The following is a 144,179-nucleotide window of genomic DNA, read 5'->3' on the forward strand; positions in this document are numbered from 1 at the left end:
AAGCTGCACCTCACTGACACGGTGCCTTCTCAGCATGCTGGAGACCTAGGTTCCATCCCAGCACTTTAAGGGTTCTTTCGGGATTTTTAATGTGTGTGTGTGTGTGTGTGTGTGTGTGTGTGTGTGTGTGTGTGTGTGTTTCATGCCCTACATGTGGATGTCAGAGAACAACTCTTGAAAGCTGGTTCTATCCTTCCATCGTGTGGGTCTGGGAAACCAATCCCAGTCATTAGTCTTGGCCATGGTACCTTTATTCACTGTAAGCCGTCTAATTGCCATCAAAAACATTCTTTAAAAGTACTTATATCAAATGGGATCATGCTATTTTAAAAGTCTACTTCTGTCTTCTGCAAACAAAAATATTCTTTAATGTTTTTATTTTGCATACTTCATCATCTTAGCCACATCAAGTGAAGCTCAGGTTTATTGATAACAAACCGCTTGCCTGCTTAGGCACACACCATATTCTGAATAAAAAGTACCTACCTAACATGCTGAAATACAAAATTTCACCCAAGAAAAAGTGCCAGCCAGGAGTTTTCTTTTTTTGTGTGACAGCGTTTGTCAGTGACTTGCAACTGGCCAAGTAGGGTAGTTGGCAACATAGTCACACGATCCACCTTCCTCTGCCTCCCCAGCATTGGGATGACAAGGCATTCTACCCTACCTCGCTTTCAGTGTTTGTTGCTGTTGTTGCCTGTTTATACGGGTTCTGAAATTGACCTCAGGTTCTAACTGCTTGCAAATCAAGCATTTTGCCAACTGGGCTGTCTCCCCTGTCCCTGCATTTACCACTTTTAACCATGATCTTTAACACGAAGATTTCGGAACATACGCAAGAATACCTTATACTCATTTTGATTTTTAGAATAAATCCAGAGAACACACATTACTAGAGAAAATATTAAATGAGCATTTCCAAATTCTTAGTGAAATCATTTCAGAAAATTTTTGCTCGGCTGCCAAGGCTGTCTGAAAAATGACCATATCTTTAATCCGAAGAAATGTAAATGAGAACAAAAGAAAGCCATGGTCTCCATGTTCACATTCAGGAGGAGGGTAAAGAGTGGGGAGAACTTGGGTATTCTGTTTGCTTTAGTTGATGGACTTTTTAATTTTGCCAAAAGGGAAGGAGGAAATCACTTCGTGCTGGGTGAGACCCTGGGCTAGTCCTACCACTGTCACCTCCTTTAAGTCTCTCAGGAACAGGACCCACGGGTGCAGTGGCTCTCGTTTTCCAAGAGAATCCAAAATATAAAGAGTCCAGGTAACCGGCAAGAGATCATCCGTGTTCACCACCGCAGGGTTTGATAAAGCAGTCAGCCTGTCTGACTCCAAAGCAGAGCATTTATGGCAGTTTTATGACCACCCCAAACATACTATTTATCTGGAAAGGTGCAGTCCAAAAGAAGTGATGGGTGACGATGCAATTTTAAGTGCCCGAATTTTGACAAAGAAAATGAAACTGTAGATGATAGTCCAAATAAATCAACAAATAGAAAGACAGACAGATAGACAGGAGGAAGAGAGACTTCAAAATTCAAATGTGTTTATTGGAATGGTTTCCCAGTCATCTCAAATCGTGGTGCTCATTGTACCACTTTCTGTTTTCCCTCCTGTGGTTACTAGAGGACCATGGAAGAGTCAGCACACAAGACCACAGTTCCTGCACAGCTGAGGATGATTTTACAGCATCCAGAGACTTCATACCCACGGAGAAGGAACCGGAGTTCCGCACCATGTGCTTCTTGTGTCCTCATCTTTTTAGGAGAGAGTAGCCGTGTTCTCCTCAGGAAGACAGTACCAGCAGACAAGATTTTATTTTATTTCTATTTTTCTGAGACAGAGTCTCACACTGTGGCCCTAGATGATCTGGGAAATACTACGTCGTGCTGAATTTGATGCTCAGCATAAAAAAAAAATCAGTGAAAACGAACTTGAAGAAAAGAAGAGTATTCACGTGAGCTGCGCTCAGAGCTGCGGTCGGTGGTGGTGTGCACTTGTAGTCCCAGTAGTCTGGGGATAGAGACGAGGGCTGAGTGTTCAAGAGAAGACTGAGCTGTAATAATGAGACTCTGCCCCAGGAGAAGAGGGGGGACGTTGAGAAGGGAAAGATAAAGGGAAATGTAGATGTTACCAAAGATGAAGAAAATCGCATAATGGCAAAACTGTCAGTTGGTAAGAAGAGGTAATCAGCAAGGGGCACGCTCATAACAGAGCCTCAAAATGTTGGGGGGAAAAATGAGACAGGCAAAAAACAGAGGGGATAGAGAGCTTTTCTAAGGCCTTTTCTTAATTGCCTTCAACTCATCATAATTTTTATGCTAAAATATTACGTCTTGGTCTGGGAAGAGGCAGAAATGGAAACTTCACTGTCTTGGCTCCAAGGTAAAACTCTTCTATATCTGCGAAACTTTCTTACAGCTCCCTAATGTCTTGTTCTCTTTTCTCTACTGACAAGCTCGGATTTTAGTAGTTACATTGTTAATCTAAGCACTTTGGGCACACTGGAAATGAACGTTATAAATATAAAGCCATTTCTACTCATACATAAGAGTGGGTAGCTTTCTCTTCTCTTCTCATCCCAGCCCTCCACATAGTCTCCACAGAGTATTTACGCCCTTAAACAACATTCTAAATGTTGTTGCTGAACTCATAAAAGATCCTAATGGCTCACAGAGGCCAGAGAGACTTGCAAGATCAGCAGCAAGTCTGGCGAAGGCTTCAGCAGAGGGTGGGAGAGGAAACCACCACTTCTTCAAGTCTAAGTGATACCTGGGGAGCTTTCCCCACTAATCACCTTTGTGTTGTTCAGGGCTGTCCTTCAAGCTGTAAAGCAAATGATTACTTAGTGAGGTTTACATCCTTAACAAAAGTGTATACCTAAACTACACCTGCTATGCTCCCCCGGTGTGGTGATTTAAAAGAATATGGCCCCCAAAAGGGGTGGCACCATTAGGAGGCGTGGCCTTATTGGAGGAAGTGTGTCACTGTAGGGGCAGGCTTTGAGGTCCCTTTTGCTCCAGCTTTCCTCAGTGTGACTGACAGTAGGCTTCATGTTGCCTCCGAGTCAGGATGCAGAACTCTCAGCTCCAGCACCATGTCTGCCTGCAGCCACCATGCTCTCCACCATGATGATAACAGACTGAACCTCTGAAACTGTAAGCGAGCCCCCTAAATTATATGTTTGCTTTTATAGGAGTTGCCATGGTCATGGTGTCTCTTCATGTTATACCCAGATCCTCATAGTCCCCTAAAAGCCAACAAGGAGACCGAGCTTTTATTGAATAAAAGCAAAGCACTTTTATTCATACACAAGTTCATGAACTCAGACTCTCCATGTGTCCAACATATTGGTGCGATTGATGAGCCCTGAGCACAGTTGGGGTGGGATTTTTATAATAGCAGAGGGATTTCTAAGGTTCAGGACCCCTGGTTAGCTGATATTTGTCCAGGGGTACCCTGGTGAAAAGGGAATGGTTGTATGCTGGGCTGAGCGACACCAAGTGATCCTATTTACAGTAGTTAGAACATTAGGAATTTCCTTTGGATGGTCTGCTCCTGGGTGGAGCATGGGTGGGCTCAGTTGGTGGTCTTTCTTGGAATCAGGTATTGTGTTATGGTAAACTGAGACTCAAGCCTACCTTCCCGTTGGTCTATAAGGCCTGTCTTGGAAGGTGTGTACCAAGCTGCCCTGGGTCCTACATTTGCCTCTTCTCAAGTACCGATGACAGGACTCAATCATGGGTCTTTTCTGTCCAGAGGTTCAAGGGGTTGATAATAGGACCTCAATAGTTGAACACTATTGACCTGTTTTTGAATAAAAGCCATTAGTCTGTTGATGAGGCAGGGGCTGAGAGGAAGTTCTAGGAGCAAGCTCATTAGGGGGGCTGCTAGAGCTGGAAGGAAAGTGGCTAACCAAGGAGACCGGTAGAACAAGTTTTCATACCATTCAGCTTCCAGTGTGAGTGTTCTGTTTATTGTCATTAATCTGTTTGTTTTTTTAACAAGGCTATTGAATCTCTAATTACCAGAGTGATTGACATAGAAACAGCATTTTTTCCCCCCAGGGCAACACACAGGCCTCCTTGTTGCATGAAGAGGGGGTGCAGACCTCTTCCAATTCTGTAAGGCAACCTCAGCCATGGAATCTAGAGAGGTCTCTAACTTGAGTATAGACTGTTCTATGTTTTTGAGATCCAAACTAATGACCAATTACAGGGTCTGGTAGTTTTCATTCTGGAGGATTAAGCTGAGGTGCCCACCTCTGCTGCTCCTTCCAGAGGTCCTGAGTTCAATTCTCAGCTACCACATGGTGGCTCACAGCCATCTGTAATGAGATCAGATTCCTTCTTCTGGTGTATACAAAAAGGACATGAATAAATAAATCTTTAAAAAAATATATATGTCTTAGGTGTTGTAATAATAAAACTGCTGAGCTGCCCTTTGGGTACCCTGTCCCTTTAAGAGACAAGCCTCACCCACTCCCAATTTCCCCCTTTCCACTGAGGCACGTAGATTTCTTGCCTTCTCTCCATCTCTCTCTGTGTTTGTCATTCTTCTGAAGAGGTAGTCTCTGCCTCTCCCCTTCCCCCTTTCTCTTTCTTCTCTACTTTTCCCCTAAATATCTGAGGACACCGAAGGGTCTTGATCGTCACCTAGCTCATCACCTAGAGCAGCAGTTCTCAAACCCCTTTCACAGGGGCCACCTAAGACCATCAGAAAACACAGCAAAATTACAGTTAAGAAGTATCAGTAAAAACGATTTTATGGTTGGGGTCCCTACAGCATGAGGAACTATATTAAAGGGCTGCAGCAATAGGAAGGATGAAAACCACTGACCTAGAAGAATTCCAACTAAGGAACCTTCATCTGGGCCTTGGCCTCTGGTTTTGCCATGAAGACCCAACCAGTCACATGGCTCCTTTAAAATCTACTCAACACAAGGTCTAAGGTGGATTAGAAAAAGTATTGTGCTTTGTTCTCATCCTGACTCTGATGCAGAGTCTAGGTGATAGTAATAAGTTCATTCTCATGGCCTCAGTTTCCTCATCTATGAACTAAGGGTCACCTGTCTGGATCCTTCCCCTCCACATCTTCTAGGATATATTTTTTAAAAATTTATTTATTCATGTACTTTATGTATATACCAGAAGAAGGAATCTGATCCCATTACAGATGGTTGTGAGCCACCATGAAGTTGCTGGGAATTGAACTCAGAACCTCTGGAAGGCTAGTCAAGTGCTCTAAACCACTGAGCCATCTCTCCAGCCCCTTCCTAGGACATATTAAGTGATGTTTACTCTTTAAACAAGTCTCCAAACACTTCTCAGTGTAGATCAGCTCCTAGCTTCTTTCTGTCTGACTCCTTCCCAGCTGACTCCCTCCCTTAGCTCAGTCCACACCAGATGACTGCCCTCCTGGGTGTACGCTTCTGCTTTCCTCTCACAGAGCACAGGAAACTCTCCAGCGGGCAGTCCTGCTACTCTCTAAACAATGGCATTTGCTGCCTGGTAATCAGGTTCTGTTTTCTGATCTCTCTCTCTCTCTCTCTCTCTCTCTCTCTCTCTCTCTCTCTCTCTCTCTCTCATTCTTTTCTAGACTAACCTTAGCTTAATTTTCAGCATCTGAAAAAATACCAGGAACACAGTAGGTGTCCAGTAAATGCTGGGTGCATAAACTAGTAAAAATTAAGTGATTTCCTATTAAAACGCTCTGGACCCCGGAATATTTGACCAACACAAACAATGATAATGAGCTGTGTGAGCAGCCGGCTAACACTCACAGAGCCCACAAAAGGACAGGGCAACAGATGAACTCCAAACCACCTTCTCTGCTTGCAAAGCAGTTTCTGGCCCCAGATTTCCAATGGGAGGGTTAGCGGGAGGGAGAGGTAAGAGAAGCTGGAATCAGCCGGAATTAATATCAGTCATGAAACCCTGTCCAAAGACACTGCTTCTCCACTTACCTGAGCTCTGGGTTCTGTTATTGTTTGACTTCTTTTGTTATTTAATTAATGAAGCAAGTTGCCTGGACAGGAGGGAAAGAAGGAGGTGACTAGAGGAGGGAGAGGCAGGAGAGGTTGCAGTCTCCCGAGTACCTGTCATCTCTGTGACGTAGACAGCTGCCTCTAGTTGTATTTTAAATGAAATCTCACCCTCATGTAGGCACCACGTCTGGGATTACGATCCACCCTGTGATCTGTCACTTTTATATATATGTGCACAGGGGAGTGGAGCGGTTTCCATAGAGAGGAAATATCACAACCCACCTACGAACAATACCAGAGAAGACAAAGCTGCGACCCCAAGCAATCAGAAGTTCAGAAGACCTGCCTGGAGCAGCCCTGCCGGTCCTTGGAGCTGTGCCCCTCGCCCTGAGCAGTTCCACTCCGGAGCAAAGTCCGCTTACAGGTAAGGCTGTTCTTAGGGACTGACTTAGAAAGTGTAAATGAATTTTCTCTCAACAAGGGCTGGGTGCTAGCCGGCTGAGAGAGTTGATACCGACCCTCAGTGGGAGCTCACATGTAGGGAGTGCTGACCTCCATTCCCAGGCTTGTTTTAAATCAGCAGAAATGGATACCTAAGACACCAAGGAGACGTTATTCAGGGGGCAAAAATGACCATTCCTTTGTTATTATACAGAGCCCTGCTTTGAAGAGGTGACTTATACAGTGCAGTTGGTCCTAACCACACACACACACACACACACACACACACACACACACCTCTTGCTTCTAAATACAGTCCACCTATGAATACAAAAAAGCAGTCTTTGGTGACAGTTTACAACTAGATGGAGATACTAATGCTCAGAAGCTAGAGTCCCATATTACACACTGCCTCAGAGCAGCAAGGGTGCATAGATCTGTCATTCACTTTACATGCGTCTTGCCTGTAGCATCTCCTTCCCTTCCCTGGCGTGCCAGGGTAGGGGGCAGTTACTACAACAACCCCAAGAGTTTAAGAGGCTAACCCAATACAACATAAAAGGTGAAGAATTCTCCCAGGCTGGAATCATTTCCATCTTGCAAGGCTGGGACTATGAGGGGGTTGGAATTGGGGTACAGTAGCTGAGTGACTAGCACCTGTGAGAGCAAAAGAGCAAGGACGCATAGAGAGGAATGTTTCGTGTCTATCTTTTATGTTCGGGTTTCCTGAGAATTCCATTTGCCTTATCCTTTTCTAAACACAGCTGTGTAAAGGGGGTGGGGACTCTTCTAGGAATGGAATAATTAAGAAACACCCATTGCTGGTTTATAACATGACAAATGTATCCTCTGTCTTTGGGGGAAGAGAAGAGCCTGCCATCCATAAGACTCACTTTTCATGTTCAGGGGAATTGCTTAGGTCTGGATCTAGGTTGGAGGGGGTTCCATACAAACATTCCAAAAGTAAAATATTTCAAAAAGTGTCATCCTATATCTGAAATGTTGAGTGTTCCCTAAGTCCCGCAGCGTAGATTCACAAAAAGGTTTTAGCTGGCTCATTTCTTTGTTGAGTTTCTTATCTGTGTTTGCAGACACTCTGGGACTCAGAGGTCCAGCTCTGTCTTTATTGCTACACTTGGGAAGCTGTGGAATCCACGATTTCTCTGTCCTGTGCTTTTTCCTCGGTCTGGCCAGGTCCTTCACTGTCTCATGTTTAAGCTTGACTCTGTTACAGGTGTCTAAAGTGATTGTATCTCTTTAAAGGTCCCATGGGGTAGCCCTGCTTAAATAACCCCAAGGAGCTTTAGCCATTTGAAGACTAAAAAAAAAATCAGTGCACAAATTTACCCCGTAAATCTAACTGACCCGGGCTTGATGTTTCCATAGGGAGGAACGGGGCATCTTGAAACTGAAACTTGATGTTGCTTCAGTTGAGGTAAATGATCCTGAAGAAGTTAATAGGAGAACTTTGTTCAAGAACTATGCATTACCTAGAGAACATGAGCACCTTTTTTGTAGTTTTGCTTTATTTTGATTGGTTATTTGTTTCAGCTTTTCAAAGCAGAGTCACACATAGTCTTGGGTTGCCTGCTACCCCCTATGTAGCCAAGTATGGCCTTGAACTCTGACCTCCCCATCTCCACCTCCCAGTACTGAGATTAGAGCCATGTGCCACTATCTATACCTGACAAAAAGCATTTTTCCTTTGATTCTATAAGCCTCAGGAAAATGTAAATGAAGCATTATAAGAAAATCCTTGAAGAGAAATGTGACTCTGTCTCCCAACTGCTAACCATAATGTTAATGGTAAAAATGCCCAGAATGGTCAAGAAGCCTTATCTTTCAGATAATGCAGGGCTAGAGCCAGGCTTCTCCGTAATGCGCAATGTTGAAAATAATTGTCTTTGTAACAACTTTCAATCAGTGCCAAGGCTGGTGTTTCTTTGTCAACCAAAACACTCACATTCTCATGCACACACACTAGGACCTGGGGTCTGCAAATGAAGTCCAGGGAAGCATATTTGCTTGCAGACACATCTTAGGTTTCATTCAGACATCCTTGGCCTCCTAGCCATGATTTTCTTCTGATAGAAACACAGGATTTAAAGAATAAGAAAACAACATACTTTAGAAAATTGCTCTCTCTCTCTCTCTCTCTCTCTCTCTGTGTGTGTGTGTCTGTAACTGTCTGTCTATCTCTCTCTCTCTGTCTCTGTGTGTGTGTCTGTAACTGTCTGTCTATCTCTCTTTCTCTCTTTCTCCCTCCCTCTCTCTCTCTTTCTCTCTCTGTCTCTGTGTGTGTGAGTGTGTGTCTGTATCTGTCTATCTCTCTTTCTCTTTCTCTTTCTCTCTCTCTCTCTCTCTCTCTCTCTCTCTCTCTCACACACACACACACACACACACACACACACACAGGATTTAAATAGATAAACAGGGGTCTCACCTCTCAGTCCCAGGGTCAATTACATGTGTAATTGAGATGAGCAGGACACAAATCCATAACAGAGATTCCAAGGAGGCCAGGCCATAGCAAGAAAAATTTTAAAGTTTTTCCTGGGAAAACTGTAGACAGTAATCTGGAAAAACTGTAGACGGTAATTTTGGCAGAACTTTCTCATGTAAACATGCATGCATGACTTCAGAATAAGAACAACAAACCCCTGTGCCTCATCAAGTAGTATTTCTTCAGTAATACACAATAGCATATATATGCACAGAGAAAACACATCAAAAAAAGAGACCTGAAAACAAGTTGTTCTGCCTTAGGGGAAATTAATTTCGCTAAGTGCCTGAATGATAATCTATATGTCAGTTTATATAACAAATATTTATTGAGGATATGACTTAATATAAGGCTCTATTGACTCTATCAGCAGCTACCAAGGATCTCAAGAGCCCCCAAGGAAGCACAGGGGCAAAAAAAAAAATCTCTGCATCACAAAAAAGCTGACCACCACAAAAAAACTAGACATGCCAAAGAAATACAGAGTTCAAAGTGGTTCCATCAAAGGTGCTGGTTTGTAAATTCAGGGTTTAGTTCACACTGAAGGAGCAGCCAGTATTGGTAGATTCGGTCTCACGATGGACTTAGACACGAAATACATTGAGTTTTCAGCAATATTTATGATTCTTGTATAAAAATCTAAGGTGGTCTTTGCCACTATCCTGCAGCAGTTTTAGGCAGAGGAGGAGGAGCCTCACGATGTAGGAAGGACTGAGACTGTGTCAAGGCTGTGTGTGCCTAGTATCCCCTCAACAGCATACACTCACTCAAGAGTCTAACCAACTCTAAACTGAGTGGGTCGCCTCACCTTCCACGTCTTCTGTGGAGGAGGACCTCTTGCTTTCAAGAGTGAAAGAAGAAAGAAATCAGGACAAAGAGACCCTCAGATTCAGCCCTCTGACGTCACAGGTGAAACTGGGGTTCTTGGGCACTTGGGCAAGAGCTCATTTGTAGTCTCTGGAAGGAACCAGTGAACAAAGCAACGGAACAGGTGGGAGTTTCTCTATCACTTTCCCACCAGCATTAACACTTTCTGAACTGTTGTTTGTTTTGTTTTGCTTTTTTAAATTCTTTCAGGATTAGGATGTCACTCAAAATTGTTCCTAACTTTTAAGATGTCTTCAAGGCCTCAGACAACAAACACTCACTAACTCTCCACAGGACTAGCTGGATCCTCAGGACACGGTCAAGCCAAAGGTCTGGCTATTGAACACAGTGTGTCTTTGTTCACAGAGAATAATGATACAGCTCTGTAAAATATTTCCCCAGGAACTCCAGCAAGCTTGGTGCTGTTGTTGTTGCTGCTGCTGCTGTTGTTTGAATCAAGCTCTTGATAGGTAGGTAGTCCGGGCTAGCCTCAAATTCACAAGCTTCCAGCTTTAGCCACTTCTGCGCTGCACAAGTGTGTGGCACCGCCACACCCAGCTCTAGAAATTCTAACGATGACAAAGAGGAGTTGAAATGAATAGAACAGAGATGAGCCCACAGCATCAGCATCACCTGCAGGTGCAAGTTCTCGGTCTCAGCACCCAGGTCCATGGTGTGTGATGAAATGATCCTTCCATGGACTTTTGGAGCACTCTAACTTGAAGCAATGTACTTCCTTGAATTAAGTGTAAGGCAAACCAAGCCTGCATAGACTGTGGTAGAAAGAGCATTATGCAGACAAAAACTATAAGCCAGAGATGGATTGCAACAAATATATTAGTCTGGAAGATCAAATTATTGACTCAATATCTGACATGCTCTTGTTGCTTAAAACACATGACTGAAAGTCTGTGTACAGACTACACCTCTGTCTTATTAGATGCAGAGATTACTTACATGTGAATAGGATGAAGCAACCTAGTGAGTATGTGGTTAAAGCATACATTTTCACACACTGGTATTTTGACTTTAATTCATCCCTTAACTTTTGTGGGATAGTTATTGTCACCCATTTGTCTGATGAGGAAATTGAATTTCACAGAGGCTAAGGAATCTGCCCAAGGCCTTCAGGTAAAGGACCATATGACATCTGAGCCAATTTCTGTTTAATTCTAAAATGTGACGTGCTTATATCCAGTCTGTGTATAGACCTGGAATATTTAAATCAAAGTTCATATATTTTGTAATGAAATATTTAAAAAAATGAGAAAATGCTTAAGATGTTAAAAAGGGGAGCGAATAAATAAGTTACTTTAAAATCAAAGGAAGGTGGCAGCTACAATGTACTCCTAGGAAAGGAGCAACTTTTACAGGAAACCGCAGGGAGTGCGGTATGTATGTGCATATGTGTGTACACATGCATGTGTGTGCAGGATGGATGTACCTGTATGCATTATATAGACACATCTGCGTTAATGTGTGTCTGTGCGGGTTTGTGTGTGTGTGTGATGAATATGTGTGGGACTTTCAGGTTTCTTCAGAGAACTGAACTTGGGCAAATGCAGTCTGAGTTGGGGAGTGGGGAATGACTTGTCCATAGTCTCCTAGTTCTCTGAAGCAGGAGTCTGGGCCTAGCATGGGCTACATTCTGAGTTACAGACCAGCCTAAGCTAAAGAGTAAGACTCAGTTTTACAGCCTAAAGAAGTTCGGGTCCATTCCTACTCATCAGCTGGGAAGCTGCACGGCCAAGGTCACATTGGTGATTAAGGTGATTTAGAGTTCAGACCTCTGATTACATGTTTCCTGCCACTGTGCACCATGACTGCAGCTGAGACACTGTGCTCCATGACTGCAGCTGAGACCCTGTGCTCCATGACTGCAGCTGAGACACTGTGCTCCATGACTGCAGCTGAGACACTGTGCTCCATGACTGCAGCTGAGACCCTGTGCACCATGACTGCAGCTGAGACACTGTGCACCATGACTGCAGCTGAGACACTGTGCTCCATGACTGCAGCTGAGACACTGTGCACCATGACTGCAGCTGAGACACTGTGCTCCACGACTGCAGCTGAGACACTGTGCACCATGACTGCAGCTGAGACACTGTGCACCATGACTGCAGCTGAGACACTGTGCACCATGACTGCAGCTGAGACACTGTGCTCCATGACTGCAGCTGAGACACTGTGCTCCATGACTGCAGCTGAGACACTGTGCTCCATGACTGCAGCTGAGACACTGTGCACCATGACTGCAGCTGAGACACTGTGCACCATGACTGCAGCTGAGACACTGTGCACCATAACTGCAGCTGAGACACTGTGCACCATGACTGCAGCTGAGACACTGTGCACCATGACTGCAGCTGAGACACTGTGCACCATGACTGCAGCTGAGACACTGTGCACCATGACTGCAGCTGAGACACTGAGACACTGTGCACCATGACTGCAGCTGAGACACTGTGCTCCATGACTGCAGCTGAGACACTGTGCACCATGACTGCAGCTGAGACACTGTGCTCCATGACTGCAGCTGAGACACTGTGCTCCATGACTGCAGCTGAGACACTGTGCTCCATGACTGCAGCTGAGACACTGAGACACTGTGCTCCATGACTGCAGCTGAGACACTGTGCTCCACGACTGCAGCTGAGACACTGTGCACCATGACCGCAGCTGAGACACTGTGCTCCATGACTGCAGCTGAGACACTGTGCTCCATGACTGCAGCTGAGACACTGTGCTCCACGACTGCAGCTGAGACACTGTGCACCATGACTGCAGCTGAGACACTGTGCACCATGACTGCAGCTGAGACACTGTGCACCATGACTGCAGCTGAGACACTGTGCACCATGACTGCAGCTGAGACACTGTGCTCCATGACTGCAGCTGAGACACTGTGCTCCATGACTGCAGCTGAGACACTGAGACACTGTGCACCATGACTGCAGCTGAGACACTGTGCACCATGACCGCAGCTGAGACACTGTGCACCATGACTGCAGCTGAGACACTGTGCTCCATGACTGCAGCTGAGACACTGTGCACCGTAACTGCAGCTAACGAAACAACCTTCCTCACTGCTGAGTGTTCAGCAGGATCCTGGTGTTTGTTCATTTACAGAATATTTCTTGAATTTTCCATTGCTGCCACTAGAAAATAATGACCCAAGTTTCATAGTTCGCCCAAAGTAAAGTTCAGAAGCACACCCAGATGAAAGCGGTTGAACCCTGCACTGCGTGTGCAGCCCGGGGACAGTATGTTCTGATGACAGGTCGAGAACACACATGCTGGTTATCAGCATGTCAAGGGTGCAAAACGGCCATGGTTACTCTGTGAGGTGTCTAGACAAACCCCAGCCATTGATTAAACCAAAGAAAAATTTCCATTTTTCTTATGAATGATGGGGGGCTATAATGAAGCTAATTAAGCCCATGTCTTTATTTCTGGTGGGGGGAGAGAATATACATCCCCAGAACAGGCAAAGGGGGATAGGGTGGAAATGGAGTCGGCTCTTGTACGCAGGAGGCAGCTTCTGCCCACTTTACCATTATTGTAGAGACCGAGCACAGATGACAAATTCTGAAGACCAGGAAGGTGGCCACACACTTACTTAGTACATCAGCTATTCACTTTTTGGCCCAGTAGCAAAGCTGAATTAAACAAGATAGAAATACCATACTGGCAAATTCTCAGATTATAGAGACCATTAGAAGTAACAGCAGGTGAACTGTTCTGCATTGCTGTGAGAAAATGTCTGACGTGGACAACCTAAGGAAAAAAAAGGTTTATTTTGGCTCACAGTCCCAGATGTCAGCCCATCATGACAGGGCAGACTACAGAGGCTTCCATCACGATGGAGAGGATTCAGTTAGGAAGCAGGAAACAACCCGGCATAATATACTTCCTAGGAACACCCCTGTTCCCCAGTGACCTACTTTCTCCTCCTTCTGAGTTTCCAGAACTTTCCAGGAAAGCAGCTCAACCATGAGACCAAGCCTTCAGATCCACAAGCCTCCAGACACAGTACACATTCAGATGAATCAGAAGACTATGCTAAAACACAGAGAGTCGAGCTCTGATTCCCCAGTTCTAGGGCAGGACCTGAGAATGGTTTGCAGTTGTAACAAATTTCCAGGTGATGCTGATGCTGCTGGTCTGGGGACCACCTTCGAGAAAGCCTCTCAGAAGAACATTCGAAATGATCTATTGGCCGTTACTGCATGTCCTTCTCAGACCTAAGTCCCTCTCACACCTGTTTCCATGTCCTTCTTTTCCACTGCAGGGAGCAATGCTGATGCCCACTTACTTCCTGCTGCTCCTCCTGCTGCTCCTGGGGTCCCCAGGGACAAGCCTCTCCCGCAAGTTCTACAACACTGGACCAGTCTTCAGCTGCCTCAACATGGCCCTATCTGAGGTCAAGAAGAACAAGCTGGAGGATGTGCCCTTGCTGAGCAAGAACAGCTTCCACCACCTGCCCCTACAAGACTCTTTGGGAGAAGAAGAGGAGAAACAAAAGCATGGCAAGAGCAAAAGAACTTTCTCAGGCCCAGCGGGTGGGAGTGGAGCTGGAAGCCTCCGGTACAGATACCAGTCTCAAGCACAGCACAAGGGGAAGCTGTACCAGGACAAGGTCAAAAGTGACCGGGGCACCAAGTTCACTCTTTCCCTTGACGTTCCCACTAACATCATGAACATCCTCTTCAACATTGACAAGGCCAAGAATTTGCGAGCCAAGGCAGCTGCCAACGCCCAGCTGATGGCACAGATTGGGAAGAAGTAAAGCAGAGGCTGGGGCAGGAGGGTAACACTTCGAGACAGGAGCCCCAGAGTAGAGGGTGAGGGAAACTGAGGACATGCCCTTGACTCTCAAAGGACTGCTGTGCCCCTCTGATCCTCTCTTCCCTCCAGCCTGTTTTCCCCTCTCCTCTGTACATATTCACTTCATCACAGTATTGTTCAGCCTGTGCAGATGACGGAGGTTAGCGTCTCTCCCTGTGTCCTGTGTCTGCTTTCTGGTTCCCTGTAGCAACAGGCTAAAATCACACAGAGCCCCTCCTCTCCAAGCTCCTCCCTGTTATCCACACATCTAAGGAGAGACTGTTGAGGCTCCCTCCCTGTTCCACCCCTGCCCCGGCAGAGACAAAGAGAGGCACAGCTCACCCTCTTGCCCCCAAATATGTCAACTCTGCCCCAATCTGGATTAAAGCCAGTGGCTTCCTGAACTTTTGTTTGTCTCTGCTTTTTTTCTTTCAAACTAATCCTAGAACAGGAACTGCTAATGAGGGAGATTGCTGAGGGGTCAGTTCCCCATTCCTCCCAGGAACCGCATCTATTAAAGAGTAAAGAAAAGCTCAAAAGTTGGTCAACTTGTTTGGTTCTATCTCAAGTCACCTCTGCAAGCCGGCCCCACAAAAGTGGCAAAATTTAGGATTTGTTTCAGAGTGGGCACTAGGCTGTGGATGAGCAGGAGGCCATCACATTCCAAATTCTCCCATAGCTCAGTTGAGTATGGAGTCACTAATTTCTTAATTTCTTATTGGGCTTTATGTGTATGTGTGTGGTATGCATGCATAAGTGTAAGCACACTAGCATCAAGGGTCACCTGTATCTTGGTGGGTGTACCTGCATGTAAGTATGCATGGTGAAGGTAAAGGTTGATGTACTTGTCTTCCTGGATAACTCCCCACCTTACATACTGAGGCAGGATCTCTCACTTGAACCCCGAGCTCAGATAGTCTAGTTATCCAGCGCGCTCTGGGGATCCTGTCTCCACCTTCCAGAATCTGGGATTATAAAAAGGCTGCCACGCCGGCCCTGCATGTTCATATAGACACTGAGGATCTAAACTCTTGTCCTTCAGCTTGCATGGTGTCTTAGTTATTTTCTATTACCATGATAAGACACTATGACCATGACAACTTATGAAAGAAAGTGTTTATTTGGTGCTTAAAACTGTAAAGTTTTAGAGGGAGAGAGTTCATAGTGGGAACATGGCAGCAGGCAGATGGCAGGCAGGCACTGAAACAGTAGCCGAGAGCACACATCTTGAGACAGGACCAGCCAGGAAGCAGAGAGGGACAATAACAATTGTGTTTTGAAACCTGAAAGCTCGCTCCCAGTGACACACTTTTCCCAATAAGGCCACACCTCCTAATCCTTCCCAACCAATTCCACTAACTTACCCACTGAGCCATCTCCCTGAACCCACATACCTTCTCGGTACTGTGCAGGGCACTGTGGCAGATCCTGACATTTCTGTGATGCAAGGGGAGGCTTCTGCTGTCTGAAAGCCAATAAGCTGAGTAAATAAACAGAAGCAAATTTGGAAAGAAGCCAGTGTTTCCACAATGCTACAAATGGTAAACTTGAGAATGACAGCAGTTGTACATATAGATACATTGATTTATATGAAGAATTCAAAGATGAGAATATTTAATATGAACAAAATTTTCCTAAAACTGGACCACATCAAAAAAAAAAACAAACAAACAAACCTCTGTGGCCTCCTCGCAGCAAGACTCAATGGCCAGATTATCAGAAAAGAGACCATTGTCCTACAGACTTCCACACAGTGACAAATCATTAATATGTAAAATGAATTTCTGAATGAGAAAACATAACACCACACACACACACACACTGAACATCAGCACGACTACCACAGGTAAAGTCAAAATATAAAAATGAAATTGGGGTTATAGTTCAGTGGTAGATGTGGGCCTAGTTATGTGTAAAGCCCTTGAGTAAATGTCCAATGCATGCACAGAGAGAAAGACAAACACAGTTCAGTCCTGTAGAATCAGGGCTACAGGATCTCCACAACACAGGCAGCAACAGGATGTCTAGGAAGAGTCCCAGTGAGAGCGTAGCATCGATGGTGCAGTAGAGAACAGGGGCCTCAAACCAGACCAATGGTTCTTTTGGATAAATGCCTGAATGTAAAAATATACAGATAAAGGAGTTTACTGCATGACTCACTGGGTCACACTGCAGCTTCCATGACGAGATTTCCCCTTCTTCCTTTTTTCATTCTTCTTCCCTCTTTTTCTCTTAAAATTTTATTTTGTTTTATTTTGGGGTGGGGCAGGAGATGAGTGGGATTGGGAGGCAGGATGTGAAAGACACAAATAATAAACAAACATACAAACAAATCAGCTTGGAAATGCATCTGAGTGATTTAGATATGGCCCACTGTACTGTTTCTCTGGAGTCTTGGCACTCAAACAATTTTTATCAAATCTTTAGGCTCTCAAGGTTTTCTCACTCTAATTGTTGAGTTAAACTGTGAGTCTTTTTTCCCCTGTTGGCATTTTGAACTCCTGATCCCTAGGTCTTCAATCGGTACACATATAATTACTTAAGATGAGGTCATACTGGGTAGCATAAGCCCTAATTCAGTATGACCAGTGTCCTATGAGAGGAGGAATTTTGGCCAAAGAGATACACAAGTAGAAAATATCATCTGAAGATTGAAGTTATGTCACAACCCAAGGCATAATCACAAATTAGGAGGATAGTCTGAAGGAGAGCCTTCCTAAGAACCTAGGGAGTTTGGGCTGCTGACCCCTTGTCTCTGATGTTTGGTTTTCAGAGCTGTAACACAATTAATCTCTCTTTCTTAAGCCACTCAGTTTGTTAGGTGACTGGAACACTAGAAAAATTGTGTTATTTTAACTGTGGCGATCAAAGTGGGATTGCATGTAATCATCTTCTTTTATGAGAATCTTTCTGTGCAGATAATAATGGCTTCTCTGTACAAATTAGTAAACTGAATCTCAGAATAATCAAATGACAAAAAAGAGATAGAGACATGATGACAGACAGACACAGCGAGACCTACAGATAACGTGATAACAAATTTTGAAAAAGTTTGTCATTCATGTAAAAGGCACACAGCTTCCTGTTCAATACATAAAGAGCTACTTTAAAAAATGAGCTCATTAGGGACTAATCCAAAAGAAAAACAAGCAAGGACACGACAGATCCCATAAACACACATACATATGCAAATGAGCTTTACCGCTACGTAAAAGTGTTCCGCTTCATAATAGTGACACTGTTATAAATACCACATACAACTTCTCATCTGTCATACTGGCAAGGGTAAGTTTCACAACACGCTACATTGGCGGTGCTAGCATTCACTATCCTCCGTTACTCACCATGTCCCTACAGCCGGAGAGAGACAATTTGGCAATACTCAATGACATTACGAAGTTTTATATCCTTGGATTTAACAATCATCCTCTTGCAAGCACTACTGGGAAATTTAAACTTTTTTAACTTTTTAAATTTTAATCATCCTAACTCTTAGATCAATACTCCAAGCACAGAGAAACGAACGTTTTTCTGAATATTACCTGTTTATGATCAAATCTTGGAAGTTCCTTGGTCACTGGTGTTGCTGAAACCATGATAAGTATATATGAATATTATCTCAATTCTTACAAGTATATTCCAAGGTATATATAATTTTTCCCTTTTGTTTTTTTTTAAAGATTAGATTCATTTATTTATTATGTATACAGTGTTCTGTTTTTATGCTTGCTGATCAGAAGAGGGCACCAGATCTCACTACAGATGGCTGTGAGCCACCATGTGGTTGCTGGGAATTGAACTCAGGACCTCTGGAAGAGCAGGCAGTGCTCTTAACCTCTGAGCCATCTCTCCAGCCCCAATTTTTCCCTTTTGAAGACAGAGATTGAAGACCAGAGAATGTAATCAGAATGATAAGCAAGGTCTTCCATCCATGAAGTGGTGGGGCCACATCCATTTGCTCATGAACTTTCTCTTAATTAGTGTTGCAAGCATTAGAAGCACCAGCCAACCCCCGAAGTCATAGAGCTATCCTGAGACTCAAATGAGCTGCAAATGCAGAGGCATTAAAAAAAAATAAACCCATGGGTACTGGGACTCAACATGATGATGAAATATGCAGATAATTCATGAACTAGGAGGATTGCCCAAATCTGAAACTCATCGTGGAGAGAAGATTAAAACACAGCATTCTTTTTTGGCAAGCTCCCATTCCAGAGTTCTGTTTGTCTGTCTGCACACTCAAGCCCTGTCTTGAGATTAAATAATGCCTCTAAGCATGCTAGTCATAATGACTTTGATACATGGGAGGTAGAGCTGGCCATATCCAAAAAAAACCACCATCACTTTCTATCATGCCAAGTTTCACTTTTGTGCTGCATTTCTTTGGAGGGCAGGCATCAATCGTTGCCTTAACATGAGGAAGTTGCCTAGGCCTCCTGCTTTCTCCCCAGTCAGAGGAGAGCAGGTACACAGGTGAGGAATGGCCTTACCAGTTGCAAGAACATGGCAATTCAACTCAATGGTAAGCTGCTATGGATAAAGAGGTTTGTTTTTTTTTTCCTACTCTAGCAACCCTGGTGATAAGTAGGTGTCAAAGGGAACTTTGAGTGCACAAGAATTAAACACTGCTCTTGGAACATCCATGAGCTCTTGTCAGACCATAATTTGCCATTTCCCTAAGACGCATTTTTAAAATTATTCTCCAAGACAGTTGTGCATGAACAATTCAAATATCTAGTGAGGGAGCCCCACAGATTACCCAATGTCTATGTCCCCTTAGAGACTGTGTCACTCTCTAATAATGGGTGTGTCACCCTCTTCGATTAATGGTTTGAAGGGGGTCACTGAGATTTTCTTCAGTCAAGCAGAAGGAAATTACTGATCAATGCAGAAAATGCACAGAGGTTTCAGGCCTCCCCTCTGTAAGCATGCTTTGGTTGATCATGCTTTAGGGGAATATTAGATGGCCGTGTCTGGTTCAAAACCCTGCAACTGTGACATGGACATGGAAGAAAGGGTTAAGAAGGAGCACCCAGTTGAATGCAATTCATTCATTATGCGGTATAACACACCTTTAAATTACATTTTATTTATTGTGTGCATGTGCACACACAAGCATGAAGTTTCACAGCACACAGGCGGACATCAGAGAGAAACTTACAAGAGTCATCTCTTCTTTCACTATGTAGTTCTCATGGATCGAACTCAGGTCACTCAGTAGCAAGTCCCTTAACCAGGCGAGCCGTCTCTCTGGTCTTCTGGCGGACTTTAGAATTTCATTTAGTACTTTCATTCACCACCTTCACCACAGTCTCCTCTGTGAGAACAAGGATTATATCATTATGTCATTCCTCTTCAGTGTCATCTCCCCCGCAGCTTTGCTAAGTGATTAAGCTTTGGATAATCACTTATATGGCATTTAAGTGTTATGTCTCCAAGTTCTTGTGATAAAGAAGTTGTACATATTTGACTTTAAACTATAGTGTTTACAACACTTCAGAGCAGCTGACTTAGCAGAAAAAGCACATTTAAGCCCTTTAGTTCCTATTTAAAATAGGAACATTTTGTAAGTAACCTAAAGTTTATAAGGTTAAATCACGATTTTTCTAGTTGACGAACATTCTTGGGACGGTTAAGGGTCCTCACCATATTTATAGTTTAAATCTTTAAATTTAGAAAGAGTTCCTAAAGGCTTGTGAGAAAGGTTGCCACAATACTACAGCCCTTGAAGGAAGTGGAAAATGTTAAATCCATAGCCAATCTCAAATATTTAACACTATTTTTGAAGTATAAAAATGGTACCAAAAGGATGTAGGTGGATATTATTTAAAAGCAAGTGTGTAAGTTTGCCTCACTTAAAGGCTAGACTTGTGTAGCAGTTGCTTGTACTCAAAAAATAAATCCAAGCACTTGGAAAATAAAGTCTGGGATTGCAGAGCAATCCGAATACTACACTAGCTCAATCAGCAAGCTCTGTGTTCATCTAAGAGACCTTATCTCAGTAAATAATGGGGAGAGTGGTTAAGGAAGACACATACAGTGTCTGTCCTCCACACGCTAGGGTACACATGGGAATGTCATTTACACACATATGCTTTCCCACATATAAGTGCACATATGCATATAAGCACACACACTACACACATACACGTGAGAAAAGGTAAACCAGACTTATAAATAGTGGGATCCACAAGGTTTATTTTAAAATTAAGAAACAGTGTTCATTTGAATATTGTTATGTTGTTAAATTTTAAAACAAAATAAAATCTACAAACATTCTTCTGTTGGGGGAGAGGAAGGGAGGGAAGGAAGGGAAGAGAAAGAGAGGAGAGAGAGGGAAGAGAGAGAGAATATGTAACTCACTAGTGCCCTCCAGTGGTTAAAGAAAAAAGCTAACAGGTACATTAAGGGAAAAAAACAATGTAACAAAACTGTAAAGCACTGTCTAGTATATTCAAAAGGAAGACTCATCAACTATTATTTAATATCATATATTAAAATGAAGAGAAACTTCATAGCTCAGCTCAGCTTTCCCTAATCCTGGGCAGGAGTGAATGTAGGCTCTAGATTGCTTTGGTTACTCAAAGGACACAAGACAGTAGAATTTCACAGTTTCAGGGAATCTTAGAATTGTATTCTAAAGCATGAGTTATATCACCAGCCATAGACAAGTATATACTAGAAAACTGGGGGAGACTGTCTTGGATGTAATTTATGAGAGCACTGTGACAGATAGGAATGGAACTGTAGTTGATATGAGTTGGGAAAGACTACCCACCATGTGCAGAAGTTTATACCTATGTCGAAGAAATGGCAACTCATTAAATCCTGGGGCCAGGGAGCAAAATCATGCAAACTGTACTTCAGAATGCTCAATGATGGAGCAGTGGAAGAGGGGTTAGGAAGACAGGATGGAAGACAGAAAAGCTGTTAAAAGGAGGGGACTTCATGACTCCAAAAGAAAGGGGTAGACTTTGTAAAAAAATTACAGAAGCAGAATCAACAGTAGCTGGTTCTATATATAATATAAGAAATCAGCGAAGTTAGCAAAAAAAAAAAAGCAGTGTTGTTTAGAATCTGCATCAGTAGGAAGATAATGACACAAACAGACATAGAGACCACTAAAGGGAAAATGTATTTCAGGTAATGTTGTAATAGGTGCAGCGGGCTGCTTTCCGTCACCTGGCTAGCTTTACCCGAAATAATTACACTGAAACTGTATTCTTTTAAACACTGCCTGACCCATTAGTTCCAGCCTCTTATTGGCTAGCTCTTAATATTGATCTAACCCATTTCTAATAATCTGTATAGCCTACGAGGTGGCTTACCAGGGATGATCTTAACCTGCGTCTGTCTGGAGTGGGAGAAGCATGGCGACTCTCTGACTCAGTTTCTTTCTCCCAGCATTCTGTTCTGCCTACTCCACCCACCTAAGGGATCGCCTATCAAGATGGGCCAAGGCAGTTTCTTTATTAGCCAATGACCTTCCTCCATCAAGGTAAAGAGTACATTTTTAGGAAGAAAGCATTTAAGTTTACACAAAGCATCTCGGAGAATGTGTCTAGAAAATAGAAAGTTCAGTGTAAGACTTAACAGAGAAATAAAACTTAGAGATATGAATGTGGACAGTCACATTTCAAATCATGTGTTTGTGAGATAAACAAGAGAGGGCTGAAAATGTCTCCACTGGGGAAAGACAGTGTGGAAGAGGAGTTTGATAGAAGACGTAATTTTAAACAAGACATTTAAACCATCCCCTTTAAGGCTCATGGAGCACCTAGGATGAGCAAGTAGGAAGAACGTAGGAGCAGGAAGATAGTGAGAAGGGCTGCAGAATGCCAACCTCTAGGCGTGACATGAATCGCAATTGCTTTCCCTGCTATGACAGACTTTAACCCCTTAACCCTTGAGCCAAAATAAACCCTAGCTCTAAGTTGCTTTTGTGTCCTCATAGCAATACTAAGAGGAACCAATAAAGCCTTCTAAGACTGGAGAGATGGTTCAATGAATGAAGGGCTTGCTGAACAAGTGTGAGACACAGAATTCGGATCTCCAGTATCCACACAAATGCAAAGTGGGCATGGTTGCTCATATAATCCCAGTGCCTGATAGCAAAGACGGGGTCAGACTAGCTCAATCGGTGAGCTCCCAGTTCGTGAAGAGACCCTTCCTTAATAAATACAGTGGAGAGAAATTGAGAGAGACATGACATCAGCTTCTGGATGCCATATGAACTTGCCCACATATCCATACTTCTAGAAGACATACAAACACGCACACACACATATGAGCATACTACACACACACATACACATGCAAAACAAATACAACCGCCCATCCTGGACAGATCAAATAAAGAGGGGATACATAGTTTCTTACCTGCAGGATACTCACACCTAAATTCTAAAAATGCCCAACAGTATTCTCATTTGTTTGTTTGAAAATAAAACTAAGGAGATAAAGCCCACACTTAGAGAAAGGAAAAGAAATATTCTGAAAACATTTGTGATTTAATTGATGTAGAATACATAAATAATAGAGAAATAACATTCATAATCTGTGTTGTTTTTCATCTTAGATACAGGAAAGGAAAAGCAGAAACATTAAGGTTCCATACTTGCTTGGTGTGTTTTTTTTTTTTTTAAGCGGAGGGGCAAAGATTAAAGTCAGGCTTTTGCTGTGACATAAGAATTAGTAACAAAATAACTCTACCTAGAAGAGACTTAGTAGTTCAAATGACTGCAATCCTCAGAAGATTCTCAATTAGCAGAGCTGAATTCTACTGTGCACAAGAAAATATGACTGTATTGTTGATATTGATATATTTAATTTAATGCACAATTTGGGACCTTGTTGATTGGAGTTTTGTTTTTCTTTTATTCATTAAGTATATAATAGCTTTAAAACAAATAACGACATTTTAACTCAGTATCCATTTGCTTTGTCATCTTTACATCAAAAACTCAGTCCCACTTCCTCATAATCTTTCTCCAGAGCAGCCAGGTCTTCCCTGGCCTCTATAAACTCCCCTTGGTCCATGCCTTCCATGATGTACCAGTGCAGAAATGCCTTCTTGGCATACATGAGGTCAAATTTGTGGTCCAGGCGGGCCCAGGTTTCCACAATCGCTGTGGTATTGCTCAATGTACACACAGCTCGCTGAACCCTGGCTAAATCCCCTCCTGGCATTGCCGTAGGCGGCTGCTGATTGATGCCCACCTTGAAACCAGTTGGACACCAATCAACAAACTTAACAGAGGTTCTTGACTTCATGGCTATAATTGCTGCATTCACATCCTTAGGGACCACATCTCCTCTGTATAGTAGGCAGCAAGCCATGTACTTCCCAAGCCGAGGATCACACTTGACGAACTGGTTGGAGAACTCAAAGCAAGCAGCAGTGATGTCAGGCACAGAGAGCTGCTCATGGTAGGCTTTGTCAGCAGAGATGATGGGAGCAAAGGATGGGATGGGAAAATGTATTCTGGGATAAGGTACTAGGTTGGTCTGGAATTCAATTAAGTCCACATTCAGAGGCCCTTCAAAGCGGAGTGAAGCGGTAATGGAAGATAACACCTGTGCTATCAACCTATTGATACTAGCATAGGAAGGACGGTCAACACCAAGTTTGTGACGGCAGATGTCATAGAGAGCCTCGTTGTCCACCAAGAATGTGCAGTCTGAGTGTTCTATGGTAGAATGAGTAGTGAGGACGGCGTTGTAAGGTTCTACTACAGCGGTGGAGAGTCTAGGAGATGGGTAGACAGAGAACTCCAATTTTGTCTTCTTGTAATACTCTGCCGTGAGTTGCTCCATCAAGAGAGATGTAAATCCCGACCCTGTGCCTCCTCCAAAGCTTCGGTAAATCGAAATCGCCTGAAGTCCACTGCATTGTTCTGCCTGCGGAAAGAACAAGCAATGTCAATGAGGACTACTGAGAACTCAAGACCAATGGCAATGGGTTTTTTGATCCTACTGCACGTACTGGCTTTGTGGGAGCTTAGGCAGTTTGGATGCTCACCTTACTAGACCTGGACGGAGGTGGGTGGTCCTTGGACTTCCCACAGGGCAGGGAACCCTGATTGCTCTTTGGGCTGACGAGGGAGGGGGACTTGATCAGGGGAGGGGGAGGGAAATGGGAGGCGGTGGCGGGGAGGAGACAGAAATCTTTAATAAATAAATAAATTTAAAAAAAAGAAAATTCCACCGGATATATCCAAACTAATAAACTAGATGGGTGATGGTAGAATATCAGTTCCCAGGAAGAGAAGATTGGGAAGCGAGGCTGATGAAATGGCTCCATCAGCAAAGGGCTTGTCTTACAAGCATGCAGGTCTGAGTCTGAGTCTCAGAAGCTGCCTTGTAAAAAAGAAAAAAAAAAAAACCTGGTCATGGTGTCATCAGTCATCACCCCGGCACTGAAGAGGTGGAGGCAGACAGATCACCAGGGCTGGATGACTATCCATCATCTCCTGGCTGGCCAGTACCAGGTCATACAGGACCCCGTCTCAAACAAACAACAAAGAAGATGGAATCGAAGGCACAACAGGCAAGGGGGTCCTCCGGTCCCCACATGCACCTGTGAGTACAAAGACACACAGCAATACACACCTCAGAGTGGCCTCTTCGGTCTTTATCAGCTACACGACAAACATGGCTACTTTGAAATATTCCTGAATGATCCTTCCGGCGTTAGTGAAGGCTTTAGAATTTCACTACTGCTTGAGTAGTTCTAATCCCAAACTTCACAGTGCTCCAAAATCCTCTTTTTTTTTTATTTTGAGTACTTACATGATGCCACTAATGGGAATTCCATATCTGAGCTTAGAGCAGTGAGTGAGTAACAGTCAACATACAGGCACATTAAAAGTACCACATAAAATTGCCTGGAGCCTATGACTATATGGGTTATTCGAAATTTAAATGAGTTTTACATTTGTCTTGCTTGATCCCCTAAAATTGTGTGTGTGTGTGTGTGTGTGTGTGTGTGTGTGTGTGTGTGTGTGTGTACAAATATACCAAAACCTGGAGAAAATACCCATCCAAGTAGTTCTGGTCCCAATCATTCAGCTAAGGGAGGCTCAGCCTATAGAAGCAATTGGCTGTCTTTCATTATTTTCCACAAATTTATCTATATGAGATCTGAAGGTTTTTTGTCAATAATAAAGAAAAGAAAAAGAGCAAAATACAGAAGCAAAATAAAGTCCTGTCCACTGTAGACAAAGTACCTCTTCCACACTACGTCCAGGAAGATATGAAAGGTACTCTTACCAGTGGTTATACCGAACCACTTAGTTAACAAAGGGTCTGCAGCGTCAAACCCTTACAGAACTATGAGAAAGAGCAGTAAGTATCCTTAACAGAAGGTCTGTCCCTTGTCACCTTCACAAGTAGTGGTGACTATTGGAAAGTAATTCATTTTAGAGAACTTTGAAAGTCTCTGCTAACACACACATGCTCGCTCTCTCCCTCCCTCTCTCTCTCTCTCTCTCTCTCTCTCTCTCTCTTTTACACACACACACACACACACACTGCAATAGGAGAAACAAGGGTAAAGAAGTGCCACCTGACAACTGTAAAGGCCTCCTTTGTAACCGTGTAACCAAAGCCAACATCAGGACTCCTTAAGTTATCTCTGGAGGCCCAGAGTCAGAGAATTGGGGAGGGAAGATGGGAGCAAGCAAGGCTGTGACTGCTACCACAAGAACAAAAGTATCCAGCCTGACCCATTCATAGCTAGAGAGGGGCTACTTGCCAGCTTCCGGATCCTTTCTAACACAAGCTCGATGGCATCTGAGCCCACAGAGTAGCGACCTCGTGCATAATTGTTTGCTGCATCTTCTTTTCCATTCACAAGTTGTTCCGGGTGGAAGAGTGAGTGGTACTTTCCCACACGGATCTCATCTGCAGGGAGGGAAGTGTGGTCAGTGAGTAACTTCTGGCTCCTCTCAAACCCTGGCAGGACTCTATGCTCTGATCCCTGTCCTTTTCCCGTGTTAAGGCAAAGGAACGGGATTTACTCTGCAGAAACGACTTTTCTTAGTCTAGAAAACAAAGAAGTCTTCTTGCTGGTGTTTTTGGTAAGGTGCTATGTATTCCAAAAGACCCTGAACTGTCCGTCATCCAGCCTCCACATCCCAAGAGCTGAAATTACAGGTGTGCATGGCCATGTCTGCTCTAATGTTGAGTTTAGGAAGTTATTACAGGATTCCTGCATGTTAGGTAAGCACTATACCAACCGAGCTACATTCCCAATAATTTCTTAGTTTTTATTTGTTCATAACACCTAGCAGAGCAATACATAGCCTGTATATAAGGATCTTTAGCCTTACCCTTTTCACTCTATCCACTTAAATAAAACTTTTAATATTTGTACTGTATTAACATTCATTGGCATCAACCCACTTTGTCCCATCAATTTATTATGCATTCTAATGCCATTCTAATAAGGAAATCAACTCTAGTATAGACAGGTTGCATTTTTCTAGTAGGGCAGACTATTTTCCAAAGATGGCCACAAAAACACTTCCTATTACACATTGCTTTGAGAAGCCTGTTATGCTTGCATTAAAAGGTGGAAGGGGGTTCATATCCCTTCCCTGTGTCTTCATAACTATCTTGACTCATTGAGAACAGCTAAAATGGAACTATGTAACTTCCACGACTGGGTAACAGACACCATGAACATCTTCCTTGTACCCATGAGATACTTGGTCTTGGCACCTGACCACCATGCTATGATGAGGTCAAAGCTTCACAAAGACAGTTCACATGAAGAGGACTCAAAGCCCCAGCGGCATCCATGGCTCAGGACTCAGAACCCCAACTTGACAGATAGGTGAGTGGGCCACTATCCAAGTGAGTCCCCTGGCTCCCATCTGAATCTTTAAATCTGGAATGATGTGGAACAGTGAGCACTCGTATCTTCTGAGCCCCGCACAGATTATAGATTCATGAACAAAATAATGGCTACTACTGCCTTACACCACTGCATTTGAAGGAAGCTTATTGTGTAGAAATAGATAACTAATATACATCAGATCTAAACCTACCCTCCTCTCTAGACTCTCTCTCAAGACAATGCCTTCTTTTTATGTCCAGTATTTTTCTAGCTGCACGTTAGAAGTTTTATGACAGGATATTGTGAAGTCTGCCATTGTTAATTATAAAATAGCTTTTTGGCTATCAAGATAGAAAATGGGTAAAAACTTGTTACCAAATCTGGTTACTTGAGCTGGACTCCTGGGACCTTTCAAGTTGTTTTCTGACCTCCACACAAGAGATAGAGAGAGGGAGAAGGAGAGAGAGAGAGAGGGAGGGAGGGAGAGGGACAGAGGGAGAGAGAGAGGATTGATTCTAGAGAGAGAAAATTAAGAGAGGAAGAGGGAGAAGGAGAAAGAGAGAGAAAAATAAGTAGAATTTTAAAATAGCATTAGCTTCCCCCATAATTTTAAGATTTATGTGGTATCTTATTTCTGAGGAATAGTTTTCAAATACGCTACTCTTTTGCAGAAGATAATGACAAATTTTCAGGTTCTTTGCTGATAGCTTCTAGTTTTGCTCTCAGACCAGGGAAAGGATTCAGTGTTCTGCGAAAGTATGTGGGTGAATAAATTAGAAGCTTTACTTAGTTCATCCCCCAGGAAAGTGGGCTAATGTCCATTTGGGTATGTTTGTCATGTCATAGACTGAGGTTGGAAAAGGTCTACACAGTCCTATTCATATAGATGAGCACCATCTTGTAATCTCACCTGCTGCAGGAAGGTCATATCTCTACCATCACTCACCTGTCTGGTTTGTTTGAGTTGGGACTTGGTTAAAGCACTAGCAAGTCAAATTTAGATTACCTATAACAGTTGGCTCAAGGTCCATGAAAAGTGCTCTGGGCACATGCTTCCCGGCTCTTGTCTCATCAAAGAAAGTATCTAAAGATGCGCTCCTATGTTCCGTCCTAGCGTTTTCCAAATGATTGTGTTGACTGTCCAGAATAAAGCCATCTGGCTGGATTCCATGTTCCAGGCAATACAGTTCCCAGCAAGCATCCCCGATCTGGACACCAGCTTGACCAATGTGAACGGAGAGACACTCCCTCTGGAATAAGCCATAGTGAGTTAGAATGGAGTAGAAGTTTAGATAGCATGAACACTGCTGGTTACAACTAAAAACGCCAAACTAGCTTAGAAATCATAAGGGAAGTTCATTGTAATCTAGTGCAGGGATTCTCAACCCTCCTACTACTGTGACCCTCCAATGCAATTCCTCATTTTGTAATAATCCCCAGTCACAAAATTATTTTTGGTGTTACTTCATAACTGTAATTTTGCTACTTTTATGAATCATAATATAAATATCTATGTTTTCTTATTATCTTAGGTGAGCCCCATGAAAGGGTCATTCAATCTCCAAAGGGGTCATGACCTACAGGTTGAGAAGCACTAATCTAAAGTGTTCTACAAAGGGGAAGAGCTAGATATCTCAGCAGGTAAAAAGCAATTGCCAGCCACATAATCCTGACAGCCTGAATACAATCCCTAGAACAAGCATACAAGGGGAAGAAGATAACCATCCCCACAAAAGTATTCCATGAATAACAAATTCCAAGGAGTAGACATGTTTCATGGAAAACGGAACAAAGGACGGAAATGGTGCCTAAATTCTGTCATGCTGGCGAGTCAGCTCATTGAGTAAAATCGATTGCCTTGAAAGCCAGAGGACCTAAGTTGGATCCCTGGAACCCAGGTAAAGACAGAAGAAGAGAGCAGGCTACCCAAAGCTATACTTTGACCTCCACACATGGCTGGTGACAAGCAAATTCTCATGTATTCACATACGTATGCATACATGCAATCATGATAAACAAGACAAAAATGTCTTAGAAGTTTTTCTACTCTATAAAGTCCCTACTAGTGTGTGCTAGATGGAGAACTGAGTTAAGACTGTATGTGTATAGTCTTATATGACTGACACAGAACTGTAATTAATGGTAAAATGTGGGTGTGGTAAATGGGTGTTTTTGTTTGTTTGTTTTATTGTTTTTATTGAGCTATACATTTTTGCACTCTCCTTCGTTCCTCCCCTCTCCCCTTCCACCCTCACCCTTACCCTCCATGCTCCCAATTTACTCAGGAGATCTTGAGTAAATCTTCCTTCCTAGGTGGTTCCATGTATGTCTCTCTTAGGGTCCTCTTTGATGTCTAGGTTCTCTGGGGTTGTGAACTGTAGGCTGGTTAACCTTTGCTTTCTTCTAATATCCAGTTATGAGTGAGTACATATTATATTTGTCTTTGTGGGTCTGGGTTACCTCATTCAGTATGGTTTCTTATAGTTCTGTCCATTTGCCCGCAGTAAATGGGTCTTTACATCAAACGAATTTACCCAGAAAAAAGTTATTAGAAGAGAGTAAATTTTAAATCAACCAGCTTTTTCAAATAGTAAAACTCATTGCAGACAAATTAAATATGTTGTTTCTTCAGTATTGAAATTTTGTTATTCATATATACTCACCAAAGGGAAGAATATTCTAAGGTTAAAACTATTAGAAATTTTCACTTATTTTCCAAAACAAGCACGTCATTGTGCATTAAAAACTGGAGGCCAATATTAAGATATTAAAATACTTAGCGTAAAAGAAAAAAATAAGTGTTTTGTGAGATTTCTAGCTCAGTATAAATGGTGATGAGCTACAGAATGCATATGCTTAACTCTGACACGGTTATAGTTTCATTTGTAATCAATTAAATCTAAAATTTTCCAATGTTTTTTTCTCTCTTTTTTGGTTGGTTTTTCCCACTAGCCCACTAGAGAAAGAGAATATAAAGATTATTGTTGGCTGTATTTGAGAAAACATGCAGAAATAAGAGATGGAAAGATATAACTCTGAGTAATGAATCTATTTGTGTAAAATCTTGGTAGGATTATTACATATTTTGAATTAATAAATGAATGAATAGACACTTAGATATTTAGAGTGGACTTGTATAATCCATTTGTATTTAGTGAATTAAAAGACTTATTAATAATTGTAAAATGATATTGAACTCTTCAAAAAATGAAGGTTTTTTATTTTCCATAAAAAAAAAAAAACTGGAGGCCAAAGAGGTGACTGGGTGGGTAAAGGTGCTTGTCTCCGGGCCTGAAGAGCAGAGTTTGGTCCCCAGATCCACATGGTGGAAAGAGAGACTCAGAACCAACTCCTTTAAGTTGACATCTGACCCTGCACCAGTGCCCTGACCCCTTCACACACAATGAATAAAATAAATGTAATAATTTAAGGAAACCCCTATCATATGCATAATTTTATAAGGAATATTTTGTCAAATACTTTTTTACAAATACTTATTTTCTATCATTTTGTGTGTCTAGATGTATGGGAGTTCAGATCCCCAGAACCCACAGAAGTGCTGCATGGGTCAGGCAACTTGCCTATACCTCTAGCCTGGGAAGGCAGGGATAGAAGATCCATAAAGCCAGACATCGAGCAAAGGTAGCTGGATCTCTAAACTCTGGGTTTGATTGAAATAACCTGACTCCAAAAATAAAATGGAATAACAATTGAGGATGCTTCCTGACATCAACTTTGGGCCTCCATATGCAGGTACTTCCCCATACGCCTGTCCACATACACACGGAAAAAAGAAAGGAAATTCATGATTACACAAACTCTAGTTATTTCTGAATAATAGGAATTTTACTATGTAAATGTTACTCTTTTAATCTGCCCTCATCAGCATTCATTATTTTTTTAAAGTAAACATCTTTTTAAGTAGTTGAGAGAGGCCACATTCCTTAGTTAAGGGTTCTATTATTGCAACAAAACACCATGACCAAAAGCAAGTTGGAGAGAAAAGGATTTATTAGGCTTACACTTAAGCATGGTTGTTCATCACTGAAGGAAGTCAGGACAGGAGCTCAAACAGGGTAGGATCCCAGAGGCAGGAGTTAATGCAGAGGCCATGGAGGAGAGCTGCTTACTGGCTTGCTCCTCATGGCTTGCTCAACCTACCTTATTACAGAACCAAGGACCACCAACTTAGGGATGGCATCAACTATCATGGGCTAGGCCCTTTCCCGTTGATCACTACATGAGAAAATGCCTTATGGATGGATCTCAAGGAGACACACAAAACCTCCAGTACACCATATTAACTACTTTTTAACAGAGAAAAGAAAAGGTTAAATTCTAGAAATCTATAGTACTATCTGATGTAAAGTTGCTACGTTTTGATTGCCAGTGGTCCTGTACCAAGTCTGCCCTGGCTTGCCCGGCCTTCTGCATTCTCAAGTCCTTCAAGGTGCTTGGCCTTGTAAGCTGGGTGGGGTAGCAACCACAAATGCACTGTCTCAAAGTCTGAACTCAGCTACAGACCTCAGACCTCCCACTAATTGCTGGCCAGGCCTGCGTGAACGAGAAGTCAGAGACGAGGTCAAGAGCTCTGACCTGCCACACCCCAGCAATCTGATCCGGATTCTGCCATGCTCAGCAGCTTCAAGCACTTGTACTTTGTCTCAATTGACTCGGCATACCATAGACTTCTTCACTTCATGAGAATTTCAGATTTAATGCTTAGAACTTCATTTTGTTTAATTTGCACGACTATCAGTTTCTGGTGACAATGGCTATTGACCTTAACTTCAACATCACTTAGAACAAACTAATAGCCCTACATCTCTCGGCATATGACAATCAAAACAGTACCTTCCATTATGAACAAGCTTCATAAATCCTTATCTGCAAAGGACAATTCCATTCCTCTCCCTCCTTTGGACTTTAAAAGCTGTAAATATATTAACCAAACCAGACCTTTGTCCTCTAAGTTTAAGACCAATTTAGAGAGGAAGGTTGTTTATTGTGTCTGTACCCGAAATAAACTCTACAAAATTCACAGGCAAACAGCTCCCAGCGACTCCCTTCGCCAGCTGTCAGTGGCCACACCGGGAACTCTGTTGAGAGGCATACTCACTGACAGTAAATCACAGTAAAAACAATCGCCAACAGGAATAAATTGCCACCCTTCGCATGCTCAAACAACACAGTAAGTAGTACTACTCTTTCTCGACATAGCAGGCCTCTCAACACAGCACAACTTGGCCTGACAAGCCCTGTTCTTGACTGTAGAAACATCCAACTCTACAAAATAGCCACATCTGGTGGTAGAGACCTTATTCTTCTCTTAGCCTCTGCCATCTTTCAACACTCTCTATTAGAACATTAGCCATAGTATTAAATAGTCTAAGATTGTAAACTACCCACTAAATGTCAGCATTGATAAGTCGCAGCACACTAATAAATGCTGTTCCAAAACTGATTTGAGTTACTGAGAAAGGATAATTTTCAATTAATTTTAATTTTAATGTGAAGAGAGCTGCTGATTCAAATGCAGTTCTAAGAAATGAGCAAAAGACCTTTCATACCCTTTACTCTTTTGCTCCCAGGGGCAATACCTAGCAGGACAACATCCCACCCAGAATGCTGACACTGATCCAGTCAAGACACAGGACATTCTAATGTAAGTATCTTTTGTGTTGGAAGCCTTGGTTCTTAAGGTAAAAACAACTTAAGCAACCCGAATACAGGAAAGTCCACTGTGGGGAGACAAAGATGAAAAAGCAGTTTGAAAGGTTTCTTCCATTAAAGAATTCAAAATTCTAAGATACTGAAAACTACTGTGGTTTCCATAGGGGGGGAAATCCCTTAATTCTCTAAAGGCAGTCCTCTAAGGCAGCCCCAAGTAACTATGTTCTTTCTCACACAGAACTAAAGAAGCTAAAGACAGTGCTGTGTCCTTTGATCTGCCACACACTTTTGATTTATTAAGGATTTAGGGTAGAGGAAAGTACCTAAATAGAATCTATGAAATCCACCACCATCCCAACTCAAAACTGTAAATTGCATACTGTGCCCACTTACCATGGTGATCTGAAGGTGTCCCTACAGCCCTATGGTGATGATTGAGGAGCAGTCATTTCTAGCCCAGCCTTATCACTGGGCCCGGAAATAACTCCACCTGAGGACTGGAAACATTCTTCTCTTAAAGCAACACACACACAATTTTTAATCTTTCAGTTCTCACATGACAATGTTGCCATAATGGGACTGAACAGGCTGTGTTAAAGTTTATGCCAACTACAGCTTAGTCTACTACAGTAGTGACAGCTTACTTGCAACTGCTTCTAAACTAGATGCACGTTGACTATAATACATTAGTGTGTGTGTGAGTGCGCACATGCACATGTGTATTTGTGTGGGTGTGGATGCACATTCATGTGTATGTACATGTGTGGAGGCCAGAGGACAGCCTCGGGTGTTGGTCTTCAGGAGCCATCCATCTTGGTTGTGTTACAGGGACTCTTATAAAAGAAAACATTTAGCTGGGGCTGGTTTACAGTTTCAGAGGTTCAGTCCATTATCACGGAGGGAGGAATGGTGGCACCCAGGCAGACCTGGTGCTAGAGAAGTAGCCAAGAATTCTACATCCAGATCCCCAGGCAACAGAAGAGAAAAACTCTGGGCTTGGAAGGGGCTTTTTGAAACCTCAAAGCCCATCCTCAGTGGCATACTTCCTCCAGTAAGACTATACCTCCTAATCCTCTCAAATAGTGCTACTCCCTGGTGACCAAGTACTCCAATCTATATAGGGGTCATTTTTATTCAAACCACCACCCTGGTATATCAAGTTCAACATGGGGGCAACTCGAGCTCTTACACTTTTGCAGTAAGCGCTTTGCTCATCATTATCTTCCCAGCCCTCACAAATGTCTTCCTAAATTTTTCCTCTAATATTAAGAATTGAGTCAACATTAATGGGGAAAATGAGAGCATTTGAGTAAGGTAAGAAGAAGGCGTCCATTTAAGTTGGAGCTGGAGTTACAGGCAGCTGTGAGCTGTCCAATGTGGTTACTAAGATCCAAACTTGTATCTTCTACAAGATCATCCAATACTTTTAACTGATGAGCCATCCCTCCATCCCTGGTTTAGTTTTTTGCTTTTTCTGATACAATATTTTTATTGATTGTTTGGAAGTTTCACATAATGCACCCTGATCACACTCACTTCACAGTCTTCCCAAGCCCACACCCACCCCACCTTTGGGGTTTCGCCCAAAGAAAAGAAAGAAAGAAAGAAAATGCCATTTTCTTTAAGGGGCTGGTTTTAATTTTTGAGACAAAGTTGGGAAGAAAAGGGTTTATTTTATGCTTCCACATCACAGTTCATCAGCAAAGGAAGTCGGGACAGGAACTCAAGACAGGCATGAACCTAGAGGCAGAAGCTGAGTAGAGGCTATGGGGGGGAGGGTGCTGCTGCTTACTAGCTTGCTCCTCATATCTTGCTAAGCCTGATTTGTTATAAAAACCCAGGACCACCAGCCATGGGATAGCACCACCCTCAACGAGCAGGACCCTCCCTCATCAATCGCCAATTAAGAAGAGGCTCTACAGGCTTGCCTACAGCCCGATATTATAGCAGCATAGCTTCTCTCCTCACAGGTGACTATTGCTTGTGTTAAGTTGACATAAACCTAGCCAGCACAGTTCCATAGCTCATGTTTTTATTTAAAATTAAAATGTTTAATCTAATTACATGCTTTTTTGTTTTGTTTTTTTTTCAAGATAAGGTTTCTCTGTGTGGATCTGGCTCCACTGGAGCTCACTCTGTAGACCAGGCAGGCTATAAACTCACAGAGATCCACCTGCCTCTGCCTCCTGGGTGCTGGAATTAAAGGCATATGACACCATCACCTGTCATACCTTTTATTTTTAATTATTTCTTTTATTTTTTGAGATTATAATTGCATCACTTACCTCCTTTTCTTCCCTCCCTCCTAGCCTTCTCTTATACATCTTCTCGCTCTCTTTCAAATTTGTGGTCTCTTTTTTTCATTAATTATTGCTACATACATATACATGTATACATATATGTTCCTAAATACATAAATACAGCATGCTCAGTCTGTATGGTATTACTTGTATATGTTTTCAGGGCTGACTGCTTGGTATTGGTGTGTTCTTTCCTATTTCTTTATAGGCTGAAGATAGTCTTTCCAGTCAATGAGTTGTATTTAGATATCTCCCAATCACTCATTTGGATTGCCTTTAATTTTTCTGTTATGTACAAAGCCATTAACATCTTCCTGCACATATGGCGTTATTTTTTAGGATAACCTCCCACAAAAATAAGAGACCACATATAAGGCTGTTATCGATATTTAAAATAAAGAACTTTTTATTTTCCAGTCTTCATAAAATAACCTGAGAACTGTCCTTTTGTTCCGTGCCGCACATTTTCAGTTTTGCCAGCAGAGGAAGCACTGGAAGACAGGAGGACTAGCTAGACAACACTGGTTTATCTATCTGGCGGCATAACTGAGAACACAGGTATTGCTTTTGGCAAGTGGGCATATATCCCAGAAGAATAATTTAGTCTTTATATGCCCACTGCACCTTGCTTTCCTTTCAACACATCAAACGCTAAGCAACATCAAATGGTAAACAGCTTTCTATTCATTTTTCTGGCCTGCAGCAAACGTGAATAAAGACTGACTTTGGGAGATTCAGGAAACCCCTAACTTTCACCCTGCTGATGCTAATTTCTCTCGCCTTTTACCTCAGGCTTCCCGGAGTGTGCTGCGAGGTCCTAGGCACTGGGGCGGGACTCCACATATCCTAGCAACCGCTACCCGCTCTCTGATTGGCTGACCGCTGGGCCGCCGCCATTTTCAAATCCCCGGATGATGGCGGTACCAGCTCTCTGCTAGAAGGCAACATACTGCCTCGCAGAAGCTGGCGGGCACCGTGCCCGCCACGGTCGGTCTCCCGGGCATTGGGCCACCGCTCCACCCCCTGTCCTCGGACATGGAGCCAGAGCCAGCGGCTCAGAAGCAGCCCCGGCCGCGGAGGAGAAGCCGCAGGGCCTCAGTGCTCTGCGAGGACCGAGCCGCAGGGCCTCCGGCCGACACACCCGGGCCGGCGGCGGACGGGAGGTGAGTGTGCAGGAAGTGGCTGGGGAGAGCCAGAGATGGATCCCGGTGACCGGGAAGTGGGTGGATGGGGAGCACCAAGCGTGGAATCCAGAGACTCGGAAAGGGGTGGATGCTCCTGGAGAAGAGGGAGCTCACCGCGCGCTGGGAATGGAGCAGGGAGGTAGGCAGGGAGGTAGGAACACGGAGGGAGGCAGGCCGGGCAGAAATGCGGGAACCCACGGGAGGAGAGTGTGCTGCTTGCTGGCCAGGCCGGAGTCACCGAGGACTCACCAGCCCTGAGCTGAGGCCCCAGACAGCGACTGCTCGGCCCTGCTTAGAAGGGGCGGACCCATTGGACTTGTTGACAGTCTCCTTTAACCCCTTCCTGGGGAGCCGTACTTTTCTGTACAAGAGCTGTCCCCTATGCGACTCTAGCAGACCCAGACTGTCACGGAGCCTGTGGTAAGGGGAGTGATTGTCACCTGAACAGGCACCAGCCCTTTAAGCCTAAAAGCGGCTGTTTGAAATGAAATGGTTTTTTTTCCAGACCAGAATAGGCCAGGCACGAAGAGATCAGAGAAAGACACTCTCTAACTTTTCGATTATTAGCACATTTTATATTCTGTGTCTTCATTTCTGTATGTCTGGAAAAGGTGGACGATAGATTGATTTTAGAAACCTGCATCTGGAAGAGAGGCCATGGAAATCACAATGTTATTATCAAATAGGAAATCGGAATGGCATTTGTCTGTGCTGCTCTGCAATGCTTTTGACCCGTGATATATGAAATTGTTTTAAATTACTGAATATAGTGTTTCCCATCCTAATGAGGGACTCGGATGAAGTGTAAGGTCCCATCACTTTGTATGAGCTCAGTGCCTGTGCACTGAGGATACCATAATTTCTGCTTCACATAAGGCGTTGGTGGACCTCAGTGCTTAGCATAGCCCTGCACGAAGAACGCTCCACACAAATCTTGTCTGTCAGTTTTTATCTTTGAAGGTGACCATCCGGTATCTGCTCCATCTTTTCAGAAGCCCACGTCCCACTTGCCGCGGTTTTAGGTTTGGTGGTGGTGGCTATGTTTCTGAGGCAGGTTCTCACTGTGTAACTTGATCATCCCAGAACTCCGTGTGTGAGGAAGCTGAGCAGAAACTCACACCGTCATTCTGCACCGGAGCTGTTCTCTACTAAAACTAGCAGGCTGCAGGGGCTCAGACCAAACCTCGGGGTAACGGTGCTGAGGAGGAGAATTGTTACCTGAGCAGGCAGCAAACCTTTCTGCCTAAAAGCTTTCTTCCTTGGCCTGCCACCACACCCAGATCACTTGTTATGATTTTAAACTTTTATATAACTTTCTGTCCAGTTATGCCATATGGTTTTGAGGAATATCTTACTTTCATTACCAATGCATGGGTAAACCCAGTGTGTTAAGTAACTCCGTAAAGAGCTAGATTCTTTCACTTGGTGCAGATTTTTATTAGTTTGAAGTTTAAGGTAATAATTTACCTGAATTGTGACCTTCTGAATCGTCCTCTCATCCTGTGTTTAAGAAGATGTCAGCGTGCAGAAGGAAGTCATCCTTGAGACTGAGAGTTAGGAAAATCAGGAAAGACTAGTTAAAGGGGGGAAAAAGAGGAGAGATTCCAAAAGATGGCTGGAGGCGGTTCTGCACTCACTCAGTGATACTGTTGCACCTGGCAGACAAAGACACTGTTTTAGATAGTGAGGACTCTAGAAGGCAAGGCTCGTGCTCTTGGGAAGCTGGGATTCTCTTGGGGAGGGCTGGTCACAGGAAGTGAATGAAAGCCTCGTGAGAGGCATAGAGATCATTACTATTTTTCGGAGATCACAGGGAAAGTTTCTTGATAATGCAGTTGGAGAGAAGGGAGGGATGGAGATGTGGAAATTTGGAAGAAACTTCTCTGAGCATAGAGGAGCAGCAAGTGCTCATCTGGGAAGAAGAATTCTGGGTATCTCAGGGAACTTCAAAACGGGCGAGGAGGGTGAAGTAAAGCAAGCGGGACATGTGGGAAATGGAGTGACAGAGGTGATCTTGTAGTAGTTAGTGCCTGGTGGACAGTCATTGTAGGACCTCCAGATCCAGACCAAGGAGCTGGCTCAGCAGCTAAAGGCATGTTCTGACAAGGCGGACCTGAGTTCGAGCTTCAGGACCCACATAGTGGAAAGAGAGAGTCTACTTCCACGTTGTTCTCTGGCCTGTACACACATACATACATAAATGTAAAAATATTTTTAAAGAATTTCAAGTTTAATTTAGCAAATTAGGAAGGAAGTTAGAGGAAATGGTATAGACACTTGCTCGTGTGTATGGTATATGTTGCTAGTGACTGTGCATACAGGTATTTGTACTCAACAGTACATTAGAGAATGTTTATCCAATCGTATTTTTAAGAGTGTTAAGTTGGTTGAGTGTATTAAATTCTTTTATACATTTTTCAGCTTTTTGGGTTTGGTTTTTTTGTTCATTCACTCGTTTTGAAGCCAAACCTCCCCAGACTGGCCTGGGACTTAATATGTAGTCAAGGCTAGCCTTGAACTCCTGAACCTCCTGCCTCTACCTCAAGAGTGCTGGGGTTACCAGTGTGTGCCACTGTGATTAGCTACTTTCAGCCCTTTCAAATAAGAATTTGTCAGGCTTTAACCCCTTCTTACTCTGAATATAGAGCTGAGAATAGTTTGCAGTGGGTTGAAAAAAAATGTGGTGTGATTTATTCAGAAAATAAATGAATGTCAGATACAAAGAATTAGAGATGGGAAGTAATCTAGTAGGAACAAATAAGTTAAATAGTATTTGGTAAGAGCTTCTAGTGATAGACAGTGGCGTAGATGCAAATAAAAGGAATACTCCATCCTGGCTAGAGAAGACAGGAAATAACTCCCTGTTGCAATCCCTGAGTCCAGGAGGATTGTTGGTTTGGGGTGCATAATGAGTGGGTAACTATAAGGCTGGAGATACAGCCCAGTAAATAGAGTGCTTGTCTAGCATACATAAGGCCCTGGGTTTGAATCCCAGCACTTCCTACTACTGGGCATGCTGGCACCTTCTTGTAATCACAGCACCCTGAAAGTAGAGGCAGGAAGATCAGAGGTTCAAGGTCATCTTAGAAGAAACCTTGTCACACTAAGCAGATTAATAAGTAAGCAGGTAGATAGATTAATAACTTCACTTATGTAAAAGACCCTGAAACAAATGGGCATGCTGAATTCCGGGTGTATGTACCCATTCACTGTAGCTGCAGAACCTAAAGTAAGGCTATGGGAGAGGAAGTAAATAGAAATTATAGTGAGGCAAAAGCCTCATTGTGAAGAGGTTCAGTATGTCATGGTAGGTGAGAGGAACTACTGGGAGATTTTAAACAAGCCAGTGTTGCGAGCATGTGGATATTTTTTAAAAACCCTGTCTTTCATTTAAAAAATAAATAACATCTGGGGTTCATGGCACTCTAAATCTTATAAAAACTCTTTCCTTAAAAAGTGCTTATATACAAAATATTTCATATTTATGGTCCGAAAGCTTAAGTGTTTACACCAGATTTAAAAACAAAAAGTGCAGTCTTTAGCAACCTGGATGGAAAATGGTGAGCATTTTAATCTGATGGTTAGCACTGGTTGGAGAATGAGTGCATGGTGTATATTACAAGAAATGTCACTCCAGCAGAGAAGCACTAATAATCAAAGGGACACAACTTTGGAGAAATCTCTTGTGCAAGAGTAAGCAGATACGCTGAGGAAAGTAAGCAAAGAGAAGGCAACAGTGAGAAGAAAAGGAGTCAAGGATCCCAAGGGCAAGAAAGGATAAAACATGAGGTACCAGTGGGGATGAAGAGCACTAGAAAAGATGATTCAGCTGTGAAAGAGTATTTGTTGCTCTTTCAGAGGACCAGATTTTGATTCCAGCTCCCACGTGATAGATGTAGCTCCTGTTCCAGGGGATCTGATACATTCTGATCTCCACAGGCACTGCTTGCATGTGATGCACTTACAGACAGGCGAAACACTCGTATGCTTCAATTCTACTAAAACTGATGAAGTGTACTGTTCTGTACACTGCTCAGGAGCACATCGTAGGAAAAGGAAGGATGTCAGAGGCCCAGTGACAGCACGCTGGAGTTAAGGAAGACACAGCTTAATGAGCCAAACCGGCTCCTTAATGTGCTAGTTTATCTTCTGCCTTAAATGCCGTGATCACTTTGGTGTATAACAACATTGTGTCTGTTGGATAGAGATACTGCTGCTCCGCAGCTCTACATCTCAGTCTTCGTCCCTTTGGAAGGGAGTTCAATGTTTCTTCTAGAAAAACCACATATGCTCTTAATGTTTTATGAAACTGGATTTGTTCCACAAGACTTAAATAGTGATTATATTTTGAGTCTAACTCTTACTTAGAAGGGGAAAATAGAAGAGTATGTCTGTTCAAAAATTTTGGAAGTTGGCAGTGTCACCCACGTTTTCTAGGTACAGTTTATTATTTCAGTTTATTCTGCCCATGATGTTTAAAATAAATAGAAATGTGTTATTGAAATGCGAGGCGTTACTGCTGTAAGCTGATTGTCAACAGTGCTTAAAAGAATCTTACCATCAGACTGAATGTAATTTCTGTTAGCGTTTTTTGTTTTTTTTTAATTTATTTATTTATTAATGATTTCTGCCTCCTCCCCGCCACCGCCTCCCATTTCCCTCCCCCTCCCCCAATCAAGTCCCTCTCCCTCATCAGCTCGAAGAGCAATCAGGGTTCCCTGCCCTGTGGGAAGTCCAAGGACCACCCACCTCCATCCAGGTTTAGTAAGGTGAGCATCCAAACTGCCTAGGCTCCCCCAAAGCCAGTACGTGCAGTAGGATCAAAAACCCACTGCGATTGTTCTTGAGTTCTCAGTAGTCCTCATTGTCCGCTATGTTCAGCGAGTCCAGTTTTATCCCATGCTTTTTCAGACCCAGGCCAGCTGGCCTTGGTGAATTCCCGATAGAACATCCCCATTGTCTCAGTGTGTGGGTGCACCCCTCGCGGTCCTGAGTTCCTTGCTCGTGCTCCCTCTCCTTCTGCTCCTGATTTGGACCTTGAGATTTCTGTCCGGTGCTCCAATGTGGGTCTCCGTCTCTGTCTCCTTTCATCGCCTGATGAAGGTTAATATTCAGGAGGATGCCTATGTGTTTGTCTTTGGATTCACCTTCTTATTTAGCTTCTCTAGGATCACGAATTATAAGCTCAATGTCCTTTATTTATGGCTAGAAACCAAATATGAGTGAGTACATCCCATGTTCCTCTTTTTGGGTCTGGCTTACCTCACTCAGGATAGTGTTTTCTATTTGCATCCATTTGTACGCAAAATTCAAGAAGTCCTTGTTTTTTACTGCTGAGTAATACTCTAATATGTATATATTCCATACTTTCTTCATCCATTCTTCCATTGAAGGGCATCTAGGTTGTTTCCAGGTTCTGGCTATTACAAACAATACTGCTATGAACATAGTTGAGCATATACTTTTGTTGTATGATAGGGCCTCTCTTGGGTATATTCCCAAGAGTGGTATTGCTGGGTCCAGGGGTAGGTTGATCCCGAATTTCCTGAGAAACCGCCACACTGCTTTCCAGAGTGGTTGCACAAGTTTGCATTCCCACCAGCAATGGATGAGTGTACCCCTTTCTCCACAACCTCTCCAGCAAAGACTATCATTGGTGTTTTTTATTTTAGCCATTCTGACAGGTGTAAGATGGTATCTTAAAGTTGTCTTGATTTGCCTTTCCCTGATCGCTAAGGAAGTTGAGCATGACCTTAAGTGTCTTTTGGCCATTTGAAGTTCTTCTGTTGAGAATTCTCTGTTCAGCTCAGTGCCCCATTTTATAATTGGGTTGATTAGCCTTTTACGGTCTAGTTTCTTGAGTTCTCTATATATTTTGGAGATCAGACCTTTGTCAGTTGCAGGGTTGGTGAAGATCTTCTCCCAGGCAGTGGGTTGCCTTTTTGTCTTAGTGACAGTGTCCTTTGCTTTACAGAAGCTTCTTAGTCTTAGGAGGTCCCATTTATTCAATGAGGCCCTTAATGTCTGTGCGGCTGGGGTTACACGTAGGAAGTGGTCTCCTGTGCCCATGTGTTGTAGAGTACTTCCCACTTTCTCTTCTATCAGGTTCAGTGTGTTCGGACTGATATTGAGGTCTTTAATCCATTTGGACTTGAGTTTTGTGTGTGGTGATAGATATGGATCTATTTTCATTCTTCTACAGATTGACATCCAGTTTTGCCAGCACAATTTGTTGAAGATGCTCTCTTTTTTCCATTGTATACTTTTAGCTCCTTTATCAAAAATCAGGTGTTCATAGGTTTGTGGGTTAAAGTCAGGGTCTTCTATTCAATTCCATTGGTCGACTTCTCTATTTTTATGCCAATACCAAGCTGTTTTCAATACAGTAGCTCTGTAATAGAGTTTGAAGTCAGGGATGGTAATGCCTCCAGACAATTCTTTATTGTATAAGATTGTTTTGGCTATCCTGGGTTTTTTGTTTTTCCATATAAAGTTGATTATTGTCTTCTCCAGATCTGTGAAGAATTTTGATGGGATTTTGATGGGGATTGCATTGAATCTATAGATTGCTTTTTGTAGAATTGCCATTTTTACTATGTTGATCCTCCCAATCCAAGAGCAAGGGAGGTCCTTCCATTTTCTGGTATCCTCTTCAATTTCTTTCTTCAAAGACTTAAAGTTCTTGTCAAATAGATCTTTCACTTCCTTGGTCAGAGTTACCCCAAGATATTTTATGCTATTTGTGGCTATCGTGAAAGGTGATGCTTCTCTAATTTCCCTCTCTGCTTCCTTATCCTTAGTGTATAGGAAGGCAACTGATTTTTTAGAGTTGATCTTGGATCCTGCCACATTACTAAAGGTGTTTATCAGCTGTAGGAGTTCTTTGGTAGTGTTTTTGGGTTCGCTTATGTATACTATCATATCGTCTGCAAATAATGAAAGCTTAACTTCTTCCTTTCCAATACGAATCCCCTTGATCCCCTTATGTTGTCTTATTGCTATTGCTAGAACTTCAAGCACTATATTGAAGAGGTATGGAGAGAGTGGATATCCTTGTCGTGTTCCGGATTTTAGTGGGATGGCTTTGAGTTTTTCTCCGTTTAATTTAATGTTAGCTGTTGGCTTGCTGTAAATAGCTTTTATTATATTTAGGTATGACCCTTGTATCCCTAATATCTCCAAGACTTTTATCATAAAGGGGTGTTGAATTTTGTCAAATGCTTTTTCAGCATCTAATGAAATGATCGTATGGTTTTTTTCTTTCAGTTTATTTATATGGTGGATTACATTGATAGATTTTCGTATGTTGAACCAGCCCTGCATCTCTGGGATGAAGCCTACTTTATCATAATGGATAATTTTCCTAATGTGTTCCTTGATTCGGTTTGCCAGTATTTTATTGAGAATTTTTGCGTTGATATTCATGAGTGAGATAGGCCTGTAATTCTCTTTCTTGGTTGGGTCTTTGTGTGGTTTTGGTATCAGGGTAACTGTAGCTTCATAAAAGGAATTTGTCAATGACTCTTCTGTTTCTATATTGTGAAATACATTAAGGAGTATAGGTATTAGTTCTTCTTGGAAGTTCTGGTAGAATTCCGCATTAAAACCATCTGGTCCTGGGCTTTTTTTCGAAGGGAGATTTTTGATAACCATTTCTAATTCTTCGCGACTAACAGGTCTATATAGATCATTCACCTGGTCTTGGTTTAGCTTTGGTATATGGTACTTATTTTAAAAAATGTCCATTTCTTTTGTATTTTCCAGTTTTGTGGCATACAGGCTTTTGTAGTAAGATCTAATGATTCTCTGAATTTCCTCTGTGTCTGTGGTTATGTCCCCCTTTTCATTTCTGATCTTATTTATTTGCGTGTTCTCTCTCTGTCGTTTAATTAGTTTGGATACGGGTTTGTCGATCTTGTTGATTTTCTCCAAGAACGAACTTTTTGTTTCATTGATTCTTTGGGCTGTTTTCTGTGTTTCTATTTTGTTGATTTCGGCCCTCAGTTTTATTATTTCCAGTCTTCTACTTCTCCTGGGCGCGTCTGCTTCTTTTTTTTCTAGAGCTTTCAGGTGTGTTGTTAAGTCCCCAATGTATGCATTCTCCGTTTTCTTTAAATGGGCACTTAGTGCTATGAACTTTCCTCTTAGCACTGCTTTCATCGTGTCCCATAGGTTTGAATATGTTGTCTCTTTATTTTCATTAAATTCAAGGAAGACTTTAATTTCTTTCTTAATTTCTTCCTTGACCCAGGTGTGGTTCAGTAGTTGAGTGTTCAGTTTCCATGAGTTTGTCGGCTTTCTGTGGGTAGTATTGTTGTTGCCTTCTAACTTTAATCCGTGGTGATCAGATAAGACACAGGTGGACACTGAAATTTTTTGTATCTGTGGAGGTTTCCTTTGTTTCCGAGTATGTGGTCAATTTTCGAGAAGGTTCCATGAGCTGCAGAGAAGAAGGTATATTCTTTCCTATTTGGGTGGAATGTTCTATAGATGTCTGTTAAGTCCATTTGCTTCATTACCTCCAATAATTCTCTTAATTCTCTATTAGGTTTCTGTCTGATTGACCTGTCCCTTGGAGAGAGAGGTGTGTTGAAGTCTCCTACTACTAATGTGTGTGGTTTGATATCTGCCTTGAGTTCTAGTAATATTTCTTTTACATAAGTGGGTGCTTTTATATTAGGGGCGTAGATATTCAGGATTGAGACATCATCTTGATGAATTGTTCCTGTTATGAGTATAAAGTGTCCATCTCGATCTCTTCTGATTGATTTTAGTTTGAAGTCAGTTTTGTTAGAAATTAGTATGGCCACACCTGCTTTTTTCTTAGGACCGTTTGCTTGAAACACCTTTTCCCAACCTTTCACTCTGAGTAAATGTCTGTCTTTGTGGTTGAGATGTGTTTCTTGCAAACAGCAGAATGTTGGATCCTGTTTTTGTATCCAATCTCTTAGCCTGTGCCTTTTTATAGGTGAATTGAGCCCATTAATATTAAGTGATATTAATGACCAGTGGTTGTTTACTCCGGTTATTCTTATTGTTTTTGGCAGTAGAGTTTGTGTGTCTCCCTTCTTTGAGATGTGCTGGTGAAGGGTCGCTAGATGCCTGAGTTATTATAGGCAGTGTTGGCAATGTTGGATTCCTTGGGTTGCGATTTTCCTTCTATTACTTTCTGTAGGGCTGGATTTGTGGCTACGTATTGTTTAAATTTGTTCTTATCCTGGAATGTCTTGTTTTCTCCATTGATAGTGAACGATAGCTTGGCTGGGTATAGTAGTTTGGGTTTGCATCCATGGTCTCTTAGCTTCTGCAGTACATCTATCCAGGACCTTCTGGCTTTCATGGTTTCCATAGAGAAGTCAGGTGTAAGTCTGATCGGTTTACCTTTATAAGTTACTTTTTATTTTTCCTTTGCAGCTCTTAATATTCTTTCTTTATTCTGTATATTTTGTGTTTTGATTATTATATGGCGAGGAGATGTTTTTCTTTGATCCAGTCTGTTTGGTGTTCTGTATGCTTCTTGAATATTTAAATGAATATCTTTCTTTATGTTGGGAAAGTTTTCTTCCATAATTTTGTTAAAAATATTTTCTGGGCCTTTGAGCTATGACTCTTCTTCTATTCCTATTATTCTTAGGTTTGGTCTTTTTATTGTGTCCCATATTTCCTGAATATTTTGTGTTGAGAATTTGTTGGCTTTGCTGTTTTCTTTGATCTGTGTGTTTATTTTCCTATGGTGTCTTCAGAATCTGAGATTCTTTATTCTATGTCTTGTATTCTATTGATTATGCTTGTTTCTGTAGACTCTGCTCATTGACCTAGCTTTTCCATAACCAGCTGGTCCTCAGTTTGTGTTTTCTTCCTTGCCTTCATGTCAGTTTTTAATTCTTGAACTGTTTACATTACCTGTTTGATCGTTTTTTCTTGGTTTCTCAGGGTATCATGTACGTATTTACTCATTTCTTCAAACTTTTTGTTATACTTCTCATCCATTTCTATAAGGGCGTTTTTTACATGTTGTTTAAGGGACTCTATTGCTTTCATAAAGTCAATTTTTTCCACTTCTTTTGTGTTAGGGTGTTCAAATACTTCTGTTGTAAGATCATTGGGTTCTGGTATTTTCATGTTGTTTTTCAGATTATTGGGTGAATTCTTGCCTTGGCGCCTGCCCATCTCTTCCTATTGATCCTATCTAATGGGTCTTTTAAAACCGGATCAGGTTTCCCTGCTGGCCAAGGGTTCCGCTTACCAACTGCCCTCGCTGTTTCCTGGTTCCTGGCGCAGGCCAAGAACCCTCTCACCCCTCCGAAGGGTCTTCCGGATCAGGACCAGGCTCCCCGTTTGCCAGTGACCTCGCCAACAAAAGGCCTACCTTTTTGATTTAATTGTAGTGGGGCGATCTGCTCTTGTTATTGCGCGCAGTCCCCGCCGCTTGCGTCTGCCGCAGCACAGGTCCCCGCCGCTTGCGTCTGCCGCAGCACAGGTCCCCGCCACGTCTGCAATGACCGGTTCCTGCCAGTGGTGGCGAAAGAGTCCACTTGAGTCCACGTGGCCTAAGTCTGAAATAAATGACTTAAAAACAAAAATTGGAGCAGACACCAGGCTGATAAATAGCAATTGGGCCGGAAAGGGTACAGAGAGAAAAGCCGCCAAAGTGAACAAATCAAAGGGACGCCGGTGTGTTTGAGCCGGCCCGCAGGGCCGCCGTCACGTCTCCAGTTAGCGTTTTTAAAGATTCTCAAGAGCTAGTTTTTGTTTCCAACTGTCAAGACATCAAATTCTAAGGTTAGTATAGTTGTATGTAATTAATTTATAGCTTTGGTTTTATAATTCTCCATCATACTTTTCCTAGTTGACTTTCTATTGCTGTGATAAACAGCATGAGCAAAAGCACCTTAGGGAAGAAAGGGTTTTTTCATCTTCATTACAGCTTCATGCAGTATTAGAGTGACATAGAGTGACAGCTTTGGTGACTGGTGCCTCTTATAGGCTAAACTACCTTAACAGCCAACTTTACTGTTGTCTGGTGAGGCTTTTCTGATAGCCATGTTTCCTTTATTGTCCTTGCTGAAATACAGACTTCTTTCTATTTAACTTAGAAAAGTATAGGAATCCTTGTACTTGATTTCAGCTTGAAGCTTTTGCCATCTGTAATGTTATGGAAATTTATGGTAAAGAAAGAACGTGCATGAGAGGCATGGTAAGGGTCAGATTTAAAAATAGACCATGACCTGGCCTTAAGAAGCTAAATAATAACTTGTATAATAATTGGTCTAAAATAGCTAGAAATTTATTAGTAACCGTCTACATTCAATTTTTGTCCTACTTATGTCTTAAGTTGTTTTTTTAAAAATAAAATTTGTATTTTGCTTGTATGTGTATATGTGCACTATGTGTCTAGTGTCCATGAAGGCCAAGAGGACATCAGATCCTAGGAGTTCTAGTTCCAGGTAGTTGTGAACCATCATGTGGGTGTTGGGATCCCAAGTCCTCTACAAGAGTAGCAAGTGCTCTTAACCAGTGTGCCATCTCTTCAACCCTACATTTATAACCAAAAAAGGCCAAATACATACCTTCTCTCTGGTCACAATAGATTAGCACTCCATGTCTTTCTCTTCTGGTTAGCCTACCAACAGCTTCCCCATGTCAGCTCCATCCGGGTTAAACTTGAGCTCTCCCCACCCCCATTTTGTTCCATTATAAAGGTCACACTCCTCTTACTTTTTTGAGCCTCTGCGAAAGGGCAAGTGATGACAACTTAACTCCCTTGCTTCTGCTCTCCTTATTTGGCTGCCGTTTATCCACATGAGAGGAAAACCATCTTTGTTCCACATTCTATATTCTCAAGTGATTAACAGTACAGCTGATGGGCATCACCTGTGCCATGTTTTGTGATTTTTTTTTAAACATATTTGTAAATACAGATATTTCCATCTTGTGTATATATAGGCCTGTATTTTAGAAAGGTAAAGGCAGATTCTGTAACAGGACTCTCTTGCTTTAATTCTAATTGTCAAAAATCAAAAGAGATTTGCATTCATGTAAATAACATTTTGGCTTTAATATGTTAGTTTTTCATTTATTTTTAAATATGGACATAAGTTTTGAATTGTACCAAATATAGTTATAAATTCACTTGCTGTTTTTTATTATTAATAAAATATTAAAGCTGTTGTTGTATATTAGTAGATTTTATATTGTTGAGTTATATATATATATATATATATATATATATATATATATATATATATATATATAACCAAGATGAACTCTGTTTGCTTTGGAGAATTGTTTTTTAATAGTTGTCCCTCCATTAATTTTATATAGTCTTTTCAGTGCAGAGATCCTGGGGACGGCATATGCCCTGTTATGTATACTGGCCAGAAGGACAGTGTGCTCTCCAGCTGCTGGCCCTGGATCACTGTTTGAACTAGTTTGGAGACTGCAAACACGATGGCTTTTTATCTGCTGGTCACCTTACTACATGGAACTCACTCTGTTTTTCTGACTCTTTTTATCTGCTGGTCACCTTACTACATGGAACTTACTCTGTTTTTCTTTTTATCTGCTGGTCACCTTACTACATGGAACTCACTCTGTTTTTCTGACTCTTTTTATCTGCTGGTCACCTTACTACATGGAACTTACTCTGTTTTTCTTTTTATCTGCTGGTCACCTTACTACATGGAACTTACTCTGTTTTTCTGACTCTTTTTATCTGCTGGTCACCTTACTACATGGAACTTACTCTGTTTTTCTTTTTATCTGCTGGTCACCTTACTACATGGAACTCACTCTGTTTTTCTGACTCTTCTGTCAACAGATGCTCCCTTCGGAGAGGCAGCTCCTTCACGTTTTTAACACCTGGCCCTCACTGGGACTTCACTTTGGTGAGTAGATAACTGGATTTTCAAAACATTGGGATCTATCCCTGGCTGTCTTTCATTTTCCTACAACTCAGTTGTGCTCTGAGTAGCTCACGAAGCAGAACTTCTAAAGCCCTATTGGCAACCTTATTTAGTCCTTTGTTGCCAAAAGCTGGAAGTTTTATTTCAAGTAAATGAAACATTTTTCAAAGCACCCATATAAATTCATCTTTAACGCTGGACCTTTCTGTTCCTTTGAATGCTATAAAGCAAGGCATTGTTTTATATACATTCTTTGACAACTTTTTATACTATGTTTAAAAATATATAAATGCTTGACTATAAATTATATGTATTTATATATACATATATAAAAAATGAGTGATTGATTATCTGCTGTTTGCTACCTCAAGACAGAGGAATCCCCTTGCCATTTTTAGGGCAAGGATGTTTTATTGTGAAAATAGTATCAAATTTAGTAGAAATAAATCCATGAAAATAATACTTATGGGAAAATCTAGGAAGCATTAAACATGGAAGAGCTGATTGAGAAGAGAGATCCTCTAATCTTCATGCAGGAAAAGACTGCCATAGCAAAAAGTTCTCCTTGAAAGACTCCATATCTTGTGTAATTTTAAAAGAGATCTGATTAGAGTTCCCTAGCCCCCCTTCTACAGTTCCCATGGAAGGAGACCCAGAGCACAACTGTACAGATTAGGGTGCCTGTAACTGCTGCTAGTTAAGGCACAGCATGATAGGGACACACATTTGGTAAGTAGACCAGGAAACAAAACCAAGAATCCAGAGAGACAGGAAGGGGCCAGGCATAGTCTGTCTTTCCAGAGCATACTCACAGCAACCCACTTTCTCCAACTAGGCTCCTCCTATAGTTCTAAACTCCCAGTTGTCTTTGGGGTTGTTCCTATGGCTGGATTATCACTGATGAAGGTAGGAGCCTCCTGATGCAGTCATTTACCCAGAAGTCCCTTCTCTAAACACTGCTTGTGTCAGGACCAAGCCTTCAATTCATGAATAGCTTGCAGAGAACATTTCACATCCAAACCACAACACCCACACGCTTGAGAATTTTCTCTATCCACTGGTATGATAACCAGTGAATGGGACTCTTGGCAAACAGTGTAGGGTAGAAGGAGGCAGCTGATTGCTGCAGATTCACAAAAGTAACTTCTAGGTAGATCTAAACAAATAAAACCTGAAGGTTTTTGAAGAGAGCAACAATACACCATCTCAAATCCTGTTAGCTTTCTCTGTTCCTGTGGGCACACCTGTATTTACAACTCATATGGTCATGTGCTTTTTCCCTCATTCTCTTCCTTTGCTTCACAGTGTCTCCCTTCCCCCTGGAGGCTTGTGCATCTCCAGTGTCTCCTGACCCCTGTCAGCAACTCCATGCATATTGCTCTAGATTTCATTACTATTGTTTGCCTGTTAATGTGCAGGTTCCTCAGATAGGTAGAAATACTTAAGGACTTGGGGTTAGCTGGCTTTGCAAAGCCGTGATCACATCGGACCTTCAAGTAAATAAAGATTTAAAATCTATCTCTTTGGTTCTGAAGTTTTTCCCAGTTCTGATTTATAATGTTTCTTCATTTCTTATATCATTTTCCAGTGCTTGTTAAACTCAGTTGAGAATGGTGATTTAAAAAAAAAAAATCTGGTGTGCCTTCATTGCCTAGTAGTGTGGTATTCTGCTCCCCCCCCCCCCCACTGGAGTAATTTTGGTTTAGGGGGTTGGTTTAAATTAGATCTGTTCATTTTGTTTTATGTGTGTTTTGCTTACATGTATGTACCACATTCCTGGTTGGTGCCCATGGAGGTCAGAAGAGGGTATTAGATCCTCTGGAACTGGAGTTGTGGGTGCTGGGAATAAAATCTGGGTCCCCTACAAGACCATCAAGTGCTCTTCTCAGCTGAGCCATCTCTCCACCCCCACAGGATGATTTTTATAGGATTTGAATTTGAGATTTTTTTTTCCACTTAAATTAATTTCTCTTGTTTCTTTCCCTTTTACAAAGGGGCTTAGATGACTTTTCTAACGTCACAGACTTCCTCTCATTTCCATGGGTGCTGCTTTTTCTGCTCTCTGGCTCTGTTATTACCCCTGCATCTATCCAGAAGTTTTCTTTTCTCTTTTAGCTATTTTGTTCAATTGTAATTGAACTCCAAGCCTTCTCTTCTCATGGGGCCAGGAACTGAAGAGAACCTTAGATGGTTAGTTTTAGGTATTTTCAAGAGCTAGTCTGGGTCCAAAGGAATGTGTTATTTTAAGATGTGAAATGATAAAATGCTATTTAATGGTGTTTATGCATAATTGATTAAGAACTATAAATGATAGATATGTACACAGTTATGCTACCCCTGCACCAGGCAGAACTAAATGATTACCCGGGTCATTCCAGGACATAGATGTTCCTCTTCCATTTGATAAATCCTGCTTCAGGTAATAAATTCGAGTTTGGGCTTTGAGAGGAGGATGCCCCCACACACACACAAACAGACTTCCCTCACCCCTTGATAAACAGTAAGTTCCTTTCATAAAACTTGCGTTTCTATAATAAAATACTTTCCTTTTATGAGCAGATGTCTCATAACTTACATGAGTTCTAGTCTGAAACACACATAGTGGTATGGAATGACTTCAGCAAGAGAGCACTTAGTCAGAGGGTACTGTTTAGGCAGTGCAATTCCAGAGATAATTTGTAAGTTTCCCTAATCAATATACTTTTTTTAAAAATATTTATTTTATGTGTGTGTGTGTGTGTGTGTGTGTGTGTGTGTGTGTGTGTGTATGCACACAGAGGTCAGAAAAGGACATTGTGTGTGTGTCCCTGTCCAGTGTGGAGCTGGAGTTACAGGTGGTTGTGAGCTGCTGACATAGGTGCTGGGACCAGAACTCCTGTCCAATGAAAGAGCAGCCAGCATTCTTAACTGCTGCAGCTCCTTGGAATGATTTTTTTCTAGTTGTGTGGAATCTTTGTCTAATACAGTAACATTTAGTTCTATGTATAAATCAAATCTTTTTTTTTCCTTAGAAAAGAAAACGAAGAGAGAAAGATGATGATGTTGTAAGCCTTAGCAGCCTTGATCTGAAGGTAAGCCCTGCTGCCATGTAAAGAAAAGCATTTTAATGTGTACAGATAGCACTTTATTCCTATGCTGTGGGAATGATGAGTGTTGAGTTTGGGAGGGGAAAAGGCATTCACTGCATCTTTTTAAATATAAAACAGAACAGTATTGTCTACAGATACCCTTTGGTGGTTTGAATGAGAATGCCTCCCGTAGACTCATATATTCATTCTTAGTCCCCAGTTAATGAGCAGTTTGAAAAACTAGGCCCTCTTTCTCTCCCCTCCCCCTTCCTCCCTCCCTCCTTCCCTCCCTTTCTCTCTCTGCTGCCTGCTAATCAGGATGTAAAGCTCTCAGCAACTTCTCAGCACCGCACCTGCCTGCATACCACCATGTTGTTTGCCATGATGAGGGACTAACCCTCTAAAACTATAAGGAAGCACCAATTAAATGTTTCTTATATAAGAATTGCCTTGGTCGTTGTGTCTTTTCATAGCAATAGAATCCTAAGACACCCTCTTTGTGGTTCTTCTTCTTGGTTAAGAATGAGAGGAATAGCGTTCTCAAAACAGTGGTAAGGTGTAAGTAGTAAAGAGCCAGGCATGATCTATGCAAACAAAGAAGGTAGTAGCGGGGATAGTCATAAGAACAAGGGAGCACTACTTCTGGGCTCCAACCCATTGCTGTGAACAAGACTCATCAGAGTTGAAACTTCCCAAGTGTTAAATATTGGATAGGTGCAAATGGAGACTGTGTGTTCATTTCCCTGCCACCCAGACCCGAATAATCACACAGAAACTGTATTAATTACAACACTGTTTAGCCAAGGGTTCAGGCATATTTCTAGCTAGCTCTTACATCTTCATGTAAAATAGCCCATTTCTATTCATTTATGTATTGCCACGAGGCCCTGGCTTACCAGTAAGGTTCCAGAGTCTTTCTCCTTTGGCAGCTACATGGCATCTGCCTGATTCCACCTTCTTTCTCCCTGCATTCTTTTTAGTTTTCCTGCTTACCTATATTCTGCCCTGCCATAAGCCAAAGGAGCTTCTTTATTAACCAATGCTAATAAAACATATTCATAGCATACAGAAGGCAATCCCACATCATCTCCACTTTACTGTCTAAATAAAAAGGAAGACTTTAAATTTAACATAGTAAAAATACATATAACAAAACAGGTATCAAGCAAGAATTACAGTTACAATATTTAGTCTTTTGAATCTGGCAAAATTAAAGAAAATATTCTATCTGTTTTATCTTTGTGAGTCTAAAGTTTTATATCTAATATATCTTTGATCATAACTAAGGAAAACTATAACTACCTGTCTTCAACTCCATCAGAGACCCCAGAAGGATAAAATATTACCTAAGTAAACAGGAAGTACATTATAAGCAACTTCCAAAGATCTAGAAATGACAGGGACATCTCGTTGCCTGGACAGTCACCCAAATTTCTTTTGTAACATTGAGGCATCCATCTTCAGCCTATAGGCTCATAGTATCTGGCAGACTTTTCCTTGAAGCAGGAAATTTGAAAGACTATTTCACCTATATTGGCAGTTTACCACTCACTTTCTTCTGTGTCCTGCAGAATGTCTGGAAGACTCTGTCGTGAACCAGTAACCCTGAATGATCGTCTTGCCTTCTTCTGGCAAGTTCAGTAGTCATTTTTTTTTGTGGGTTCTGTGTGTCCAGCTTATACAGTACACCATCAAGCAGTCCAGGCAAGAACAGTGTCTTGCCCAAATGGCTAGTAAACTCCATAAGGAGCCTCTTCAATGCCCATCATCCTCTTGAAGCAGATTGGTGCTGCCAAAAGCAAACATGTCTCACTGCCAAGAAAAGTCTTAAGTTCTTAAATATTTTAAATGCCATATTATCTCTATATATCTAGAAAACATAAGTTTGACTATCGTAAATGACTATTAATCCATAATTTTTAATTATACATTGCATTTTTAAATGAGCTGTAAAACCTTAAAACCTTAAACAAGAGTAGAAATATATATATAAGAAATGGACCTTAGCCGGGCTGTGGTGGCGCACACCTTTGATCCCAGCACTTGGGAGGCAGAGGCAGGTGGATCTCTGTGAGTTCAAGGCCAGCCTGGTCTACAAGAGCTAGTTCCAGGACAGGAACCAAAAAGCTACAGAGCTCAGGAAATAAAAAAAAAGAAAGAAAGAAAAGAGAAAAGAAATGGACCTTAAATTTGCATCAATAAACCATTTATACCAATGCAAAGTATTCATCTCTGTGATATCTCCCCTTAAAAAAAAAAGAGATTGACTGTGACCATTAACGATTTATACCCCACCCCTTTTAAATGAAAATAAACATATATAAACAATCATTTTGAGAATGTGGGTATAGCTTTCTCCAAACTGCTGTCTGCTCTTTGTTGGGTGAAGTATTTTTAGGGTTCATGGAGACCTTTCAGAGAGTCATGTTCCATCAAACCACATTAGCCTGGAAGGAATCCACAGGTTTTTATCTTCTGTGGAAACAAAAGCAGAACCTCTTTTCCAAAGTAACATATCCTTAGACTCAAATTTTGAAGTCAAGATACCATATACATACATACATACATACATACATACATACATACATACATGTGTGTGTGTGTTGGTTTAGTTTAACAGTCCCCAGAATCAAATGTCTCTCTGCAGTCAAAAAAAAAAATCGAAGAAAACACAATGATATACATAATCTAGACTTTGTGTATTTTTCATCTTTTGTTTGTTTGGTTGGTTGGGTTTTTTTGTTTTATTTTGGGTTTCTCTGTAGCTTCCAAAGCCTGTCATGTAATTAGCTCTTGTAGACCAGTCTGGCCCTGAATTCACAGAGATCCGCCTGCCTCTGCAGGTATAGGCCACCACCTTCTGGCTTTATGTTGCTTTTTTATATTACTTTTACTATCTCTTTAAAGACTTTGTTTTTTTTTAAAAAAAAAAAACTATTTCTTTTTGTAACTGTCTGTGCTCGTTTTCCTCTCTCTCCCAAACCTAAGTACACTTTTTAAACACACTGTGTCTTGTTTAGAGGTCTTTTGTCTGGATCTGTCCTATTGTGTATCTGAAATCTTTTCTGATAAGGAGCACTTTTAAAGTAGTAAGCAGTGTGGTCGTGGTGGTGCTGGAGGCTGGCTCTGCCTCTTTCAGCCTTTCAACATGGCAGAGGTACGATCGCAGCATGCAGCACATAAGCCCCCCCCCCTTTTTTTTTCAGAGTAAAAGCTAAAACTGCCATGCAGCACGCTGCATGGCCTGGCAATGTCTCTGTGTGACAGCAGGAATAGGCTGTGCTTTTCCTGCCTGTGCACGCCCAGCAGACCTGGAGCACCACGCGGAGAGTGCTCGGCCATAGTTGTGCTCTCAGCTGCCTTTCTTCTAATCCCGAGTGGATGTGCAAACACCCAGACAGACGCGGGTGGCTGGCCACACTGGATAGCCTCAAACATTGGGGCACCATTATGTAATCAGAGACTGCACTTTCATTTTAGAGCCCGGGACTCTTAAATCTCTTAATCTCAGGGCCATGGGTTCATTCCCCACATTGGGTACCATTATATAAATAGAGAGTACATGTTCATTTCCCAGCCACACAGGAACTATATTGATTACCACACCATTTAGCCAATGGTTCAGGCATATTCCTAGATAGCTCTTACATATTAAATTACCTCATTTCTATTATTTTATGTTTCACCATAAGGCTCTAACTTACTGGTAAACTAAAGGAGTCTTTCTCCTTGAGCAGCTAAATGCATCTGCTTGATTCCACCTTCTTTTCTCCCTGCATGCCCACTTATATTGTGCTCTGCCATAAGCCATAAGAGCTTCTTTATGAGCCATTGCCAGTAAAACATGTTCATACCATACAGAGGGGCATCCCACATCAAGCAGGTGTTTTTTTTTCCTTTTCTTTAAAACAAAAACTAAGCAAATCTACAAGTCAGAGGTGCCCATGGACTTCAAATATGCATCCGGTAGTAAACTGAAACTCAGTTATATATAAAATACTTAGGTACTCTTTTAATATAAAACTGTTCTAGATCCAAAGTCTAGTCTCCTTGGAATAAAGCAGTTTTTGACAGTCAGTAAATGCTAGGGTGTAGGTAGAGAGTGAAGATGGGTGATGTGGACCTGCTTTTGGGGAGTGGGGTTTACTTTTCTTTTTATCTGTCCAAATGATTGTTTTTAGTAGCCAGAATAGAAAACCACTGAGTTGGAATATGGCATTTTCAAAATTATCTCTCTAGGAAAACACATTAAAAATAGTATTCTGCCAGCAGCTGTCTACTTTTTGTTTTTGCTAAATGTAATCATGTGTATTATTTGATGCCCGTCCTATTGCTGGGGTCTGTTTTATTTTATTTACCTCTATGTTCAGTAATGTAACCACATAGCCTGATGTGTAGTCAGTGATCAGCAAACACCCAACAGATGAATGTATGAAGTAATAAATGTCAGATGAACTAAAACTGTGGTCTCAAGTAGATAGTATGATCATTAGGTTATACGTTTTGGTTTTGGACATCTTTTATTACTAATTTAATATTTATGGCAGTTAAATTTTCATGTTGAAAATTGTTTTTATTCTATAACTGATTGTTTATTATGTTTCTTCAGATAAAATACCACATAACCATATACATACATATATCTACATATATTTATATATCTATATTTTTTATGTTGCTAAAGAGCTTTACTCTTCTATATTATAGGTAAAGGGGTATATGCTTTGCTTTGGGTTTTGTTTGTGGGTTTTTTTTTTTTAGATTAACTTAATTGCTATGTATACTGTATTCTGCCTGCATGTCTGCCTGGAGGCCAGAAGAGGGCACCATATCTCCTTCCAGATGGTTGTGAGCCTGGTTGCTGAGAATTGAAGTCAGGACCTCTGGGAGAGCTGATGGTGCTCTCACCTCTGAGCCATTTTCCTGGCCCCATGCTTTGTTTTGTTTGAACGGCATTTCTCACTTCTATATTGCTACCAACTAAAAACTCGCCTTTTTCTTTTGACATAAAGTCAAAAGTGGCCGTTGACTTTGTTACTAAGGAAGGTTCTCGGGTGAACAATGCTGAGCTGTATTTTTATGTAAGTGTTCTTTAAGTAGAAGAGGTGATTTAAAAACATCTTTGTCCATGTGAATGTTTAGTTCTTTTTATGTTCTTCATATGTAGGGAGCCTGGCTCTGGCTCTTTTAAAAATTTAATTACATTCTGAGTATTAGTATACTCCGCCACTTGGGGATTAAACATAATGAATTATATCCTTTATAAATAATAAATAATACGTAAATAATAAAATAATACGTAAATGAGAGTTATTTTAAAAACAGGATTATTTTGAATGAAAATAATGTTTTGGCAGCTTTCAACTTAACATTCCAAACACCTCTTTTGATAAATGACCTCTTGGAACCAACCATGGTAAGTAATTTGGTAATATTCCTAGGCACACATATGAATAGTTTTAAGGTAGATGTCATACAAAAGCTAGGAATTTAGCTACTTTAAACTGATAAATACCCTGTGCCATCTGCCTTTTGATATAACTGATATATCTCTATCATCTTGTACAATACAGAATATTACTGCTCTGTGACAAGGTCCATAAAGTAAAGCCAACTGCTGGTACCAGTGAAGAAAGTAAAGAAAACCTGGAGGTAGATGCAAGAAAATGATGATTCTTAGCCAAAAATAAATAAAAGACTGATTAAGTTCTGGGAAACTGTTACTGTGCCATCATTACTACCAGTTATATGAAAGTAAATGCATTGTTAAAGCAGCACTGTGAGAAGCTACACTGGCATGTCGATCAGCTAGACAAATGGCAGGTGCCTAGTCATGCCAACCCAAACAGCAGTGACAGGAGCTGCATATGCCTATGGCCAGTAAGAAGACTGAGCCTGAACAAGACAGTTGCACTGATAAATTATGCTCAGTGTTTCAAGATTATCACAAGTCCTTTTCAAACTCTCCAGAAAGAGAGAGAGAAACTGAAAGACTAAAAGAGAAAGGAAGGGAATACTCCCTAATTCATTCTGAAGCCAGAATCACCCTGATACCAAAGCTGAAGATGATACAAGAAAAAAATGATAAACCGGTATCTTATAAATATGATCTGTAGCAATTCACAACAAGATACTTACAAAGTAGGTTCAGTCACATATTAAAAGGATTATGTACAATAATAACTATGTGGGATTCACTGCTAGAGAACAAAGTAGGTTCAATAAATAAACCCAGTCCGTGAACACATCAAGTTAAGAGAATGAAAGGGAGAGGGCACATAATCCAGGACCTTCCTATTGCTACACCACAATGAGTGGAAAGGATAAATAAACGATAAATGCACACAATAGAACATTCAGACGTAAAAATGAAGGTACTTAGGATACATGCTAAACCACAGGCAAACCTTGAAGATATTATCCTAAGGGTATAAGCTGGTGTTCCTGTTTGGAATGATGCTGTATGTCCAGTTTTTAGCATCATGGATCATTGCATTAGGACTAGGATACATAAGCTAAATTATTCTGTTACAGAGTCCTCCTATTCCCTAGCTCTGGTTGACACAAAACAAAGCCCCTCTCATTTTGTGACCACTCCCTTGCATCCATCCATATGTGTCTTTCACAGTTTCTTATGTCTAGCTTTTTGGTGTGGCTTCTCAAGCTCCTGACCAATTAGCTTAAATGTTTGCTACTGCTCAGGAGCCTGTAAGAATCTGTTCTTATGCCTCTGTCCCCTACCTGTCCTATAGGATGTATAGCTGAGTGTGTACCTTATTGCCCTGTGTCTTAGTTAGGGTTTTATTCCTGTAAAGAGATAACATCATGGCAACTCTTATAAAGGAAAGCATTTCATTGGGGCTGGTGTACAGTTTCAGAGGTTTAGCCCATTATCATCATGGTGGGAAGCATGATGGTACGCATCAGACATGGTGCTGGAAAAGGAGCTGAGATCAGCCGGGAGCCATCAGGAGGACTGGGAGTCACTAGGCATGGTCTGAGTTTCTGAGACCTCTGAGCCCACCACTTAGTGATGCACTTCCTCCAGCTTAGTCACTCCTACTCCCACAGGGCCGCACCTCCTAACAGTGCCACTCTATGGACATATGGGGGCCATTTTATTCAGACCACCATACTCTGTCTTCTGGAAGTGCATTCTTAGGCCCGTCTCCTTATGAATTGCCTCAGTGTATGCAGTGCAGTAGTGGTTTCTGCTCACAGGAACATGGAAGATAACCCACTGAATTGCTGCCCAAGTTTTTATCTCCTGTCAATTTGTTATAGAGAATGGCTGGCTACCCCACCACCAATTACAGTTAAAGTATCAATATACCAGGTTGCATGGTAGTCTGGATCTTGAATTGATATAATTTACCAATATCCTGTACTCTTGCTCAGGCATGATTCCATATGGACTGTCATATAATAGATTGCTGTGACACTTGCCCAGCCTTTAACTTCACTCTGTCTGACACTGTTCCTTGGGGCGTTGCGTCCTTACTTGCTGCACCAGCACACCAGGAGCTGTTGTAAGTAGCAGTTTTCTTGCTCTAATATCCTAGGGTTTTGTATCCTGGAAGTGCTCCTGATATGGCCAGAGGTATCACCCAGCATTCTTGTCTGCCGTTAACCCAGTAGACTGGATCAGTTGTGCTAGGTTAGCATCCTGTAGTTTAAACCACAGCCTTGGCCTACTACAGAGGTTTCTTTTTCTCAGAGTCCCACTGAAACCTCAAGACTTTGAAAGGAACTTACATTCAACCTTTCAGGCTATCTCATTCTTGGATGAGAGAATTCCCAGGTAGAGCAGATGCCCCTTCTAAAAGATGTTGGGTCCTGCCTGCTGCCGTGTTCTAGTAAGTGGTGGATGCCACTTACCACGCCTGTCCTTCAGAGGAGAGAGTCCAGAAAGCCTCGGGCCGTTGGCTCTATTTAAACTTCCCCAATGGCAGTCTCTGAATTTTCATGGCATGCGTTTGATTTCCTAGGGCATCCAGAGCACTTTTTGATTTCTAAACCTTTTTTAGAAAAACTTTTTATTAATTCTTTGTGGATTTCACATCATGCATCCCAATCCCATTCATCTCCCCATCCCTTCATATCTACCACCTGCCCTTGCAACCTCCCCCCAAAAAATAAAATTTAAAAGAAAAATTAAGAAACAAACAAAAAAATCTCTATATATGGAAGCTGCAGTGTAGCCCGGTGAGTCACACAGTATACCCTTTAGTTCATACATCTTTGCTTACAAGTGGTCATTGGTCTGGTCTGAGGTCTCTGACTTCTGCTGCACTATCGATACTGGGCCCTCACTGGGACTCTTAGATATCCTGTTGTTGCCTAGTGTCATGGAGATCCTGCAGCTTTGAATCTGCAGATCCAGCCTCTTTACATGCTCCAGCAGTTCATGGATAAGGTGGATGTTGGGGTGCACTAACTCATAGCCCTGGTAGCTGGGTTGGTCAGCCCACCAGCTTTCCCTTGTTGTCACCACCCAGGCGAACTCTCCAACACTGCCCTGGCTAGCTCACCCAATGCAGCAGGCAACAAGGAGTGGGGCCAGTTCTCCTGCTCTCACTCCCTGGGGGCCAGCTCTGCTGCTTTTGCCCAGGTGAGGTGCAGAGCCCGCTTTCCCAAATGCTGCAGTTGGTGAGGGGCAGGGCCAGCTCTTCTGTTTTTATGCCCCTGAGGCCAGCTCCCCTGCTTGCCTCAAGTGGCAAGGGGGGACATCTTTCCCTCACATATGCTACCGTGTAGCATATGAGGGAAAGGTGGGGTCATCTCTCCTGCTCTCACACCCTCAGGGCCAGCTCACCCGCACCCCCCTCCAACAGGGACATCTCTAATACGCTGCCCAGCCACAGGGCAGGGCCAGCTCTCCTGCCTGCCACAGGTGGCTACTAAGCCTTTTTAATATTGATGCTATTGGCATAGTAGACTAACATAATGTTTGTGTACTGTCCATGTCACTGCAAAATCTGTGGCAAGCAACAAAACAACCTCAGAACATGAAAGAAAATATGAACTGCTGTCCTTCCCTCATAAAAACTAATTGCTTGTGGTCATCCATACGGATGGAGGTTCCAAGAATACAGAGTAGATTAATAGTCATAGACCAAATGCCAAAGGATCTGTCCCAATAAGGCTGAGCATTTTGCACATGGATGGAGTAAGAAATAGCACATAAGTTTACCATGATACTGTTATTCACCACATTCCCACAAGAAGCACGAATTAGTTGATTGTTTATAGAGGGAGCCACCATGGCAACAGTTAGTTCCTTAGCTAATGGTTGTTCTCTGTGTCCATTCCTAGTGTGCAGTACTGCTTCAGATCTTAGTCTAAAGGTAGAGACTGAAGTGTCAAGGGCTTTGAAGTTGGCTATTGTCACCCTGATTCTGAAACATTAGGAAGGATCTTCTAAATATTTATTCAGGGCTTTTAAAAATTAATAAAAGCCAATTCTGCAACTCATAAAACTATCATTGGCCCTCTATTCATTTGTTCCCACTTTTACATGGTCTTACCTCTCCCTCAGTAGTGCCTCACATCTCAATCCAGTCCTTACCACCACTGTATCATTGATGATCCCTAGGTGTCTCAACCTGGGATCCCTCCATGAATGTTAATCGACTGACAGATGGTCGGTCTTGAGATGTGTTCACAGGTAATAGGATGGGGCAGTGAGGCAGGAGACTGCACATGCAATGTGTGTGATTAAGCTAATGACCACACTAGGCAGAATTGTTCTTGCTGGGACACACTGAAGAGCCATTCAAGAGGCACCACAGAATTGTTTTCTCCAGGAACTAAAGAGAAGCTCTTATTAGCCACCAGCTCCTAATGTGCGTTAGTCAGCAGTGCCCTCCGTGTCATCTGTTCCTCATACCCCGTGCACAAATTGCACACAGCATTGCGTAAGCACAAGTGGACACAAGCAGTATATAATGCAGGTGAGGCTTGATGCTGTGAGGAAGCTAGGGCTGAAACTGGAGTGAGGAGAGTGAAGAGTCTAGGCTGAAGACACAGCAGCCTGGGCCATGGGGCCCTAGCGCTAGGCTCAGAGGAAATGGGAGGAATCCAGCATCTTAATGCATAAGAAGACCTACTGGGCCAGCAAGATGACTCAGGAAGTAAAGGCACTTGCCACTCAAGCCAGATAACTTGAGTTTGATCCCCTGAACCTATGGCAGAAAGAGAGAAGTAAGCCCTAAAATTGTTTTTTGGCTTCTGCACCCATACTTGGGAGCACACAAGTATCATACATACAGAATTATAAAAGATTTCAAAACAAGAGTAAGAGATGACGTATTTTGCTAGAAATTGTTATCGTGTATATCTGAGACAAAGTCACCATTAACAGCATATGTGCCCATTTCGTTTGCTGTTTGTGTTGTCATTGCAAAGAAAAGATACAAACTCATGTTTTGGACTGTCTTGTTTAGTAGCGCTTAATTGATTCCAACAGAGCTTTTTCCTGAAGCAACATTCTTAGTAGAGCTTGGATACACTCAGTCTTTTTAATCCACTGATTTTTTTTAAACAAATCCACAAATAACTCATTTCTTTCATATTCATCTGCCCTTTTTTTGTTTGTAGCTTGTTCACACTTTGAAACACTAGTCTCAAAAGTTCCCATTTTTTGATTGGTGCTTCTTTTTTAAGTAAGATTTTAAGTGTTATTTTTAACTTATCTATTTTAGCTAGATAAATGGTAGATGTTGGTGATTTTAACTCTAGACTTTTAAAATGGAACATCTCCCTACAGTAAGAAAAAGTCCGGAAGTATTTCTTGTGACCTGTAGAATGTGTTTCATACACCATACAGTATTTAAATATGTTTTAGTAATATAAACATACAAGCCACATGAGGGATGGTGGTATAAATTTAGTTGATATCCATATTTTTTTTCGAAAGAAAAATTTGTTGATGTAATCATCTGTGTAACAACCCATATGTGATTACCAAGTTCAGAAAAGCAGGTTGCTTCTGCATTTCACAGTATTTCCTGTAGAGGGCAGCAGATAACTTAGTTGGTCTTTGGCTAGCTGTGACAAATGCTCTCCAACTTGGCTTGCTTCAGATAAAAGAAAATGGAAACAGTACTTACAGCAAAAAGTAGTGGTTCCTTTCAAGATTGAGTTTACTTCTTGACTCTGTTTTTAACATTACATGTGGGAGGGATGTAAGCACACCTAACAGTCCCTTTCTGTCGAGAGTCGATACAGGGTGACCTTTCTCTTTGCCCTTTCCATCCAGGTAGAACAAAGACTATAACTAAGCCTTGGAAACCAGTCATTTTATCAGAAACTTGATCCTGTTCACCAGACTGTGTTGTTATTTCTAGAGAACTCAATGTTAAGTTTTAAGTTTACAGATCTTATTTCCCATACAAGGAAAATTCAACCAGCTTGCACCTCCATGGTGCCATCAGTCAAGAGCTATGAAATACTTGCTATTGGCAGCCTGATAAGGCACGAGCGTTGGTTGAAATAAGACCTCTCCTAAAGTTAAACAACTAGAATTTTCTGTGTCTGCCCTGCTATTGTAAATCACCTAATGTACCCATCTTTGCCTTTGGTCTCTTCCTCTGTAAGGTATTGGCAATTATTAAATGAACATCAGTATGGAACTGAATTAAAGCTGATGCTTTCTAGACACCTTGTAGGTACAAGAACATATGCTAAGGGTTTTGTGTATGCCCCCTTGTCTGAAAGGCGCACCATAACAGAGTCCAACAGGAGCAGCTCTCTCCAGGCACTGAGTCACCAGACACCTTCAGACAAACTTCTTAAGTTAAAATTCCCATCTTCCCAGTCTTTCAGATGACGGCAGTGGTTAGAGTTTTGTAGCATTATTAACTAAAGTTGCATGTATAGAGCTATAGGGCAGGACCATGAAGGCCCCTCCTGTTCATCACCGCCTTTCAGTTTGCCCCTTGAGTAAACTGAGGAGAGTGGGTTAGTAATCTTTGCCAGGTGAACGCGTGCATGTCTACATTGTGCCCGTGGGAATGGTACCTCGCTGTCTTTGCTCATGGTTAGACCATAAACTTGCAGATTTAAAATGAGACTGAGCCAAGAGGTTTTGCTGTTGTTTTGTTTTAGAGCAGTCTGTTACTGCTGGATCCTATTTGCTCTATATAGACTTTCTGTTTGCGACTTGGGTCTTTGCCTCTTGAGTCCCCAGCTGAAAGAAGGAAAGGAAAGCTATCCTTTCCCCTCCTTATCTTGGCCATACTTCAGACAGAACAAATGGAAAAACAGTTTCGAGAAGACATTGGGAAAGAGACCCATGTGGACTCCCTGGCCTTCTCTTTCCTAACTCTTAGTGCACTTCACCCTCTACTCCCTCATGAGACTGTGTGGCCATAGGATTGGCCTCTCTTGCATTGTTTCTTAACTGATGAGGCTAACAGAACCAGACTACTCAGTGGGTCCTGGCCTACATTATTTAATTAGCTCAAAGAACTTAAACAGACCTTTGACATTACCTCAAAGTCCACAATCTCCAGGCACCTTTGAGTGGTGCTTATAGAAGCATCTTATAGAAAAAGTCATCCAGCTTTAAAGCCAAGCACATGTCACCCAGATATAACCAAGTAACGAGTGGATGGCAGACTATAGCAGTCTCCACCACTCCACGGTTTAAACATTTCAAAACTACAAGATAACATCATCTTGTGAGAAACTCATGGTTGCCTGGATATGGTAGCACAGGGCTGTGATCCAGCACTCACTCAGGAGACAGAGGCAGGGCCTGATATACACAGTGTGTTCCAGGCCAGCCATGGCTGCATAGTGTGACCCTGTCTCAGGAAAACCACATTGGTAGCCTCGGGGATAGCAATGGCCCTTCCTAAATGGGGTGGCTCTAGGCTGTAGATTCGTCAGCCATAGTCCCGTGCTCACTATTTGCTACTCATTCTTCATCTCCCCCAATTTACCCATGTCCCTATTGACAAATCCCTTGAGATCCTCAGTAAAGATCCGTGGGTCTTTTCCTTCCTTCCTTTAACCTCTCCTTATGGTTAACACTGTTTATTCCCCTGCTTTCTTGCTGTCTCTCACATCCATTTGTGGAATTCTCTTTCCCTTGGTGTTCATTCCTCTGGTGTTATATCATTTGGATATGTTCTTTTCATCCGGACTTTTCCAAAGTAAATCTATGCAAACCTCCTTTCTCAGTCCCAAATGCTGGCTGAATAGCCTCACTTGAATGTTCTTCTGTTCTTGTGAACACTCCTGTGTTCACTGTTCTTCAGGTGCAGTGTCTCAAATGAAATTAACATTGTTGTGGGAAATCATTGTTTTCATCTTGCATGTATCCATTCTTTCCCAGTACCCCCGCCTTAGGCAGAGGTCTTGGCATCGCCTTTTGAGCTTTGCCTTGTTTCCCCAGTCAACTTTTAGCCACACAGATGTTAGCAGCCTGGCTCACAGCAAAGGCACTTTGCCGTCTGTGGTTAGCCTGTGGCCTTGTAGGGTCTGTCTCTCATCCTTACACTCCTACTCTAACCTGTGTGAAGCAGCGCAGCATTCAGGCCCCACAGAAACACCACCTTACACCTTTTCCCTGGGAGCTTTCCCACCCGCCTGTCAGGTCAGAGCGTTGCCGCAAGTGGTGCTTGCTAGATAGCTGCACAGCTTTCTTGGAACTTGCAAAAGCTTCCTTCCTTCTATCCATCCCTCTTCATGCGACCTGCCTTTTGCCTTTACACAGTGGGATCTCAGCTACAAAGCATATATTTATCACCCAAGTATCTAGAATAGTGCCTTTTTCACACAAGCTTATTTTACGCTTGTAAATACTAAGAAAAATAGCTTTGCAGATTGCTAGCATGTGATATTAGCACGCTGTTAGGATGAGCCTGCTCTGCAAAGCAAGTACACAAGAAAGTCTCCTTCATCTTAGGACCAACCTTGAGAAATGTTGCCCTTCCGTAAAGGAAAGTCTTTGCAAAGTCAGAGCCTTGCCTCTCCTGTGTGACCTCATCTCCAAGGGGCCCTTATCAAATGCAAGGCTTTGTATGGTTCTTTTGGCACTATTAGAGCCACATCAAGATAAGTTTAGGAAAAATAAAAATCTCTCACACCAAGTTCTTAAAATTTTTGAAACAAACAAATGTCTTGTGATAGACATTCTGAACCTGAAAATCTTAACTGACCCAGTATCCCCAGGACCGGGGCATTCCAGCAGGAATAGTGTGAACTGGGAGTGTCCGCTGTATTTACGCCCGTGTCAGCCCTGGGGGGCAGGGTGGGGGCAGGAACTACTTCAGTTTTCAGTTGACTTTCTTTGCACAAAGTAACGGATTCACTGTGATATTTTCATACTTTCCTCTCCCATTACTCTTTCCCCCCATGCTCCCTCCCGCTGACCACCATGGGAACCGTGTTCTAAGAAGCGGGTAGTTTTACAGTTGCTCATATGCCTGCACTGCTGGGAAATTAGACTCTTTACTACATAGTTTTTAAACCCAGAACTCTTTGCTACATAATTTTTTAATCTGTACTTAGTTTTTTTCCAAGGCATTAGTTTTAGGGAAGAGTGTCCCTGTCTGTAACAGTGCTAGAGAAGTAACTGAGGTAGGTTCCTAGGTCTCCTGTGGGCTTCAGCTCTTCCAGAACAAAAAGTTCCAGGGCCTTTTTGAGTCAAAGCAACCTGCGTGGCTCAGGCAGCAGCCTAGGTGCGCCCCTCTGGCAGTTATCTGGAGTCACGTGGCGCCTGGCCCCGCCCCGGAGTCCTGAGGTCTGCGTGCGTGCTCGCTGCCTTAGCAGAAGCACGGAGCTCCACCGCGGGTAGGAGGCATGGGCGCATGGCTGCCGGGCCAGGCTGAGCACTGGGAAGAAAAGCCCGGGCGCCTTGGAGGTACTGCCCTGCGGGGCTGACTCTCAGGGGGACTAACCCGAAAGGTTTGAAGGGACGCTTGTAAAGCATGGTGGCTCATGATGAGATCGGAGGTCTTCTGCCCATTAAAAGGACCATCCGAGTCCTGGATGTTAATAACCAGCCCTTCAGGGAGCAGGAGGTAAGAAAAACAGATCTGCAAAACTTCTAAGACTTTAAAATTTTACTTTAAACTTTTAATTGTATTAAATCTTAAAATGTGTAACTTTTTAAGCAAGCCTGAAATGTGTTTAGGAACTGTGGTCTATGTTTAGGCAGCTTTTTTGTATGTAACATCGCTAGATTGTGTACTGCTTACATACAAAGAAGATTTAAAATACATATACGTCGCTGAGTAAACATTTCTCATGTTTGATATGGCTGTGTTTTTATGAGTGGTCTTTGTTTTTAACTTACATTACTAAGTCTAAGGGACCGCTTTAGGGGAGAAAGTAAAAATAAGAATATTTTCCTCTCGACGCTGGTGGACAAGTGAGTAAAGCCTGACCCGGGATTCATGTTCCTTTTCCTTTCCACACGTACTTAGTTCAGTTTGCCCTGTGCCCTTCTTCTTCTGAAAGAAGATTCAAGCCAGTGGAACCCTGACGCTCAGCCTGCCTTGCTTTGAAATCATTTTGACTTTCAAAAGTCTCTATGAACGTTTATGAAAAAAGTTATCCTACGCATTTTATGTAATCTTAGCAGTTGATTGTGTCTCTCAGTGTCCTGCTGCCTGCTCACTTACGTGGTAGAAATGGTTATGGGTTCAACTAAACAAATCTCTTAATGGCAGTGATGTTTTTTTGCCAAAATAGATGTAATTGTCCATTTGAAGCATGAGCAGTTTGTTTCGGGTCTCAGGGAAGCTGTTTGTTATACATACATTTGGGGTATTAAACTACCATCTTCAGAAAATGGCTTTATTTGGGGGCTGATAGTGAGTTTTGTTATTTGGTTCTGGATTGTACTTAGGTTTTATAAGATGAATAAGCATTTTCTTGGAAGAGAATGTGCTTCTTACAAGGCCATGACTGGAAATACACAAAGTAGCTATCTTTTGGGCCATCAAGGATGAGCCTTTTGGTTAGTGAGACGCAGTGTTCTCCTCGCCCCTTTAATTGAAGCATTAAGATCACCAGGGATGGGGTTCAGACTTTAGAACTGTCAACACAGCCTTAATGACTTGAGTGTAAAGAGAGGATGCTGTGTGATCAAATGTTGGCTTCATCTTTCTCAAAAAAAAAAAAACTTTTTTTTATTCTTTTTCTGGTTTTAAAGTTCTTGTCAAATGAGAAATTATGTATAAGCAATCCTAAAGGAATAAAGCGAGATACATTCTTAAGTTTTATTTGGCTCTAAAATATGCCCAGTAATGGCATCATTAGGTAAAAAACTTTACAAAAGCCCACTTCACAAAGGGTTTCATCCAGGCTGCAGTGTTTATAGAGATACATCCCAGTCAGACTTTAAAGGAGACTTCATTTTCTGTTTATAGACACTCAGAAAATATTTTAGCGCATAAAGTGAGTGGAGGTGAATTGTGAAAATCAGTAACTTAAAAGCCCAGGGTCAGGCAGATTTCTCTGGCTGTCTAAACTAGATAGTTGGTTAAAGATTAACCTGCGTAAACAGAATAGACTTCTGAGAGCAGTGTTTTTCCCTTCCAAGTGAACTTAGCCCTCATAAAAGGTTGCCCACGGAAGTTCCTTGAGGGTAAGCCTCCTTAACACTCTTAGGTTCCCAGATTTGCTGCTTGTTTTGAGGGGACAGTGTATGGTGTCAGTGTCCATGGATGTCTTTAAGCTGTTTATGTTTGCTGTAATGAGCTTCCAGCACTCCAAGCAAGTCGTCATCACCATTATATAATTAAGCCTTGCCTTTGGAGTTGTGGGTGTGGGTGTGTCTGTGTGTCCCTATGTGTGGGTGCCTGTGGGTGTGCACTTTTATCACCTCCAGATGTCCCTGCTGGGTCCTGTCTATAGGGAGAGGTGAATGTGGGTTTAACAACACTTATAATACAGATGTTCATGTCCTTAATAAATGCATATAACTAAAGTGGTTCTCTTGGACCTGTAGAAGAAAAACTACTTTTGCTTGTGATTTACACAGTTCACGTTATAACCCATGTTCCTAAAGATAGGGATTTTTGTCCCTGCTGTTGTGGTGACTCTTGAGTGCCTAATCCATTTCACTTCTCCACAAAAACTCTTATGTATGCTCTTTTCTTCAAACAGTATCTGTATCCTGAAACTTAACAGTAGGCCATTTCCAGTGTTACACTTTACCTTTCATTAAAGTTTTTTTTTTTATTTGAGTAGGAGTCCCCAAGTGGTTGTTCCACCATGTTTGCCATTTTTGTTTGCATGTTTTATTTTGTTTTGTTTTTTCTCAGGTCACCCAGGCTAGGCCAGGTTTTCTAGAACTCTTGGCAATCTGTCCAAACCCACCAAGTATAATATACTTCCTTATGAATCATTTTGGACTTTACAGACTGAATAATGACATCCTTTATAAAGAAGAGAGATTGTACCTAGTTTTAAAGAACTCTGAATATGTTTAGCCTAAAGGAATGCATGAGCGAAATCTGTATAAATTGTAAACTATAAATGTGCTTTTACATCAATCAACATGTTGTTACCTAAGTCTAAATGCTCTAAGTCTCTAGTGAGAGGATGTCTGCCTGACACTCACAGGGGCCTGGGTTAGTCCTCAGCACAGTAATAATCATAATTATGCCTCCTTCACTTTAAACATGATAGAACTTTTCATTACTAAGAAATTAGTAGTTTTACAATAACTAGTCTTATAAAGACAAGAATCTATCAGTAATTTTATTTAGTACTATAATATCAAAAATCCCTTTCCTCTTTGTTACACTGACTTTTACTTTCTGACTCCCTGGGAGGTGCACCTTTCTAAGGACCTTCCACTGGAAATTAAAGATTTGGTGATTTACTGGGAAGTGAAATTTTTATGCTTTGAACAGGGAAGAGGTGCTAACCTCTGCTTCCCAAAGCACAAGAGAGTCGTGGCAGCTGCTTTGTGTCTGGTTAATGTTGGCATATCTTGCTTTGTGAGGTAATTCTATCTCCATTCAAACAGGAGACTCTTTGTGCTGTCTTTACTAAATGGAAAGGAATGCCTCAAGCTGCCCCTGCACACGCGTGTGTCACTCAGTCAGCGCAGATGTGTGCTGCAGACATTCACACATGCCTCCGTCATGCGGCGTGTGCCGTTTCACTACACGTCTCAAAGGCTTCTTTCTCAGCTCATCGTGGTTTTATCGTTTACATTTTGCTTCGCAGTTAGTATTTGGAGGAGGGAGGGAGTGGTTTCCAACTCTGTCTCTTAAAGCCTCCAAAGTTGAATTCCCTTTGAAGTCTCTTCTGTCATTGGCGTTGCTTTTTGTGTGTGTGCCCACATGCCGCTTGGGCTGTTTGAGTCATTTAAGCTCCTACCTACTTTCAAACTTTTCTCCCAGTTTATTCTTACATTATAGGGTTATTTTTATACTTTTTAATTTAATGATGGTCTCTTTTTGAGGCAGGGTCTCTAACCCTGCTAGCCTACAACTCTCTTTGTAAACCAAATTTGCCTTGAACTCAAAGAGATCTACCCGAGTCTACCTCCCAAGTGTTAGAGTTAAAGGTGTACGCCACCATGCCTGGCCTTGGTGATCTTAATATAATTTTAAATTATCCTTCTGAACTCTCATCAAAATTATTTTATCTTGTGTGACACTTAAAAGGTCCCATATGCAAACAATGTATGCTCCCCCTGCAGATCCCCTTATTGGGAGTTCCTTATTTCCGTGACTGTCTAAAGTCATCTGATGATATGTCCCTTGTGTCTCACACTAACTTTGTGAAGTTTAGAAATCTATGAATATTAATGCATATTTGCTATGCGATACTTTAAAGGCTTTGCTGGTTCTTAGCCCAGACAAGCGAGGCTCTGGCTGGGCCATTACAAGAGCTGGAGCCAGGATTCTAGGCCTGTCCAAACCTAGGAGTCCTTTGAACCTCCCCTCTGCCTGGGCGTGAGCATTCTTTGACCTAATTCAGTGTCAGACATGTTTAAAGGTGATCCTCCAGCTAAAGTAGTTAAGAATGGAATCATACAATACTGGGACAGGGATGAGACATTGGTTTTCTTAAGCTGTTGTTATTTGGTATTGTTCTAGTTTAACATGAAGAACAACAGTCATTTTTGTAGTTCCCTGTCTCCCTGTCTTATACAAACACTGTTTTGTAAGAGGGTTTAATTTTGTCTGGGCTTGTATGAAACCATTACACCTCAACACATATTTATTGTAATCTGTTTTGTTTTCCCAGGAACCAAGCAATAAAAGAGTTCGGCCTCTAGCTCGGGTCACATCCTTGGCAAACTTAATCTCTCCCGTCAGAAATGGAGCAGTCAGGCGCTTTGGTCAAACCATACAGGTAAAAAGGAGAGAGGAAGAGTGTGCTTAGGACGCTTTTTATAGACGCCTACAATTTGTTTTCCTTTGAGCTGTACAAACATGTTTGCGTTGTTATACATCTTACCAGAGCAGTGTTTGTATAAGCTCTGTTCACTTGGATCCTTTGTCAAAGGCTCCTCTTAGACCATTTTAATTCCCCAAAACTAACTGGAGTTGATAAGTAGTTTTGCCTGTTAGATTAAAACTTAAATGATTGCTTTACATATTGAAATATTCTCAAAAAAATGTGTTTTAATTTGTTATAATGTGTTTTTTATTTAATATAGGATAATTGTTGTAGCCTCCAAATCTCATTTTCTTTTTCATTTGCCTCTTTTAAGTCATTTACCCTTCGTGGTGACCATAGATCCCCAGCCTCTGCCCAGAAGTCATTCAGCAGGTCTACGGTCCCAACACCCACCAAGAGAAGAAGTAGTGTGCTATGGTCGGAGATGCTAGACATCAGTATGAAGGAGTCCCTGACCACTCGAGAGATCAAACGTCAGGAGGTATGCTGGCACTCAGTACCCAAACCGTGTTTACTGAGTTACACCAAGAAAGAAAAAAGTTTTTAAATGAATGTCTTGCCAGAAGAAATAGAAGCTAATTTTCTTATTTAAGCAACTGTTCATAGCCACCCAGTCTGTAACAATTTGTAACAGCAACTCTGATGAGTAAATGATAGAAAAAAATGCAAATTTACTTGAGAGTCCATCTTGAACTATTATTTTCAGACCAGGTCTCTTTAAAAGAGCTGTTTAAAACATCAAGCACTGTAAATATTAATTACATCATTTTCATTTCTGACTTCTTGTGTTTCTGGATGTTTTTAGGCAATATATGAATTGTCCCGAGGCGAACAGGACTTAATCGAGGACCTCAAGCTTGCTAGGAAGGTCAGTAGACATTTGACATGTGCCAGTCTTACAAATGACATTTCACAGCTTCTAGAGGGTGGTTTCTTAACCTTTAAAGTGGAAAGTAAAAGCATTTTACTGCTGAATACATCTCTGACTTGAGATTGAAACACAGCTTTTCAAATGTGACCTCTAGTAAGCCTTTAGGGATGAACATAACTGAAGTCTCTCCAAAACTATGTCGTTGCTATGTAGTTACTAGGGTGTACTCAAGGACAGGTTGCCCATTCTTACGTGATGCTTTCTTTCCCTCTAATAGGCCTACCATGATCCCATGTTAAAGTTGTCTATCATGTCAGAAGAGGAACTCACACATATATTTGGTGATCTGGACGCTTACATACCTCTGCATGAAGGTCAGCTTTGCTCTTAGTTTCCATTTGTCTCTGACTGGAACTAAACACATGTAATTTTAAGTTAATAATAATGTGGTACTTACCAGTTCTTTTTCAGTAAGCATATCATTGCTCTTTTTGCTCTTGTACACTTTTCAGATTTGTTGGCAAGAATAGGAGAAGCAACCAAGCCTGATGGGACAGTGGAACAGATCGGTCACATTCTTGTGAACTGGGTATGTCAGCAGGTCATCATATGTAACAGGACATGCTGCAGCCTGGGATGTTACTCCACTAGATTCTAAAAACTATGAAACACCAGACTCCAGCAAAGTTGTGATGATACGAGCTTATAATCTTGTAAAAAATACAGAGCTTGATTGTGTTACAGACCTGCTTACAAATAACGTCCTTGATTAAGCAGAATTCTCATAATGCTATGCGTCAGCTGTTACAGTCTCTCATGTACATGCCTGAGTGCCTGCTGTTGAAGGAGAATTCCTGGGGACTCAGAAATGAAGGCTGTTTCTATGTTTATGACTGCACAGGAGAAGGAGCAGGCATGGGGTGTCAGGATTGTGAGGCTTGTGATAGAAGCAGCTCGGGTGTCTGGGAGCACAAATAGCTGACATCTTAGTGAGGCGGGGAAGTAGAGTCATTGATCTTCAGTTGACCTGTGAAACACACGTGTAGCTGTGCTGTCTGTTGTGGGTTGTGCTCATCGTTTGCTCATGCACCAGTCATAGCAGCGTTGTGTTGTGCTTTGTTTGTAATCTCTAGTTACCAGGCCTGAATGCCTACAAAGGCTACTGTAGTAACCAGCTGGCAGCCAAGGCTCTTCTGGATCAGAAGAAACAAGACCCAAGAGTCCAGGACTTCCTCCAGCGCTGTCTGGAGTCTCCCTTCAGTCGAAAACTAGACCTTTGGAGTTTCCTGGATATCCCTCGAAGTCGCCTTGTCAAATACCCTTTACTGTTAAAAGAAATCCTTAGACACACGGCAAAAGACCACCCAGATGTTCAGCTGCTGGAGGAAGCAGTAAGTAATAAACAAGTATTCCAAGTTTGGCATCAATCACCTTAGAAAAGCATAGCATGATCCTCTCAGTTCTCATGTCATCAAGAGACTGGGCTTGAATCTTGTTCCTTCCACTGTCCAGAGGCCGTGGAGTAGTCCCTCAGTGTGGCTGGGACTGAATCCTTGCGTGTATAATGTAGACACTGGCTGGGCTGATTTCTAGGATCCATTCAGGCCTTAGATTCCGTCCTTTGTGAATATTTTCTCTGGAGGGAGGGAGGTTGACATGCAGCAGCTGTTCCATCTGCTTTGTTTTCTTATCATTTTTAGGTATTGATAATACAAGGAGTTCTTTCTGACATCAACTTGAAGAAAGGTGAATCCGAGTGTCAGTATTACATCGACAAGCTGGAATACCTGGACGAGAAGCAGAAGGACCCCAGGATCGAAGCGAGCAAAGTGCTGCTGTGCCATGGGGAGCTGAAGAATAAAAGTGGCCATGTGAGTGCTTAGAATACGAACCAGAAGGAAGCCATTACTTCCCTTTTCCCAGCCTGCTTAATTTCCCGCACAAAATTATGAAGCAAGTTTGTAAAAATAAGCCCACTGCTCGCAAGAAGGTTGCTGTTTGTTTATGTGACCAGCTTTGGTAAAGCAAGCATTTGGTTTCTGAATAAATAAGAATAAAATAATACTTAAACACCTCGGCAAGTAGTCATTCATATCCAGTTGTGAACTGTAAACCAATGTGTGTGGCTGGGGTCTCCTGTTAATGTTTCATAAACACACACCTCAGGAAATGGATCTTTTATAGTGGTGTTAGTGGTTTTAACTCTGAAATTCTGCAGCAAATTAAATAAAGCAATTTTATTTTTTAAATATTAATTACAAAAGAATCTTCTGGATAGGTGTCAGGAATGGTATTTTTGTTTTATATGTACTTCCCAGTGTTGTATGTATAAGTTGGGGCTGTTTAAGAACAAGAACAAGTTGAAATCCAGCCTATCTGATTTCTATCCTAGGGCCTAATTGTTCTGAACAGACTTAGGCTTGTGTAGACAGATGAACCATGAACACTGTAGCAGCATGCGGACAGTACTGGAGTTTCAAACCTGTTCCTGCTGATTTGCAGGTCTTGGCAATACATCGTGTTTACTCAGCTGTTGCCTAACCTGGTCAGTGTGGCCCAATGAAAGAAAAGACCGTCAGGTAGCCTGAAGTTTAATGCTCCAAGCAAAACCCACATGGCCTTGAGACCACTATTTTATGATGCCATTTATAAAGGAAAATCAGAACTCTAAATGTCAAATCCAGTTCTTTAACAATCAAGTTCCTTACTTAGGAAGTTTGGGTTTTTTCTTCATTTCTGCAGAAACTGTACATTTTCCTGTTTCAAGACATCTTGGTTTTGACTCGGCCTGTCACACGAAATGAGCGTCACTCCTACCAGGTTTACCGGCAGCCAATCCCTGTGCAGGAGCTGGTGCTGGAAGACCTGCAGGATGGAGATGTGCGCATGGGTGGTTCCTTCCGAGGGGCTTTTGGCAACTCAGACAAAGGTAAGATATAAGTTCTAGAAAGTTCACAAAGGACCCAGATTGGGTGGGGAGAAAAGGGCTAAAGTAGAATTACCGCCCATTTGAAGCCATTCTGGGTTACAGAGAGCCCCATCTCGAAAACAACAGTAATGAGAAGAAACGAATGTACCCAAATGAAGTTAGTCTTGATCCTTAAGTATAAGAATAAACTCGTTCCCCAGTTATGTACTGACACAAAATTGAACTTGGTCAGGGACCTCTGGCTAGTGGCCATCTTAAGAGTGTGTGTCACATAAATACTAGAACTTTCCTTAGATTATATGACCACTTTTTTAATCTTGATTCCTTTTTTCTCCTTTCAGCTAAAAATATCTTTAGAGTCCGCTTCCAAGACCCCTGTCCAGGCCAGTCCCACACACTACAGGCCAATGACGTGTTCCATAAGCAGCAATGGTTCAACTGTATTCGCTCTGCCATGGCCCCTTTCCAGCGGGCTGCCAGCCCCCTAGAGCTGCAGGGCTTGCCAGAGCTGCATGAAGAGTGTGAGGAGAACAACCCCCCAGCTGGGAATCTCCAAGCCCAGCGAAGGTCGTCCGTGGTTCCGGGGCTCATGCAGGTAGACAGTGAAGGTGCGCTGGAATGTGGCTCCAGTGTGCAGACAGGAGACACCAAGAGCGGGAAGGCACACCGAGCACAGCCTGGCTTGCGAAGAGCAAGGGACAAAGCCCAGTCAGGTGGCAACAGGAAAGAGACTCTGGTGTAAATGTGTGTTCTCTGGCGGAAGGCTGTTTATTTATAAATTTGTACAGTTTTTTCTTGTAATGGGAGCATCCTAGGGTTACTCTGTACCAGCTTAATGTGTTCATGGTTTGGGATTCTCTCTCTCTCTTACTCTCTCCCCCTCCCTCCCCCTTGTTATTGTCATTGTCGTTGTTAATGGCAGCTAAAGATATACAGATTACTGTTAAATTGCAGACTTTAAAGAGGTGTTTTCATGGATTATTTGGAACATACCAACCTGGTATTTTTTATCAGAAGAAATATATATGAAACCAGTGTTGTCCTGACTCTGGGTTCACCTTGACTTCCCAATTGCAACCAAATGTGATATTTACAGTGTTTGCCAAACTTAGTTTTGTAAATGCTGAAATTCTATCAGTGTTCCTTGTTAAACCTCAAATGATGAATGAAACTTTAATAATGACACCTACAATCTACATGGAAGATTTTTGAGTTTGAAATATTTCCACATTTACAGTGAAGCACTGCTTCCTTGGAAAGCAGTCACCAAGCTTGGTGTGTTTTCCGTTTTGTCAACTGGAATGCCTTGTGTCAGGTTCTCACCTCACATTCCTCAGTTCTCATTCATTTATTCTGCCAACTATTTAATTTTTTTATTGTAAAGTAGTTTTTAGTATTTGCTTTTATTTTTTTACGTTGATGCCTTTTTAAAAAATGGCATGTCCTTAAAGTTTTTCTTTCTGATTAAAGTGTGTGTGTGTGTGTGTGTGTGTGTGTGTGTGTGTGTGTGTGTAATCAATTTTACTAAATGAAACCAAGCCATAATGTTGAGCCAATTAAGAAAAGTACAGTTCTTACAATGTATCATGTCAGGGTAGTAAAGACCCATGGGGTGACTTGGTGTACTCCAGACTGCTGAGAGGAACCACAAGAAGGACTTTGGTGAAAGTTTCGTGTTGTGTGGAAAGCAGGAGAAGGCAGGAGACTGGAATAGTGAAGAGAAGGGAAGGGAAAGAGGAGTTCGTCTAAAGCAAAATGTCTGGCTGGGCCAGAGGAGCAGAGGGTGACAGGAAAAGTGACCTGAGGGTGTGTAGGAAGTTGTAGAAGGCCAGAGGGGGCGCGAACTGTATTTGCTTTGGTTTCTCATACCTGCAAATACTGAATTTGAAAAGAAACCGTAAAACGTGTTGGAAATTTGACTATGTTAGGTTAATTCTGGTTGGATTTCTTCGTTTCAAAAAGAAGGTAGTAATTCTTCACTGCAAAATGTTTGTATTAGAAATGTGGTCATGCTTTTGAGGGAGGAGGACTGAGGTCCCATGTAAGCCCAGATTTAAACTGGCGATCAGTTCAAGTCATCGTTAACCATTCTGTGAAATATATCTCCAGTGAAAATGAAAATTGGAAAAGGCTGTAAATAGAACAATCAAATGATTTCTTTGTATAAATGAATTATACAATTAAAAAAAGCACACACATAATAACCCAAAACATTTCTTGCCTGGTTGATATTTGTGGGGTGGGGCATCCTCTGGAACTTGATGATTTAGCTTGGGGGGGTAGGTCGTGCAAACCTTAGAATGGTTAAGGAAATCCCAAATAATTTACCCTTTTGAAATTCATTGATAAGTAAGAAAGGACAATAGTCTGAAATCTTGTGAGCCCTGTGATCTTAAAGGACACGGTGGAATCAGAAGTCACCATTGTATTGCAGACAGCTGACATCTTCTGGATATAGTAGTAAAGCAAAGAGCAATGTCTTCATTAATTTGATTAAGCCCAGATTCTGATGTCTAGGTTTCTCAGCTTCCTCACTGTGGAAATTCAAATTCAGATATGTCTCTTACACCTGTGTGGGATCTGCAACACCCAAAAGCAAGGCACTGGTCCCATCTAGAGTATCTGGAGTTTAATTACTGTCACAGTGGCCTTGTTCAGCTTCCGGAGTTAGAGAAGCAAGTGGTTTAGATGGTGTAAATGGAGTGATGTTTTATCTAAAGGTGTCTTGCTTTGCTTCTCTCACGGGAGAAAATAAACAGTAATAACAGGAGCTGAGGATTCTTCAGGAGCGGCTCCTCTGTTGGGCGACATTCAAGTGACCTCGGCTCAGTCCTCAGACTTGTCTGAGCATCACCAGCAGTCAGGGATGCTTTAAGAAATAAGAGTGACTAGGCCTCGCTCGCATCATTTCACTAGATCCAGATGCTGGAAGAGGGAGCTGGCCGTGGATTTTTTGGTTATATAAGGGCATTTTCATTCAAGTATATGTGATGGTTTTCCGAGATAGTCTTTCTGGGGATCCCTGACTGGCCAAGAACTCACTATGTAGCCCATGCTGCTTTTAAGATACGATGGTCCTCTTGCCTTTGCTTCCCAAGTGCTGGGATTGCAGGTACATGCCACCGTACGCAGCTCTGATCATGTATGATTTCCATTGTTTCCTTCTGGTAATGCTGATACTATGATGACCTAGCCGATCTCTGTACATGAATGATAAATCATATCTTAATGTATCTGTCCTCTTACATTGCCTTAGCTCGTTTAGAGTTGAAGCTGAGGTTTCTTTAGCTCCCCCCAGTGAGTTCACTTACTATAAGGATAATCTCTTCCTAGGTGCTCAGCACTCTGTCAGGATGTGTGCACACAAAGTGATAATGAGAAACCAGTTATCTAGCAGCAGTTATGATCACAGCATCCCCAGGTCACGCTGGAATCAATGAAGACTTTCCAACTGACCTGATGGGCAACTTCTGTGCTAGCTAAGTCTATTTTGTGTTTAATATTGTGAGTATGCAAATCCAACACAAGACTTATTTCAGATGTATAAGCAAGGTGATAGCTCAGCCTACAAACCTAACGTCCCTTTGTCCAGAGCACCTTGTTCCCATGAGAGGAATGTACTAGAATATGAATCTCCCTAGATCTGGAGGGAAGCTAGAGCTTCTGAATACGGAGTTTTAATTTCCACACGTCTACGCCACCTCCAACCAACCACAAGACACAGACCTCATGTGCATATGGTATTCTAGTTTGCTTCTCTGTCAGTATGATCAGCACCGTGATCAAAACCACCTTGGGGCTCCTTACAAGTCCCAATCCGCCATCATGGGAAGCCAGGTCAGGAGCCCACATCTGGAGGCAGGTGCTAAAGCAGATGTGGAGAAATACTGCTTGCTTTCTGGCTTGCCTCCATGGCTTGCTCATTCTGCTTTCTTATGTAACCCAGGCCACCTGCTCAGGTAGCGCCACCCACAGTGGGCTGGGGCCTCCCACCACTGTCATTAGTCAAGAAGTACCTGGCAGGCTCATCTGATGGAGGCAGTTCTTCAGCTGAGGTTCCCTCTTCCCCGGTCACTCTAGTTTGTGTCAAATGGACAGAAGCTAACCAGTCCGTGGTTACTCATGAGGCGATAACTTAAAATCACTAAGGACCTGTTAATCTTGACCGTTTCCAGGAAAGCCGTACATACAGCTTAAGAGCCTTGGGTATTTCCCACAATCCCTCTGAACTCATGTTCAAATCTGCCCATGTTTTTCCTGGTAGGACTCTTGGAACCCTATAGAGTGAGGATTTGTCTTTCCCATAGTTTCTCAAAGCATTGCCCTACCCTCACTTTGTAAATAATTGTTTGAAATCTATAATCTTCCATGCTTGAACCTGGTCTTCTAAGTCATCTGTGACACATTTGACTGGTCCAGATATGATTTCCTCCAAGATAACATAAAAATAGAAGTACATTTTTCTTATTTTGTAAAACTGAATTTGATACCAATGTCCTCAGCTTTTGCGGAAGATGGACTGCTCAGAGGGTGATAAATATCAATCTCTCCCTGGCCACGACGAGCCACAGTCTGGCAACCACAAAAGCAGGAACTGATTTCAAAGATCTAAATACAGCTGAGCATCAGTTAGGATGATTCTTTAAAAAACGAATGTGGGGCCACGGAAGTGGCTCGGTGAGCAAAGGCACCTGCCACCAAGCCTGACAACCTGAGTTTGGTCCCCAAGATCTATAGAGGCAAAGAAGAGAACCAATTCCCACAAGTTATCCTGTGGCTTCTACACATGCAACATGGTATATGCGTGCTCAAATATATAGACATGAACATACACACAAAATGAAAATAAATGTGTTTTAGTTAAACATTTTACTCCATGTTGAATATTTCAATGCACCTAATATTTCCTAAATTTTCCTAAACAGTTATGTTTAGGAAAAGAAAAGAAAGGAGCATCTCTCCTGCCTTTTCCTATGCAAACTATCACTTAACCAATGGGTAAGGAAGAGAAGGTCTGCACGGCAGGAGCCTAGCTGGCTAAGGGAAGAAGTAATATCCCTGTCTAGTACCTTCGTGAATAATGGATCTCAGTGTAACTTATAAAGGGCCTGACACAGGTAGACAGGGCGCAACATCTAAGCAGTCCTGCTGAGGCCGAGCCTGATTGAGTCCCAAGAAAAATAAATCAGAATTTCTTCAACAAAACAGAGATGGGGTGCATGGGTAAGAGGGGGAAGTGGGCAGTAAATCGAAGACTTTAGGAACATCAAACAACTACAATGCATCAGTCTTATTTGGAGCTAAATCAAATTCTTGAAATATTGAGGGGTTTCCATATAACCCTGTACTCTCCATTTGACTGGTTCTGAGTCTTTCACTGTCAGTCAGCAAGGATGGCTAGCTGGTTTCCTGATCTCATTACACACTGGCCACCCGTGGAGACCAAACTGTCTCGAGATTCAGATCCCAAAGTCCTGCTGCCTGGTTGCCCCTCCAGACCCTCACTCTCCCCAACCTGTCCTGCTGTGTAGAGTCTAGCAAGTTTTCATTGTAAATAGTCCTCCCAACCCTGCTCTACTGTGTCCAGATAGGTAGCCGGCAAATGGCCTGTTAGGTGAGCCCCATCCTGGCACATGCTCGAGGGACCAGCATGCCTCCCACCCAGGATCTCTGCTGCCACTGCTCAGGATTTGAGGCTCAGCCTCCTAAATCTGTGTCTCCCTCAGCCCCACTAGCTTGAGCTTTCACAACTACACTTGCATCTCACTGTGTCCAAGCGCCCCAAACTCCAGCTACCCCTACACTTAGTGGAAACTCACTGTGCCTCCCACTCCAGAAGCCTACAACCTTCCAAAGACACTTCCTTGACTCCTGCCTCCCAACAGCAGGGGCCTGACTCCTTTGTGGGAATTTTCTTCTTGTCTTTTGTGCCTGCCTTGGTATTCTCCAAGTTCTCCTTCCTCCCCTGAGCCTTTTCTTGAACAGCCCCTTTTGTGAGCTTATCTCTTGTTATTCATTTGATGAAACTTAATGGCCAGTTTGATAGCCTTAAGGAAAAAAAGGCCTTTACAAGGTGATTCAGGTCTTCAAAGTTTGTGAGCCAGTCAGCTGGCTCAATAGGCAAAAGCTCTTGCTACCAAGCTTTACCCAAGTTTGATCCCTAAGACCATCATGGTGGAAGAAAAGAACCCACTCCCACAAGTGGTAGGCACGCACATACACACACACACACACACACACACACACACACACACAAAGAGAGAGACACTTGTGAGCGCTTTTAAAGTTTCCAATTAAAAGAAGCTTGTGTCGGGCCATGGTGGTGCACACCTTTAATCCCAGCACTCGGGAGGCAGAGGAAGGTGAATCCCTGTGAGTTCGAGGCCAGCCTGGTCTACGAGAGCTAGTCCCAGGTCAGCTAGGACTGTTACACAGGGAAACCCTGTCTCAAAAAAAAAATGAATAAATAAATAAAGCTTGTAATAAGAGGTTGGGAAGATAGCTCAGACAGAAAAGTGCTTGTCATGCAAGCATGAAGACCTGAGTTCATGTCACCAGAGCCCATGTAAAAAGGCTGTAGGTGGTAGTGAACACTGAGCATGGGGCAGGAGGAGACAGGAGGATCCATGATGCTCACTAACCAGCCAGCCTAGTTTTACTGTGATCCTCAGAGGCCAATAAAAAAAAAAATTCTACCTTGTAAAAGCATTCCTAAGAGACACACTTGCAGTTGACTTTTAACCTACACACACACAGTTTGAAGGCTCACTCCTGCCCTGTAGTTACTCCCATGCAGAGGCATCTTGAAAGCGAACAGCAACCCCCTCTAGAACATCAGATCTGTTTGCATTTTGTCAACAGCCTCCAGAATGAGAAGAAACAAATTTGTGTTCTTTATAAATTATCCAGCCTCTGGAATTTTGTAACTGCAGTGCAAATGAGTTAAGTAAATGTATCAGACAATATTATTCCACCCTAAAAAGAGACGAGCTAGCAAGATGAGAAAGCACACGAAGAAACATAAGTTGTGTGATCTATCAGGGGCCCAAAGTCAATTGGAAAAGGTTACTGATAAATTGCAATTATATCACACAGCAGATGAGGCAAAACCATGGAGACAGTAGATCAGCAGATGTGGAAAGGGAGGGCGACTAGAGAAAGGGAGGTTTATGGAGCACTGACAGTGTTCAACATGATTCGCTTGCAGTGGTCGATACAGAACTTCTCGCACTGATCAAAGCACATGGAATGCTCTTCACCAAGGAGACCCTCATGTAAATCATGGATTCTAGGTGACAATAATGAAGTAGGATCAGTCTGTGTGTGAAAGCAAACACTTTCACAGTGCCAAGGAGGCTGTGCATGTATGTGGACAGGGGCATATGGGAATTCCCTGTACTAGACACACAACTCAGATGTGCTTATAAACCTGTTCATGTTTCTTGAAACATGACCGTGTGGCGTGTGTGTGTGTGTGTGTGTGTGTGTGTGTGTGTGTGTGTGTGTGTTTAGAGATCAATGCTAAGTATCTTCCTCCATCACTCCATTTTGTGATTTTCTGAGAAATGGTCTTTCATTGAAGCTGAAGCTCACTGACTTGGTGTGGCTGGACAGAGAGCCCTGTGTACCACCCGTCTATGCCCCTCCAGCTCTGGGATTATAGACGTGACCACCACTCTTTTACATGCATGTTGGGGATTAAACTCATGTCTTCATGCATGCACAAAGAGCATTTTACCCACTGAGCCACCTCCTCAGCCCCCAAAAAACAGTCTATTTTTAACAAATAGAAACTATTCAGATTCAGAAGCCATGTCTGAATTTCTGTTTACTAACTCCCCAGCTGTGATAACGCTGTATAAACTCTATAGGCAGAAACCGAATGTCAGCGCTCAGTACCGTGATCTGAGCCTGTCCTTGTAGTCTGGGTCTCAGCCTTCATTCTTCCGTGGCTCCCAAAGGAATTCTGTCCATAAGACCAGGGCCTAAGCCAGGCGAAGCTTTTGAAAGAATAACCAGTAGGCACTGGTCATCCTTCCATGTGCAGAAAGCTGACTGGACTTGTTCTTCAAGGCAGAGGACAGAGCAACCAGGGGAGAGGGAGGAGAGAAGTTTCGTGGGAGTCTCAGAACAGCATCCCATCTGGGTGAGGAGATTTCGTGGCCCTTTTCATCCTTCTCCAGTGGAGTCGAACAGGAGTTGGGCTGTTTCTGTTTCTGGCTGACCCGTTCTGGCAGCTTTTCTGTCTGCTTTTGTGTCTCCCTTCTCTTCCCTGCCTACGAAGGGAGAGGGAGGCAGCCACGTCACCTCCAAGGTCAAGGACACCCTTTGGGACTGGACTATATCAGTAGCACACCCCTGTCCCACAGTAGAAGGCACGCACGGAGAGGCCATGAGCCAGCAGGCCGCCATCTGTGGTTGAAGGCATCTCTCTTCCCGCCAGGCACGTCAAACCTTGCTTGTCAGTTGAATGTGACTGGGGAGGTTGGCATCAGGACTAGGCCTCTCTGCACACGTTGAAAGTGCTGCAGGGCTGGAAAAGGCTGTCTGTTATCTGGCATTGTTTACCTCTGCCAACCACAGAGTGCAGGCCCGCTGGTCTCCACATCTCCCCACCCAAGGCTCAGGCCTGAGCAAGTCTCTATCCTGGGGGACTGCCAGGTGTGAGCTCAGCTCTCAGCTCCCCAGCTCCCCACCCTGGGGGCCATGGAGATTCTGTGGAGAATAAGGAGGAGGAGAGTAATGTAAATAAGCCAGGAGGGAGAGGGAAGCAGGTGAAGCCCCGCTGACTCCAGCCAGTAGGGAAGTAGGCGTGGGGGGTGGCCAGCACTTGCTTCCCCTTTTCTATCTCTTTCAGAAGTGTGTTAAGGGCTCTCGGTGCACAAGACTGAGGGAAGAGGTTTAGTGGAGCCACTGCCCTGGAGGAATATACAAGCTAAGAGAGACACAAAGCAGGCCACAGGGCAAGCCTTGAGCTGGCTCGCATATTGGACACTGGAATGAGAGCACATGATATATTCTATCCAATCAAAAGCTTGTAGAAGTGCACTTCTGAGGTGGCTGAAACCCAGAACAGCTTTCAAACTTTCCGGTCCCAGAAGGCCTGTGAGCCTCACGTGCTCTTTGCAGACCTCCGCTGGTCCCAGCAGGTACTGGCCTCTTCCAAAACAAAGGAAAATAATGTTGAGGCCTATAAATACACACATATACACTCCCTCCCTGAGAGCAAGCCGGAAGGGGTCCGGATTTATGGAATCACATTTGTCTCCAGCCAAGGAGCACGGGCTGTCATTTCCACAATGGAAACTGTTTGTGTCATTCCCTTTTGTTCCAACTTGACAGGCTGGTCCGCCATGGTGGAAACACTCCAGAGCTTTCTGATGAGTTTCTCATTTGCAACAATAGACAAGAGCAGCTGCTGGGTTTACAGGATGATAAATGTATTGCGTGAGATGATCCTAGAGGCAGAGATTGGTAACTCCAGCCAGGCTCAGGGCGGTGATGGTCACAGAGTTTTTTTTCATTCTGTGGCTCCAGCCGGGAAAGTCATCCATGCCCGATCTCTCCATCCCACTGTCCAGTGATCTGCCCATCCCTCAGCACCCAGCTGACCCTTGCTCTTTGGTCAATGCCTATACTGGCCCCTTCTCGCCCTGCCAAGGTCTCCATTGCTACTGCTGTGATCCTATTTTTCAGGCAAGGCATTGCTTCTACTAGCCTACAAGTTTATAGGTCTTTCTGAATCTCCACCTTAGCATTTTTCCTGACTGGGAGAATACGTTTCGAGTTCTTCCCTGAACGAACCACAGAGGCTGCATGATTTTAGCTGTGCCTTAACAGGAGTTTATATCATAAAGAGCCAGCGGATCAAAGACTCAGCCCTCCATACCTGATGACCCTGTGTAGCCAGCCTTCACAATGGCCCCCAAGGATCCCAACTCCAGAGACTTGTGCATCCCCGCAACGCACTGGGGCTAATGCATTAGAATAAGACCCACAGCACGTGGGGAAGTGACAGTGCGATTTCTGAGTCCAAGTCACAAAGAAATGCTGCCACTCTGGCTTTAATTCTCTACTCTGAAGCAAGCCATTAATGTCATGAAGACATTAAGCTGCCCTGTGCACAAGTCTGTGTCAGGAGAAACCAAGGCCTGCAGAAGCCAGCCAGTAGATGCTACTGTGAGGAGGCCCAGTCAAGCCTTCAGTATTGTCCCACCCTCTGGGGTCTCGGTTGCTGCTCATGAAAACTGTTAAGATGGAACCGTTCCACACTATGTTAGAGAAAGAGTGTGTTTATTATTGCTTTAAGCCATGAAGCTTTTGTAATGTTGATTATAATATATGTGTGTGGGCTGACAATTCATATCCTAAAGACTATACCAGGCTGTACCTGTTGTGGCAGAACTACAGAAAGCCAGGCATCAGTCCCCTACTATACCGGTCAAACCAGAGGAAATGAACAAGAAGTAAATGTCAGGACAAGACGCAGAGGCCTTGTCTCCTGAGGCCCGAAACAAAGAAACAGGCTGCATAGGCATCTATTAGGTGTTGTTCATGGCCTAAAACCTGAGGCCTAAATCCTCGGGAGCCAAATCCTATGTCCCAACAGGCAACTGACCTGACCTAAAATTTCCCAACTATACTCAATCTGTCTACATTTGTGTAACAGTGAGCAGACCTTGAAGGGAGTCAGTTTGTTCCTGGACATATGGCTCCTGAGAGACAGTGGACCTGCCTCTGGTCCCTGCTGAAAGCATGTCCTAGTCTGCCTTCTGTTGCTGTGTTACACACAATGACCAAGGAAAACTTGGGGAGGCAGGTCTATTTCAGTATACAGTTTACAATCCATCAGGAAAAGAAGTCGGGACAGGAACTTAAGACAGGAACCTAGAAACAGGAGCTGAAGCAGAGGGCCTGGAAGAACATTACTTACTGACTTGCTCCCTCTGGCTTGTTCAGCCACCTTTCTTATCCACTCCAGCCCCCCCTGCCCAGGAATGATACCTCCAGTAGTGTGCTGGGACCTCCCACACCAATTAGCAATTGAAAAAAAAATGCCTCACAGATACACCTGCAGGCCAATCTGACAGAGGTGTGTGTCAAGTTGGTGACTGAAGATACTTATTACAATGAGCTTCTTTTTCCTCCACCTTCCTTCCCCCTTGCCTCCCCATTTTTCTGTCTCCCTCTCTGTTTCTTTTCTGCCTGTCTTTCTCCAAAAGTAGAGTCGTCTGGTCATCCTAACCCTCAATATACAGCAACAATACAAAATTGTTCTTATCATGTAAATGGCAGCCACATAGCCACATGGGAAGACTGAAGAGGCTCTTCTCTCAGAGACACATCCTTGACATTCATCTTCAGGTCCTGAAATCCCCAGTCGTCCACCCTTGCTCCCTGCTGACTAAGCCATGTGTCTTAGTCTCATTTCTGTGGTGGTGATAAAATACCCTAACAAAAAGCAACTCTGGGGAGAAAGGTTTATTTGACTTACAATTCCAGCTTATACTCTGTAATTGTGGGGAACTCAAGGAATCCAGTCACGTCACATCCAAACACAGAGATAAATAAGCGTATGCGTTCTTAGTACTCCACTGACCGTCTCTTCTCTTTTACAATCAGTTTGGGGACTAGTGCTTTCGATTTGCAGAGAAGTCTGCCCACATCAATTACAGTCATCAGGACAGTCCCCCCCCTCCACAGACACACCCACAGGCCACCCTGCCCTGGCCTTTGTCTCTGGAGACTCATCCCTGGTGATTCTAGGCTGTGAGAAGTTGATAATTGAAACTAACCGACCACTGTGTGCTTACACCGGAAGTTAACTACATTTACATCAGTTTCCCTAAATGTGGCTCAACAGCATCTCAGACTCTTCAAGGCCCTGCTTGCTCTAGTCTTGGCCTGAGATGGTCAGTGGCTACTGCAGCCAAACCCCCAAAACTCTCTCAACTCCAAGTCTTCAGAGAGTCCACCATATGGTGTCTGCTTGCCAGGACATCACCACACACACACACACACACACACACACACACACACACACACACACACAAACTTGTAGCGGGGGAGCGCAGGTGCCAAGCTTGGGATGTGGTGACGAGTGGGAGCCTGTGATCATTTTCATTATTTTTTATTTTAGGTCTCTGCACTGCCCAAATGCTAACTTGTGGCCCTAAGTATAATTGTTTTTATTATAAAACTGGTATTTTCTCCGAACTTTGAAATCAGTGTTGGAATAATGTGACCTAAACTTATGGATGAAATAGTCTGGACATGCACTTTGGGAAGCCAGGAGGGTGCCTAAAGGACATGTCAAAGGGATTGACAGGGACTCTCCATACCTCACTCCCCTCAAGGGTCTGTGATGGAGACACACGTGACTTACATGTCAAGATACCACAGACAGAGATAGCAAAGTGGGGCTTCCAATCTAAGCTTCAGTTTGAATTCCCATTGCTGCGAGCTCATCTCTGGATGGCCAGGGTGACTTTGAATTCCCTCTAGCACGTCAGGTTGAAAGCTATCCTTTAGCCTCATCCAATGATTAGCATGGAAAGGCCAGCGAAGCCAGCTCATTCCAAGTTCGTGTTCATTTTAGGAACAAATTTAAGCTGATCCCTAACCATTTCTTCCTGGGTCCTTCTACACATGGTTTGATTTTTTTTAACATATTTTATTTCTTGTGGAAAGGCAGGGTGACCATGGTCAGCAATGAGTGGTCAGCCTGCAGGAATTGCTTCTCTCCTCCCACCATGGAGGTTCTGGGAATTGAACTGAGGTCATCAGGGTTGGCAATGGGTGCCTCTACTCTGAGCCATCTCACCAGACCTTATTTGACCTTTTTTAAGGTTCACCACTATTAAAATGCTTACTATCTGAAGGACGGCGTTGTATGTAGAAAACTAAGGGAATTTATGAAAATTTAAGCAAAATTCTTTGGCTTCTTGGGTCACATATGAGAGATGATGGGACTGCAAGAATTTCAGTCAAGATCTCCTTTTCCTGTCCATCCAGTTCACCCGAGGTGTGTTCAGTTTCTTCTGTTCTCTGATTAGAGGACTCACTGATTCCCCTCTACCTCACAAACCTTTCTGCTCCCACCTCCCTAACCTAGAGGGAAATCCAAACAACTAAATATGGGCCTGACACTGGCTCAGCTATGGACTCCTATCATCTGAAGATCCTAGGCCCCGAGGGATGGTCATGGCCTCTGTGCTTGCCTGTCCTTCAGGATCCCTCTGGGAAAGCCTACAGTTCACTTGGCCCTAGGCTGAGGTCATGACCCGTTTGGGGGTGAAACGACCCTTTCACATAGGTCATATCTCAGATATCCTGCATATTTATATTATGATTCATAACAGTAGCAAAATTACAGTTATGAAGTAGCAACAAAATAATTTTATTGTGGGGAGGTTACCCCAACATGAGGAACTATATTAAAGGGTCACAGCATTAAGAAGGTTGAGAAACACTATCCAAGGCTCAGGTTTCAAAGGGGTGTCAGCTTCATACCTTGAGAGATTATTAGTCCTCCACAAATGTTACCTTGAGGCACCTGGGAAACCCATAAATTTAGATATACTGTCTTAGGCACCCCCATACTAGGCCTCACACCTTGAGTGGCTATTAGTCCTCCCCCTCCCCCTGCAGAAAATGGGAAGAGGAGAGAAGGACTGGCCTTGGAGAAAATCACATCCTCCCACAGGAAGGGGTGTGTATGTGTGTGTGCGTGCGTGTGTGTGTGTGTGTGTGTGTGCGTGTGTGTGTGCGTGTGTGTGCGCGCGTGTGTGCGTGTGTGTGTACGTGCGTGCGTGTGTGTGTGCGTGAGTGTGTGCGTGTGTGTGCGTGTGCATGTGTGTGTGCGTGTGCATGTGTGTGTGCGCGTGTGTGCGCGCACGTGTGTGTGCGTGTGCATGTGTGTGTGCGTGTGTGCGTGTGTGTGTGTGTGTGTGTGTGTGTGTGTGTTCAACCAACCAGTCATAGGTGTTGTTCCTTAGTACCACCCACCTTGTTTTGTGAGAGAGTCCCAGGCATTCACTTATTCACGTGTCTACCTTACCAGCATGGGTTACTTGTGCCCAGCATCACAGCCAGCCTTTCACACAATGGCTGGGGACTGAACTCAGGTCCTTATGCCCATGGCCAGCACTTTGTTGACTAACATATCTCTCCAGCCACTTCTGTCAGACATTTCTCTCTTGAGAGACTTCTAGGGCATAGTAAGACTTCTAGGAGGCCTTTCGTCCAGTCACCTGGCTTCAGAACCTACACGTTGCTGGATGACCCGATTAGCTGTTGAGTTTTATTGGACATGGGCCCCAGCTTCTTCTTTCAGTTAAGCTAAACTTCAAGTCAAATTTCCCTGGACCTCAAGAACAGAAAGTTTTCTCTCCTTTTTAAAGTTAGGTCAAATAGTGTCAAGTCCCAAAAGTCTCCCTCTGTCCCTGGTTCCCCTTGGCAGTGCTGAAAATCTGTAGGTCACAGATAAGAAGTGACTCCCCGTACTTTTTTGATGAGCAAACAAAGCAGTTCTAAGACCTCAAGGAATCCTGGGAAAGCTTTGGTAAAATGAATCAGAAAATTTGCAACAGAAACTTGAGGAAGTCCCTTGTGTGGCTGGGGCCAGGCTTGCACCCCTGACACAGACCATGACCTCTTATCTGGATTTGAGCAATGGATGGGAAGCAAGTGGTGTTCTGTCCCCTCTGAGCGACCTCCTCGCTGGAGGTGTGGCAGAAGCCAAGCCGGAGTACAGTGTGCAGGACCAGGAACAGAAACGGGGAACTTGTGACCTTAGCTGTTCCAGTTCGTGGACATCCTGTCTCTGCTATGATCTCTGCAGGAGACCCTGGTCAGTCACCGCTGTGACCGTGGCCTTGACCTTTCTCAGTAGCACGAGAGATTAGGGTTATTTTCAAAAGCTCATTTATTGAAGTAGCATAATCACACTTTCACATTTAAAATACATTATCTCCTTGACATTTTTAATCTACACTTCCCGTGTTTAAGAAGTGGATTTTAAATGAGCACTTTATGTCATTGTTATAAGTGGGAAACCAGCTTCCTTTGCTGAAAATAGAAGGAAAGAGTAACAATAAGCTACTGCAAGTAAAATCGTGTTAATGGGACCTGAGCCTGCATTTGTTGACTTCCTAGGGAAGGGTCTGTGCTCCTCTTTCTGTTTGCCAACGAGAGCCCTAAGATCATCTCAGATACCACAAGGAGAACGTGTCTCCAGTTTAGGATAACACTGCATTTGGACATCTCTGCAGTCTTTTCCGGGGCTGCCATCTTGGCTGTGCACCCCATGTCTCCTTCCCAGCTGCTCTCGACACTTTCTGCAATAATTATAACACATGCAAAAACACAATTCCCTGGTCTGAAAGTGCACGCTTTAAATAACCTTTATTTTTTTCCACAGCCAGCGCACAGAACAAGAGACCAGCATTGTGTTTTGAGAGAGATAAAGGACCCTGTTTCCAAAATCCCCTCCTGCTGGCTGAGACAGATACCATAGTAGTTCCTGATAGGAAATCCCCTTCTGCCTCATGGAAAAGCAGAGAAAGAAGCAAAGCAGCCCCAATGGAGGTGACCAGCCTCCACCCAGGCTCCCATATGTGAAAATTTTCCATCAGTGCAGGCTAGAATTCTGTTTGGATGCAGGAAGTTGCTGCTGTGCCTTCTACTATGGTTTGAATGTAGTTTACAGCCCAGAGCTCCTATGGTAGAAGCAAGGCCCCCGGTGTAACAATATGGAGAGGTGATGGGCCCTTTAAAAGATGGGGGAAAAGAATTAGTGAACAGAGTTCTTACAGTGGAAATGTGAGGACCAGAGTTTGGATCCCCACCATCTGCACAAAGCCAGGTAGGCTCGGGGACATCCTGTCATCCCAGCACTTGGAAAACAGAGAGACAAAGGGTTCCCAGGTAAGCAGGCTACCCACTGGTCCAGGTTTAGTGAGAGGTCTACTTCAATAAATGCAGTAGAGAGTGATGGAGAAGACACCTAACATCAACTCCAGGCCTCTGCATACATGGCTTGCGTACATGCCAACATGCATATACACATGTACAATATACATATACAATGTACACATGTGCATATAAAAAAATCAAAACAAACAAAATTCCCTAAGGCCTGACTTGGTACCATGCTCAGAAGGAATTAATGCATATCCTAAGGGAGTGGGTTATGTCTCTTGGGATTGGATTAGGGGCTGAGAGTGGGTTGCCACAAAATGTTCAGCATCTTCCTTAGGCATCACTGATGCTTTCGCGCATGATCCCACCACACGCTACCATCTACCATGCTATAATGCAGCATAAAACCTTCAGCAGAAGTGGCTGCCTGACTTAGGCCTTTTCAACCATCAAATACATAAATGGAAGAAAGCTCTCTTCCTTATAAAGAACCCACTCATGTATTTTATGATGGCAACAGCAAATGGACAAAGAGGCTCTCTAAATCATAGCTGATTATATCCCTGGGAGTATCAGTACCAGAAAGATGAGAATACTAAGGTTGTTTTTAAAGGGACTCAGAATAAACATCTATCCTGGCATCCATGACCTCACCATGAAGAATAGAGGAATGATGGATCATAGCAGATGAGACTATCAACATCCACCTCATCTGGTTGAGTGGGTCCAGGCAACAAGACCTAACATGACAAGACCAGTGTGTTCATGTTAGTAATAGCGGTGATCCAACTGTCTTCTAGCTGGGGAAAGAGCATGCATTCTGGCCTTCTGTTTCTCTCTCCCCAAACTTCACCCTGAATTGCATATCATACATAATACACTGCATACATGCTTCTTCTTCCCTCTTCTTGGAATACTTGCAGTTGGACATCTTTGCGTTCGAAATGTTTATTGGAGCCAATCAAGCCCTGAGCGTACAGGGCAGCTCGCTCCTATACTGAAGCTTGCTGGTGACACCTCATCACATTCCATCACCTATCCAACACTTCCCTTTCTCTTCACTACTGTCACCTTCCTGCCCACAGGAGATTGAACCTGTAGAGCAACAGGTCAGACTATATGATTGGTCTTAAGCATTAGCAAGGGGTGCATGGTGGAGGTCTAGCTCAATTCTCAGCTAGATAGGGGAAGAGTGGATGTTAGGAAAGAGAAAAACAGAACAACCAAAACAGCATGAAAAATAACTAGCATCATTTTTCTACAAACACACGACTTTTATAAAGCTTCCCTGCAAATTTAAAACTCTTCCTGATTTTTGTTTGTTTTGTTTTGTTAAATTCTCAAGTATGAGAATTCCATTCATAGGCATCTCGATATTTCTCAAGGTTGATGTGGACTTCTCAGTCCCAGTGGAAAGAGTACACAGTGTATCGTTGTGTAATCTAAGATATTTCATTTATAAAATAAGAATACAAGTTGGGGATATCGCTCCGTTGGTAGAGTGCTTGCCTGGCATGCACAAAGCCCTGGCTAGGCTCCGTCCTCACCATCACATGAACCAGGCGTGGTGACTTGTGCCTGTACTCCTAGGAAGGTAGAGGTGGTTAGATCACCATGCAAGGTCATCTTCAGGTATGTAGACTGTTTAAGGACAGCCTGACCTTCATGATACTGAGCAGAGGGGGGGAGGGAGAAAGTGTTTTGGAAATGAGCCCCACGCTTTCCTCACCTGCTGCAGGTAATAAATTACTCTCTGCTTTTCTTAACTGTGCCTAACTTTGGTTTTGTATCCATTGAGAGGTGTGAACCCATTGCATTCAGTTACAAAAATCCCATTCTAACATACATTAATCATAAGGAGGGCCACGGTTGAGACACTAAAATGGATGTAAATACTCGGCTGCCCAAGGTTGAGAATTAGAGCAAAATCTTTATTTCCAATAAAACAAGGCTCTTGAAATAGTCTACAAATCTCAGAAGAAGGAAGGATGGTTGAATCTGTGGCACAGCTGAAATCTCCTCTGCATGTCCCTCCCACGTGTCCATCTTCTAAGGGACCACACACCCTTGACCTCCTGCTCACTTAGAATGCAGTATTCTGAAGCTTCCACACAAAGCCCTAATTTTAGCCTTCAGGCTCCTGGGAGCAGGTAGGCATCGCTCTCAAAGGCAGCTAGCTGCTCTTCAATCCGTTCCATTATTGTGATGCAGGTCTTCTCAAAAGGTGTTGGCAGAATGGCCTCTCAGATCTACGCTGCTGCACACACAGTAGGTCTTCTTGTCATTCTTGACTGGACAGGCTCGGGAGACTCACTTGTGCCCAGAACTGAGAGCAAAGAAGATCTCCGAGTTCTTTGTCACACAGAGCAGAACCTTTGGTGTTGGGATAAACTGAGTCAGCCAGACCAGTTGTCCCAATGCTGCCATCCCTCACGTGCTGCTGGAAGTGAGAAAGTCAGTGAGGAACAAGAACAGCAGAGTGAGAAAGAGGTAAGGAAGGCGTTGTGGTAAAGAATGACAAGATAATAGCTCTCCTTAGAGGGGCTGGCATTTATGCTGAGATCTGGGAGGTAAGAAGGAGCCTGGTGGTGAGGCCAGTTAAAACAGAGAACCTGAGGCATCAGGGAACACCCCACCCTCGCCCCTCCTGATGATTTAGCTCACCCTCTGGGCCAGCCTGGATAAGAGTCCTCCAGATTGTCAGGCTGCCTGGCCTCTTCCCAACGAGACCAACCCTCAAGGGTGTGGCTGAACTAGGTACAAACCTGCCCTGATAATCACCCTGGAAAGGAGACTCGTCTTTTACAAGCCCTCTGGATACCATTAATGGCAGTTATTTCAGACTAGGATGTCAATGCGCTTGAAAAAAGGATTAGGTAGCTTAAAGGCCTTGTGACCCCATTCCCACCTACACACAGCCAGAGACTCTTCTCAAAGTCACACCATTCTACTTGGTCATCTTCTCTGAGGGACTGGATAGAAACAAAGTGCAGTGCAGCCCCAAATCCCCAGACTCTGACTCCCCTAAGCCAGCAGTGCCCCCCTGGTCCCGAAAGCAATTAGATGCTTTGAGACCTAGCCGAGGGGCTGGAGATGTAAGTACAGTTGTTAGAGTGTTCGCCTAGCAAATGTGAGGTTCTGGGTTCAGTCCCCAGGACCCTAGAAACTGGGCATGGTGGCACCTTCACCCCAGCACTTAAGAAGTAGAGGTGGGGAGCTCCAAGTCATCCGGGGATACATGACAAGTTTGAGGCCAGCGTGGGACCACCAGAAGTCTCCAAAAGTCCAACAACAGTATCGATTTGCAACTTTTATCTTGGTAGTTTTGCCCAGCTCCAGTCGATTGTACTGTGTCCAGCTCCCCCGCAGGGAGTTCTTTCTGAATCCCTGGGGCCTAGCCACCCCAGGTGGCTGTCTTTAATGGCTGCAGGAGTCTTTGCTGAGGGAAGAAAAGCAAAGAAGTAGAACAAAGGGACAGAGGGAGGAGGAAGGTGGGGGGGGGCTCACTGCCCCTCCCACACCGGCTCACCTCTCTGGGCTGGGCATTGCTTTCTGTCCTGGTGTTTGGGAAAACTCCTGAATCTTAGCTCTCCTTGGTCAGCCTGCCACAGACCAGTTGCCTGTAATATCTCAGAAACTCCCCTTGACGTCTAAGGATGTTCGGTTGGGGGAAGGGGAGAGTAAGGGATTCGGAACTTGTCTTGGGTAGGATGTGAAGGAGAGCTGGAAAACCCTGGGTTTGTGGGGAGAGATGAGACAGGCTTGCCTGAGAGCCAGCTCCCCTGAACTGAGTATAGGAACATGTGTCTCCCACGCTCCCAGCTCTTGGCCAACATTGTCCAGGCACCAGGGAAATCCTGGGCTTGACTCAAAGGCTTAGAAACAGTACGTTCTGCCCTGTTTCTATCAAAAAAACTGGACAAGAGACCCATTGGCTGCTCAGCGGCTACAGGCTTCTGAGAACTCTGGTGAGCTTTCACCATCGGATGAGGCAAGAGGCCACGTGTCCTGTTAGCCAGGACAGCAAACAGTGGCAGTAACACCTGACCTGAGCTGTGGGTGCTGGGGTGGGGCTCAGCCTGGTCCCTCAATGTCTAGACCCACTCATCTCCTCCCAAACTCCACAGGCTCCCCTGGGCTCAGCTGATTGATTACTAAATCAGCCCATTCCTAGAAGCCCCACCTCTGACTCATTCTCAGCTCTCTTAGCCACAGGTTACTAAAGCAGCCCCCCCCCCCAGGCTAGCTTCATGCTATTTCACTTCCTCTAGCCTCCAGGAGGTGTCCAGCGGCTCAGATGCAGGCACGTGTACCTAGCATGCAGGAGGCTCTGAGTTTCACTGTAGCTTGAATTTAGACTTCCCACCAAAACTAATGTTCTGAACCCTGGTCTTCAATTCCTAGCATTATTCTGAAGGTTGTGGAGAGTCACACAGCCAGGTTTCCCACCTGCGTCTGCATTTTCGGCTTCAGATGCTCACACACCACACGACAGAGCCTTCTCTTACCTTCCCCTCCATGATGGACTGCGTGAGCCCAAACCCATCCTTGGTCACTTACATTGCTTTCGGGGGACATTTTGTCAGAAGGACAAGAAATGTAATTGATATGCCTCTTGTTTGATCAGTCTATAGATTTTCATTGCATGCTTATTTATTGATTTTGGGTGCACAGTGTGGAGGAAGGGGGCGCGCTCTGTGCCATAGGACAGCCTGCAGGAGTCAGTGTTTTCCTCCCACCATATGAGTCTTAAGGATTGAACATCAGATCTTCAGGCTTGGCAGCAAGCACTTTGCCGGCTGAACCGTCTCTTCTCACAGTACGCAGAAATGGCAGAGTACATACTACAGGTCCACACCACCCTTACCCCTCTCTTTGCTTATTGCCTCTGCGTAAGGTCAAGATTTGAGTAAACTGACGCACATGAGCACCACTGACCTGCCCAAGGCTACACAGCTGGTCAATGGCTTTATCAAGAGTTGAGAATTCCACGCGTCTGACCATTGAGACTCTCTGTAATAGTTTCCACCGTGGGCCTCATCTGTAACCCCCTCAGAAAATTGTTACTTTCAGTCATAGCCCCGGACTCTGTAACCAGGTACCTGCCCTGCCCCCTGCCCCCACCTTGTGGTTGTTCCTAGCTACAAACCTGCGCGCACCCCCCCCCCCATGCCCCGTATGTGGTCGTTCATAGCTACAAAGCATCTCACCTCCCTCAAAGGGAACGGGCTTGTGTAGTGCCTTCCTCCAAGTCCCAGAAGAATGCACAGCACCCAAGAAGTCACTTGTGGGGTGACCAAAGAAGTGAATGGAGGTCGCCAACACCTTCGCTACACTGCCATGAGCCAGGCTACAATAATGAAGAAAGGTTCCGCAAAATACGGCTCTTAGAGAGCACTGAGCGTCAATGCCGGTTCCGATAGGAAGTCAGCTGGGATATGAAGACAGAACTCTGGGATTTGTGAAAACGCCAGGCACAAATTTGTCGTCACATGGTTGGTGGATGGGCATCAGCTACAGGTCACAATACAACACCCCATATTCCCAAAGCGATTCAAAACAGTTGTTTAGCCAACCCACAGGCCTCCCACTACTAGAGAGCTATGCGGCTGAACACTTGCCCCATAGATTCTTTCCATCCTCTTGGAAGCAACCTGCCCAGGGAAACGAAAGAGAGGCTGGCTGTGGGGGAGTGCCTAGTATAGTCTTAGTTTCCAGGGGCAAGTTAGAGCAGAACATCTCAATCTTGGCTTCTTAATCTTGGCTGAGCAAGCACCTGGGGAGGTTAAATAAGACAACCACACCCAGGCCTCTCCCATACCCACTGTTGGGGGGGGTCAGCGTAGGGGTGGGCACACGGGTGGCAATTTTTAAAAGCTTCTGGGTGTTTCCATGTATTCAATAATGACAGGCGGCTGTCCTCACAACACTAACGCCTATGACATTTATCCTGTTTAGCAGATGAGTAAACTGAGGCACAGGAGTCTCGCAGACTTACTCGAAGCTGTCAGTCAGCGAGTAGCTTCACCAACATTTGAGGATTTCTGATTTCTTCCCCTGCCCACCAAGCTGTTGTGATGGTTTTAAGTCAGCATAGCACAATGACTGGGGGCACTGGGAAAGGCTGAGCTGAAACGGGGAGCGGTTGGGAGCACGGGGGGGGGGTGAGGGAGCAGCTATGCGTCCCTGGAGATAGTAAGCACCCCCAGTGTAGAGGCGGGAGCACCTGGGGTGAGGGAGCAGCTGTACATCCCTGGAGATAGTAAACACCTGTAGATAAGCAAGAACTTGCTTGCAGAAGTGGCCTTTGGACCCTTTCCCAGATCTTCGTCAACACAGAGAGAAACCCAGGGAGGGGCAAGGTGAGGTCATCTGTGGACTGAGCAGGGTGGAGACACAAGGAAAGACTTCATCTTCGCCCCCTACAGGACGACTTGCTCTTAGGGAATGCAGGATATGAGAGCCACATTTAATGACCTTACAATTTCAGAGGAAGCAAAAGAGAATATTTTATTTTGGTGTTCCTGAGAATCTGGAACATCTGCTGGAGGTGAGGGACTGGACCGATTACTCAGTGTTAGATCGCCTGGTGCTCTTCCAGAGAAACGCAACTGAATTCCCAGCATCCACAGTGGTCGCTCACAAAGGCTTATAACTCCGTCTTCAGGGGATTCATCATCCTCTTCTGGCCCCCACAGCACCTGCATACATCTGGGTGCGCGCGCACACACACACACACATAAAATAAAAAATAAAATATTTAAAAATAATCCAGAGGATGGAGAGACGCCTCAGTAGTTAAAAATGCTTGCTGCCCACGTGTGAGTTTCGATCCCAGGGTCAACACAAAAGCTGAATATCATCCCCCTCGCGCCTGCAACCTTCGCGTTGAGAGCAGTGGAGACAAGATCACCAGGACTCTCTGGCTCCCAGCTTAGGTAAAGGAAGAAAGCGCCACATTCAGTGAGGGACTCCACCTTAGAGGGACAGGACGGACACGATAGAAGAGGGTTCCTGCTACCCTCCTCTGGTCTCTGTAAGAGCCACAGGCACTCAGATTCATTCACATATATGGCAAACATATAGATCATATACACACAAGCAAAGAAGTTCAGGGGTGGGGGGTGAAAACAGCAGCCTGAAACTCTATGAATGGGCCCAAGCAGTCCGATCTGTATGATTTATTATGTCTGTTTGTATTTCACATGTTTATCGGGAGGGTGCCCCAGGGTCACAGCGTGTGCTCGCGAAGGACAGAGGACAGCTTACAGCACCCACTTCACACTGTAGATCCCAGGGCTCTGACTCGGGTCTCCAGGCTTGCTGGCAAGCATCTCTAGCCTCCCAGTCATTGGACTGCCCCCCTCCTTTAATATTTTCTTAGATATTCCCTCCGTGTAGTCTTAGGCTAACCTCAGACTCTCTGTCCTCCTGCCTCAACTACCAGTGTGCTGCAATCCAGGCTTGCACAACCACACCCTGCTGGTGTGACGTCTAAGTTTTATCTGTCCCACATAGTGTAGAATCTCCACATTGCTAAACCAAGGAGTGACCTGCTGGGAATGGAGGTTTACACAAGGATGGTGATAGTCATAGCTCTTAAACCCTAGGAAACAAGAATGAAGCCCCTTTCTCCACTCTCGTCTCAAAACTCACCTCCTTGTTGAGTTCATCTGTCTTACAACCCCTTTTAACCTTGACAATATTCTGAAATCCATCCCCATCAGACAAGAGAGCATGCCTACAGGTACTGGAGCCCAGGGGGGACCTGTTGTAACAGTACGTGCACGGAGAAGGCTGTTTTACAGCAAACATGCCAGAGACTTCACAGTGCAGGTTAGGTCTGAGGAGCTTTACTTTATTTGGCTAAGAAGTGTAGGAAGAACAAGAGAGTCCATTCTGAGAGGCCTCACTCAGCTCTGAAAGTGTGCCAGGCCCACCTTGGAAAGGCTGCCAGGAGATGTGACACAGGGACTTTGGATGGGGACTGAGTCACCAGGCCTGTCAATAATGGATACAGACACTAGGGGTGTAGCTCAGTTAATTGGTAGAGCACTTGCCTGGCTTGCACAAAGCCCCGGAGGCGTGGCGACACGGCATAAACTTGGTATGGTGGTGGAGTACACCTATAATCCTAGCTTTGGGAGCTAGAGGCTGGAGGATTAAACTGCATTAGAAACCAGCCTGGGCTACATAACAGTCTGGAAATAAAGAAAGGAAAAACAGAAAAATAAAGATATGAATTTCAGGGTAATCCAATGAAAACAGCAGACTGTTCCATACACAGAATTCAAAACACGCAGAACAATTCTCTCAAATCAGTTTACTGATTAGTGGCTTGGAACACTGGGGGAAATTCTGTTTCAGTTTAATTAGTTCCATTTTCACCACAGCTGTTTCGCCAGAGACAATTCCAGTAGAAGGCTCAGGTCAGCTCTGCTCAGCTAAATGTCAGCGGTGCATGTATGATTCACTGTCTCAGACACGGAGAACCTACCAAATAATTAAAATGCATGAAAAGTGCCTACTGATCAAAGAGGTTAAAAAAAAAACAAAACACCTGCCAATTAAGAGGAGCACTAAGAGTCGGGTAGGCTGTATACACCTGCAATTCGGCATTCGGGAGTCCAAGACAGGAAGGTTACAAGTCAACCGAAATGAGCCAGCAACTCTTCTTTCCCGAAATCATAGATCCAAACCACAAAAACAAATAAAACCCCAGAGAACGTTAATTTCAGTCAGGTGGAGCTACAATGGTTATGTAAGTTGACTACAGTTAAAATAATTTATTAAGCTCACCCCCAAAAATCTAAACCGAATAAATAAAACTTCAAAGAAATTTACAAACACTGTCAAAATTACTCCTCTAAGATAAATTTTGTCATTCCTTTCTTTTTCTTTTTCTTTTCTTTCTTTCTTTCTTTCTTTTTTTTTTTTTTGAGACAGGTTGTTTTTTTTTCCTCTGAGGTAGGGCTTTTCTGTAAAGTCCTGGCTATCCTGGAACTCCCTCTGTAGACCAGGCTGATCTCGAACTTGAACATCTACCCACCTCTGCCTCCCAAGTGCTGGGATTAAGGGCATGTACCACCACTGCCTAGTTTAAGATTTTATTTTTCTGGCCTTTAAGTCACTGCATAGCTAAAAATTGCATCAACCTTCTGATTCTCCTCCCTCCACATTCTGAGTGCTGGGATTACGGGAATTACCAGTGTAAATGGAGCTCATCCCTACCCCTCTGTTCCTCCAGATGCAAGGTCACAGCCTTGATGTGGCCTCTGGGCCTCTTTATACCAGAGGGCTGGAGAAGGCTGGGGCACTGGGAATTCAAATTAACTCCGAAGAAATGATCCACGTGAGCTGGGTGATGATGGCACATACCTTTAGTCCCAGGACTTAGGAGCCAGAGGCAGGAGAATCTCTGTGAGTTCAAGGTGAGCCTGTTCTACAGAGCGAGTTCCAGGACAGCCAGTGCTACATAAAGAAATCCTGCCTCAGAGACCATTTTCTAAATATAACCACAGTAGCACAGACACTGAGAGAAATAATTAATTAATGAAACCTCATGAAACTGAGAAGCTTCTGTAAAGCAAAGGACATAGTTGACAAAACAAAATAGCAACCTACAGAATGGAAAAAGATCCTCACCACCCCCACATCAGACAGAGGTCTGATCTCGAAAATATACAAAGAACTCAAGAAATTGGTCATCAAAAGAACAAATAATCCAATAAAAAAAAAATGAGGTACAGACCTAAACAGAGAATTCTCAACAGAGAAGTCTAAAATAGCTGAAAGACACTTAAGAAATGTTCAACATCCTTAGCTATTGGAGAAAAGCAAATCAAAACAACTCTGAGATTCCATTTTACACCTGTAAGAATGGCCAAGATCAAAAACACTGATGACAACTTATGCTGGAGAGGATGTGGGGTAAAGGGAACACTCCTCCATTGATGGTGGGAGTGCAAACTGGTACAGTCCCTTTGGATTTCAATATGGTGATTTCTCAGAAAATTAGGAAACAACCTTCCTCAAAACCCAGCAATACCACTTTTGGGTATATACCCAAAAGATGCTCAATCATACCACAAGGACATGTACTCAACTATGTTCAAAGTAACATTGTCATAGCCAGAACCTGGAAACAACCTAAATGCCCCTCAACTGAAAAATGAATAAGGAAAATGTGGTACATTTACACAATGGAGTACTATATAGTCGAAAAAAATAATGACATCTTGAAATTTCCAGGCAAATGGATGGATCTAGAAAACATCATATTGAGTGAGGTAACCCAGACCCAGAAAGACAAATATCATATGTACTCACTTATAAGTGGCTTTTAGACAAAGAAAAAAAAATCCCAGCCTACAATTCACAATCCCAGAGAACCTAAACAACAATGAGGACCCTAAGAAAGACATACATGGATATAATCTACATGGAAAGTAGAAAAAGACAAGATCTCCTGAGTAAATTGGGAGCATGAGGAATCATGTGAGAGGGTAGAAGGAGAGGGAAGAGGAAGGAAGGGAAGTAGAGAAAAATACATAGCTTAATAAAAACAATAAAAGAAAGAAAAAAGAAAGAGAAAGAAAGGAAGGAAGGAGGAAGGAAGGAAAGAAGGAAGTCTTCACGTTCTGATAGGGATTTATGCACACTCCACTTCCACTCTTATGGTTTAGAACTTAAATGACTTCCCCAAACATCCATGCACTAAAGGCATTGCCTAAGGGTGGTTGCCTCTTTAAGAGGTGGGGCTTAGTGAAAGGAAGTTAGATCATTGGAAATGTGCCCCTGGTGGGGATATCTGAACCCTCACCTCTTCCCCTAGTTCCTTGATTGCTCCCTGGCTGGAGTAAGTACCATAATCTGCAGCTCCAGGCTCACAGAGATGTGGCCCAAAGAGCATGGACTGAAAACTCTGAATCTATACACCAAAATAAACCGTTCCTCTTTTAATTTGACTCTCTCCATCAAACTGTCACAGGCCTTTTGTTACAGTCATGAACACTGACTAACCATATCCAAGGTAGTGTTGTAATTGAGGGCCTTGTCTGAAACACTCACTTAGCACCTACTTACTGCAAGGCAGGGATGGTGTGAGATCACTCTGTGCCCCTCCAGGCTTATGAGGGAACACTCACCATTGCTCATCTGTGGGCTAATCCAACTCCAGATGAGGTCAGACTGTCCAAGAGTGGGCTTTGAATGACATAATATATCTTACATAACTCTCCCGTCTATACACCTTCCCACTCTCTACTGTCCCCAGAAGCCCAAACTTGGTTTCCTTTGTCTTATTTTACCACAACATACAGCCCTTTGGTATATGGGTAGGGCAGACTGTGGAGCCACTGGCAGTGAGACCAGGATTTATCCCTACTGCCTGCTCTGGCTTTTCGGAACCCATTCTCTCTGGAGGGACACCTTGTTCAACCTAGATATACTGGGGAGGGCCTTGGCCCTGCCTCAAAGCAATGTGCTGGACTTGTTGACTCCTCTCTGAGGAGTGAATGAGGAGTGGGATGGAGGGGGAACGTGGAGGGGCAGGAGAAGGGGAGGGAGTGGGAACTGGATTTGGCATGTAAAAGGAAAAAAAACAGTTTTTTTTAAAAAAAATTATTAATTAATTAATTTTTAAAAAACGATATATGAACTCTTAAGTCTAAGCATTTCTTTGGGTTTTTACTTCTTTTCTGTGACTCTTTTGTATAGACGCAAAGTAAATTTCCTTTCCAACAATCTGTCTTCTGTCAGTTTAATTTGTAAAGGCCAGTCGCTGAAGCTGAGAAGCAGAAGGTTTTCTTCTACATACCACAGATTACATGATGGAGAAAGGCTAGGGGCAGAGCTTTGTCGGTAGGGTGACTGGTGCACAGGTCTCAGGGTTTGATCACAGCATTGTAGGGATGGTGTATGCTGGGTGTACAGGTACAGTTCCAGCATGGAGTAGGCTCTCCCAAGAATTTCCATTCCAATGTGTTTTCATGTTAAAATGTTTGGCCCTTGGGTCACTATGGGAAAGGAAAACTAGATTTAATCTGGGGAGCACATGCCCTGTTGTTGGTACGGTGCTGTAGAAAATGCCTTGATTTCTGGGTCTTCAGCTCCTTTGTGACAAAGTTCTCAAAGATTAGATGCCTACTTGGTTAAATCCAAGCTCTTTTATCCCCAGGAATCCAACAGATCATAGATTCGGAGTAGGAGAATTAACTTAGCTTTCCCACTGTGAGGGTCAGGGAGACCTTGGACAGTTAGAAAAAAAAAGCCATCTAATTCTCTCTAGCTGTGGTTTAGGCTGGAGGGATATTTCCTTCTAAGTGCCCCTCTGTAACTTCTAATCTTCTATGATCTGCAGGTATTGTTTTTAGTTTAAAATAGACGAAAGTATAGAGAATAAAATAGTTGACATCCATGTAGCCTACACCCCAACCAAAAAAAAAAAACAACTGAATTTTGTGTGTATTGTTCCCACTAGACAAAACTATTCACACTTAAGCGATAAAGAGGAGCTTTGATTCTTAGAAAATCAGTTTTTGTCTTCCTTAGATTTAAGCAGTTATCAGATGTTTAGATTTCAAGGATCAGTAACATTCAAAATAGACTTGGAGACATGGGAAACACACCCCAAACCCCAAATGACCCTCTACTATCCTAACAGCAAAGACATCCAACACTGCAGACTCAGGAATAGCAGATTCTCAGTTTTAGACAAAAGCTGAATGAGTCAAAGCCTTTCTCTGGCTTCTTGTGTTTATTTTGACACAGAGTCTCATATAGCCCAAGCTGGCCTCGAACTCACTATGTAGCCAGGGAAGACTGAATTTCTAATCCTACATCTGCCTCCCAAGCGTCGGGCCTATATCACCACATAGGATTTTACTGAACACTGGGAATCGAAACCAGTGCTTCCTACAGACAGCACAATGTACTTTCCTGACAAGTACGTCTGCAGCCTATTTTGTCTATCTATATATATTTATTTTCCCAGAAACCTTGTACTATTTCCTCTCTGACCGTGGAGCAATCCCACTTTAGAGCCTCAGCCTGTGGCTAGCCCTGCCCCATCTCTGCATCCTCCCATCAGAGCTTCTGCCAGCCCTTCTGCCCATGGTGTTTCCTTCCCATATGCGAAGCACAGGTGAGCAAGCCTGGAGTCTGCTTCCGGATCTCTCCTGCTCACTCTACTCACGGGGCACCATCACACTCCAGCCTTGTGTCTTTCCCTCCTCTGCCAACCAGGCTTCACCCAGCAGGCTAGAAAGTATCCAAAGGGCCCAGATATCTGATGACAAAGAGGTGAGGGACAAGATAGCAATGTGTAAGGACCAGAGAGACTGGAGTAAGCCCCCCCCCCCCCGGAAGATATAAAAGTTATCTCAAAGATACGGCAGACTTCCTTTAGTGAACTTGACCAGTTCCTCACTCCATTAGGCTCTGTGCTCAAGCCAGGAAAAAGAAGACAAGACAGGCTGGTCCACTCACCCCACAGGTGCGTATCTCCACAGGTGCCCACCCACCACAGGTGTGCCAGAATGAGGGCGGGGAGGGACTGACTGGGCTGAAGTGTTTTGCAATAGCTCTTCAGAGAAGCCGGTTCTGTCTCTCTCCCCACGCTGGGTGAGAGCCATTGAGTTGGCACAGCTGGGACAAGATAAGAGCAATTATCACAGACGACTTGAGCTGAAGTTCCACTAGATAAACAATGAAAGAGAGAGAGAGGAAAGGAAGGAAGGAAGGAAGGAAGGAAGGAAGGAAGGAAGGAAGGAAGGAAGGAAGGGAAAAGGGAGGGAAGGAAGGAGGGAAGGAGGAGGGAGGGAAGGAAGGAGGGAGAGAGGTAGGGAAGGAGGGAGGAAAAGAGGAGAGAGAAATAAAGGAAGGAGGGAGAGAGGTAGGGGGAGGGAGGAAGGGAGGGAGGAAAAGAGGAGAGAAAAATAAAGGAAGGAAGAGAGAGAGAGAGAGAGAGAGAGAGAAAGAAGCCCCATTTCATGGAGGAAGAAATAAGAGCCCAGTTTATTAAACAACAAGCAAGTCTCAGCGTAGTGTTCCAAACTAGGCAGCGGAATCCCCACCCAAGTTCACATAGTGACCTTGTCTGTCTTGGTCGCGGATGAGGAGCCCTTTCAGCCCTCAGTCTTTCTTCTTCACCTTTGATCTGGATGAACCCCTCAGACTGAATCCTGAAAAGGGGACATCAGATTCTCACAAACACGGCCAAGAGGGAGCCACAGTCTTGGCCAATAGAGTTCTATCCTGTGGGAACATGAATGTCCTACTAGTGGTTTTGGGAACCCCTCCCTGCTTTTTCTGCCTTCACCATGGAACTGTCACTGCCCTGCTCCTTCCAGGACCACTCTCCACCCTCTGTCCATCATGTATGGCCCGATCAATTCCCATCCAGCTGCATGACTGTAGCTTTTGTAAAGGACATCCCATCACTAAGGCCCCATCTTTAAAAAAATACCTATAGGCTGATATATTTCAGATACAGAATACATGCACACATACAGATGCACTCTGGGACACATGCATGCATCTACATATATACTTACACACATACAGGCACACATGTATAAACCCATGTGGACATACGTGGATAATATAGACAAACACATCCATGCACAATTCACACACACAGGCTTATGCAGATGGACATAGACATACACAGAGCACAAATATAGACATTTCTCACCACCTTTTTATTCAAGGTTAATGCACAACAGGCTATGTGAGAAGGCTAGTGTCTTTCCTGGGTGGGAATGCAGTTGGTTCTGCCCAGCCCAGCCCAGGCACTGGTACCCAGTGGCTCAGGCAGACCTTAAACCTCAAAATACCTGATTCCTCCAGCTGACACCCTCCATCACATGCCACTACTCACCTTTCCTCCTTGGAAACCAGGGAAGGCAGGAGCTAGACCAAAGGGCCTCTCGATCAGCTCTTCCACCAGTTCTGTGAAAGGGATTGCTGCTCCAAAGAGTGTATTTTTGGAAGCCCTTGGAAATTCCCTATTTAATCAAACACCAAGCACACAGAATTTGCATTCCTTTTATTTAAACCATTATGAGAGCCCTGAGAGGTAGGAAGCACCCAATCCACAGCAGGAGGAAGAGGAGGGACCAGCCCAAAGACACCATCCTTTGCCCAGAGTCTCAGCCGGCAGAGAGGGGACTAGTGAGCGGCCCCGGATGGTACCGCATCCAGGACCAGTAGAGTCTTCCTCATTCATGAGGTAGTTTCCCATACACCAACAAAGACTTTTCCTTTATAACCCCAACATGAAAGCGGAACCCTGAAAGAAGGCACAGTGCCTGTTGAGCCTGAGTCAGGCAGATAGAGATGGGATGGGGCTTGCGCCCCGGCAGTCTCACTTCTCCTGGAGCATGCGCACAAACTCGTTATAGTCCACCTTCCCATCCTGGTCCACATCAGCCTCACGGATCATGCTGTCCAGCTCCTCCTGCGAAATCTCCTCTCCCAGCTGCGCCATGGCCTGCTTGAGTTCGTCCACAGTGATGTGCCCGTCACCATCCTTGTCAAAGACACTGAATACCGCCCGCATCTCCTGCTCCGTGCTCCCTCTCTTGTATTTGGCCATGGCTGCCAAGAATTCGTCGAAGCTGATGGTGCCATCATTGTCTGTGTCCACCTTGGAGATGAGCGCCTTCAGCTCTTCCTCTGAGAGGTTCTTGCCGAGCTGCTTCATCACATCGCCCAGTTCCTGGACGCTGATGTGGCCGTCCTTATTCTTGTCAAACCTATCAAAGGCTGCGTGGAACTCTTCCACCTGCTCTCTAGGAAACCCGTGAGACATGGCTGTGTTCTCTGTACCTCGCAGAGCTTCTGAAGCGTGCTGTCAACCAGATGGCAGTCTACTGCTCCTGGGGTTTGTGGTCCAGCGTACAGGGCTGCTGCTGGGTTCTGAGGCCGTGTCTGTTGGAGGATTGAGCTATAGGTAGCCTTGCCCTGGCATGGGAATCCCCTCCTTTTCTGCAATTGGAGCAAAGGGAGGAGGCTCTCCACCCTCTATCTGCCCTCAGGCAAGATGCTCCTCCCAGGGAGGGACGGACCAGCTGCAGACAAGAAACGAAGTAATTGGGATGGATGGGAAGATCCATGGGGAAACTGATGGGAAGTGGTATGGGGGCAATGGGACAGAGACTACCAGCCTGTTCTGGCCCTGATGGCAGACCACCCCACTGCAGAAACATCTACCTGGGACATACTTCCCCTGTGACTGATTTTCATAGAAGCTTTGACCAAGTTGGTGGTTTCAAGAGTGCTTCCCCAGCTTTACAGAGATTCACTAGAGTGAGGCAGGCACAGGTATTGAAGAAGCTGCCTTGGGGGCTCTCCTCAGCAGTCCTGATGGGGATTCAAATTAGGATTTCTCCTCTCAAGCTTGTCCTAAGGGTGAGGTTGATGGAAAGAGGGAGGGAAAAGCACCAAGGCTTTCTGGATATAACCATGGTCTTCATTCCACTTGCAGCCCAGGGCAAGAAGAGAGGCTAGAACTGTCTTTAGCACCCAGAAAGGAAAGATCTGGGTTGCATTCTGCTGCAGAGGCATCATTTATAAAAAACAAACATGTATGTGAAGTGTGATTTTAGAGGCGAGAGGAAAGGCTTTTTATCTCCCCTAGTGAGACCTACAATTCCACAGCCAAGTCCCGTGTTCTCCAGACTGTTCTCCATTGGAGATGAGAGACATTCACTCCATGCTTAGGGTGGGAAACAGCTGAGATTGGAGCGTCTTGCCTGGGTGCTGCTTGGGCACTGGAAGGCAATGTGTGGCCCGCAAAGTCCAGCTATGATAGTAATTTGACTCCCTGGGGATTTTTTGTGTCAACCCTAAGCATACTAATCCACTAGGGACACCCCTACCCATGGCCTTCTGTGTGTGGTCTGCCTGCTGGAAGGAAACCCATCCCTACACAACCTGGAACAGTAGGATTTAGACGAAGACCTCAACACCATGGGATAGTCCCTAAGAGTTTTCAATGGTGGGTGGACGTGTGAGAGGACATTTGTCATGGAGTGCCCAAGATGAATTTCAAGTCAGCCCTTTTGGGTTTTTATCCTCCACTCTTGCCCGAACCATAGGAACAAACTTAATCATTCTCTTTCTGAGAAACTTAACAAATTCCACCTTTTCTGCTTCAACCAGGTAAATGGACCGAGCATTCCCCTCATCTCTGCACTGAAGCCAGACTTCACTTCAGACTACTCAGACCCTTTGGCACTCCACTTCGACTCTCCACTGTGTCCAGGGAGCCTCAGATGCAGAGGGAGAGGAAAAGAGAAAAGCTCCAGTTAGATAGTTTATTTCCCAAAAACCTCTTTAAGAAGGAGTGCTGTCTCATCTCCGTGCTGGAAAAATACAGCAGCCTCAATAAATATTAAGTCACCAATTTCTCAATGAAGCTGACAACCAGTTCTGGGTGGAGAATGTCATTCCATCCCGGATAACAGAGTAAGGCAGCATCCTGCTTGGTGAGAGATACAGGAAAGGTGGGGCCTTTAATGACAAGCTTCAACACAGCTCCTTTGTTTATTTTTAAAGAATATTTGAAGATATACATCTATACTTGAAAAGTCTTTTTTCTCTCATCTTAGTAGAGCCTGTGATTAAAGCAAATACTTAATAATCGCTGTATTATTATGCTCCTTTGGTTAAGTAATACTTATCATTCAATGTTAGGAGATTTTCTCATTCTGCTTCTGGATTCATTGCTAATCCGGCCAGATATGTCCCAATGTTTTCATCCATAAGCAAAGATGATACACCTATAATATCTAAGGAGATTAATTAAGGTCAAAGTAAAAAGTTCAGACCAACAGAAAACATGGCTACTGTATGATAAGCCCCACACTCAAGGACAAGCTGGTTTGCCTTTGGTGGAAGCCTCAAACAGTATCTACATGAATGGAGAGCTCATTTTTTTCATTATCATACCTTTCTTATTTGAACAACAACAGAAACACCAAAAATCACATCTACTTTGAGGTTGTAGATAAATCAAATAGGCCAAGTCTCTGAATGTTAGCAGATTTTGGACATCAACCAATGTCATTCCTTTGTGTGTGTGTGTGTGTGTGTGTGTGTGTGTGTGTGTGTGTGTGTGTGTTTCAAGACAGGGTCTCTCTGTGTAGCTCTGGCTGTCCTGGAACTTGCTTTGTAGACCAGGCTTGCCTCAAACTCAGAGATCTGCCTGCCTCTGCTTCCTGAGTGCTGAGATTATACTTTAATCTCACCACTCGGCTAAAAAATGCCTTTTCATTTAAAATGTCAACTCTATTTAGAAAGGAATCTATGAAACTTCATAGAAAGCCATCTATAAAGATGGCTTTGTTGTTAAAGTGTTTACCATGAAAGCAGAGGATCCTTGTAAAAAGTCAGGTACATGTTTATAGTCCCACCACCAGAGCGGTAGAGATAAAAGGATCACTAGGGCTTTCTGAACAGCTAGAGCTAAATCCATGAGCACCAGGTTCATCACGAGACACCGCCTTGAACAATAAGACAATAGAGGAAGCAATAGAGCCATAGAGGAAGACACCTGGCATCAACCTCTGGATGTCACATGACTGACTACACACGACACACACACAAACAACATACACAGAAAGAGCGGCCAGAGCAGAAGGAAGGAAGGAATTGAACTGGGCTGGGGATAAAGTTCAGGGGTGGATAAAGCTGAGGATAAAGTTAGCATGTGTAAGGCCCTGACCCTCATCCCCACTACCAACCAAAAACAAAAGATCTTGTTGAGCGATGTCATAGCACAGAAAAGGCAATCATGTGATGCCCACATTCCATATTCCAGATGAAGAAATGGTATCTTCAGAAGGAAAGACCTATGACTCCATAGGAAAGGCTTCTCCCGCCTCCTGCCACGTGGGCGCTGCTTCCTCTGATAGGCATGGAAATGGTTTCTTTATTCCTTCCTACCAAGTCTCCCGCCTCAGTAAGTGAGTTGTCAACTGCATGGCTTAACTTCCAAGGGTGGAAGTCATCAGTGATGACGGCCATTTCAAAGAACCTCAGAGAGTCAAACTATAGGTTGAGAAAGGGGACAATGTGTCATGTGCTGCCCAAACCCACTTCAATCCCGCCATTCTTCATTAGCTGAATTAATGTGCCAGTGTGGTTCGGTGTGGGACTGTGTAGGAAGGAGAGCAATGGGGACTAGAAATGTCACCGTTTCATGATTGCCTGCAGCTATGACACCTGCCCCTCACATGAGGCTCCCAGGTAATAAAGAAACAATGGAAATTATTCCTTCATGAGTAGCTGAAGGCTATAGGGCTTGCTCCTTGTCACAAAGCGGGGAAACACGTGAGAAGGAAACTCTGACAGACCATCACGAGAAGAGAAAATAGCACCAGCTCTATTCCAGGTATGGTTTTTGACCCTGGAGCTGGCGACTGACACAGTTGGCTGCCCCGTGAGCGACACAGGCTATGTGTTCAGAGGGAGAGAACCTAAACTGAGCAAGTAAGATTTGTTGATAAGGAACATCTGGAAACCAGTGAGGAAGGAGGTAAGTCTGTGGTTAGCAGAAGGAGAGACTGGATCCAGCAGGTGTGCAGGCAGGCTTGAGCCTTTGGGCTTGGGTAGTAGAGGAGGACTCTGGCCTAGGGTGTGTCCCAGCTCATGTCCCCTCGGTTTATATCCTCAAGAACATATGAACTCTTCCTAGGGAGAATGACTAAGGCCCTGGCTAAGTAGTGCGAGCCCTTCATTAAGGCCAGCTGAAGGCTTCTGCAGGTGCCAGAGGAGCGATAAAAACCTGCCCAATGTTGCCTCCATTAGATTGACCTGCAGGTAAATCTGGGGGGAGGGGTGGGTGAACCTTCTTAATTAATGATTGATGTCAGAGGTTCCAGCACACTGGGGGCAGTTCTACCCCTGGGCAGGAGGTCCTGGGAGGTATAAGAATGCAAACTGAGCAAGCCACTGGGAGCAAGCCGGTAAGCAGCTATCATCCATGATCTCTGCTTCGGTTTCTGCCTTGATACCGCCCTGACTTCCCTCCAAGATGGTCTAGAAACTATACATTGAAATAAATCTTTTCCTTCCCAAGTTGTTTTTGGTCACAGTCTTTACCATAGAAGGAAAAAGCAAACCAGAACAGTATATATACAATGTATTCATGTGTGTGCCTTGTATACGTATGTGTGCATACGTACACATGCACATATGTGTTTGCGGGTTTTGTGTGGTTGTGTGTACAGGTGTTGGGAGGAGGTGTGTGAATAGCGATATTCCTGCTCAGGTGTTCGGGACAAATGGTTAAAGTCGACTCCTGCATCCACAGGGCTTTATCTAGGAGCAGACACACAAAATACCCAATCCGTCCATAACCATTTGGCTTCTGTATGTGAAATACTCCCAAAGAAACCGGTCTAACAGGCTGGGAAAGACAGACCATGGCAGAGACTCCTCTGTGACCTGGGACTTGCAGGAACCTGATTTCACTCTCCTCACACCTGAGCCTTCATGGTGTGGACACAACAGGCTGTCTGTCCCCCAGGGAACTAAGGAGTCAGGGTGGGGTCACCTCATCACTCTGGGACGTGATCTATGGGAGAGAATGGGGCACAGCTTCCTTAGCTCAATCACCGTCAGCACCATCAAGCACCGATTTTACAGCTATTAAGGGTGGTGGTTCCTGCCTCACAGCGTCTGCCACATGTGTGTGTGTGTTGAATGGATTGGACAGATGACAGAAAGCGATCTCAGGGTGAAGACTCAGACGTTTGGTTCCCTGCTGCATTGTTGGTGTCATCTAGAGTCCCTGGGAAGGGTGCTGAGGCCCTGCTCTCACGGAGCTTAAGCCAAGGGTTCTGAGGTGAGGAGAAGCCTTGGGCTGGTCAGAGCTGCTATTTATTCCGTGCTTGAGGTCTGCCTGAACTTGTTGGGTTAGTTGGTAAGAGCAGCCCTTCCCGCTCTTACCCATCAGTGACATACCTGGGAACCTGGCAGAACACACACTGCTTTGTGTCCCCAACCCAGGGTTCATGTATGGGCTCCTTTCCCACAGACACAGTCCCTAGTCACAAAGACTTCTATGAGAAACTTTTGGAGAGATCTTTAAAATATTTATTTATTTGATGGTACATTGATATAATTTTACTTACTTGACACAGGAGCCTATGTACTCAGGGTAGCCTCAAACTCGCTTAGAATGACACTGAATCTCTCATCCCCCTGCCTCTGCTGTCCAAATATTAGTCTTAGGTCTGCCCCACCAGATCTGGTTTGTCCAGTGCTGAGGATTGAAGTCAGGAACTCATGACAGCTAGGCAAATACTTTATCAACAGAGCCACACTCCCAGCCCCGAGTAAAGTGTCCTCCTGATAGCTATTTTATCTAATCATCTAGATTAACTCTCTGGGGTAGGTCATGCGCTTCACTCCTTGTCATTTATAGGGAGTCAGGTGCATCAGCATCCCAGTAGCCAAGCATGCTCAGTTCTGCCACACCGCATCATACACAGACTTCTGTGGGGTCTGTCGGCCACACCCGGAGCAGTCCTAGTCCGCTGCCCTTTTCCAGGGGACTGTTGCCACCTGCACCTCTTCCATGGTCTTCTCTCAGTGAGCCTTGTGCTCTTGGGTTCTTTGAGTGCCAGAACTCAAAGCATAACCGAAAGTTCCGGTCAACGGTTTGAAAATCAGCTACTTTCATCTAGGAACAGATCACGGGTTCAGGATCGTGTTCAGAAACATGGAGATTGCCATGGACCAGCACACTGGATGAAAATGGGGATGCCCACATCATACTGGTTACTGTGACATAAGCACAAAGGTCCTTTGGTGCAAGTAGGCAGACTCCTACAGTCACGTATAAGTAGGGAATAGATTTAATTAGAAACCCAGGAGTTGTAAAGCAAAGGTTACAATATCTGCCCCTACTTAATTGACTCATCTCACCCGTGGCTTCTATGATCACCAAGTCAAGTAACAACAGAGAGGAAATATTTCTTAATTATATCTTTTCCTTACTCTTGAGAATTTCCTATATATATATTCACAATGAAATATGACTATATCTACCACCCCCATTCCAGTCCTCCACGTTCCTCAATATCCTCCCCAACAGGTTTCCTTTCTAAATTCATATTTTTGGGTGTGTGTGTATGTGCGTTTGAAAAAATATTTACAACCTACTAAGTCTAGATAGCGCTGTCCATGCATGCATGGATGTGGGGCCATAGACTGAGCACAGGAACTGCCAGGGGGAACACATTTGAAGAAGAATGAGTTTTCTCCTTGGCCCAGCAGCTATCAATGCCACTAGCTCTAGTTCCTTGTAAGAAGCTGTGGACGATAGTCAACACAAACACAGAGCTGGCCGCAGTGTTAAAAGATTGAGTGCTCAGCCCTGAACTAGACGTCTTTTATCCTCACCTCCTCCCCTGGCCAAGAAATACTTCTTTAAAACTTACATCTGTACTGAACACTTAGAGATGGTTTCCCTTGTCCTTATTTCCCAACTACACACAGCTGGTTCCCTTAGTACATTTTATGTTGTATTATGTATAGTAAGTAAATATGAAATAATTTAAAGCATATAGAAGTGTCATATCTGGGGTGATAGGCACACTTTTGGGGGGGAGGCAGGAGGACCTACAAGTCTGAAGCCAGCTTGATCTACACAGTGAGTTTCAAGGCAGCTGTAGCTACACAGTAAGTCCCTGCCTTCAAAAACCTAAAGCAAAAATACAGGAGACACACTTAAATTATATACACACCCAATACCATTTTATATATAGCACATTATCATCATCATCGTATTTCGGTATCTCGGGGTAGACAGTTCCAGAACCAGTCCTCTATATATATACTAAGGCAATTTTAGCAATTTTATTGCATATTTTAAAAGACAAAACATGTCGTGGAAGTGCCACAAAAGTTAAGTCAGCCAATATACTCACTTTAGGGAAATTCTTGGTCTATTAAAAAAGCAAAGTATAGACTATGTGTAGCCTACACAGGCATGTGGGAAGTGGTCTGGTTTCCCTGTCTTGTAATAACGCAGTGACCCCACAATTTTGTCACATTCTTCAGGACTCAGAATTCGTGAGCCCAGCTTAGAAAAACACACAAATTTCCATGAAATGGCACCATGCTGGCTTTGCTGTGTTTCTGCTAGGATGGAGTCAAGGCTTAGTTGAGGCTGTGTGCTTGAGGTATGGAGCAGCTGTGGGGAGAAGAGGGGGCCTCAGAGACGAGGCATTTGTTTAGAGCTCCATATTAAAAATAACTCAGTTATGTTGAGGGGTGGTAGTTTATTTTCTTTACCCTCAATGCTGCTGTGGCTTGAAGACTGATAGACGAGGAGCCTCTCCGCAGCCCTCCCTCCTGTAACTCCTCGTCTAACCCAGGGCAGACTCTACTGAAGAACAAGAAACAGGCCCTGCACCCCAGAAATGAGAACAGAAGAATTTCTCTCCTCATGTCATCTCTGTTACTGTGTCCAATTCCCTGACCGAAGGGCAACTGAAGGAAGGAAGGGGTTTGTTGAACTTACAGTTCTGAGTCGCAGTACATCACTCAAGGCAGGGATTTAAGGCAGGTCAGCTTGCTATTCCACATAGCATTACCTCTGACCAAGAAATTCACTCACAGTCAAAGAAATATAGCAGGAGCCACGGAGAAAGGTACTTACTGGCTTTCCCCAAAGAGAATAAAGGTTGGGAAAGAAGAGTAAGGGGTGACCAAGAAGATAAACTGCTTGAACTTCTGAAAGACTGGGTCCCAGGGAAAGATGTTTGTTATTTTGTGTATGTTTACACATGTATTCAAGTACATACATGTGTGTTGGTGTGGTACATGAACACATACACGTACACAAATGTGAGGGAATCCTTAGGTATCATTCCTCAGGAGCTACCAGACCTTGTTGTTTGAGACAGGCAAGGCCTCTTATTAGCCTGAGGTAGCCTCAGCAAATTCAGTTAGGCTGGCTAGCCAGCATGCCCAAGGATCAGCCTGTCCTCATCGCCCTAGTGCTGGGAGTACAAGCATGTGCCACCAGCTCTGGATTTTATTTTGAAACTCGGGTCCTCATGTTGTGTGGTAAGTAGTTTACTGAGCCGTATCCCCAACTTCTGAGAAAGACCCTAACAGGAGTCAGAGTGGTTCACTTATGATTTGGCCCTGTGGCTTGCTAGCTTTAGGCCTTATGAGAAATGACGGTTCTTGTCACTTCATTCAATAATCTCCAGCCTTTATAACTTAAGGGGTCATTGTGAAAAACGAGTTGAAAAGGTGATTATGGCAATTCTTTGTAGCTGTAATTTATGGTACAAAGGTGGAAGGGTGGCTTACCATCTTCATCGGCAGATCAAACCCCTTTAGACCTTCCTTTCTCTCAACAGTTGCTAAGAAGAGCTGGGAGTTGACCATGAGTGGATGACTGATGTATCAGAGTCTGTATTGATTGCTGTTTGATCCTGGGTTCTACCATTGCAAAGCAAAGACAGACTGATCCTAAGGTTGGGTGCGAGTTCAGGAAAATGAGAAAGGGCATGGCCATGTGATCAGAGAAGGGATGTTGTGTGGGGGTTACAACCAGGGAACCCACAGTAGAGGAAGGGGCCAGTATAGAAAATGTTCCTATGCAAACCTTCTGAACCCATCCAGCAGAAACCACATGCTCCTAACTTGGGGGGTGTTCCCTGGGAGACTCAGAGAAGTGCGGGTCCTGAGACTGCTTGCTGATACAGTCTTCTCTAGACTGGGGAGATGGGTCACCCCAGAGGAGAGGGAGAAGAAGGGATGTGCATTGGCCTTTTCCTCTCTGAGGTCATCCCAGAACCAAGAAATGAAGATAGTTAACAGGTCTGGCCACAGGTTTATAGGTTCATGATGTGGAGGAAGAATGGGCTCCAGCTGGAGGCCAACTAGCTCAGGCAGAGCCTGCAGTGAACTCCTGTGAGAATACAATGGCTACCCTACCCTAAGGAAAGAAACCCTGCTACCTCTGAAGGCCAGTTCTCCATCACCTTTCCTCCCTCTGTGGCCTCTCTTTCCTTTATCCCCTCCCTATCCAGCCGATGGAACTGAAGCCCCACTTCTGCTACCAAGCCTTTCCCAGGACATCTTCTGCCTCATTTCCTATCAATGCATACATATACAGATCAGGTCAGAGGTTAGCGGATGTGTTCATCACGCTGTAGGGGTTCAATTTGGGTATGAAGTAACACAGGAAGGTTTCCGTGACAAATGGGCACTACCTTTGCAATCCTGTTAATGTAGTTAGGGCTGGCTTTGTCACGGATGATGCTTCAGAGGATCAAGTCAATTGACCAAGTAACCTAATCAGATTCAAGGCAGAGCCATCCCTTTGCCAAAATGCCTAAGCCTCACAGGGGCTGGGTGCGCCTGAACTTGGTGGAATTGAGCCTACAGTTCTAGGGCTAGCTGCAAGGAAACACATCAGAAAATGGGCCTCTTCTTTACAGCTAAGGGTTCCCCTTCCATGTCAGTGATGTGTAGAGACTCCCAGCCTTTCTTTACTCTTTACAATATCTAGGTTAAAGGGGAGGAATCTGTTTTTTGAGTATGGTCTCTCACTTCTCAAGGACATGCCTAATGTCCCTGTGTGAATGAGCCTTCCCTCTAGATCCAGGGATAGTCATGATTAGTACTGCTTCAAAAACTGAGAAACTGAGAAGGACAGAGAGAGAGAGAGAGAGAGAGAGAGAGAGAGAGAGAGAGAGAGAGAGAGAGAGAGAGAGAGAGAGAAATATCCCTCCTCAATGGGGAAAACTTACATTTGGTCCATGCCAACCCCCCCATTTGGTACAATAACTTTCTCATGTGCTCATGGCTCCTGTTTGCACCTAGATGTTGGCTAGTTCTCTGGACTCCCATCTGTCTCCCCACCTCATCATTCCCCACATTAATGGCCATTACTATGGACTTCTGTAATGGACTATTTTAGAAGACTATAATCTTTTGTACTTCTCTGTCCCCCAGGTCTTTTAGACTTTCCCCAGTGTTGGCTAGATGTTCAATAACTGTACTGGTTACTTTTTGTCAATTTGACACAAACTGGAGTCCCCAGGAGAGAGGGAACCTTAACTGAGGAATTGCCTCCATCAGATTGTCCTGTAACCATGTCTATACAGAGTTTCTTGATTAATGATTGATATGGGAGGGCCCAGGCCACTGTGGGGTGTCACCCCTGGGCTGGTGGTCATGGGAAGGAGAAGAAAGCTGGCTGAGCACACCTTAGGGACACAAGCCAGTAAGAAGCACCCTTCTGTTGTCTCTGCTCTAGTTCCTGCCCTGGTTTTCCTTGACAACAGACTGTAACCCTTAAGTCAAATAAAACCTTCCCTCCCCAGTGTTTATCACAGCAACAGCAACTAAACTAAAACAATCATAAACAATATGCCATGCCACGTGTTTGCCAATTTTTACCCATAACTAAAGTGTTAGGAATTTTCTTAACATGAATTCTCTGCTGATGCAAAAATCCCAAACAAGCTAAATCACAACAAGCCAAATTAAAAAATATCCAGGTTTAATGGGATTCCTGCGCTCTCGGATGGCACCGAGGGGAAACCGAGAAGCCGCAAATGTGACCAACATAGGGACCGGGCCTCCAAAGATAGAGGCCAGAGACTGGGGCTTGCATAAAGTTTTCCAAAGAGCTCTTTATCACTTTCTTGCAAACCCAAATGTCAGTTGAAAAGATGGCTCCACAGTTAAGAGTGCTCTCCCTGATGTCAGGCAACTCACAGCCCCTGTGACTCCAACTCCAGGGGAAGCAGTGCTTCCTTCTGGCTTCCGTTGATACCTGAACACTCTTGGCATGGGCGTATGGTGTGCGCTCACACACACACACGCACACACACACACACACACTACAAATAATAATTTTAAAAAAATCTAAATGTCTGTTGTCACCACCCCATCTGTTTCTTTTCCCCTCCTTCTACTCTGCCTTCTTCTCTTCTCAACTAGTTTACACTTTCAAGTATGTTCCCATTTCTGCTGCCCGGAGAACCTAAACTTCATTGGCGAAGCTGATCAGATCTCCTTTTTCCTCTTTCCACGTGATAAAACTCTCAGTGTTCTTGTGTGAATCCTCGCTTGGCCTCCGTGGCACCCCACAGTTTCGCCCAGCTGGCTGCAATCAGAGCTGTTGCTCCTTCCTGCTTCCTTCTCGGGGGAAGGGACTCTGGAGCTTCAGGTCAACTTTATCTAACGTGTGATACATAACTGACAGCAACACTTCCATATCAGCTGCAGAACAGCTCTGCGCCTCACGTAAACACGGTGCCCTTTGTAGGGGGTTTCTGAAAATCTTTTGAGCTTGCGCGCCAGAGTACAAGCTGCCATCAGTTTTATTCTTTACCGAAGTATTCATTCCAGCCTGGCAACACCTCGTTACCTGAACTGGGCAGGGCCACACTGATGTCACTGCTGCCCCATTTACCTGAGAGAGGGGTGAAGTGAACGAACTCTCTCTGTGCCAGCTGCCGTGCTAAGGGCTTTATATGTGACCCCACTGTGTCTTCTTAATTTATTCTTGCTTTACAGGCTAAGCCATTGAGGCTTAGTGATGTCACAGAACTAGTCTGGGGTGACCTGGGAAACTGAATCTAGTCTCTTGTGCTTGGCAGCATAGTCTACTCATCTTATAACTTCAACTTCCTTCTTAAACTGCTGAAAACAGTCAAGACGCACACACACACACACACAAAATAAGACCTGGCAACAAAGCTTCCTGCCCTGACACAGAGTAGATACTCTCCCTTAGTCACATATACTTCCATAACTCTAATCAGGACCCTGGAACTGACCAGAAACGTTTAGAAGATGGCTGTGGAGTGATGGTAAGATGTTGGGATGTGAAGATGGCCATGTGGCCTCAGCTTTGCCTCCTGACCAGTATAAACAGGGCTTTGGCGATGCCCTTATCTGTGTAGAGTCAGTTTAAAGTCAATGATCTGGTAAATATAATCTGCAGGTAGAAGGTTCTCAAGACGTCTCTGTGCAGTCTTTGGGGGCATTATCATCAAGAACTTTATCATTGGCTGGATGCCATGACACATGCCTGTACTTCCAGCACTGGGAAATAGAGGCAGGCATATCTCTGTGAACCTGAGGCCAACCTGGTCTATATAATGAATTCCAGCCAGCCAGTATTACATAGTGAGTGCCTGTCTCCTAAAGTAACTTTTTTGAGAAATAAAAATCTTAAAATATATAATATCACTTCAGCAATCATCATCTCTGAATGTATGCAATCTAGAACATTCTGTGAGAAAAAAACCATGAAGTCTTGTTGGATCTTCTTGACAACTTAACCAAAGCTCAGTTACAAATCACTTCGTGATTTTACTTTTCATTTTAATTTTATTCCAGATTCTTTGCTTTGCTTTTCAGTGTCTGTGTTGGAAAACGTGAAAATAAGTCAATTCCTGGAGAGCTTTGGAATTTTCTTTTTCTTATTTGATTGAAATCTTTTTAAATTTATGTATTTTGATGGATGTGTTTGAGTGTTTTGCCTGCATGTATACAAGTGTACCACTCAAGTGCCTGGTGCCTTGAGAGTTCAGAAGAGGGCATCAGATCCCCTGGAACTGTAGGGAGGGAGGGATGGTTGTGAGCCACCATGTAGATGCTGGGAACCAAACCTGGGTCTTCTGTAAGAGTAACACATGCTTTTAACCACTGAGCCATCTCTCTAGCCCAGAACTTATTCTTTAAGAAAGGTATCCCTATATCTTAAAAGACAACAGCTTTCCTCCATTTTCTTTTTTGAGAGAAGGTGTCATAGCCCAGGGTTGCCTTGAATTTACTCTGTAGCTTCAGATAACCTTGATGATCCCTCCTCTGCTTCTCATGTGCTGGAATCATGGGTATACACCACCTGGGTCATGCCTAGTTCTCCTTCAGGAAGAACTGGTCCTCTGTTTTAATAACTTTCTAATACGATGGGAATTTTCTCCTCCTCCTCAACCCCTGTCCCACCCCCACCACACCCTCATGTCAACTCTACACATCAGTTCCATTCTACGCATGTTCCATGATCAGACAGATGTCTTGCTTTTACTCATGACATGACTTTTTTCCCCAATAAACCTCATGATTCATTCCAGTACAACCCCCCTTTGCCAACGCATTCCAAGCTATTGTCATTTATAAAGGAGTAAATTTTTACAACTTGAGTCTTCCAAATCAATTTGAAATATGTGGATTTACAGTCATGCGGTTTCCTTAGGCCATAGTATTTTCCCCTAAGCATGGGAAATGCCTTCCAAAAACTGTTCTTTATAGAGATAGGATTCACAGGGTTGCAGGTTCCGACTTGCTCAACGAAAGGCATTTGGAGGGAAGGGCAGTGTAATGAGCTCAAATCCAGCTTTGACCTGTCCTACGTTTTCCATGGCATCTCATGCCGATTGCATCAGGATCTTCTCTCTGAGTCCTTCTAGAAGAGACTGTAACTGCTTTTCCCTGTTTGGTGTAGAAGTTAGGAGCGGCTCACACACACGTCATAGGCTGCTCTGCAGAGCTGCAGAGCTGATGGGGAAGACATATCAGCTTCCAGAAGATGCAGTCCGTCTTTTTACACAGAGATCTCATGAATGGATATCTGTGAGTGTAGATCACAAAGCTCAAATATGAGCTCCCTTTCCTGGCTGCTCCATCGTGTCAGGCCCCGTCCTGAGCAGCCACAGTTTTGTGGGCACTCTAAGAACTGCTGCTAGCCTCAGCTCCTTGATAGTGGGAGCCTGTTGAAACCGCCTGGACAGCCCGAGAACAAGAATGGTACAAAGTAACCTGATGGTTACGGATAGACAGGTAAACAAATGATTAAGTTAATACAAAGTACAAAGTGTATTGAGTCCTGTTTTACCCTAATCCCATTGTACCTTGCAAATTCTCTCTCTTTTCCAAAAAATGTAGCTGTCTGACTCTAGGCCTGGACCCATCTCAGTGGAACTCATGGTAGAGTCTCTAGGAACACATCACTAGTTCCACGTTCTTAAAACAGACGTTACAGAAGACAGTGTGACTAGCTCCTTCAGACAAACTTTGCCCCCCCCCCCCCACCGTCTTCCCTTCCTCTTTCCTTCTTCTTATTCTGTCTTACCCCTCCTCCCTAACCTCCCCTGCTGCAGAAACACATCCCGGCATGCTCTTGGCCAATCTAAGGCTACAGCTCAGGTGTCTGCATCCCAGACAACCTCATTTCTGCTCAAGTTCTGTTAGGCTTGTTTACTGTGTTCCCTTGGGCCACCAAGCAGTGAGACTGAACTCCCCCCACCCCCCTTCCGCTTACCCTCTCCTCTCAGGGTCCACTCCTACTCCTGCCTCCAAGCCTTTCTTACGCCATTTTCCCCCTCCTTCCTGTCTCTGCCCTTTCCGCCACTTGAGTAACTACCTCCTTTCCTGGGGGCATCCTTTCTCTGACTCACCAAATTTGGCCTGCTGTCAAAATTGAATGTTCAGTCTTGGGTGGGGCTTTTTCTGATCCCCTTCATATTGCTTCAGAGATTAAGTCAGAAACTGTCTATTTCTTTACTTTACAAAAGCATACAGAAATTCCAGCGTTTTCTATGGACACTCAAAACTAGAATGTACCTCCCATGAAATCATACCGTGAAACCCTAATACTTAAGGGTATTCACAAATGAGTCCTTTAAGAAATCATGTTAGGATGAGGGAAGACCTTGAAAGTATGGCTCCATGAAAATGGCTCTAACTTTATGTTAAAATGGATCACTGGTATTTGAAAACAATAATTCACATTCCTTAAACTCCTGCTATGCCCGTGACTCGGATGCTCTTCTGAGCTGCATGCCTCAGCACACATTCCCCTGGGGCCTGTATGCTCACTTTGTGAGTGACTGTGTTACTTAGGTGAGAGTTCGGAGCCACACAGGAAGATGAGAGCTTCCCTGGGTGGCTGTGGGGAGAGGGAAGGAGGAGAGTGAACCTCTGGCTCCTGTCCTTACTAAAAGATCTCTCTTGAGGTCCATGATTTCAAAGAACATGGTTGAAAACTGCTGGGTAGATGGCTAGAGTGAGCGCAGGTAAAATGGGGCACCTTGTTGAGTCATGTTGCCTCCCTCAAACCCCTCACCCAGGCAGTGTGTTTGTGCCCTACACAACATGTTTCCTGTCCTCGTCGACATGTTTACCTCTGGAAAACACACTCCCAAATGGATAGTTGACCCACACGGGATCGTATGCACATGCACATATGCACACATGTGCACGTACAGATGCTCATGTAGACACACATAGACTCTTGAACTAAATGCTAAAGCTTTTATCACAACCATAAACTTCAAAGACTTGGAGTTTAGAACAAGAGCTCTTAATGAGTCGTCTGCCTCAGGGAAGATCAACTTGTTTTCTTGGTGGCAATTAGCTTTGGCTGCAGAGGCTTTTATCAATGGGCAATCCTACTTATCCCAATTATGCATCAAGAGCTTGAGTCAGAAGCATGCAGCTCAGTTGGTAGAGTGCCTGCCTAACATGCAGAAAGTCCTGGGGTTAATCCCTAACATCTGGATGTGATATTGCCTATAATCAGAAGGTTAAAGAAAAGAGAATTAGGAGTTCAAGATTGTCTTCAACTTATTAAGAGTTCAGGGCTAGCCTGGGCTACATGAGTCCCTGCATCGAATGAAAGAATACACTTTGGTAAAAAGATAATTGTAGTAGCCCTGAGGCCCAAATAATATCATCTTATTTAATATTTCTGTTTCTTTCTTTTCTTTTTTTTCTTCAAAATCTCCAATGTCAGTTTTAAAAGGCCAGTAGTTCACACAGGTGAATGGCTGCCAAGACCTGCCATTCCTCTCCTTCCTCTGACGTCACTTCTGTCTACACTTCCCCCATCAGCTTTTACTCATCACCCCAGCACAGAAGAAGTCAGCAAGTGAGCCCTTGTCAATTTCCCTAAAAAGTTCAAATATCACAAAACAAACAGCCTCTTCCAGGGAAAGAAGAAGTCTGAGATTACATTTTTACTTTTTTGACTGTTTTTAAATGAAACCTACTACCAAGTTGCTTGTCTTTGGAGACATCACTTATTTCTGATGTACTCAAACATGCTCTTGGAAATTAAGCACAGTCTACTTTGGGGTCCCTTCTAACTCCCTAGAACAGGTGCCGCTGGTGCTCTGAGAGATGACGTCAGTATTAGGAATCTTTCTTGGATGAGCCTCTCCGCCAATGCAAATAATTCCAATCAGACCAAATTAAACTGAATAAAAGATGCCCATGTTTAATGCAATGCTCCGTTGTGGCACTGGGAAAGCATGGCAAGGAAGGGAGAGAGAGAGAGAGAGAGAGAGAGAGAGAGAGAGAGAGAGAGAGAGAGAGAGAGAGAGAGAGACAACGTGTTCATTCTCGGGGGTGGGGGCAGTTTAAGTAGTCTGTAGGAGTGCTCTTGATCCTCCCTGGGGAGGGATCACCATTTGGAGAGCTTTCTCACAGGTGGAGTTTGGACTAAGGCAACTCCCAGGGAAGGGGTTTGAAATGGAGTTCCTGCCCAGTACGCCAAAGACGGATGCCAGGGAGCTTGGATGAGACCCCCTGACTATAATATTCCACACTCTCTGTATAAAGGGGTGTTAGGGAGCTGGGGTGATGCTTCTGACCAAACACTCAGCAATCCAGTAACCTAATAAACTTAGCTGCTGAGAAGGTAACCTTAGCACTAGGCAGAGCAGCCTGGTGCTGACATAAACCAGCCTCCTGGAGGAAACAGTAGGCCTCGACATACGGACTTCAATCTTAGAAGACCTGGATTCTCCTAACACAGCCCAGATGTTTAGTTCTTCAGCACTTGGTGAACTTTACCTTATGATCAGGCAGAACCCTTCAAACTATGGGGAAGCCATTCTCCTTTGAATCCAAAAAGATGCTCTACCTGGTTACTTATCCGATTTCAATCACACCAACCACAACTTAATTCCATACAGTGATTCACTGGGTCTCCATATTAGCCCATCATGAGGCCTCGTAGGAGTCTTGATAATTCACACAAGACAGATGAAAAGCCACCCAAAGATCACCCAGATCAATACCAAAACCACGCATCCCCTACAAATTCAACATGATTACTAAAGGAATACTTATAGGGGTATTCCAATGGACAGTTGCTGATAAAACTTTGAGGAACTGAGGATAAAAATCCTCAAGCTCTCTCCGTGTCATGCACCAGGTAAGAAGTCAGTCCCAAACAAGAAGTAACTAAAGAACTTAATTTATGACATATGACTGAGAAGCAGAGGGACTCAAGAAAGTCCCTTCTTAATTCTGCTCTCAAGGAGTGTCCAACTCACTGTGGGTAAAGCTTGAATTCCAGTGCTCTGTAGACCTCACAAGGTCTTCCCTTCACTCAATTCTTTTGTTGTTGTTTTTTCTTTTTGTTTTGTTTGAGACAGGGTTTTATGCATCCCTGGTTGGCCTCAAATTCACAATGTTACCGAGGACAATTTTGAACTTTCGATCCCCCTGCCTTCACCTTCCAAATGCGGAAGGCATGCACTACCATGCCCAGTTTTATTGTCTGCGAGTTAAACCCAGAGATTCAAGCATGGTTAGAAACACTCTATCTTTTTTTTTAAAAGATTTATTTATTCATTATGTATACAGTGTTCTGCAGGTCAGAAGAGGGCACCAGATCTTACTACAAATGGTTGTGAGCCACCATGTGGTTTCTGGGAACTGAACTCAGGACCTCTGGAACAGCAGGCAGTGTTCTTAACCGCTGAGCCATCTCTCCAGCCCCAGATCCTCAGTTCTTTCACTACCAATTCTGGAACTCTCTCACTATCTCTCCACCTAGGCATTCTACATAGACTCTGCTTGGCCCATTAGTCTCAAATTCTAATTTGAGCCTGGAGTCTCTTATCTATCATCTCTATAGATTTTTTTTTATTAAGGAGGAAACTCCCACCTCAAGCTAAGTCTGTCAGCAGTTATCACTTCAATTGTCCCTGCTCTGTCCTTAGAGACTCCATGCCAGATTACTTGGGTTAGGAACCAGAATAAAAAACTAGGCCAATAAAAGTGCCACATGACCAGAGTGCTTACAGGAAGCTGGGAGAATAAATCCAAATCTTGAGTTTAGGCTGCAGACACAATGTGTTCTATGGGGGATGGGTTTTCTGACATCATTGCAGAAATCTGCAACAGGAAAGGCCTTGGGGCAGATGTGTACAGGTGTGGGCATCTTCAGCTGCTCCTGAGGACTGACACAGAGGTCACTCATTGCTATGGAGCCATATACAAACACACAAACAAAAGAGGACAAACTGTTAGACTTTGTAAGATGAATACAATTGACATTTTGGAAAGACCATTCGAGGCCTTTTTTGTGCTCTAACGTGAATCAAAGATAAGGCTGAAACAACCCTTCTCATGTAGCTGGAAGCAAAGCGGCTGTTTATGATGCAGCCTTCCTGTGTCAGCCAGCAAACACTGACTGACTTGTTGCTAGGCAGAGGTCCTGTCCTACCTCACAGAGCAGCATGAGAAAAGAAACCAACAATAGATTTATCTTTCGCACGAAACAAAATAAGCAAGAAAAGAATGACCAATATAAAGTAAGAAGTGGCCGGGTGGTGGTGGCACACACCTTTAATCCCAGCACTCGGGAGGCAGAGGCAGGAGGATCTCTGGGAGTTCGAGGCTAGCCTGGTCTACAAGAGCTAGTTCCGGGACAGGCATCAAAGCTACAGAGAAACCCTGTCTCGAAAAACAAAATAAATATATAAATAAATAAATAAATATAAAGTAAGAAGTGGTAAATGCGAAGAAAACAAAAGAGTGGGGGAAGTGATGAGTAAGGGGGGCGATCAGTTTAAAGTAGGGTCCTGAGGAGACCTCTGCCTAAGGTTTGGGGACAGATGGAGCACATTGTACAAAGATGCCAAAGTAGGCATCAGGGTAGAAGTGGTAAAGGAATAGAAAGCAGGCCAGCGCCTAGAACTCAGTGATGGAGGTCAGTGATGTGGAGACAAACAAGAAGGCAGGAAATGGTCATGGAAGACAAAGGTAGCCACCCATTGTCAGGAGTCTGGATCTTATGGGAAAGCCAAAGATATGTCCTTATAAGGGTATGATAAGACATGATAGTCACCGAATGGCCAAACACAAGGGAGACAGGCTTGAAGAGTATTGACCTGTCTTGCCTCAGGATAAGGTTGGTGAGGTGGATGCATTGGGACACATCTTGGAGGAAGAGCTGAAAGACTGGATGTGGTATAAGAGGAAGGAAAGAATTAAATATGGCTCTTGGGTTTCGCTCTGAATAGTTAAGTGAACTGCTTTCAAGAGAGATTAGGAGACTGGAGAAGAAGCAGATCTGGTAGGGAATGAGAAGCAAATTCTCCCTTGGTCATATTAATTGTCAGGTGCTAATTAAACCCAGTAATGGACCTACGAAGGTGGTAACTGCTCTTTGCTGGAAAAGTAGACTAAAGACATACCAAACTACCAGAAATGACTTGCCATTTTTCCTACACTGAGACAGCTGTGCTTATCAGTGTCTTCTGTAGCTCCTGGGCCAAAATGTTTGCAGCCGGAAGTTGGTGATAAATACAAAGTAAATAGGATAGGATGCTGACTAAGCCGGTAGGCATGAGAAGGTCTCGATTCCAGCGCAAGCCTTCAATGAACCAGTTGTCTAACTTTGACTCAAATTTTTCATCTGTCATATTGAAACAAAGCAATATGCAGATCCAAGTGATTGCTCGATGGATGGCAAAGTGAATCCGAAAGTATTTCATGATAGAGCTTTTTATGTTTTTATGACAGGAAAAGGAAGACCGTGAGCAAACGTTAGCCAGGTGGGTAGTTTTAGCAAGAAGGAAAGAGAGGAAGAGTCCCGTAGTGACCCATGCACCATTCTAGCTCCATGTTAGGAATGGAATGCTAAAAGTTGGGAATTCCTGATCCAAACCTCCTTCTGTAGCACCCTAAGGGAGAGCTACATTGACCAAGGTGTTTAACACATTCCTTTTAAAAAAGTCATTTTGAGTCCAAATTCAGACTGCAAAGGCAGAATTCCTTGAATCTCTTAGCTTTTAAAATCCTTCCTTTCCAAAGGAATTAATTTACAGCACTCTGATTGAGTATTCGCACAGTCTTCATCAATACCATACTCTATCTGGCCAAAGCCATCCCATTGTGATTGCAGGAGCCTTGGTATCTGGCACTGTAGCCTGGATGATTGACAAACAGTTCAGACCTCCGTTCCCTAGCACTGCATAGCAGTGGATCTTCTTGTTTGTTCCGTGGATCTTTACAGGGCAGGGGGATGAAGACCCTTTGAGAGGACTCGCGTGTGACATTTACTCTGAGGTCAAAAGCAATCATGGGGAAAATGTTAGCCTCTTTGCATGACTCAAGTGACTGTATTTTGGACTACTAAATGTCTCATTAAAAAAGAAAAGCCAGTCTTATTTGAAGAGCTGAAAACTATACATTTGTGCCTTTGTATTCTTGTATACACTTTCTTGATTTTGAGACAGGGTCTTTCTGTGTAGCCCTTGAAACACACAGATATCCTCCTGCCTCTACCTCCAGAGTGCCAGGATTAAAGGCGTGGACCACCATGCCCAACTGTATACAGGTTTTTAGAGTCAGCTAAACATGAAAGCGTGACAGTTACCATGAGAACATTTGTGCGGCTGTCTGCAAGTGTCCAAGGTGATGTTTCTTTTCCCCTCATAGAATTATTTTATTGGAAGAGCAGCTGGCAAGGCAAGGGAGTGCTGGGATTTGGAGTCCAGACCAATACAATTCCCAGGCCAGGGGGGGGGCTGGGATGGATGCCAGGGGCTGGGGCTACGCTCCCCACTTAACATTCCAGACTCTTTGGATATAGGGGTGACAGGAAATTGAAGTGATAATTATGATTAACATTTTAGGCTCTCTTTGGAAAAAGGGCATAGACTCAAGTCTGGCTACTTCCTCTGGGCACGGAGCAATGTGGGGAGGGGAGAGCTGGCTGTTGGTGGGTCCACCTTTAGTGGGAGGTGTGGCTGAACAGGCATCCTGATTGCTGTCATTCTGGAGACACTGGGCATTTGTTTCTTGAGGGAGGTAAGAAGGCAGGTGTCTAGGAGGAAAAAAAATATTGTTATTACTGAACCTGTGAAATGGGGCTAGCCTTGGGATGAGACACAATAGCAGAGGAAACCAGATTTTAGTTGGCATGTGTCTGTGACCCAGAGAGCTGGTGCCAATGAAGTCCCTGGAGCTGGTACAGGTGTTTTTGGCATTATGCTGGGAGCGCTTTGTAGGTTGGTCTTGGCTTACGCAGTAGGAGTAACCTGAAAAATATGTTTAAAACTGGAGGGTCAGGACCACTCCCACAGGGTATTTAAGTGGACTCCCAGAGGAGAAACACAGGGTTTTCAGGTCTGCATGGGCTCCCTACTTTCCTGTCTTCTCACATGGACTCGGCCACCCCAGAGCATCTTACTTAATAAAACAATGGGCATTTTGATTTGGTTTGATTTGACCTAATTGTACTTCTTGCACCGGCTGAGCTGCCTCTTTTCTTATTATTTTTACTTAACAGTATTTGCTGGCAATAAAGTTTGAACTTCCAAATGAAAATTGAAAGTTTGGATTGTTGACATTTGCCATTGTAAATTTGATAATCTTCAATGCCTTAAGTATTTTCCATTCAGGTTGGTATTAGTATTTATTATTCTGGGTTTTTTTTGTTGTTGTTATATACTTAGTGGCTTCATATTTAAAAGTCCCACAGAACTAGTGAACCAGAATTTTCTGAGCAACCAATGCATGGCATTATAAAATCATACATGGGTACCATTTTAGAGTACAAGTAAGACCAACAGATTTTTATGTGTGACCATGAGCTTTTGGTAGATGCAGTCTCACATTCCACGCTGCAAGTGATGTTTAAGCAACAGCTTGATATGACATCAAAGAAAAATAACCCAACTTTCTGAAAAGAAAACCAAAAAGCCATTTAAATGTTCTACCTCTCCCCACTGTCTCTGTGAAGATGGGCCATCGCTTGCTTCAGAAAGCCAGGCGTTGACAAGATTCACAAAACTGCTCCTGAGAGTGCCACACCTTTCCCTACTTTCTGTCTTCAAGAAAGAAGTTTTTTTTTTTGGTTTTTGTTTTCATAAAAAGACATTACTTATGTGAATAAGTCATGGTATTTTGATTATATTTTAAGTTTCTATGTCATATTTTATATATTTAAGTATTTCACAGTTTTACCTTCAAGTACAGTAAAGATGGATACATGTACCTCACATAGCCACAAGCCAAAGTCCTTATTGACTTTTTAAATACACTTTATAATAAAAAAAATCTTTGTTGGAGTTGGAAAGATATCTCAGCAGTTAAAAGCATTGATTGCCCTCTAGATGTCGTGGGTTCAATTCCCAGCACCCACATGGGGGCTCACAACCATGTGTAACTCCAGTGTCAGGGTAACCTGACAACCTCTTCTGGTCCCTGTAGGTACAAATGTGCTGTACAGACATACATGAAGGCAAAAACACTCACAGACATATTTTTAAAGTGTGTGTGTGTGTGCGTGTGTGTGTGTGTGTAAGCTTGTATTGTGAGTGAAGACTCACACGTGCCAACAACATATGAGCAAATCAGAGGACAATATCAGGTATTGGTCCTTGTCATACACTTTCTTTGAGACAAGGTCATTCTTGTTGCTTGTGGTAGCATATACTGGTGAGTTGGCCCTTGGGCTTCTGGAGAGTCTCCATTCTCTGCCTTCCACTTTGCCATAGGAGTGTAGGCATTATAGGCTTGCTTTGCTGCATCTAGCTTTACATGGGTTTTGGAGATCCAAACTCCTCACACTTAAATTCCAAGTTCTTTACACACTGAATGGTCATCCCAGTTCCTTTTTAAATATTTTATTTATATATTAATTATACACAGCAATTGGGTTCAATATAAGATCTTCATGCATGTATATAATACATTTCTCAGTAACTTTAAATGTCTAGATCAGTGGTTCACAAGACTTGCCTAAGACCATCAGAAAACACAGACATTTACATTATGATTCATAACAGTAGCAAAATTACAGTTATGGAGATCAATCTTCTGTCCTATATGAAGTTGGTGAAGATCTTTTCCCAATCTGTAGGCTGCCACTTGGTCTTGTTGATCATGTCCTTTGCTTTACAGAAGCTTCTCAGTTTCAGGAGGTCCCATTTATTAATTGTTGCTCCAAGATCAAAAACACTGATGACAGCTTATGCTGGAGAGGATGTGGGGTAAGGGGAACACTCCTGCATTGCTGGTGGGAGTGCAAACTGATGGAGCCACTTTGGAAATCAGTATGGCAATTTCTCAGAAAAATTAGGAAACAATCTACCTCTAAACCCAGCAATACCACTGTTGGGTATATACCCAAAAGATGCTCAATCATACCACAAGGACATGTGCTCAACTATGTTTATAGCAGCATTGTTTGTAATAGCCAGAACCTGGAAACAACCTAAATGTCCCTCAACTGAAGAATGGATAAAGTAAATATGGTACATTTATACAATTGAGTACTGCTACTCAGTGGTAAAAACAATGACATCTTGAAATTTGCATGCTACTGGATGAAACTAGAGAAAACATCCTGAGTGAGGTAACCCAGACCCAGAAAGACAAATAGAATATGTACTCACTCAAAAGTGGCTTTTAGACACAAAGCAATGAAAAATCAGCCTACAGTCTGCAACTCCAAAGAACCTAGGCAATAAAGAGGACCCTAAGAGAGACATATATGGAGCTACATATATGTAGAGAAAAAGACAAGATCTCTGAGTAAATTGGGAGCGTGGGGGGGGGGGTCACAAAAGAAGGTAGAAGAGGAGAGGGGAGGAAAGGGGGAGTGAATAAAAATGTAAAGCTCAATAAAAAACAATAAAAAAATTAGTTTTGAAGTAGCAACAAAAATAATCTTGTGATTGGGGGTCACCAGAAGATGAGGAGCTGTATAAAAGGGTCACATCATTAGGAAGGTTGAGAACAACTGGTCTAGAGAGTCACACATATTTTATTTTCTGAAGAGAAAGGAGCCAGTGTGTGGGGGGAGAGGCTGCAAGGAGAGAATTAAGCCATGAAATGAGAAACATTCCCTCTGCCATAGTTTCCCAATTTTTGAATTGCAGCAGTGTGGCCATCACAAGGCAGCCCTTTGTGAGTCATGGGTGCTAAGTAATTCTGTTTAATGTCTTTCCTGGGTTCTATTTCAATGTGCCTTTTTTGTAAAAATCAGGCAAAGCCTGGGTGTTTGACCCACAAAAACATGCATGCCCCAGAAAGTAAAACCCGCAGAAAGTGTACTCCTCTTGAAGGGAGCAGATTGTCTTACCCAAACGTGACTCCTCATCTTCCATGGAACTGTCTGCTATGGGTTAATTGTTTTCCAGTGATGTCAGCCCTGGTTTTCCGGGAGGTAGTTGATCACATGTCCAGGTACGATTTGTCCTGTCTGCAGCAGTCAGGCAGCAATGGGGGAGGAGAATGCTCAACAGTCTCTCTCTCAGCAGATTGTTGCTGTGGCGATCAACTGGGGAGGTGGGGTCACTGATTATCATATTTTTCTGCCTTTTCTACTTCATAACAACTGCCAACCATGTTCTCATATCCTCCAAAATAGAAAGTTGCTCAAATTACCTAGTGGTCCAAATTCCTAACTAACCTCAGGAAAAGAAGAGACTATTCGGAGTTCAACAAAGTCTATGGCTAATAAGACTCAGTGGATAAAGGCGATTGCTTTGCAAGCCTGACAACTGGAATCTGATCCCTGGAACCCATATAAAGGTGGAAGGAGAGAACAAATGAAGTTGTCCTTTCATCTGTAAACATGTGCTGGGGCATGTACACCCATATATACAATAACAAAAGTAATAATAATGATAATAATAATTTAATAAATAAGGCTGGAGTGATGGTTTAACAGTTAAGTTCTTTTTTTTTATTAAATTTATGTATTTATTAAGGATTTCTGCCTCCTCCCCGCCACCGCCTCCCATTTCCCTCCCCCTCCCCCGATCAAGTCCCCCTCCCTCATCTGCTCAAAGAGCAATCAGGATTCCCTGACCTGTGGGAAGTCCAAGGACCGCCCACCTCCACCCAGGTCTGAGTTCAGCTCCCAGCACACATATGGCAGCTTGAACCATTCATGACTCCAGATGCTAAATTTCAGGGGATTTGACACCTTCTTCTGACTTCCTCAGGCACACACACACACACACACTGTATATATAATGTGCAAACAATGAATTCAAACAGATAAAAATTAAATCTTGAAAAAAAACAAATACAAATTTGATTAGGAAAAGAGTAGGACTGATCCAGCAACCTGGACTGGAGTGGGCCTGGGATGGTGAACTCCAGGGGAACAGGAGCAAATCCAGACCAAGGACATTTGCGGAGGCAGTACTGAGCCAGAGACCTGGGCTGGAGTAGACCTGAGACAGCAAACTCCACAAGAGCAGGTACAGGGGAGCAACTGCTGAGCAAGCTAGTGGGCCAGAGCCAGAGACCTCTGCGGGTCTGGGCATGAATCTGGGACCTTTGAAGGAGTAGACCTGAGCCAGAACCCCTGTAGGTCTGGGAGTGATTCTGGGACCTCTGAGGGAGTAGGATAAACTAGGAGCTCTGTGGGTCACGGCGTTGGTCTGGAACCTTCAAGGGAGTAGGCAGGAACCAGAAACCACTGTGGGTCAGGCATGACTCTGGGACCTCTGAGTGGTTAGGCCTGAGCCAGGTCCTCTGCGGGTCCAGGCACACTCGAGTCTGGGACCTTTAAGGGAGAAGATCAGAGCCAGAGACTTTTGCAGGACCAAACCCAAACCAGGAACCTCTGCAGGAGCAGCTCCAGACCAGGGACACTTACTGAAACAGGTCTGAGCCAGCAACATGGGCCAGAGCAGGCCTGAGACAGCAAACTCCATGGGAGCAGAGCAAATCCCAGGAGTGCTGAACAACCTCCAGAAACATGAAGTGACCAATGGGGTAACTAGAACCATGGCTCTGACTACAGTGCCACGAGGAACAACCATCTGAGGCTTGGATCCACTGGCACCTAGAAGACTAATCCCCAGAGTCACAGACAGGCCTAACCACACCAATTAGAGGAAAAGATGAGTAGACAAGGTAAGAACGCATGCAACACCACAAAGAACAACACGACACCAGTAAAATCTAGAGACCCTACAACAGCAAGACTTGAACAACCAAATATAGATGAAGCAGGAGAAAATGACTTAAAAAATAACTTCAGGAGAATGTTTGATACTCTTAAAGAGGAAATGAGAAATTCCCTCAAAGAAATGAAGGAAAAAACAAAATATTGAAAGACATCAGCTAATCTCTTAAAGAAAACTAAAAAAAAAGCAATCAAACATATGAAACTATTTAAGACTTGAAAACTAAAATAGAGACAATAAAGAAAATACAAGCCGATGGAATTATAGAAACAGAAATCATGAGAAAATGATCAGGAACCACAAATGCAAACTTAAACAGCAGAATACAAGAGATGAAAGAAAGAATTTCAAGTGCTGAAGATACAATAGAGGAAAAAGACTCATCAGTCAAAGAAAACATTAAATCTAACAAAAACTTAACACAAAATATCCAGGAAATGTGGGACACCATGAAAATATCAAACCTAAGAATAATAAGTATGGAAGAAGGAAAAGAAGTTTAACTCAAAAGCACAGAAAATATATTTAACAAAGTCATAGAAGAAAACTTTCCCTACCTAAAGAAAGATATGCCTATGAAGATACAAGAAGCATAGAGAACACCAAATAGACTGGATAAAAAAAAAAAGTCCCCTTGCCACATAATAATCAATAATGTAAACATACAGAATAAAGAAAGAATATTAAGAGCTGCAAAGGAAAAAGGCCAAGTAACATAAAAGCAGACCCATGAGAATTACACCTGACTTCTCATTGGAGACAATGAAAGCCAGAAGATCATGGTCAAGTGTTATACAGACATTAAACGACCACGGATGCTATCCCAGACTACTATACTCAGCAAAATTTCCAATCACTATAGAAGAACAAAACAAGATATTCCATGACAAATCTAGATTTCACCAATACCTAGCCACAAACCTAGCCCTACACAAAATAATAGGAGGAAAACTCCAACTCAACGAAGTTGGCTACATTAACAAAAACAGACAATTGATGATCTCACAGCAGCAAATCCCAAATAAGGGGATAACACACAAATTAACATCACCAACAACGAAAACTAAATTAATAGGAGATAGTAATCACTGGTCATTAATATCCCTTAATGTAAATGGACTCAACTCACCTATAAAAAGACACAGGCTAAGAGATTGGATATGAAAACAAAATCCATCCTTCTGTTGCATACAAGAAACACACCTCAACCTCAAAGACAGACATTGCCTCAGAGTAAAGGGTTGGGGAAAAAATTCCAATCAAATAAACCTAAGAAACAAGCTGGTGTAGCTATCCTAATATCTAACAAAATAGAGTTCAAACTAAAATCAATCAAATGAGACAAAGGACATTTCATATTAGCTACAGGAAGAATCCATCAAGAGGAAATCTCAATACTGAACATTATGCTCCAAACACAAGGGCACCCTTGACCACATACTCAGTAACAAAACAAACTCAACAGATACAAAAAAATTGGAATAACCCCATGTATCTTATCAGATCATCATGGCTTAAAACTAGAATTCAACAGCAATACTACTTCCAGAAAGCCCACAAACACATGGAAATTAAGCAATGCTCACCTGAATCGTCAATGGGTCAAGAAAGAAATAAAGGGACAGATTAAAGACTTTCTGAAATTTAATGAAAATGAACACACAATATACCCAAATTTATGGGTTGCAATGAAAGCAATGTTAAGACACATATTACAAGGATTTTAAATATTTGGAGAAAGAAATTGAAGAAGACACCAGAAAGTGGAAAGATCTCCCATGCTCTTCAGTAGGTAGAATTAACATAGTAAAAATGGCAACCTTATCAAAAGCAATCTACAGATTCAATGCAATTTTGCCCATCAAAATCCCAACAAAATTCTTCATACACCTTGAAAGAACAATACTCAACTTCACATGGAAAAGCAAAAAACCCAGGATAGCCAAAACAAGCCTGCACCATAAAAGAACTTCTGGAGGCATCACAATCCCTGATTTCAAACTCTCCTACAGAGCTACAGTACTAAAAACAGCCTGTTTTGGGGGAGCCTAGGCAGTTTGGATGCTCGCCTTACTAGACCTGGATAGAGGTGGGCGGTCCTTGGGCTTCCACAGGTCAGGGAACCCTGATTGCTCTTCGAGCAGATGAGGGAGGGGGACTTGACCAGGGGAGGGGGAGGGTAATGGGAGGCGGTGGCGGGGAGGAGGCAGAAATCCTTAATAAATAAATAAATTTTAAAAAAAAGAAAACAAAAAAATAAATAAAAACAGCCTGGTACTGGCTTAAAAACAGACAGGAGGACCAATGGAACTGAATTGAATATTTGGATCTGAATCCACACACTTTCGAACACCTGATTTTTGACAAAGAAGCAAAAAATATCAAATGGAAGAAAGAAAGCATATTGAACAAATGGTGCTGGCATAACTAGATATCAAAATGTAAAAGAATGAAAATAGATCCATATCTATCACCATGCACAAAACTCAAGTCCAAATGGATCAAAGACCTCAACATAAAGCCAGCCACACTGAACCCTGTAGAATAGAAAGTGGGAAGTATACTTGAACTCATTGGCACAGGAGACCACTTCCTAAATATAATTCCACTGAGAGAAACAATAAATGGGACCTCCTGAAACTGAAAAGCAAAGGACATGGTCAACAAGACAAAATGGCAGCTTACAGAATGGGAAAAGATAGTCACTAACAGAGGTCTGATCTCTACAATCTACAAAGAACTCAAGAAATTGGTTATCAAAAGAACAAATAATCCAATAAAAATGGGGTACAGACCTAAACAGAGAACTCTCAACAGAGGAATCTACAATGGCTGAAAGACACTTATGGAAATACTCAACATCCTTAGCCATCAAAGAAATGCAAATCAAAACAACTCTGAGAGTCCATTTTATACCTGTAAAAATGACCAAAATCAAAATCACTGATGACAACTTATGCTGGAGAGGATGGGGGGTAAAGGGAACACTTCTGTATTGCTGGTGGAAGCGCAAGCTGGTGCAGCCTCTTTGGATTTCAGTATGGCACTATTTCAGAAAATTAGGAAACAACCTTCCTCAAGACCCAGCCATACCACTTTTGTGTATATATCCAAAGGATGCTCAACTGTGCCACAAGGGCATGTGTTCAACTATGTTCATAGCAGCATTGTTTGTCATAGCCAGAACCTGGAAACAACCTAAATGCCCCTTGACTGAAGAATGGATATGGACAATGTGGTACATTTATACAACGGAATACTACACAGCAGAAAAAAAGTTGACATCTTGAAATTTCCAGGCAAATGGATGGAAAACATCATATTGAGTGAGGTAACCCAGACCCAGAAAAACAATTATCATATGTACTCACTCATAAGTGGGTTTTAAACATAAAGCAAAGGAAACCAGCCTACTAATCACAATCCCCGAGAACCTAGACAACAATGAGTACTCTAAGAGAGACAAGCATAGATCTAATCTGCATGGGAAGAAAAAAAAAGACAAGATCTCCTGAGTAAATTGGGAGCATGGGGACCTTGGGAGGGGTTGAAGATGGAGAGGGAGGCAGGGAGGGGAGTAGAGAAAAATGTAGAACTCAACAAAAATCAATAAAAAGATTATTAGGAGTAGTTTTTCAATCTTTATTTATTCATTTCCCTTGCTAATAGAAACACATGGTTTAATGAAAAATTTAAATGTGCAAATATATACATGTATATTAATTTTATTACATGTTCTTTGTAGGCAGAGGTTTTTCTTTTTGGTTTTGGGGGTTTTGTTCTTAGTTTTTTTGTTTTGTTTTGTTTTGTGTGTTTGGGTTTTGTTGTTGTTGGTGGTGGTGGTGTGTGTGCACACAGTAGTACACATGTAGTGAGCAGAGAACATCTGTGAGACCATTTTTTCTTTCCACCATGTGATTCCTGGTGACCTGAACTCAGGTCACTAGCCTACCCCTGAGCCATCTTCAGATTACCTTTGTTCGTTATTCTGTTATATGAAAAAGATGAGTAACTGACACAGAAAATCAGTATCAGTAAGGGCGGTTATAAAGGGAGAATATGAATTTTGGCCTAGAAACAAGTGGTATCTTCTCATTGTCCCTAAATAAATGAATTTTATTCTATTCTGTTTCATGTTCAGCCCTTTTCTGTCAATACAGAAAGAAAACAATGTACCCTGGGGTTTCCGAGGTAGCACCACATTCCCGTACTACCAAGCAGTTGAGTATGGAAGAGAGGAGAGTGGCTTCTGACCACTAATGGAGTGGTTGTCCGCACAGCGGCCTCTAAGATGCCCGTCACCTTGTTTCTTCCATGACACCCTGGGTCCCCATAGCCACCCCATGTCCAGATCCTGTTGTCCAGGTGTTCATTTTATGGTGTGTGGAGTAGTATGTTGCCTCCTTTTTCTTCTCCCACTGTGAACACCTTCCTTCTTTATTCTTCCCACACATTTAAGGTCTGGGCATCTTGGGACCCTTTGAGGAGGAAGTCAACCATCTGGCAGATAGGCAACTCCCATTGTCTCCTTCCAGACAACAAAGGCAAAGCTGCCATCTACTTGAATGAAGAAAGCATTTGTATTGGTCTTATAAATGCTAGCGTGGAGAAGGGAGAGAAATTCCAGGAGGAAACAATTAACAGCCAAGCGGTGGTCTGTGATATTCTCTCCCCAGTAACTCCTCTTAAGTAGACAATCTTCTCCATGCAGCCCTGGCCCTGGGCCTGCCTGGTCAGTAACAGAACAAAGGGCCAATTCTGTATTTCTCTCTCCAATGGGATTTGGTTGGAGTCCTCTTACTTAGGGAGGTCATTTCCCTAGCCTCCATCCCCACCCCAGACAGTAAGGAGCTGGGGTCCTTCTTGACTCTGTCACCTCCTGGAGATGATCCCACTTTCTGCTCTGGCTCCAGAGCTCAGGCAAGTGCCTGCTGAAAAGCTCCAAGGGTACTGTGACCAAAGGAAAGCCGAGGGATTCCTCCCTGAGTCCCGCAAAGCTCTCCTCTGTTTTGCATGCCCCCTCCCCTTTGTTCACTAGACGGAATTCAGACGGCCCACCTTTCCTTCTCTTCGTCCCACCATACCCTCTTCTTCCCTAGGCCACTTCCAAGAGTCTTTCTGCAGAAGAGTCGTCCTTGACCATGAACCATCACTACCTCCATCCTCCCCATCACTGCCTTTATTTCCTTTGTAGCACGTGCCAAAAAGTATTCAGTGACCTCATTTGGGCTTACCTGTTCATTTCCTTAATAACTCAGTCACAGTCAGGACCTGAACTTGATGGAGACCAGGACTCCATGCTGTGTTCATTCTGTATTCTTCCCCTCCAGCCACATCTGTCCACGAAACACTCGGTAAACAGCGTGAGCGGGTACAAGCATTGCAGGAAATTCTCCGTTCATGTCATTTATTTCCAAAGACAAGTGAACCCTGCTTTTACCTGAAGAGAACCCATTATTCCTATCTGAAAACCTAAGGAAATCACCAGGTTTGGGAATCAAAGTCAATGAACGTACAAGCAATTTCTATTCTTCATCTACAGAAAGCTTCAGCTCCATTGAAGAAAGGGAAATGTTTATTTTACTGAGAGATGAGTAGATGATTGGGTTGGGGGAGGGTGCAAAATCAAGAAAACGGAAAGGGGAGATGGGAAACACAAGGCCAGAAGCCCAGGTTTTTTTTTTTTTTTTTTTTTTAACAAAAGGTTTTCCCTATACCTGCATGGAAGGTATTGCCGTGACTGCTGCCGGCCCTGTTGGTGTTTGACGAGGAAAGCTGCCTTCCACACAGAAAGAAGGTCTGGCAGCAGCTCAATTAGCAGACCAGCCTGGTTGCTGCTCTTGGACTCTTGTCTAAACAGGACCTGGCCTTCAGGCAACCACAGGGGCGGGGGTGTCTGCGGATGGCAGCCCAATCCTGCCAGACCAACCATGGGGGAGGACCCTGCTCCTTCTTAAGTCCCAGCCAGTCAAGCCAGGGCTAGAAAGCCAGACAGACAGCCGCCCCTTGAAGTCTCCACCTGTCTTTACAGAACCTGGGAAGAGGAGCCCAGCCCGCACTAAGCGCTTGGGAACAGAGACCAGCCTGGTCACCTCTGCCGCATCACCTACGACCTGCCAGCATGACCAACCAGCTGACTGAGGAGCAAATCGCTGAGTTCAAGGAGGCCTTCTCTCTGTTTGACAAGGATGGGGACGGCTGCATCACCACCCAGGAACTGGGCACTGTCATGCGGTCCCTGGGTCAGAACCCTACGGAGGCTGAGCTCCAGGGCATGGTGAATGAAATCGACAAGGATGGAAACGGCACTGTAGACTTCCCGGAGTTCCTGAGCATGATGTCCAGGAAGATGAAAGACACCGACAGCGAGGAGGAGATCCGGGAGGCCTTCCGGGTGTTCGACAAGGATGGCAACGGCTATGTCAGTGCTGCTGAGCTGAGGCATGTGATGACCAGGCTGGGGGAGAAGCTGAGTGACGAGGAGGTGGAGGAAATGATACGGGCAGCAGATACAGATGGCGATGGGCAAGTGAACTATGAGGAGTTTGTCCACATGCTCGTATCCAAGTGAGGCTGCGCCAGAGGCTGCGATAGCCAGGCGCCCATGAGGCTCCTAAGCTGCGTGCAAGTTTTGCCAGACAGTGGCTACCCTCACTGTGGTGAGAATCATACCCAGGCCTTGGGTGTCTTTCCCTGTTTCCCAGCTTCCTCTGGGCTCTGTTGCGTCTCAGGCAAAGGGGACTTCATCCACCAGACTGCATTTTGCTTTCTCTTTTTTCTGCCAGCTTCCCACCTGCTCACACCCCTTGACAGAGAAAGCCTCAGGCTGAGACAGGCATCAACGCCTCCCAGCCCTCAAGAGCTGACACGGACTGTCCCATCTCTGCATGGACAGCGAGCCAAAGGACCCATGCTTCTTTTTTTCTTTTTCTTTCTTTCTTTTTTCTTTCTGTTTCCAACAGAAATGATCATTAACTCCATGGCATAAACCAGGCTGGAATCTCCCTGTGTGTGTGTGTGTGTGTGTGTGTGTGTGTGTGTGTGTGTGTGTGTGTAGCAAAAATGAAGAGGTCTTTTTAACTTAGTAGCATCTCAGAATCTCCTGGGTAGGGTTCTACCAGGCACCCAATGCTTGGCATCAAGAAGGCCTGTAGCCTGCATCACAGTTCCTGGAGCGTCTTAGACCAAAGACTTCATCTGCTGTTCAGTTTGGGAAACATCTGGGTATGGAATGAAAGGCAGTGATGGGGACGTCGATGACTGAGGTCGGGCCATCTGGAAAACATCATTTCCCTTAGGTGAAGCTCTGACTTGGTCCTTTGTGTCTCATGCAAACCTCTGTGGTTCTTTTTTTTTTTTCCTAAGCTGGGGGTCAGTTGTAACACATTTGTATTCATCTAGAAGGAGAGAAATTTGAATGACAGAGAGAGGGAGACTGTGGGGGAATAAATAAGATACCTATGTTCCTATGTTGTTCCCTTTTGTGTTTCTAACTAAAACCCTGTTTCCTCCAACTGTCATTTTTTGTTTGTTTTATTTTGTGTAAGTGCAATAAATCCCTGCATTGGTGCGTAGAGAAAACGTTTGGATGCAGTAAGTCTCTCCCCGTAATGATCAAATTGGTAGCAAAGAAAAAGTAGATATCTCAGTAAGGGGCTGGACATAGAGAGCTCTCTGAAGGAATGTTTGCCTAATATCCATGAGGCTCTGGGTTCTCAAGCATCACATAAAACGGGCATGGTGGTACAAACCCGTGATGCCAGCGTTCAGGAGGTAGAGGTAGCCAAAGTTCAATGCTGTCCTTAGACGCCAACCTGTGCTGGAAAATCCAGCTTTAGAAAAAAAAAGGAAATAAATACAATGCTGCTAAAATGCCTGTGTCAATCACCCAAGAGAAGGATCTCCAGCTCTTTACTCCTGTTTCCCTCCAGTCACTCTGATTGTTGTCAAGTATCTGGTAATGAGAAGGTTGAGGGGGGTTCTAACTGCAAGATGACTCCCGCCAAGGTGCAAGAGCAGCTCAGAGACCGTTAGCCCTGTCCACACTGGCCATGCCCAGAGGTTGCACTGGCTCGTCCAGAGTCTGAGAGGCCTCCTCAATCAACATCTGAGTGCCAAGGGGACTGAAAGTTCAATGTTTTGTGAGGTGGATCCGAGATTGGGACTCCGCAAAAATGTTGATCTTTCATGGTCCCCACATCCCCCCTCCCCTGCCATTGATTTCTCATTTGTAAAATAGTGAGGGTGGGTTCTGGAGTGGGACAGCCTGGGGTTGCAGCCCTGCCCTTCTCTTATCTGCATGGCTGTGCTCCTTTACGACACCAGGACCCACGCACTCTCCTTGTTAAGTGAGAGGCACCGAGTCTGTATAGGAACTCGCTACCATAGGGTAGCCAGGATGCTTTGTTTTTTCATCTTACAACTGAGGAACCTGAGGGCATGTCATAGGCTTGACCTCCTTCCTGGCTGGGCATGACCCCTTTGCCTTCACTGTGATGACAAGAGTGGCCTTTCTCCACACTGCAAAGGGTTATAAGAATGGTATTTTTTTTATTCAGTCCTGGTGAGTGAACCCAGGCTCTTATACATGCTAAGCAAGCACTATCACTGAGCTATATTCTCAGCCCATGCACACTGTTTTTAAATTTTTGATCTGTTTTTATTCTGTATTCATGATGTTTATAGGAGAGTGCAGGCGTCACCGTGCACACATGGAGGTCAGAGGACACTCTCATTCCCCCCGGGATGGAACCCAGCTTGTCAGACTACACAGCCAATACTTAACTTGCTAAGTCATCTCATCAGCCCAAGAATAAAACCCATCATGGAGTAGGTCCCTACGTACGCATAGAGGCCCCTTGATAAAAATATATGTCCTGTTACTATCATAGCTAAGGGTCCCTTCTAGCACCAATAGTCAACAAGGCTTGACACCCTCAAAATATCCCCAGCATCAAAGGCAGAGATGAGGCCAAAAACAAAACAAAACCAAAAACGCGCTTCCCGCTTTCTATACCAGCTCTGGTACCCGGATCACTGTCAATCCTCCCATCAGGAGAGCAGAAGAAAGTTTCGGACTGGGCTAACTAACCTCGGCTTTGCTAAGAGTCAGGTGTGACTGGACGTTTCCATTTGGGGATGAGTCTCAAAAGCACTAGGGACACAGTATCCAGAGATGACCGGATAGAAGCTCCCTGGAGTCGCTGAAACAGAAGAGCTGTGTATTGAGGTGTGGATATGGATCCCAGAGCCACCCACCCAAAGAAAACATGCCCTGTAGGGGCAAACAGAACTTGGATCTCCAGGGATTCTGTCAGCTCTCTCCTAGATTCTGCAGGCAAGCGAGGAAGAGAGGTCTCCAGTGGTCGGTCTTTCTGTACCCTGTAGATAGCCTGGCTGGTGCACTGCCTTGGAATCCTAACATCCTGGGTTGTGAGTAATGTGAAGTACATACAAACACCAAGACCACCTCATGCCCCTGAGTTTAGCTAGGAGGGGCTCTTTTTATATTTCCGGACCAGTTCCTGGCAATGCTGCTAAAGCAACCCTTCCATTTGTGATCCACACACCACCCTAAAACTACTCATGCTTACATGTTTCAGGCCTCAGAGCCTTTCATGTAGAATTCCTTTGCCAGGGCAGGAACTGGCAGGTAAGATGAGAAAGGCTTCTGCTTGCCCTCAGCCAAGAACTGACAGCGCCCCCCCCCAAGCTTCCCAGCAGGCGGTTCCCTTGGAAGTGGGGTGGTAATTAAAACTGGGTGGGGGGGTTGTTCCTCCTGTCCTGGAAGCTCTGAGGCATCAAGGTCAAAGTCAGTTAGCCCTAAGACAAGCTGACTATGCCTGGTCCTGCCTCACTGGTATTTACTTTCCTAAATACAATGTACTAAAACTGGTTTTGCAGCCTCCTGTTCTGGAGACTTAGGGTTATTTAGTGGAAAGCACCTGCTGCTTGGGCATACGGCTGGCCCCTCTTTCCAACCCGTTGAGTTTAGGGTAAGAAATAGCATTGTATCTACATCTCCTAGGAAGATGTGATCAAGTTTACTCACTCCAGAAGAGCACCAAATGAAAGATCAATTAACAATTTCACCCAAGTCTGACTTGGTGAACCAATGAGGATTTGAGGCTGATAGGAGCGTGGGTGAGGGATCACTTGAAGGAGCGTGAGTGACCCCAAACTGTTCAGACACATCTCTGAAGAGTTGTATCCCAGCATAGATAACCATTTCCCCAGAGCTGCTAAGATGG

General features: G+C 43.6%; 5 protein-coding genes across 6 annotated transcripts; 3 read left to right on the plus strand and 2 right to left on the minus strand.

Annotated features, from left to right (window-relative positions):
• The first annotated feature begins 14,100 nt into the window (after positions 1-14,100).
• Positions 14,101-14,592, plus strand: Ucn3 (urocortin 3). The gene has a single exon (XM_075971091.1). The coding sequence runs from the start codon at positions 14,101-14,103 to the stop codon at positions 14,590-14,592; it is 492 nt and encodes a 163-aa protein (XP_075827206.1).
• Positions 14,593-23,585: 8,993 nt separating this feature from the next.
• Tubal3 (tubulin alpha like 3) lies at positions 23,586-28,502 on the minus strand. Its single transcript, XM_075971093.1, has 3 exons — positions 28,478-28,502; positions 26,382-26,534; positions 23,586-24,526 (listed from the first exon to the last, which is right to left on the minus strand). Exons 1-3 carry the CDS (start codon positions 28,500-28,502, stop codon positions 23,586-23,588), a joined length of 1,119 nt encoding a protein of 372 aa, XP_075827208.1.
• Positions 28,503-36,350: 7,848 nt separating this feature from the next.
• On the plus strand, positions 36,351-77,992 carry Net1 (neuroepithelial cell transforming 1). 2 transcript variants are annotated; one of them, XM_075970305.1, is made up of 12 exons: positions 36,351-36,607; positions 49,449-49,515; positions 52,545-52,604; positions 71,826-71,933; positions 72,295-72,462; positions 72,787-72,849; positions 73,130-73,226; positions 73,365-73,441; positions 73,986-74,243; positions 74,553-74,723; positions 75,595-75,781; positions 76,123-77,992. In XM_075970305.1, exons 1-12 carry the CDS (start codon positions 36,480-36,482, stop codon positions 76,521-76,523), a joined length of 1,785 nt encoding a protein of 594 aa, XP_075826420.1. In that variant the 5' UTR covers positions 36,351-36,479; the 3' UTR covers positions 76,524-77,992. The 2 variants fall into 2 exon arrangements, with proteins under 2 accessions (XP_075826420.1, XP_075826421.1); XM_075970306.1 differs by lacking the exons at positions 36,351-36,607; positions 49,449-49,515; positions 52,545-52,604 and adding an exon at positions 67,378-67,633.
• A 28,961-nt stretch (positions 77,993-106,953) lies between these two features.
• On the minus strand, positions 106,954-107,617 carry Calml5 (calmodulin like 5). Its single transcript, XM_075971094.1, has one exon. The coding sequence runs from the start codon at positions 107,514-107,516 to the stop codon at positions 107,070-107,072; it is 447 nt and encodes a 148-aa protein (XP_075827209.1). The 5' UTR covers positions 107,517-107,617; the 3' UTR covers positions 106,954-107,069.
• A 32,433-nt stretch (positions 107,618-140,050) lies between these two features.
• Calml3 (calmodulin like 3) lies at positions 140,051-140,500 on the plus strand. Its single transcript, XM_075971095.1, has one exon. It carries the CDS (start codon positions 140,051-140,053, stop codon positions 140,498-140,500), a length of 450 nt encoding a protein of 149 aa, XP_075827210.1.
• Positions 140,501-144,179: the final 3,679 nt, after the last annotated feature.

The sequence above is a fragment of the Microtus pennsylvanicus genome, chromosome 4 (genome assembly GCF_037038515.1).
Source record: "Microtus pennsylvanicus isolate mMicPen1 chromosome 4, mMicPen1.hap1, whole genome shotgun sequence".
NCBI lineage: Eukaryota > Metazoa > Chordata > Mammalia > Rodentia > Cricetidae > Microtus > Microtus pennsylvanicus.

Excerpts from the sequence above, each read along its gene's own strand:
- Ucn3 (XM_075971091.1), top strand. The coding sequence starts at position 14,101 with ATGCTGATGCCCACTTACTTCCTGCTGCTCCTCCTGCTGCTCCTGGGG.
- Tubal3 (XM_075971093.1), bottom strand. The coding sequence starts at position 28,502 with ATGGACCTTGAGCCAACTGTTATAG. Across the intron at positions 26,535-28,477 it reads CCTTGAGCCAACTGTTATAG|ATGAGATCCGTGTGGGAAAG; the intron begins GTAATCTAAATT and ends CCCTCCCTGCAG. Across the intron at positions 24,527-26,381 it reads AAGGATCCGGAAGCTGGCAA|AACAATGCAGTGGACTTCAG; the intron begins GTAGCCCCTCTC and ends TTCCGCAGGCAG.
- Net1 (XM_075970305.1), top strand. The coding sequence starts at position 36,480 with ATGGAGCCAGAGCCAGCGGCTCAGAAGCAGCCCCGGCCGCGGAGGAGA. Across the intron at positions 72,850-73,129 it reads ACCTCAAGCTTGCTAGGAAG|GCCTACCATGATCCCATGTT; the intron begins GTCAGTAGACAT and ends TCCCTCTAATAG. Across the intron at positions 74,244-74,552 it reads TTCAGCTGCTGGAGGAAGCA|GTATTGATAATACAAGGAGT; the intron begins GTAAGTAATAAA and ends TATCATTTTTAG.
- Calml5 (XM_075971094.1), bottom strand. The coding sequence starts at position 107,516 with ATGTCTCACGGGTTTCCTAGAGAGCAGGTGGAAGAGTTCCACGCAGCC.
- Calml3 (XM_075971095.1), top strand. The coding sequence starts at position 140,051 with ATGACCAACCAGCTGACTGAGGAGCAAATCGCTGAGTTCAAGGAGGCC.